The sequence below is a fragment of the Ptiloglossa arizonensis genome, chromosome 7 (assembly GCF_051014685.1).
Source record: "Ptiloglossa arizonensis isolate GNS036 chromosome 7, iyPtiAriz1_principal, whole genome shotgun sequence".
Classification (NCBI taxonomy): Eukaryota; Metazoa; Arthropoda; class Insecta; order Hymenoptera; family Colletidae; genus Ptiloglossa; species Ptiloglossa arizonensis.
In genome coordinates this window covers 15,889,001-16,033,179 of record NC_135054.1, presented here as the reverse complement: position 1 = coordinate 16,033,179, position 144,179 = coordinate 15,889,001, and the positions used below count along the sequence as shown (strand labels likewise).

General features: G+C 44.0%; 1 protein-coding gene across 1 annotated transcript; it reads left to right on the top strand.

The window, feature by feature from the left end:
* The first annotated feature begins 25,812 nt into the window (after positions 1-25,812).
* On the top strand, positions 25,813-137,878 carry Neo (ZP and PAN domain-containing protein neyo). The gene is made up of 6 exons (XM_076316389.1): positions 25,813-25,844; positions 28,842-29,239; positions 61,912-62,113; positions 120,558-120,894; positions 123,905-124,570; positions 137,315-137,878. Exons 2-6 carry the CDS (start codon positions 28,870-28,872, stop codon positions 137,876-137,878), a joined length of 2,139 nt encoding a protein of 712 aa, XP_076172504.1. The 5' UTR covers positions 25,813-25,844; positions 28,842-28,869.
* The last annotated feature ends 6,301 nt before the right edge of the window (positions 137,879-144,179 follow it).

The window sequence follows — 144,179 nt, the reverse complement described above, 5'->3', positions numbered from 1 at the left end:
ACGGGCCAGTCGTTTGCATCCGCGTACACCGATGGCGCCCTGGTAAGTTACGTAATTTCCTAACATGGTCAGAGGAGACGTACAAAGAACTCGAGTCTGGACCGAAATGGAATAGAATAGGAAAGAACGGAATAGAATAGAGGACGGAATACAATGAATATATAAAGTAAACCCACGAGCGAACGACGAGCTCGTCCTGTACTAAAAGTAGCTCCTCGATGGTAAATCGTTATCCGCGTGTACACACGGGGGCTTTTTGCCGCGCGGATCTCTTGCGTGCGGTGCCCATTAGCGTGACATATCGCATTAAAACGTCGGTTTTCTTTTTACATTCGATTCACCGTGCAAAGTGGAACGCCGCCGAGCTTTCCACGGATTCCGTAATGTGCCGGGGATTTCGTAGGCGCGAACCGAATGAACCGTCATGGAAATTTACTTCGTGTCGATAATACGCGACGCGGAATCGGAATTCTTTGAGCTCGCGGGAAACAACGAAAATCCCGTGTAACGTGGCTCCCACTTTTAACGAAAATTGAAAACCGTCCAGTGGATCGCACTTGTCATTTATACGACACACGGAACGATTCTATCGCGCGTATACTCGTCCGAGAATTGGTAACACGTTTCCGAAGCTTTTAGCGGGGTGACAATCTGGGACTTTTAACGAGGAGTGTAATTTTCGTTTCGAAATACTTGTACCCCACTGTGTAAACGATCATGGGATACTCTTATTCATGTAAGATGAGACAAGATGATTTATTTTTTTGGTATTTATTTCTCTTTACCTTTTTCCTTTTTTTTACTTTTCAATTTTACTTATTTCTCCACCTGTAATACACGTGGATTACTTTTTACGTATTTTACGAAGGAATCAATTGCCAATTGTGTCGTCTGTAACTGTTAGCTACTTTTATTTAAAGGATTTCAATTTATTGTTAGACAACCGTAACGAATCTAACGGGAAGATGGAGACGTCGTTGTTCAGAAATTTAAATTTCCACTTCCCCGGCCCTTAATAGTAAACTGAGCTGTTGTAATCTCGGAAGATTTGTAAGGCAAATTAGAAATCACATGTAATGCCTCTAAATCCTGATGCGTCGAGTCGAGCTACTCAGGAACGGAGGAAACTCGGCTCCGTTGTTAAATTCTATCAGCTAACAGGGAGCGAATGCTCAAGAGGTCAGATTTAAAGTGCAAAGTCAGAGTTTGTTCAACAGTCATTCAATTAATGGCTTCTATAGTCAGGTTTCACTAGCTCCCGTTTGATTCAGAACTCGGTTAGTCAGCATCTATCGAAGCAATCAGGTCTCACCGGTAAGTGCTCATTCAGATATCGATCAAGTAGCATCTAGAAGCAATTGTGTCTTGGTGCTTCGGTTTTAGTTGGCAGATGAGTTAATTTTTTAGTATACGAAGCAATCGAGCTGTGACGGTCAGTTTGTAATTCGGTTCCGTAGCCAATGTTGATAGCAACAGAACTTTGGACAAGTAGCGATCAAACTCGGAATTAAATACTCGAGGGATAATTGGGTCGTAAGAGGGATATTGTACGAGTGTTTTTTCAGTTTCTTTTCACTACCATCCGTTTCTCATTTGTTATCGAATACACGAATAATAAAAATTAATTTCCAATTTCAGATGTTTCTCTAGATACGAGCCTTGGAATTAAATACTCGAGATGTAAATAGATAGATCGAGTCTTGAGAAAGTTATACGACTATAATAATACGTTATCACGAGTTCGTATAGCTTCTTGCAATATCATGATAAACAATATCAAAAACCTGATAATTCGACTACATTTACAATTGTCGATGCTCAATACACGTTTTTGAGGTTAAGTCTACTTGTATCGCACGATGACACAAGAACGTATTCGTGAATAATTATTATACTCCTGACTCGCGAAAGATACTCAACTCGGCTCTCGGTATAAGGTAGAACCTCGATAAGTGTAACCGAAACGAGAACCTCGTTCGTTGCGCGGCGTCGACAAGTGGAAGGGATGGTCGCTTGGCAACGAATAAAACCGAATGGCGGTAGTAAGAGGCTAATACTCATTGGTAATCGAGTTACACCCTGTAAGTGCCTTCTTACCGGATTGGTCGTACGTGTTATTGCACGAGCCTCGATACTCCCCGTACTTTTCAACCCCGTTTTTCTGCAATTACCGTTCCGCTGTATATTGTCGTGGGATTCTTGGAAATCAGGCTGCAACAACTAATTGCTCGCATGCTCGGCTCCCGGACACACCAAGTATACGACTCCCCGAGGTATCTCGCTTTATGGTGTCGCCTGCAATAAAATAATTTCTCAAGCGCAACGGTCCACTGCCTATTTCCCGTCGCAGTAGCGTTTAAACGCGGTGTAGATTTTTCATCCAATTTCTCACTCGCCATTGCCACCCGTTTACTGCCGGCCAATTTAACCTGGCTGCTTTCCGAGGTTACCAGGTGTCCTTTCGAGCTACAATTTTATCAAGTCTACCAGATTCCGATCGATCTTCACCTCCTTTGACTTCGTTCCTAACCGAACGGGGTTCCTAACAAATGGTAATCAAGATGGAGGGGACTTATCCTTTTATCTACAGGAAGAGGATCAACGTTGACGATTCGGATGGAAACGATACGGTTTTGCTATTGGTAGAAGCGGTGTCGTTAAATCTACAAGATTTCGATCGATCGTCACCATCTTTCGCTTCACTTTTAACCGAACAGTTCCTAAGCAATGGTAACCAAGACGAAGGTGACTTATCCTTCTATCTACGGAAAGAAGATGAACGTTGACGATTCGGACGAAAACGATACCACGACTTCCTGTCGGTAGAACCGGTGTCTCGAACAACATTGTCGTTAAATCCACCAGATTCCGAACGATCTACACCTTCTTTGACTTCGTTCCTAACAAAGAAATACTTTCCAAGAAATGGTAGTCGAGATGAAGCCGACTTATCCCTCTATCTACGTGGAAAGGATCAACGTTGACGATTCGGATAGAAACGATACGGCTGGCTATCGGTAGAACCTCGGACAACATTGTTGTTACCGAGGTACGTGGATGCTGCGATGGTCACGGTCCTTTGATAACCAAGCAGTAAAAGTAACCGCGCCTCGAGTGCGAGCACGCGGAATCGCTGATCCGTCTCCGTAGTGGAGGTACTAAAACTTTCGCGGAATTGTGTACCGTCGTTCCGGCGGCAATGAGAATTATTCACGCGCGAGCGTGTGAACGTGCCAACGAGGAACACATGTATAGACGCAGGCCCGTTGTCGGTCGATGCCGGTCGACGTGAAAATATAATTTCCGCTCTCAGAAACTCGCCGGGATCTGTCTCTATTACTCGACGCTGGGTAAATAGAACGGGTATCCAGGGGTCTATCCCCGCCGGTACGTGTGCGCGTGCGAATGAATCGCGCGCGTAGCCATTTAACCCTTTAGCTGTACACGCCGCGTATATACCGTATGAAAAAGTAGTCTCTTTATTTGCGAACGACGTGCATGTACGGGTTTCGAAATGTTGACCAGCATTTGCGAACCCTCCACGCACAGGGTGTCCTTGTATTCCCTGACTAGACGTTGCTAATGCATCCGACCGAATGAAAAGAATCGATTTCTTTTTTTTTCTTTTTTTCTTTTTTTGATAGAGATCAGAACTTTTGGTCAGAGACAGGATCTTGTTATAATTTTCGAAACTATGATTTTTGACCGTTTGGAGCAGATTGGGGATCTCTCGAGATCGTGCTTCAGAGATGATTCCGTTTTGTGTTTATCGCGTTGCGGTTCGAATGGATTGAGATAAGGTGATCCGTCGAAATTGATAAGTGGGTATCGTTAGGAAGTTGCAACGGAAACAAAATTCGATAGGAAACGTTGGATTTTTGTACGCGAGCGAGTACGGTATCGATTGGTTCGAAATGGCAGCTATTTCGAGCGATGAAACCAACTCGATAACGTTTCGGGTTACACAGTGGTAAAAAAAAATGTATCACGGTCAGGGTAATTCCTTTGAATTGTTTCCGGTTCTTCTCTGTTTGCGTGAACAAATGTTTCAACGATCAATTAGCAATCACCCATTCGAATCAGCACAATATCTATAGATCGGAACGGATGAATATTGTTTAGAGGATTTGAAATAATATTCGAAGAATAATATAAGAATTGGCTGGATCTGTTAAAAAATAACAATAGGGAATACAAGATACAGAGAACGTTACAAGAATTGTCCGTATCTGGTGTTAGCTGGCAAATTGGCGTCACCGAGGCTCGGTTTTGCTCTTCATTAGGACTTGTCATCGCAACGATCGACGTGCGGCTATGGCGCCACACACGGCAATCGGTTTTCAGTTGGGGCGTGCCGCAACTAAAGGGTTAAATTACTACGTCATTGCCACATCGAAGTTTATCGTATTGGCTGGGCTATTAATTCGATAACAGCGAGTACGAGCGGGCGCGGACCGTTGAAAAATAATCCGGTTCAACAAGCGTTTCACCTATCGTCTCGAAAACGTTCCTAATGGAATTCCCGTTATTTTTACTCCCGTGCTAATTGAAGAAAAGGGGACCGATATAATTCGCCGGCTACGTAATTAAGATTCTCCGAGTACTGTTTTCCATCGCGCGAAGACCTTAACAGGGCGAGGCTCGATCCCGCTCCGATTGGATTCCTTATTGGGGCGACTTTGACGACGATTTCCGGTTTCTTTGATACCCACAAATTTCGTCGAAACCGCGTACGCGTTCAGCAGGCCAACGAACTTATCTCGCACTTTGCGGGGCCGTTATAATTTTTTCCGATATTATCGATTTAACGACGGTGAATCTGCTTGCTCCCGCTTCCTTATTACAGGCGGTATCGAAATTCCCGAGCGTGTTAAGCTGCCATATTTTAAGAAACCTACGATCGCTGTAACCAGATTTTCACAACAACCGGCAACAATACTGTTGATCGTTGAATTACGGTTCGCTGAACTTGCAACAAAATTCTGTTTCCTAATAACCGTGATACACCTATCGGATCCGATGATCGCGTAACGCTGCTATCGTAAAAATTCATACGTTCAATTATAGCACGCTGAACTTGGAATCAAGTTCTGTTTACGTATAATCGCGGTACAATTATCGAATTTGGTGATTATCTAAGCACGATATCGTAAAAATTCATACGTTCAATTACGGCACGCTGAACTTGTAATCAAATTCTGTTTACGGATAATCGTGGTACAGTTATCGAATCCGATTATTATCCAAGCATGGTATCGCGGAAAATTAGCAACCAAGGTTCGTGGATTTAATCGTTTCTTCCGTTCACTTTGGAGAAATTGTTGCAATACCGGTGTAATACGAGACAGTGCGAAGAACGTAAATTTCAGTTAGAAAATTAATCAAATTTATGGCACACGTTTAATCATTTCTTATGCATCGAAAGAAGTTCCTTCAACGTGTATCGCATTCTTTTCGGTTCGAAACTTACGTTGTATATTCATCGAATCATCTACATTTAGATTGCATCCTCGTACGTCTTACTTTGATCTAAAAATGTCAGTTAAGAAATTTTCTGCACACTCGTACAGCTTTGCCACAATTTTCAGTTCATAAAAATCGAGAATTCTAAAATATCTTTTCCTGTGTTTATCAACGCAGTAAGAATATTTTAAAACGAATGAAACGTTTCGAGGCTAAGTATCATTTACGTTGATCTGTTTTTATCTAACCCAGTAATAATGTTCCAATGTGAATGAAACGCCAAATTAAAAAATTTCGAACGAAGAGTCAGTTCGTACACTATAGTCACGTTTACACTTTCTCTCTGCGAGGAACTCGCGGAAAGCTCTATGCAAAATCTGTGACTGTCAGAGCGTTAACCTTTTTGCTACGTACGGCTACCTACAGTCGCCCTCCGCGAGACGTCATTCGTACACGACGAGCGACTATAGTTATCCTCTAGGAGACGTCGTTTGCAAACGACAAGCGACTACGGACGCTCTCTACGCTCTACTGTACGTTTACCACGAAGTTGCAGTTTTTTCTCAAAATTTAATTAAACAATCTTCGCTTCGAGGAAAATGTCCAGGTTTGCGAAAGTCATCGCGAAAGGAAGTTTTTCGACGTAAGACGGGAACCTTCGCACCGACGACTATATACGCGCGGGCGATGTGTGGGTAAACTTTTGCAGCGGCGCCTCGTTCAACGGAGGCGTTCTAGCGTAGAGGACCGTCGTAACGAAAGAGTTGAGAAAGGAAGTGTTTACTATATAAGGGATGTAGAATTATTTCAGTACGAGACTTGTTCGCTAATTGCACGAGTGCCGGACAATTTTTCGTGTCTCCCTCGGAAACCGAGACCCGAGGGGGACCAATTTTGTTTTACATTTTGGACATTACTGCGCGACGATATACCGCTACCTTCAATTTCACCCTCTGTGCAACATTTTACGCGTTCGAATCCTTGGAACTCGTTTTATAAGTGCGCGTTCGCACATTATATGTATGCACATCGGTTCCACGTACGCGGGTCGCGAGCCTCCCGTGTTCACGTTCGATTTTAACGATTACCGGCCGCCTAACTAGTTCTTCCAATATCCTGTATTATTAGGAATTTACATATTTATGTGCACGTAAAGCAGCCGCTTCCAGCGTATGATTTCATTCGAAGTCCTTTAATATAAACTTCAACGGCGGTTTCGCGTCCACGGGGCTCCCGAGTGGAAAGTAACGGGCTAAGAGGACGGCCGCCTTGTTTACGATTATCATAAATACGATCTAGTAACTTCTTCCTGTCCTCTACCACCATGCGTCGCGAATCAATTTCTCTGCCAGAGCCTTCGTAAACGTCTGGGACGAATAGCCCGTCCCTCGGCTTTTCGAGGGACGCTGGGACCATCCTGGCCAGAAAAATAAGCCAAATATCATCTACGAAGAGTAGGGGAGACAGAATGGGCAAAGTAGGAGATACAACGAGTGTATCTGTTGTATTGTAGTTGGGTATACGTTATACTTGATATATCAAGAATTTGGTATACCAATAGTTAGGTGTATCGATAGTTAGACATACGGATAATTAAATGTATCAATGATCAGGTACACCATTAGTCAGTCTAGGCTATTCGCCCAGAATGGGCGAAGTTGGAGATACGAGTGTATCTATTGTATTGTAGTTGGGTATACGTTATACTTGATATATCAATAATTAGGTATACCAATAGTTAGGTGTATCGATAGTTAGACATACCGATAGTTAAGTGTATCAATGATCTGGTACACCAATAGTTAGGTATACCTACTATTCGATATACCAATTCTGTATGCATACCCGTTACTTCTCTCGCTCCTTATATATGGGATTCGTCTTACTTTTTTGGCTTCCCTGCCTGGACGATATTCACAAGGGTTGTAAAGTATTTGCACATTTAGAATTGGGGATCGTGCACAAGTAGAAGTGGCAGTGTTGAAGTGCGTTGAAACGGGGGAGAATACATGAATCGTAAATCAAACCTAACCTCTTTAGAAGTTTTCGCACATTGTAATTCATTTAAAATATCACGAAGGAAAATGTTACATTATTTAAGAGAATACTCAACGTTTCTGTACGAGAATTGTACAAAATATATGTGTACTGGTAGAAAATCGATTTCGCGTGAAAGATAATTTCACGATACAAAGTCGATGGAACGATAACTTTGACCAGATACTTTTACGTATACCTTAAAAGTTATATCTGAACAAATATTTTACTCGGTATTATTATTATATCGATTTTATATTACGAAATTTGTTGGAAAATATTTCGTTAATTATTTAAACGATAAACCGATAAAACTGATACGTCGCGCAACGTATCGAAAGTACACTGTAAACATATGTGTACGAAAGGATGATATTATCATCTGGACAACGTTGAAAATATTTATTAGTCGATTTACATTGTACGAGTGAAAATTTTAAATAAATAATTCCATACAATGGTACGATCACACTTCCTAACCATTTCCCTCGCGTGGAATTATTTGTTTCGCGTTTAGAGGAGTTACTCGAAACACTCGTTTCCCCGAATAAATCGATATTACATTAACATCCGAAACAAAAGACCGAAATATTGCTTCGAAATACACGCATCCTCCTTGAAACATAATACTCGCACGTTCTCTCGAACGAATCGACGTTACGTTTATTCAAAAACAAAATACTCGAACCATTATCTCGCAACAAGTGTTTCCTTCTTACTTATCTTCTAAGCGGTCGAAGAGCAGTATTTCGAAATATATGTTTCCTTCTCGAGCGGATCAATGTTACGTTTCCTCCGAAACAAGAATATCGAAGTATCATCTCGAAACAGATGTTTCCTTCTTTCGTCTCGAATACAATTTCCACCGAACAACTCCGGCCACAATGCTCCTCCGCGTAATTAACATCGATGATTCCGTTCGAACATCGATTATCGTCCGTAGGAACGGTCGCGGATCATTCGTTAACTGTCGCGCGAACTTGCTTCTTCGGTTACGTACATTGACATTCTAATGACGCCAGTTTTTGCGGCTTAAACATCTCTCGCGGCGCCGATTAACCGTGGCAAATATATTGTGCGTAACGTTGTTGCCTTATGTGACCGCGTAATTAGCCAATCTTACAGCGAGACCGAGAACTAATGAAGGGCACTCGTACGTATCTACCGAGAGGGCTACCGAGTACTCAACGATGACTAATCTTTGCTTGTGCCTCGTTGACCGATCGTTATGGTCCGGGTAACGACACAGAGAAGTACTTCTTCCACCCAGTCCTTAACGAACGCGAAACAGACCGAGAAAGACAAAAGGTCATCCGTGGTAGCCACTGGAGAAAACATTTAGGGCTCGAGTTAGGTGATAGGGTCCTAGCGTACCAGATCGAACCTACAGACCTCGATCGACGTTCGATCGTTGTATTTTAATCACTGTCGACGAATCCTTACCTAGAACAAGGCGTAGACTCTCGATGTTCTCGCAAGCGCGATGCAACCCGCGCATAAGAACGTAGATGCATCTACGATGCATCGTAGATGCATCTACGCACGCGATGCAAGATCAACGACCGGCGCCGGTGCGGTTTCACTTATCTATCGCCTCGCCCTGAACCCTTCTCGAACCAGGAGGGTTGCAACGGTACGTTCCTATTCTCGTTGATGAAATTTGAATTATGATAAGAGATTACGGGGAAAGCCGACGCGGCCGTGGTAGCGAACACGATAAAAATGTCGCCGCCGCGATGCTAATGTGCGGAGTACACGTGCTTCGAATACCGTAGCGTTTGCCTTGAGTGCTTCTGGTAATCCCTTTCCCCCTCCTCCGCCACCCCGTTCGCTCCTACAGACCGATTTCTACCTCGATCCTTTCGTGTTTTATCTTGTTCGTTTAATCGCGGCGTCCCGTAAATTGGATTATCGCGAATTCTTCGATTATTCGCCGAACTCGTACGCGTCTCGTGGTAGGATTCGCGGACGATGCGTTGTTAAGGGGGATAATCACGGCACGGGATCGAACGAATCGAAAAACACGGTTATGTTTCTTCCGTTTCGTCTTTTTTCCGAGAAAATATACAAGACCGGACTGAAAATATATTCTTAACGGCGGAGTGGTTCTACTTCGGGAATCGAAACTGAAATTGAAAGGAATTATTTTACGCCGTTGGGATAAGTGGGAATCGACCGGGGGAAATTAATTAAAATTCACGCGGATGCATCGGAGAGATATTGTATAGAGATGAGATGGTAAACTGAGCGGGACAATTACCGGGGCAAGATGGACTTCGGTGGTCCAGTTTCCAATGAGGGAGCAGTGCGAGAAAATATGAAAATAAAGTATGGAAATAAAAAAAAAAATAAATGCGTTGCGGTTCTGAGATCACACGTGTCGTTGGTTAAAATATTACGTTGTAGGTTAAAGTCGTAAAGTATTTTCTAGAACGTGTTTGAACACTCGAGATCTTTCGAAATACAACGAACGTTATCCGGAATAACTTCAAATTTTCTCAAGTATACCGTTCATCGAGTAATCGTGACTTTTCCTCCTTTTCTCGTTTGTTTCCATTTTACGGTAAAAAGAGAGATTCCCCGTCAGACGTTAAAGTTGAAATTTTGTTCGAGGCGAAGTCACGCGAAGAAGACGTCATTTTCACGGAATATTCGAAAAGAAAGGATACTCGAGATAAACGTTGAACACCGTATCGAATTCGCGGAATTTTGTGTCTGCTGACTCAACCGGTTCATTAACGAATAAAAGGGTCCGCGTAAATAAAGTCGAGCTCGTTTAATTTCGAACGTGTCAAAGAGAGGATCGCTTTCGACAATTAGTAAGTTTACAAAGTAACTAAGTCGTTAGTGCAGAGATCAGTGTTAAATTACTTTGACAAACGAAGTTTCAAAGTTAATTTCCTCGGTCGGATAACCCCGACCGAAAAATTTATTACTCTAACAAGACGTCAGCTTTTCATTCCGTTACGAGCCACATCGTTGCCCTGTGTACAATTCTGGAAACTGATTTCGAACAATATCGAACGACTCGGAACATAGATTCTGAAATATTCTCTCCTGGAGCTTCGTGTATTATTAAACAAAAGACCGTAGTTCAAATTTGTTCGATACCTATAACGACAGAACTTCTGACATCCCTTTCCAAAAATTTACTCACTGTTCGTGAAGTTGGATCGACACTGTTTCGTCGATTTCACGAGCACGAAACTGTCTAGAGTGTAGAAATTATTTTCGCTAGAATTTACGGTGCGCGCCGAATTAACGAATTTTCCTCGAGCGGGTCGATACCAGTAACGAAAGACCGCAACACCGAGGTAACGAACAATTTGCGGAACCTCCTTCGAGCCTTCAATGATCGCGAACGATAATGGGAAACATTGGTAGCACACCCGTGGGAATTTCGTCGCGAACGAAGACACACGATTACGGGGAAATCTGGCCAGCTGGGTCCAAGGATCCCACTTTTAAGTATCCACGCGGAAGCATTGCGAAGCGTAACAACGCCGGGACAAATGACAGTAAACTCGAAACTCACAGACAGCAAACCGAAGTTGCACCGCGCTAAGTAATTTCATTTCCTTGGGCATTTAACGTTTCCCGGAGCTGCTCTGCGAATATTTCGGTAAAGTGCTCTCCTCGAAAACCAACGGATTTCTACGTTTAACAGTTAGCCTTCAGCTACGTCACAACGAAGTGTTTAGTATTTAATTAACCCATTCGCTGTGACGAGTGCGAAACGGAAATGCTACACGTTGGGACGGACGTTCGCGAGGATGTTTTTGTATGTTTAACACGTGGCTGGTACGAGCAACGTTACACGTGTCGTTGGGAATGATTTTTCATCGGTCGAGAGAACAAATAAAATAAATTGAATGTTTCTACTTCACAACTTTATACCACACTTTATGAAGTGTCTCGTTCTTCATCGATTCGAGCAAAATACATTTTACACGAAGTACATTGCATTCAAGGGGGTTCATTGAACGAATGCTTTTTGCAATTTTTTATATTTTGTGTTTTCAGAGACGTCAAAGTGACCTTCAGTTTTTCTAAACGACACTGTGTATTTGTTTTAGCGTCGTAGCTGAAAGGAAAAGAAATTCGATGATCAATAATATAAGGTGACTTTGAGTCGACTTTGAAAAAATATACAATGTCGTTTAAAATACTTTGGTAGACCTCGATACTTGCACAAGTTTTTAATCTTATTTTCGTGTAACTGTATGGGTCTCATTTATCTATTTGAGAACAGTCACATAGTGTAGTTGTACAACATGTAAATATACACATCCTTCGTAAGTGATTATCCACCTTGAGAGACATATATGCAACGTGTAATATTTTGGTCAACAAATGCCTCTATCTTGAAATCTATCTTGACCAAATGAAATCTACGCTTAGAAGGTTGGTGAACTTCAGGGGGGAGACACTTGAATGTGTGAAGAGAAAGGTGACCAGCTGTAGGCGTCAAGGTTGCCTCAAAGTCACTTACATTTTTCTAAACGATACAGGCTATAGTGTACAATAATACCTGGTGTACTAATAAAATATTACTCGATTATTTTTCTACGTGTACTCGTCGCACGACACTTTGTTTCATTAAAAAGGGAAAACTATTGCCGGAAAAATGAAAGATTAATCTCGATTCAAGATTAATTTCGTACCATGGATAAAAGGGCTACGGATAATGTCGCGTAAGGGTTGTTCAGTCGCAGCATAACTGCAACATCTTGCCTCGATAGTAATAAAAATTCTCTCCACGACTGATCTTTCTTTCTCCGTGCAACACATTTGCTGTAAAAGTATGGAAATAAAGGATTCAGAACTCAGACGCAAAATCCAAGCGAAAGGAGAAACAGTTTCAGTGAAAACGGAACTAGAACGTTCGCGTAAAGATAAAGAAAAGAGGTCACCGTGCTGCAGCGACCCAAGAGACTTATCTAGCGAAGAGAAAAATTACTGTTTGCGACTTATGCGAGCAAGCAACCATGATCGCATTTATTTTCGCGCGACATCGCCACGTAAAATTACCCGGCGACGTTTCTATGGCAAATAGAGGTGTCTCAATGTACTTTTTTACGAGGTAAAAATTGGTCAGGAAAAGAGTGTGGTTGCACGTTCCGTTGGCATAACGAAACCTTGCAAAGTGGAATCTAAATTCAAAAATTTGCTACCAAAATGATGAAATTTTCGAAATTAATAAAAATAATTTTTGATATCGTTAATATTAGTTTCGATCGAGATTAGATTTCAAAACCTAGAGAATATACTCGCACTTTATCGGTATACATATATTTATATATATATTGCTACACACACAGAATCAAAATATGTAGCAATACTAACGCAGGTATACACCGACTTTGGCAAAATCCTAAAAGCAATTATAAATTTATCAAGAGCGATTCCGATATTTCGTTAATACTTAACACGGAATTGAATGATTATTTTACCGCGTAATCGGAGTTTCTTTGGAGTCGTGGAATTAGCATACTGTCGTTCGAATTTGTCGTCGAGGCAATGTGTCTTCGATTGATCTCTGGGGAGAATGGTCGAAGGAAGTCGATGGTACGTAACGTGTATTATACATCAACACCGAGTTACTTTACGAATTGGCAACTTATATCGAATTCATCGGCCGAGAAACTAACAATTTCCAATTAATCGCGATCCGTGTGTCGCGCAATGGGCATAAACATGACTGCAATAAGCAAGTCGCGGTATTAAAGCCAACAATTTTCCATTAGGTCGAATGCACGAATGTTGGACAATCAAATAGATTCTATAGCGTGTACCACAATACATTAACAATGCTAATACAGGAGCTCTTCACAGTATGAATGCATTATGTAGTCATTACCAGTGCGCCAATTTGACGTACAGCTACGCAGCGCGTGTCATGTCTCATTCGTTCACCCACGATATCATCCGCCTGGAATTACGCTTCTGGTACACGTGCCGCGGGATCATTTTTGCGGACTGTAATTTGATCGATGCGCGTTATTAAAACGAAGTTCAATTATGGCTATTCATTGGTATTATAAAACAGCAGGGCGGATTACTGTCATTTATAACAGCGCCGCTTTGGCCGATTTTCCTTCATTCCGAGGAGCAATAATTTTCGCTCAAATGTGATTTATATCGTTACACTCGATGTACGGTTGCACGGGAAATTTTATCTCGGCGATAATAACTTTGAAATTTGTCATTATCGAGTAAACCAGTTGGGAAGCATTTTTACGAAACGCGCGTGAATTAACGAGCGATGGTTTTTTACGGTTAAAATAAAGTCATCGAGAAACACGGAACGTCCGAGGGAATTGAAGCGATACGAGCAGCCGGATCGAGATTAGTATACGTAGAATTTAACGGAATTTTTCAAGAAGAATAGGGTCAAAGAAGAAACCTGTTTCGTCCAGACGCCATAAACCGAGATTGGAATTTGGTCGCGTGTACGGGTAACAGGCCCACTTTAAACCATACGAGACGCTTGAATAAACAGTTCTGTTCGTAACTGCTGGAACGGATGTCGATTAACATTGAAAAATACGAGCTACATTAGAATATAATAGCGCAGTTATCGAAAATAATTCGAACAATGGATGCCACAATGTCCATATTCCCGATCCTGTCGTTTGTGCAAAGAAACGAACTCGAATGAAAATACACTCGACAGCGAGACGATACAATTTCGAACAAATACACGCCAGTATGGTGGAACAATTTATTTAATTAAGGTATCAATATGTCTCGAATAATAATCAACTTAAAAAACGTGCACGATGTCTATAACCTTCCCTTGGAGTAGGTTGAAATTCTGAAACGGATGTTCATTAACATTGCAAAATGCACGCCACATTAGAATATAATAGCGTAGTTATCGAAAATAATTCGAACAATGGATGCCACAATGTACATATTCTTAATACTGTTGTTGTGCGAAGGCATGAACGCAAATGGAAATATTCGTAACAATTGCGTCGAGCGAAACGGTACAGATTCACAGATAAATAAACTAAGAATGAGAAAAGAATACTAAAACGCAATTCTAAAATTTCTACAAATATCAATGCGTACAATACTCTAGGTAAATGTTTCGCAAAAATTTTCTTTCATACCGCCACAGTAATATCTTCGAATCGATCACCGGTGCGTTCGCACAAAACGTTAATTAACAAACTCCGGGTCGCGTATACCAGTTGTAACAGTTTTTTCGCTCAACCGGAATGAATTATTAGATGTTCCGTTAGAATGGAAACAAGGTAGAGGAGCACGCATTACCGGGTGACCTCTGTGCAGCCACGTAATGTTTAATTGAAAGTATTTCTCGCGGTGCGGCGATCAATTCACGAACAGCTCGAGGTCGTCGGGGAACGCGAGCTTGCATTCGAGTGCATAGTGTTCTCCGCGTTGCAGCTCAGGATTTCGCGTTAACCCTTTCGCCTGCGATATTGTGCGAGACTCGTGGTGCCGAAATTAGGCCGAATATAAAAACAGCGTGAGTATTGGCCACTTTCGTACCTTAGAATACATTTTCTTGGAAATATTAGAAAAAAAAAAAAAATTCGTATAATGTCCTCGAAAAGAAAATTTGTTACATTTCGATCGACGAGGAAAATTACAGAAATTTACAGTTTTCTTCTACCATTTGTAGAATTCATTTCCTTCAAAGTTTTCTAATAATGATAATTCTACTAAAGTTTTCTAATAATGATAATTCTCCTAAAGTTTTCCCATTTTATAATTCTAAAGTTTTCCCATTTTATAATTCTAAAGTTTTCCCATTTTATAATTCTCCTAAAGTTTTCCAATTTTATAATTCTCCTAAAGTTTTCTAATTTTGTAATTCTCCTAAAATTTTCCAATTTTATAATTCTCCTATAGCTATCGGTTCCTGCTTCGCGTCAATTCGACGGAAGAAATGTGAAGAAACGTCCGTAAACGTAGCGTTAATCGCGTGAGATTGTCGGTTGTTGAACGCGGGAGGACACGGTTCGCGGAAAAGTTCGGAAAGAGAGCTCCTGCGAAGGATAGTCGAGCGGCAGGGGGTTGATTCCCTCGAAAGACTCGAGCAACCGCCTGTTTAACCAAAGGACGGAGGCGGAGAGACCGAGCGGGTTTGGTAAATCAAGCGTGGGGAACGTACGTTCCGCACGATCGGGATTGCGTTAGTAGTTGTAGGTGGATTGGCGGCGGCAGTGATGGTGGTGGTGGTGGTGGTGGTGGTGGTGGTGGTGGTTGTCGTCGTCTTGCCCGATGAAATTTACGTTCGACGATCCGATGGGGCTCCCGTCGGGGTTATCGATTATACGAAAGGTGAGTTAATTGCCCAGCGTTCCTTCGTTCGGTGCGGCGCGGTTTTGTTCCACGGGTATAACCTTTAATTGCGTTCTTGCTGCGATTTCGCGAAACGGGACGGCGGAATAACCGTTTGAAACGTCGTGGGTGAACAGGAAGGGACCCCACGGCCAAAGAAACGAGTGCAATCGCATAAAAGGACTTGGGCTATATTGTTCCGTGCCGGGAGCTTTATCCGCGATCAACGTTTTCCTAGAGCAACGACTGCTTGGCGCGCGGTGAACCCACGCGGCGCCCCGCAAGAAGCTGATGAACGTGGAAAGCAACGGTAATGACAATCAGAGAGCGGCGGTCCCCCATTATACGCGGACTAACATCGCGGACACGCAACTGTCTCACGACCTTGTACGAACACCTTCCTTTAATCGTTTTTCACTCCGCTTTTCTTATCGTGCCGTGTACGCGGCCAACTCGAACAGAAACCGCGACGGTTGCGGATCGAGGAAGGAGACATTGACGACTTTGACCCTGATACGTACCTCGGGTCCTTTTCGACCCGTCGTGTAGCGGTAACCTGCAAATTTATTCCAACGGACGCTTTGTATTGTAATATCGCGAATTGTTATTCGACCGGCGCCGGAATCGATCGAATTACGCACGGAGAGGAGAATCAGAAGTAAATGAATCGTACCGGTGAACATCGATCGGGATATTATATTTTCTAATAATACGTTGTACAGTTAGAAACCCGAATTTCATAGGCTCGAATCATTTTTGTCTCAAAGACTTTGGCTGTATAGCCTAAAGGAAGAACGCTCGAAGGTCAACTCCTCGATCGCGACCATCGAATGACGAAAACTCGGGTTGCGTAAGAATTCGAGCGATTAAACTGTTGTAATTAACTGTTATAATTTCGACACGGTGGAACGTCTCGTGAGCGATCGACGGTATTGAAAAAATATTCTTACGACTGTTGTTCAGTATCGGGCAGGGTGAAAAAATAATTTATACCGAACAATGTCCTTTTTTAAGGATATCTGAATTAGAATTAAACTAAATTCGAAATGAGGGAAATTAATCTTTATATTCAGCGCAGATTTCCATTTTCTTTTCACATGGTTGAGAAACGGCAACTCGGTGGGAAGTCTTTCTGCGTTACCGCGAATAAGAACAAATCCAATACTCGGGTATCTCTAATACTCAGGTGCACACGTTACGTAAATTGTATGTTAAGGCTTCTGTGAGCCATATTTTAAAATATAAGGGCCACGAGGCTCGCCGGACGAAGGCAGTAACGTTAACCAGCGAACCGTTGCCGCAAGCCGTAAAGTAAAACATCGTGGCAACAAACCTAGCGACAGCGAAGAATATTGATTTATCGCCAACCACGCGATTATTCGATCATCCGCCACGTAAACGTTGGTTTCTCGACCTTGAGCTGTGTCGAACTTTAAATACGAGTACAATGATTCACAGAAATTAGTTGTACAAATACGCATATTTTTTTCAAGAAAAAATGAACACCTCTAATGCGACTGAAATAAACAACGGACGTGTAGAAAATCGATTGGAACAAATTTTGAGAAATGGGCAAGTGATTTTAAATTTTTAGGCAGCAAAGGAATTGATAACGTTAAAACGCCATATTACTATCCTTAACCATACTACGGAACAACAATTACACCGATGGGTTAACGAATAGTTTTACTTTTCGCGCTACAATTTGAAAAATGTCGAAAACCTCCTCAAATACGGAAAAGTCTCGTGTCAGTCAACCTGCCGATACAACTGACTCGCGCGCACCGTGTCTCCGGAGGTCAGCGGTGCGCGAAAAACCCAACGGACGTTCGTCGTGTGTTTTCTTCCATCGTAGCGTATCCGACGGATCTAAGAGGAAGCGTCGTTATTTATTTCGCGATAAAAATTGTCGTTGCCGATCATTTCTCTCGCGGGAATTAGAGGGGGGCGTCGTTACGGCGAATTCCCGTCATTTGCATGGAAGATTCGATAACGCACGGTTGGCGAGGGTAGCAATCCACGCGTTAGATACCACCAGGCTTCGCGTTTACATAGATACGTACACGCGAACGCCCGTCTATATCGATTCAACATCACCCCGTGGTACGAACCTACTGGCAGACACCTATTGGAAAGATACGGGGGAGGAGTAGCGGGGAGAGGGGAGGACTTATCCGACGCTGGCTGGGTGTATGATCCATATATCGGATCGGAATCCACCCGGAGCAGTCGTTGAAAAGGAGACAAGAAGCGTGACGCGTAAGAAGAGAGGAGACGAAGGGGGACGAAAAATAAGGAAGTTATGATCCCCGGCCAGGTGCTAACCTTTATGCAAATAAAGCGTTCGCCAAACACGAGCTTACGTATTCAGCGATGCCTCACCCTGGCCCGCGACAAGATCTTTTATCGTCGATCGAGGAACGCGTCACCTATCCTGGTACCCGGGGAGACGATAAGAGCGGTTCCTCGGTAGACGGGCAAAACCAGAAACGTCGCGCAGCGTAACAATCCGAGTAGGACAACCAGTCGAGGTCTACCGAGCAAGGTGGAATCCTAGGAAGGGAGACCCGGAGAGCCTACAACGAAGGGTCACTATCAATCTCTCCGCGACATTCTCTCGGAGGACGCGCCAAGGATCGAGGTGGGAGCCTCCCCTCCCGTGAGGAACGGGACGGGACGGGGGGACTAGGGTGTAATACGACCAAAGTTTAATTACCACATTACTTTGGTACGCTTTATCCGTCTCCCGCTTGCTCATCCCTCTTCCGCCTGAATCCATCAGCAGTCAAGATGCTTGATTGCGAAACAGAAGGGAAGGGTGGGGGATGGATATTCGCGTAGAAGCAAATAGCCTCTTCTCGAAATTCTATACACTATTTTCCTTGAACTTCATCCACCCGGGCTCGATCATCCCCACCAGGTTGACGCGTTCGTGATCGCGGACTACGTGCGCGCCAAGGTAACCGCTTCTTTTCTCTGTCCCTATCGTTTGCCACCGTTCCATCTAATGGCCAGGCCGGCTTTATTTCGTTCCAGCCAATCCCCTCCTAAGTGTTTCTCTCTAACAGTATCCGTGAACACGTAACATCTATAGATGGTAGTGGGTAGCCACTTAGAGGCGCGGAGCGTAACCACGCATAAACCAGTTTCCTGGTTATCCGACTCCTCGCATTTTCCTGGTCGACGCACCGCGCGTCGAACCCGTACGGAACGTACCATTAACGGAGGCTTCGCTCGATTCCACCGCGATCGGTGATCACCGGCAGCAGACTAGAAACCGGTGGTGGTGTGGCGATGCTCGATGCCGCTGCTTAAAGGCCCCTGCCTGGTATCGTTTTAGAGCGACGACTTCCACCGCGCGCGCGTCTACGTCATGACAACGAGCATCGAATAATTACGTAACGAGCTCGCGAGTTCTGCGGCGTTACTACCCGCACGGGTTACGATCCCGGCGTGACGATGTTCCCGGTAGCAGGAAGAAGAGGAAGAAGAAGACGTTAACCGATCGATTGGTATGCGACTCCGATAGCCGACGGAGACCCGAGCAAGGTTATCTTACGCGTTCGGGGAAGAAACTTAATCAACCCGACACACCGTGCCCCGATACCGCAAACAATATTTCCAAGCGCGAAACGACCCAACGGGGTTCAACGCGGCTGTCCAAATCAGAGACCGAGATATCCGGGGCAACGTATAAATATTGATAATAGTAGCCTTCGATCGAGTCAACGGAAACAACCGACTCGGCTGACTCCCGCTTATTGTCCCACCGAGGGGAAATTCTGCCCCCTCTCTCTTAATGCGCCGGTTGAAGGCTTGGGTGCTCAGACACTCGGAAGTATTCGACGAATGTAGCGATGGGATCGAACCTATACCTCGTTTGTCTTCGTTTTCACGAGTTGGACGAAACGAACTTTGGCTTTTCGATTCGTTGATTACGGTTTAGGAAGTCAAATTATCCGTAAGTGAGCACTCTTGGGAATGAGATTCGATACCAGGTGAAATTTGAAGTTACCAATTTTGAGTCATTGCAGTAAGTAATTTTGGATACTGTAGGTGAAACTTGATGAAAGTAAAGTTACACGTGACGATAAAATTGAGTTCTTGTGTAAACAAATTTTATGGCTATTTCTAAACTCAGATTCCACTTTGTAGAATTTCTATCTGTGTAACTATTGTCACCAAAAAATGCAAAGTTAGAGAAACGAACCTTTTTGCGTTTAGGAAGCAAAATAAGAAATTAGAAAATAAAATTATCTCTGGGGAAAACGGCGCCAATACTTTGCGAGAAAAATAAATAAAAGGAGAAGGTAAATTTAAAGATAACAAAACGTGTAAATAAATAGTGCTGGGAAGTAGAAGTCACGTTGGCGATTAAAATGTAAATTTACTGCGACCCACCGCGGTCTTTGAACCAATAAAACAAGATGATGTCTTGCCTAATCGGAACACAATAGCGTGACACTAAAATGGAGCAGATCGCGCGGCAATAAACTCCAAGTACATATTGTACAAGAATATTTACTATGTACAACTGTCCGAAAGTGTTACATCCATCACCGCAATCGCCTGATCTTAATTTCATAGAAAATCTATGGGATGAATTGGAGCATAAAATCCGTGAAACACCAGTACGTTCAAAAAAAAGATTTAGAAAATCGATTAAAAGAAGACTGGCGTTCTGTTATACCTGGATGTATAATAAAAATCGTTTCGAATACACCTACGAGTGAAAAAAATATACGGAACAATTTAATTCTTCCGATTCGACCGAATATTTTTATAAAACGAAATTGGGTTATCGTTTCATTTATAAATTATTATAAAATAAAGTATTACAATTACAAAATATCTGTTTACGTTACTATCGTCTCCAACGAATGAATTAACTTAATTCAAAACGATTGAACGAATATTTCAATAATTTGGGATGTTATACATCGAAAAATATAAAACTACTGCGGTGTCGAATATTAAAGTGAATGACTGTACTCGTCATTTGTCATGTCCGTTAATGTCAGCCACAGTTTTATAGAATGACAATGCGGCTGCAAACGTCACTCGACGACCACAAAGTCGTAAAATGTTTCGAATAATTCGCTACAAGTCTGTCTGGGACTATTGAAGTAAGATTGAGAGTGGGGACTTTCCTTCCTGGAACGTCTCTCGCCGGCAAACTCGATTCTTTCATTGCCTTGACCATAGGTTACTTATTCTAATCCTTTCTGTGGTCACTGGTCATTAGTTGTTCGCTTATCAACAGTGTAATTACACTTACCCGACAAAAGCATTCTTCTGGATAACGGTGTTCGTTCGTTTATATTCCGAACAATCGAGTACCTTCCACGTTTCGATATCAAAATTAACGAATAAAATATACAACCAACAGAAAATCGTCATTGCTAATAAACCGTGCAACGATATCGCGAAACGTGCAACGACACTCCGATTAGAAAGGGACAGTAATATAAACATCTTCAAACCTGAATTAATTTCACAAGTTCCTCGATAGTAACATTTGCACGAAATTCATCCCAATAGTAATATTTACACGAGATTCTACCGATATTATTTGCATAGATTTTTCATAACCCTGTTCGAGTTACAAATTGAACTACTCGATAATACCGAGCAAGAGCTACTCGAAGAAGTGTACAGACTCTAAGACCCCGATGATCAGCGAAAGCGGGGCAATTGGCAAGAACAATCGGCTGCAAGAAAGTAGTTAAACGAGAATATCAATTTGGGAAGAGCTCGTCGAATAAGTTACGAGTAGCTTCTCTTCTCTTCTTAATCCCGTAGACTCGAGTGGATGATAACGTCCAACGAATGAGTACCGACTCGGGCTCTCTATCTTTCTCCCGCGTGATAAATTAGTGCAAATGAAACCAGCACGAATGGTTTTCTCTATGGCGCAAATAACATTCATAAATTTCAATAGATCAAAACGGCGAGTGTAAGTCACAGCGAGGTATTCGAGCCACACTCTTATAATCTTCTGCATAACTTTGAGAATCCGTTTGACCGAGAACCAGTATCGAGAACGGCCTTACGCCGTTATGCGATAAGTCGCGTGCCCGTTAAACGTTCGCACCAGTGATTCGTACGTTTCGCTAGTAGTATACACACATACACACACGTGTGTGTACATGTGTATACATATATACATACATATTCTTTTTTTTTTCACTTGTACGGAATTACGGTTACAAACTGGTAAATTAAACTGGACGAACTGGTAAATTAAACGAACTTTTCGGATTACACCGCCACGATAGAGAAATAATTTTTCCGCGATACCGTCGCACGAAACTACTCGGTAATTACGTTACTTGGTAATTTTTGCGTTGATAAACGTGATACACGACGCTATCGATGTCCCAATAATTGTCAGGGCTCGATAACAGAGTAACATTTAACGAGTTCGATGGAGAAAACTGTTCGAAAACTTTGAGAAGGCGGTAATTAGGGCGAAGGTGAAAGAAAAATACTAAATCGAGAAAAGAAGAGGGAAGAAATTTATCACGGGTCAAGAAAGCAAGTTAACGTTTCGGGAAACTTCGTCGCTGCGAGAATTTTTTTTACGTTTCGTGGTATTTGGAACGGTGGAATATTTTCGACCGATTCGCGATCAAAATAATCTGCTTTTCGAACGTGGAAACGAATATTTGTCAAGATTCGCGTGATTATGGATACTTGGAGTTGCTCGTTAGTATTTTTCCTAAATATTTCGCTAATTCCGAAACCGAAAGACCGATTGAAAACACGTTCCAAAGTTACAATGTCACGTTCCCCCAGTTAAACCACCTAAAACACAGACCGAACCAGTTACACGGAGTGCACAATTGAATATCAATTAACCGCGATATAAAGATAAACGAATTACCATCGGTGGTTCGTCTTGCGAGATTCCTGCGTCCGATGAATTCTAAATACCATTTGAATACCGTAGGGTTCGCTCGACGATGATGAGAGAGATTTAAATAATTCAACGGTCGCGTGAACATAATTCGAAGTAAGTATCACACGACCGAATACCACGGCTGCGATACCTGTTAAATTAGATGACTGGTAATATTTTTAAGTCTACGGACAAATGAATGAAATCTCGCTTTCCTTAAAAGGCACACATTTCCGACGATTACGATTCGCCAGGTACTCGGTTCGCGGATGGTGAAGGGGGACAACGCGAGGAATGGGGGGAGAGGAGACACGAAACCGAACAGAATCCACGAACGGGGAACTGGTAATGTCTACGAGAGTATTCTATTCGCATAGAACGAAACGATCGAAAAGATGCGCGACACGCGTGGCGCAGCTTTGTTAGAAACGAGTCCGTAAGACACGCATCAGCAGACCAAACGACACGGCTAGGGGGCCATTGGGTCGATCGGTACTCAAGGGCGGACGAATAGCGGCCGCTCGTAAATCGACGAAGACTACTACGACGACAAAACGGTCGTTTCCTTGCGAAATTCCGCGGCAGAAGATTGCCGATTGCGATTGAACCCGATGAGACATCCAGGCACCGTTATTCCAGCATGGTGACGCGATGGTATGGGCACCTGGTACGAGCCTACGTCTCTCTCTTTCCCTCTTCCTTTCTGTCTTTCTTTCCCTCTCTCCCCCCTCTTCTCTCTCTTTCTTTCTCTTTCTTTCTTTCTCTTTCTTTCTTTCTCTTTCTCTTCCCTTTCTTTCTCGCTCCTCTTGCACGTTTCGCTCCTTCTACGTCGAACAGCCTCTAAGCACCGCGTGAATCGGCCGAGTGTACGTTCAGAGAAACACCAACGCCCGGTTAGGTCGCACTGTTCACACGTGCACGAAAATTTTTCTCTTTTTAGGATCTCCTGCTGTTCCTGTCCAACCTTCCTTCATCCGCGTGTAGCCGTCATCCGCTCCACTATACGCGTAACCGAGTGCTAGCTATTATTTACCCGACACGAGTCATTTAGTTAAATTTCTAAATCCACCAGCATTCAGTTAATGATAGACCGTAATCGACCTCCGTAACCCATCATTTGTCTTTATTTTTTGAGAATTATCTCGTTTAGCCGTTTTGCTTTTTCTTTTTATCATTATTTGTTTATCGCATCCGCAGGTGTATCATTTGGTACGCGTTCTGGCACAGGTTAATTATATTTCTTTTTTTTTGCAAACTATCGGGTGCATTTCGTTGCAAGTGGACATCTAGGTGCATTTTACGCGTCGTAGGTTTCAATCGCGTATGTACTTTGGAATGCAGAGTGATCCCCCCTTTGTAACAGGTGTACGACCGAAAAGGAGTAGAAAACTCCGTAATTTTATCGAGATCTCATGGTGCAGGTAAAAACGGTACAGCGGGTAATGATAGTTCATTGCTGACTCGTGTAACACGTGTTAATGACCTTTGAAAAGAATTCGGTGAGAAATGAAAACGAATGGCGGCGAGTGAACGAACCGTTCGAACACAAGCGGAAAAGATTTTTATCAGCTTCACTTTTCCGCACGATCACTTTTATTCTTCTTTCAAAAATTTCTCCCAAGAATTTCCGCGGAGAGAAATATTTACATTTATCGTAAGTTTCGTGTTTCCTTTTATCAATTTCATTTCTCGCGTACTTTGTTTTAAGAAACGATTCGATAAATAGATACGAGAACTTTTTAGAAATGTCTCATTATTACTAAATAAAAAATTGAACGGTACTGTTACTTGATCCTCCTATTTACCAAATTAGAAAACCATATTTAACAGTAATTATCCCTACTTATTCCCATTTACAATATTTACCGATCCTCTCCAAATTCCTCGCACTATTCAAAATTCCTTCGCAAGGAATTGGAAGGAATTCCTTCCAATAAAAATTGTTACTTTCTCCACCGAGTACAAAAATATCCAACGATCGATCTACTTTCCATCGAAACAAAAATTCCCCCAAAACGGAAAACAAACTATTGCACCGTTTCTCCCGTGTTTCTCTCATTGCGATACAAAGAATTGTAACTACACCTACCTTGGAAAAAAAAAACTTGACGAAAACAATTTCCAAAAAAAAGAAGAATAAAAAAAGTCAGTCTCTCGATTGAGCAAAGATCGCGAAATCGCGTCGTTAAAAATAACCACTGATAACATCCGGTTGTCCATCTCGTGCGAAAGCAAAAAAAAATTAAAAAAAAAAAACCCACGGTTCGAGTGCGAAAGATTCAGGCACGCGGACGACCGTGCAGGTACTTTGACCCTATAACTCGGGACCGTTTAGCGAGGAGTTTTCACGCCTCCGCGCGGCAGGGGCCAGTGTCCCGGTGGCGGAATAAATTTCGTGGGTGTACCACCGCGAGAGGTGGGGGAGGAGAGACGGAGGGCAAGGTTACGTCAGTGGTTGGAGGGGCCCGAGAGAACCGTTGCTCCCGGCTAAGAATAGAGAGCGTTTCACCCAATCGGCTGGTTTGGTGTACGTGAACGAAATTCAGGTCTATCGGGAGTCCTCGGCGGGAGACTCGTGATTTCGATAGGCGTAGAGGGAAGAAGCGGCCGAATCGGGGGAAGAATTCGGGGGTAGAGGCAACGTACGGGGCACACCGTAGAGTGGGAAGGAGAAAGAGGTTGTTTTCAATGGTGTCGTACCTGCGATCGAATTATGCGTACCGTTCTGTCCTCTTTAGTCGGCAGCGGTCCCACTGCCCCCTCCCCCTTCTGCCGATCGGTCGAGGAAGAAACGTGCGCGGCGACTCGGCCAGGTGTATCCAGTGCCTAAGAGCCAGCCGGTCGACGTCGTTATACTCTGTGGCGCGGTGCTCTCTCGCGAGGTGCGTATTATCACTCCACGATCGTCGCCGATTTTACCGAGTGGTCGCGCGTGTGGCGAGGTTAACGAAACGAGACACCTACCGGGGGCTGGGTGGTTGGTGCGCACACGGGGTACGTTAATTGTGCCGGTGATCGTCTACGTTGTCCGAGGCCGAGACAAACATTCTTTTTCACCTTGAAAATCTTGCGTGGAAGATACGGAAGAACCACAGGGGAGGTGTCCTTGAAATTTTGATATTAACAGGTACGTTTCATTACTGGTATTCCGTTTCGTGGAGCAGGTTCGTGTTATTAGATTTAGGTAAAATTCTTTCACTTTGAAAATCTTGCGTGGAAGATACGGAAGGACACCAGCAGAGGTGTCCTTGAAATTTTGATACTAACAGGTACGTTACATTACTGGTATTCCGTTTCGTGGAGCTGGTTCGGTGTTATTATATTTCGGTAAAATTCTATCACTTTGAAAATCTTGCGTGGAAGATACGAAAGAACACCAGAGGAAGATGTTCTCCAAATTTTTATATTGACAGATACGTTCGATTACTGGTACTTGGGTTCGAGGAACGAGTTCGGTGTAATTCGGTTTAGGTAAAATTCTGTCACTTTGAAAATCTTGCACCGAAAGATACGAAAGAACACCGGATGAAGATGTTCTCCAAATTTTTATATTGACAGATACGTTCGATTACTGGTACTTGGGTTCGAGGAACGAGTTCGGTGTAATTCGGTTTAGGTAAAATTCTGTCACTTTGAAAATCTTGCACCGAAAGATACGAAAGAACACCGGATGAAGATGTTCTCCAAATTTTTATATTGACAGATACGTTCGATTACTGGTACTTGGGTTCGAGGAACGAGTTCAGTGTAATTCGGTTTAGGTAAAATTCAGTCACTTTGAAAATCTTGCACGAAAGATACGAAAGAACACCAGAGGAAGATGTTCTCGAAATGTTGATATTAATAGTAATATTTTATCGAAATCTCGCTCTCTTTCACGGGCATTCGAAATTCGTACAACTTCGCTACTTGAGCTTTCGTTCGCTTCATCGAATCGCGCCGAACGTACATACATAGTCGGATGGTGTCGACGTTCCGCCGGTTGTTATTTAGTTCCGCGCGCGCTAGAAAACAACGTGACGAGAATAGAGGCCGTTGAAACGCGTCGATATTTGTGCACTTGCGTTTTTTCCCTTTTTTTACTCTTCGCCGAAGTAGCGCGCGGCGCTTCGACGGAAGTAGCGAATATTCGAACCGGTCGGGGTCTCGTTCGATGCGGTGAAAAATGTCGGAGGAAAATCTGCGCGTACGGGTCTCCGACATTTATGCGACGCGAAGATGAAATTTTATTGGGAAAAATTTCACGATCGTTCGCACCGATCTTTCTTATTATCTGGATACTTTTCTATCGTTATTGCGCTAATACTGGAACGCAATTCGAAAAATGAAATGTATTTACAATTCGACTGATATTCGTGTTTCGATATATTTCTGATTTCTCGAGCAAACTCGAAAACTCTTGTCCGATTTGTTTGTAAATTTTATCCTCGCGGTTGTATCGAATTCTTGTTGGAGGAATGCACTTTGGTATGCAATGCATATGTATTTGAACGAAGTGTAAATAAAGTAGCAATAGAATTGCAACTATGAAATTCGTCGGTTCGAAGATCTGTTACCTTCGAATTGTTTGTTAGTTATAGAATCTGTATAATGGTCCTTGAACTTGGCAATGTTTCCTGCAAAAATGCGACCAAGGACGAAAGATCATTTCCTGTTGTAGATTCTACGTATCGACTTTTATCGAAACTTTGATACATTTTTGAGAATTTAGGAGAAAATATTTTTTAAAATAAATATATACGGTGTAATTTCGGTACACGAAAGAAAAAGCAGGTAATTTGAAAAGAAGCACAAAATGAATAGAATACCAACACTTTCGACGATCATCAGTGATTAACATTTATCAAGGGCGATTAACAACACTCCACCTGTAATTCTAATTCCACGGATAAACGCGAGTACACGAAAATCCAAGCTTTAATTCCGAACGTTAGTAATAATTGTAATATCAAATTTATCGTATTAAATCCATCAACATATGGAATAAGCGAGATTAAACGCAAATTGTTATTAAATCTAATTTCACCCGTAAAATGACCAAAAATTTTTGCAGCAAGTTACCAGGCACGGTAATTACAGAAACTGCGAATAAATAAACAGGACGATCTTAACGACAGAATTATTCGATCAAATTATTTATCTTAATGGAAGGACGAAAGGAATAGTTCACCATCTAGAAGAGCTTTGGACGAATAAATCCCAGTCGAAACCACTCTTGTAAAATCGTGTTTGAAAATCGCGGAGTAATTTAAAACAAAGATTGCTATAAGTCCGGAAACGATGAATATTAACTAGTTGCTTTGCTAATAGCTACCACAGGAAGTCAAATGTTTTCTGTTTCGAAGAATAGTAATGGCCGGAAGTACCATGTTTTTCTCGACATTTTGAAGTGTACTCAGCCTTTGAGGAAAACGTGTTCACCAAACATTTTCAAAACGTGCAAAAATTTCCTACGCCCTTAAACAGTAGTCCCCAAAAACTAAAAAAAATTCCACGGTCCCTGAGAAACACAGCAGCCCCAATACATTCGCAATAAATAAATCCTCAAAAAGTAGAAAAACTTTCAACATACTTTACCCTTCCTTCCAGAGCATCTCCAAGGACCACTGTACTGCCAACTTGTTCACGAAAAATAAATCCTCCTAAAAGATACGAAAATCTCCCACACTCTTTATCCTATTTTTACGCTATTCAACGCCTCGTCCTGTTCCCCGGAAACAAATCTCCGAAAAGAAAAAGAAAAAAAAAAAAAAATAAAATACAAAAGAGTTCCCTATCCATCGATAATCGAAGAAGACCCGTAACGAATGATTCTCCCGGATGGAAGAGCCCTCTGAAGAATAAAATTCCTCGCGTCCAATCGTCACCAGTCGTTTTCCAATTGCGGATAAACGTCCCGAAAGACACAAAAATCTCGTACACCCTTCCCTCCCCTCTCTCTCTATTTCCACGCGTGTCCACGTGCCAGCCACCGGGCAGAAATCTCCAAAGAAATAGAAAAGTGTCCTGTTCACCGGTAATCGAAGAAGACCCGTAACGAATAATTCTCCCCGGTGTTGAGAGCCCTCTCGAAGGAATAAATTCCTGGCACATCGGATCGTCACCGTTCGTTTTCCTGTTGCAGATAAAGGTCCCGAGACAGGTGGAGCGGCATGATGACAAGGGAGCTCATCGCGACGTTGTTGGTGCTGCAGGCTATCGCGAGGCACGGTCGCGTGGCGGGTGCGGAGTCCGCGCACGCGGTCGACCAGTCGGCCTCTTCCGTGGTCCCGTCGGGACTTTCTGGGCCGGATTACACGGGGCCATCCGCCGGTTCCGACGAGTGCGACCCAGAAATGGTGGGCTTCGAGCTGGTGACCGGTTACGTGTACACAGCGCCAACGAACATGCTGGAGTCCATACCAGGAACTCTGATGCTCACCGACTGCCTGGAGATCTGTCAGGCGAACGACTCCTGCCAGGCGGTGAACTACGAGACGGGGCTGTGCGTACTGTTCAGTTCGAACGCCGACAGCAACCCAGGTAAGATTGAATCGTTATCGTATTTGCGCGTGAACGCTGGCGGAGCCGATCGACGGCGATATTCTCTCTCTTGGCTGAAACGTCAACAGGGGCCCAGAAGACTCTCCGTAGTCCACCGGGCGATCAGTCTTTCTCCCGATACGTCGACGTTGAACGGTGCCACGTATCCGGGGATCGTACATATATGTATGTTCACGGCCGAATAAGGGAATTCCGTGAAGCGTGTAAGCGTTCCGCGGAATGATTAAATGCCCAGGACGATGGATAAAATAGACGTGTGTCGTTTGTACGGGGCGGCCATCGCCGCTTTATGCAGCACGTGAGTCGCCTGGCTGAAAGCGTAACGGGTTCGATACGATATTCGGACGGTGGACGGCTATTTGCTTGTTCCATTGTGAAGAAAGTATCCGTCGAGGAATTTCGAGGTCGGAGAGAATGTAGAACGGATTGAATCGCCTACGTAGAATTGCGTATTGACGAACCCCTCTGTGCACACAACATCCTCCAAGATTGAGCCTTTATGCGTTTAGACGGGACGGCCGGCATCGATTTTCAAAATTGTGTATCAACGAACCGTGGGGTGGCTCTCTGCGACAAACCAACGAGAACATTCGATGACGAAACTGAACTCTGACGTATGTGCACGCGCGTGGGTTGAACTGGGAGGGAAATTAGAAATTCCACCGATGGAGAATAAATATTTATCGGATAGGTTTAGGTGGGACGTTGCAACGACACAGGGTTCGAGAACAAGCTCGAATATCGTCGGATATTGGGAAAATTAAAAGTTTTCCGGTGTAGGAAATCGATATTCGTTGTGTGTATGTTTAGATTGATTCGAAGAAAATTTGAGAGAAAAGTCGAACCGTGACGTTAGATACGTTAGATACGAAGTTTTGGCAATTGAAACCGAGTACACGTTGGTTGCAGTTTAAGTTGATAATTCGGAGTTTAATGATAGTTGGGAAACGTTTGAAAATGATTTTCAATTTCGATTCTAGTATTTTCGGTAATTTTAAAATCGTTCTCAACGTCGATTACACTCGAGGGCTTACGAACTCGAATTTACCGTGTCGTTCCATGAAACTACGAATAATTGATAATTCGTTCGTCAATATTATTTAACTCGCGGGGGTGAAACGAAAGAAAAAATGATCGCGTTGAAGGGTGTACACCAAAATTCGTCGTAACCGTCACCGTTACAGATTTGTCAGCAGCGTGGAGCTTTACACTTTGAAACAATTAAAAATTTCCATTTTCGTTTCTACGACTGAAGCTTAAAAAAAAAAAAAAAAAAGAAAAAAATAGAAATGGTTTTCTCGTCGAAAGAATTTTTCCCCCGAATGCTTAGCGGATCCTCGATTCAACCGTGCAACGCGTTTGATAAAATTCACTAGTTCGTATGTTGGCTGTCGAACGTATATACCTACGTATTCGATCGTTATTAATCGTCCATTTCGCGGATTATACAGCGAGGCGTAGCGTAATCCGCGTTTGTCGATTGTATCGCAATATACCGCGTATCGATTGTGTACGCTGGGAAAAAATGCGCCATTTTTCGAACACCGGCTACCATCGAAAAACTGCTGTTTTCTTCGAATACGTTTGCACGTCGAATTCAAAATTCGCTTAACGTTGAAACGAACTTTTTCGGAGTTAAGAGACGCGTGTCAATTTTTATCAAAATCGTAATCGTTCTCGAAAAAGAATCTCCCCTCGAGTTTCACCGATAGACTTTTCAACGAAACATTTGCCATCCTTCGATAAATTTACGCTTATAAGGTACTAAAGGTGTGAACTCTTAGGGGTACTTTTAAAGGGCGAGGGTGCATAAATTGCGAACTCGGTCTGTCAAGAGCCTATCTGTCAGAAACATCTGTGTACGAACATACATCCCACGGTTTGAAAATGTGTGTGTGTGTGTGTGTGTGTGTATGTGTGTGTACCGTTGCAAATTAAATTTTCTCCGTCGAATGGTGACTTTAACTTAGGATTCGAATCGATACGTACGATTTTAAATCGCTCGTCGTAAATTTATTCTAAACGATTCCACCTCGTTAAACCAACATTGCAGGCTGTTTTCTTTCCAACGACAAGATTAAATAAAGCGTGTTAATCTTATTACTTATTCATTGGAGTTAACTGTTTTCTTTTTTTTTTCTTTTAATTTGTTCGAATCACAACGATAGGTATTCCCTCACCAATGTTTCAAGGAACGATTTAGTTCGTTCGTTCTTAAATTACCTTCCATTTAAAAGCGACGAAACAGTGTGAACAGAAACCTTAAAAACACGTAGTAAAACGAACGTAATATTTCGTGTTCGAGATAGTCTATAGCGAAAACTATTCTTCCGTGTATTTGCTATGTATTTCGTAGCTAAAACATCGATCAAAATTGATTTTGTGTACAATCACCAATCACTGCACTTCTCTCTAAAACACCACGAGGAAAAAGAAGGTATACAAATCCGTCTGAAACGTATCGAACAATTTCGATATTCCGTAACAAACAATTTTTTTTCCCTACCTTTCGAGCCAGAAATTTATCCCAGCCCATTGAGAACGGACAAATTTTGGTTCGTAACTTTTTATTTGGCAAACCATCGAAAATATTGCCGTAGTCGTTGCGTGCCGTTGTGCGTTAAAAGTTTCATAATTATATTTACAAACTACGAGTTTCTATACTCCACGTTCGAACTAATAACGCGGAAAACCGAGCCTGAAATTTGTCTCGCGGATGAAAGATTCGTGCCGCGAGTTAAATTATTATCCAATTTCGATTTTGCGTTGCCTTTATCGCTCGTTTTCGTTCTCCGTAAGGGAACGTGTTCGTATATTTAAAAATTTGATACGAAAGAACGACATTAGTTATGGGATAACCCTATGTACCCGTCGTCCAATAATTCTTTCGATTTGAAGCTTTCGATTGTACCGCGCCGATTCACAATCGCTTTACGTGCTATCTGTCTTCGATTCCCCTCGATCTTATTTAAATTTTCGCAAAGTACGAAGCAGCGTTCGCATCCGCGAGCGCGGTTGATTTTTCTACAAAACGTTGGAGCAAAATATCGAGAGCCAGCCAAGGGATTTGTCAAGCGCTCCTCGACCTACTCTTTCATCGCATTTCGAGACGTCGGATTGAAGACAATTTTAAGCTATTTCGGCCACGAGCGTCGCACGGATTACGTGTTAAAGTTTTACTGTGCCAGCCCTCCCATTTTTACGCTCTCTCGTACCGTTTCAACGAAGTTTTTAACGGTGAAAAATGGTAGCGCGAATTTTTGCACCGCGTCGCGTATTCGCCACTCAATATTAAAACGCTGCTGCTGATTCGCGCGGCGATTCGAACGATTCTAAACGGAGAATGGGAAATGGAAAGAAAACACTTCGACGAAATAAAAATAAAATTTATACGACAACGATTACCGGGAATATTATCTTCGGGAAATATGCGATTATTTTCGAAAAGAATACGAGACGTGGTACAAACTAGGATGGTTCGTTTAAAAAAATACACGAGATGTGGGATGAACTGGGATAGTGTGTTCGACGCCATTATCTCGATCTCGAGTTCGAGTTCTCTTCGATGTAGAATAATGATTGCGAATAAAAAATATGGAGTGAATATTACTTTTGTAATTTTTCTCGGGAAGGTTAGTCCAAAGGATTATTAAACATGATTTTGAGAGTCAAAATGAGCGAAAGATTAATTTATATATGTAGGTTAAATACGGTTTTTCGAGCAATGGAATAAATAAACCAATTTTGCATACGTAAAGATGATTCGAAGAAATCGTTTAAAAATACATACAATAATGTGTAATAGAGCTAAGATATATCGGATACTATAATATTTGAAAAATTCTGTTGCCATTCTTCTATCTATTATTGATACCAATTTTATAACATTCTATGTAGTTAGATTTAAAAATCATTTCGTACCAAAGAGAACTCGAACTCTGTAGTCCAGCTGTAAATATAATTGGATCGTTTTGTACACGCTATTATTCCAATTTTATGTTTATTTTATGCAGCAATTATTGCAATCTTTCGTAATAAAAAATTATCGGGGAAATCTTTCAAGAGCGCTGCATACAAATGGGAGGAAATTTGAAAATTTACATCGACCGAAACAGTGCACGCCAACAGAACGGAGTAATTTATCATGAAAATCATTTCCACAAATCAATTGAAGCGATACAAAATAAAGACGGTGCCACGGATTGCTAAAAACAAATTAATTCATATTACGTTCACTGTTGCGTGTGGAATTTTGATTTATATATCGCGCGCCACCATTTTATTCTGGTCGTTTATTAGCTCGTATCGCTGAACAAAAAGTACAACGTGCATTTGTTACGGAATACGAAACGTATTATTGGTGAAAAGATAGACAACACACTCGTGGCATCTTTTCCTCTGTGGGACTAAACTTCCTCGAATTCGATTAAACCGCGGACTAACTGTAAAGCTGTAACGGCAAGCTTCATCTGGTTTGGTTGCCAACATTGATTAAAAATACAATTTGCTGAAATGTTACGGTGGTTCCCGTTAATGCAACTAGAAGTTCGTCCATGTACGAAGCAATATGAACGTCGAAACTGTGATCTTGGATAATCAAGTGCGCCACAAATAACGCGTTACAGTGACGGTTCACACGCAGCGTACACAGTTAAGAAAGAAGATAATGACTATAAAACGAGGATACATTACAATAATTCTGTTCTATCCGGTGTATTACACGAACTTATTTAAGATTAGACTCAGTAGCAGCATTTCTCAACTGCATCTTTCCTCCTTGCGTTTATTTTCCTGCATCTCGTCTCTTACCGCAAAAGAGTGTTTACTGTACGTGTACAATACCGCAAGCATTGTGCAATAAAAACGTTATATAAAAATCAACGCAGACGAACACGTCACAATGTTTTCTAATAAAGAAAATGTAGTTCGATAATGGAATGAATAAGATTTCATTCAATTCTTTCTTCGTTAGAGAAAACAGAGAACAAGTTTATACAACTATTCTATGTGGAATATAATTCTGTTATTCCATTGATTCGTTGAAGACATTTTTTTAAATATTTATGAATAACTAATACATATTATAAAAATTGAAATTTATCGTTGTTCGTGAATCAATTTTGCTCGTGAGACTATATAAAATGTAAATATAGTTTTTTGAAATTTACTCGAGCATTTAGATGAATTTTTGTTTACAGACGCATGCACGTACGTATGAACAAAAAATTCTTGTTCCTCCATAATGTGTTTTTCCATAAAAATATTTGTTTCAAATTTTGTTTCTACTACAATACTTTTCCCCTTTTTTTCTACTCGCTACGCGCATTCGTGATTTATGCACTACGTGGGTATTATTGAAACAGATAAGAGTTCTCTAAGTTGTAAATTTCAAATGTTCGCGAATGATGCGTTTCAATTCTATTCTTTTACGCTCAATTGACATCGGTATTACTTCGGGAAAGAAGTTCGATGGAATTCGATCCGGGGGAATCGAATCGGTCGACCTGTTATCGCAAAAAGAAAAATAGCGAGACTTACTGAAATATCTGTTACATAGAAAATCGATTTAGGTTTCTTGTCGTTTACACGGTTATCTTCGTTGATCTCCGGTTTGTAAATCCCCGGAGAATGGAGACGAACGGGACAAAACGTGAAACGAGTGAGAGGAAAAAACGAAACAGAATCTACATTAAAAGATAACATTACATACAGAGAGATGCAATTACGAGCTCATATTATTTCTACGGGGCTTCAGTCTGCTACTGTGTGCTCGCGTCTCTTTATGTTTCTCTTTTCGCCGCGAAAGATTAAATGATTTACAAATCGTTTCGGCAAAGGACGAACATTTAACGGGGGAAAATATACCTCTTGCTTGTATTACCAATTCAATGGAAGAAACTTGAGAAGAATGCTTCAAATAATGAAGAAAGAAGAATATTTCTGGTTTCGTTTTAACTTCAAACTGTAAAGATGTTCTTTTAATTTTTCAAACGGAGTTTTTACCTCGATAAATTTCATACTGCGAGGTATTATCTGCAACGGGTGTTGTTAAACTCAATTAAGTTCGTCGTAAATCGTAATTAGTATTATTTACGAAACTCTTAATACGAGCAACGTCAAGGTGATAATGACTGCTCGAACGAAAACGGATAAAAAATATTAAGCCAGCCGGAATGAGAATTGCAACACTAACTAAGTAATTCAAGCTTTATGGAGAATGTCCCGTAGCTAAAGTATGAGCTATTAATTAAAGAACGTACAGGTACGATGGAGCCAACACGTATCGTTAACCTGTTCAGGGATACTGGCACATATGGACAGTATACGTACGCAATTAATATTCGAGTTATTTTAAACATTGTACCATGGAAACTGGCATTAAAATTCTGAATAAATATTCGTAAATAAATTTCTCCATGATGGACCGAGAGAACACTGTTGCAAGGCTGATAGATGTCACGATCGGGTATCGGTTGAAATTTTTGTTTATTTTAAACAATTCGTCCCTGGGGTGCTCGAGCGGTTTATTTTTTCAGTTATTTTAAATATTATAATGCGGAACTAACCATCAAAAATGTGAATAAATATTCATAAATATATTTTCCAATAATGGAACAGTGCAATACCGTTTCAAGATTGATAGACGTTACAGACAGCTACGAGTTCGAAGGTTTGCATTGTTGCATTTATTTCCAACAAAATAATTCGTCCCCGTTGAATACGGGTCGTTCGATTTTCAAGTTTTCTTTTTTTTTTTTTAAATATCGCAACACGGAGATAACAATAGAAATTACGAATGAATATTCGTAAATAAATTTCCCAACGATGGAGAACGTAGCAACCTCGATACGTATACCGAATCGCTATCGATTCTTTTATATTTCGAACAATTCGTCCCCGAGGAATTTGAGTCAGTGTACCAAGAAAATGTGAAGAATATAATTTCAGTTTTAATTAAATCCCGAGCAGTGAAGAAAATCACTGAACCCGCGTTTCCTGGATGTAACAAAATTATGCGAGATCGGTGTAATGCAACGAATACACGTAACGCAATATCATTGTTACTTAAAGGAAAACTTAATTGCACTCCTACGCGAAAGATTCGAACCGCGTTCAATGTTCAATGTGTTGATGATTGCAATGATTGCTCGATATAACGAGCTCAAACTTTCCGGTAGTATTAACAATGTGGCACGAAAGGGATTTTCATTAACGAAGCAATCTTACGTCGAGTGTGCTCCAGATGCATTTTTATCAAATTCCATGTACGAAAATCTCGCTGGAACAATATGCTGTAACGATCACGTGCATTGTCAGGCAACTCCGGCGCGCTGGTTCCTCATGAATAATGGATACTGGTATAAGTAAGTGTAATGAGAAATGCACTAATTGAATCTTCCGGGGTGTAATTAATATAAACTATGCGTTCGTGGCTGGCCGACTCGTGAGCATTAATTACATGGTAAATGAGTTGCCGCATCTATAGAAAAGCGGCGCTATTCCGCGAAGGTCTCTTTCGATTACCCGTTAGTGTTCCGGCGCGTTCACCTGTTCAACGAGAAACAACAATACGGAAGAATGACGATCAATCGACACGTCGATTCTGACCACTCTCGCGTGTCTCGAGAAAATCAGATCGATTCTTCCCTGTCTGCGTTCGTTTTCAATAATTGTAGCATATTCCGTGCAGAAAGTAATTTTTTAACAAGTGATAGTCAAAGTTGAAATTCGAAGCATGGATCAAGATATAGACCTTTGTACGGATCAATAAGAGAATTTTGCCGTAAGAAGGATAGAACATTTTGAAATTATCTTAAAAATTATTTTAGTCAACGATTCGAAATTTGTCCTACACGCGAAGTTAACTCAATATTTGAACAATTCTGTTTTGGAATGCAAAGGTAAGGCGCGATCATTGTAGACAATTCGAGGGAATACCATCGTCATCTTGTAAATTTTTTAGTTTTCCAATTTGATCTAATTCAGGCGAGAGTACTCGTTAAATTATGAAACACCCGAGAAAGAAATTTAGGATTGGGAATAACAAAGCGGAGAATTTCTTTCGTTCGAAGAAATCTTTAGATTATTGTCGATCGAAACAATAATAGAAGTAGTCAGTGTAAATATAATATATTCATCAGATGAGTACGTACAAAAGAAAAAAGAAATAACTTTGTACAGTAAGAAGTAAACTGGAAAAAAATAAAGAATGATATATATAAATCAAGATCCACTCACAATAAGAAGTAAAAGAATAACACAAGATAATTACGAATAAGTCTCCAAAAAAATTGACTTCCATATTTTCTCGCTACAAATTGCCTGCTTTTGTATTCATGAATCGATTATCGTTGATAGTTGTTCGTCGAGAATTTGGTCTCCTTATTATTTTCCGGTAATCGACGTCACCTCTGTATTTATTAACAGAGTGTAGCCCGTCATCGGTGCGAGTTAACAAAGTTTTTCCGTGTCTTGAAATTCGTAATATCTCTGTCCGTTGGAAGTTGCCGCCTTCGACGCGAGTGAGTTCGGAATTGAATTTAAACAATCGCTGAAAGGGGAACGGTACACTTTTGCAACAATGAAAACCAATTTCCGGGGTTCCCGCCCAGTGAGTTCTCCACCCTGAAACGCGGCCGAGGATTCCGCATTCTATAAGGGATGGAATTATTCAAAAAGTTGCATTCACTTTCTCGAAGTACATAAATTTCTGAAGTTGGAGGAAACGCACGGGTCATGGTTACGAAAACATTGCGAAAACGGATCAACGAACGATCAGGCCGCTTGTTTTGTTCGTTCCCGTTCAGTTTTCGTGTGTTTGAAAGCAACGCGTGCACACTGGAACGAATTGGGACACGAGGCATTGTTTTGCGTCAATTTCTCGCTGTTGGTATTGTCTGGCTGTGAAAAAATAATACCCGTGGAATTTCGATTAAGCGTGGCCGGCGTTATTTTTTTAATCGAATTTCGATTCCAACATCGTTCGAATCAGGTGTTCTGTATTTTTACGACCACACCGAGTTTTCTGACGAGCTGCAAAACGAGTAGTCCCTATTAAACGACGTGAAAAAAATATACTCGTTTAATAACGGATCATTTTCATCGACGAGCTAACAGATGGTTCAACTAGGGAGAACTTAGATCCAGTAGAGGACCAATCGAAGATTATAAATTTTGTAAAGATTCAACTAGAGATCCTAAATTCAGTTCAGAGGTTCAGCTATAAATCTTAGATCCACTGTAGGTTGAACTAGAGGTTCTAAACCCAGTACATATAACCGAGGATTTATTATCCTTCTATTTCCATTCTCTAGAAAATATTCAAAGACGAAGCTAGTCACAGAGGTTAACAATTTTTCATTTAAATCTAATTGATCGAAATTCTAAAATCGGACAATTTGATCGCACATTAGAACACGCAATCGTGTTTTACGGTTCGTGTGTTTCCTTCGATCAAGGTCGAGTCGATGTCACAGATTCAATTATTTACTTGAATAATAATTCGAAATTGATGCAGAACTCGATAAAGAAATCCCTCCTTTTATGGACGATTAAATTAAATATATATATCGAACATTCTCGATACTCCCCTTATATAATAAAAGACGTCCTTGACTAATAAATATTCCGCGACGGTTGACTCTTTAGGTGGTTGTTTTCCATTTACACAGCGACCACCGATAATTACCAATGTTACTTAAACGTCGAACTCGTGATTGTCCCGCGACACGGCCGTGCTCCGTAATTAACAAAAAGTAACCCAATCACGTCGCCTCCATTACCTGTGCAAGCGGCATCGTGAAAATTGAGTCTTAAAACACGCGGCGCGGCGCGGCGCGGCGCGGTGCGGCGATGATGACCGATGACAAAAAATAAGTAAAGAAAGATCGGTGCGGTAGCGGTGGATGAGGAGGCGGTGGAAAAGCACGGAGAGAAGGGAGCCCGAGGAACAAACATGCAAAATATTCGAGGTACCTTGGCGATCATTTACCGCAAACTTCTCGAGTTATCGAGCTGACGTGCAGGTATACCTGCTCGTGACAGCTTGACGTTTACAAAGTACGTTTTTTTTTTTTTTCTTTTTTTTCTACTTCTTTCGAGCAACACCTCTCCTACCCGCGCGTCGATTTCTGTCTCGATAGGACGGCAACCGATGAGTATCAGACGCGCATGATCTTGGAGCTAATTGCGTCACATTGAGCGTGCACCGTAAAATCGGTCGTGTCAAGCGTGCTTGCCTCTGTGGTATTTTCAAGCCCACGATGGAAAGAGAGCAAAAGCAAACGAAAGAAGGGGGACAAGAAAAGAGAGAAAGAAGCGGCGAACTCGTCGGAGATCGGCCAATCGTGGTCTCAGTTCGCGGATGACACTGACGTCGCCACGCTTCGATGACTTCCTGACGCCAGCTTCCTGTGTCAATGTTTCGCGAGCGTAACGACGCCTGTTCGCCCCGATGTTGCGTTTCTATTATCGATGTCATGCGACAAATGGAGCGCCGTTAACGTTTTTCATCGACGTAACCATTTTCCAGGCCCATGACCGAGACTCTTTTGGTATAGGCTGCGTTTGGGGCGAGTTCTCGAGATTGCTTTCTTTTTCTCTCTCTCTTTATTCTTTTTTTTTTCTTTTTTTTTTTTTATGGACGACAGGTTGTACGATCGAAGTGACTGGAACAGAATTTCGTGACTGTCACAATTATAATGGCTTAAATTGAGTTTGAAAAGTTGTAACGGATTTCTCTACGTATATGGTAATCTTCTCTTTAGGCGACAGTTGTAAATTTTGAGTTACAGAATTACGGCGCAACGTCAGACGCGAGGGATATCATTTTTATACTTTTGGTAGAATCGAATGACGCTCCTGGTTGAATTTAACAGAAGGAATACGATTAACGTTTGTTAATTATGAGATATAAATTTCGTACTGTATATGGGCATTGGAGTGTTTTCGATTCCATTTTCTAAATCATTATCGGTGAGAAACACGAGAAATTGAAAATTATATTCTTTGATTTGAAGAATTTAGAATACAGAGATACTGCAATAACGAGAAAAAATATTATTAATATGAAAAGAAGTTAGACAATTCGTGGAGATAATTTTGGTTCACAGAATAATATACGAATAAAATTAATGACAGCTAAAGTCTATTGTACACAACTGATAGACATAGCTACGATTCGAAATCTAAACTTTCGATCATTGAATAATGTTGATAGGGTTAATTTACAGACTCGAGAGAAAAAAAAGAATTTTCGTAAAAGGCGAATAAATATTCGTCACACCAAGAATACAGTTACCTTCGTTGGAAATTCTGTGCGTTGAATATTTGTTTCTTGTAAAACGAGATCAGCGGCACGATCCCCTACGTACTGTGGATCATGATCGATAGTGAGACAATGACGACAGAGCGCGAGCGTCACGATCATGAAATTTCCGTACCCAGGGCCCGTTACCGAATGATAGGATCGTCTTACGAGCAACCTAACTGCCGTCTACTTACCGTTCCTTATTCGTTTACAAACCGTATCCGTTCGTTGTCTTCAAAGGCCCACTTACAATTAGTGCTTGTCAGTATTGGACGTTTCGGTAATTAGTCCACGAATAATACAGTACCCGACCGTAATCGTGGTACAAGAATGATCCTTGACGCAAAAATACACAATAAATCATTTTTCAGGAAGCCTTGTTTTTTAAAAAAATTTTAAATAGTTGCTGAATACACGTGTACTTTAACTACGAAGTATATTATACTTTTGTAATTGTACTTGTGTAATTAGTAAAGTTTGATCAAATATAAATCGAAAATATCGAAAAATTTGAACAGAATATTCCTTAGGAATTCGAAAAATGACAAGTTCAAGGTAGATTATTTAGTAAATTTTCACTTAAGAAATTAATCATTTTTCCAATGTAATTTGAATATTATTGAATTTTACCACTCATGAAATCGTATGAACGAAAACAAACGGAATCGTGCATATGTAGCCCGGTATAATAATTATTCTAAAGTGTAATTCGACAAATGTGCTAGTAGCTATTGTAGCGGGAAAAAGGTCAGACCTGGAAAGAATTGCGAGTCGTATCAGGTCACACGTTTTAGTCAGTCTTTGTCGGGTCTACAACTGTGGAAAAATTACTCGACAGTGTCCTCATTCTACTTATTCATCGCACCACATTCCCCTTAACCAAGGGGATCGATTGTTCTTTCTCTCTACAATACACGCATATTCGGCGAATATTCAAAATTGATTTTTTTTTCAAACAAAGTCTTGTACGGAACATTCTTTTTCCTCTATATTTTCTATTTATTTTCTGCGCAAAGAATTATCCCTTTTTATCGTTGTACCGCGCTTTCGACTGGATACTGTATATTCAAGGTATCACGTGACTAGCGGAGCTATATGATTTTTCCTTCTCTTTGTTAGCCTCGTTCTCTTCATCGTTGCTCGGTTACTTTTGTTTCCTGTATCGTTGCTTCGTTACATTCATTTCCGCGTCTGCCAAAGTGGATTTTAGTGCAGAGGATTTTGCATTAATCTTTGATTCCTGGGAATGGAGCACTTACTCTCTCGTAGGCACCTATGTTTGAACAATTTCCCTTTCATTTAAGAATTAATGACGACCGAACCGTCTGAATTATTAGCCGAAAAGGAGAAACGCACACAAACGATTACATATTTAAAATGCAATTATCAAAAACTAGAAGCAAACTTTTAACCGTATAAAGACATTAATGAAAATATTATTCATTCAAAAGTAATTCGCTTTCGACTAATGGAACCTTTCATATTTTTCTTACGTTTTTAATTATTCATCGCGAGGTGCGATCCACGTATCTCGGGTACTCGAAATTTAGTTACTCGGTATTTTTCACATCGAAACAATTCAGTTCTGGTAACTGTACCGAATTTAGCAAAGTAGGAAATTATACGGACGATCCGAGATTTATGTAAATTCAATCTTCTGCTTACTAACACGAAACGGATATATACAGTGCTCGGACCATTTCAGGATTCGTGACGTAGTCTTTGAAACTCTCTCTAAGTGTATATGACAGAGATAGTGTATTAATCCCTTGACGACCAAAGCCACAAGACGGAAACTTCACTGTGCAGATGGAGTCAAATAACTTGCCTTAGAAATTAACTTTTGCATAAAAGATCTCAAAGCACTCGTGTCTGTACATAGTTCCAGGTCACAGTCTTCGCGGATACGTCTTGCGTTCTTTTCTTTAGCCTTTTTCCTTCACATTGCGCATCCTCGAGGATTTCTACCGTCAAAGAAATTTTTCGTATAAAATGGAATTCGCGAGAGTCGTTGTTTGCGGATCGGCAATACATTCGAAGTTGAAGAAAAATTCTACAACGAAACTGATTTATCGATTTCCCAGTTACTTCGCGAAGTCGTGGTTAATACTGACGAAAACTTCAGACGGAAATGCTTTCGAACTATTCCACTGTTGTCTTGAATAAAACATGCCCTGATACGTATCGTTGCGTAAACTGTATACAGGCACATCTTCGAGTGAATAACCTAACCAATCTGTATTACGATATCGTTGTTCGCATAAGTACCGGGGCAGTGTAAGTAGCCACTTGCATAGATCCGTATCTCCTGCTAACGCGAACGACACACACTGGTCGATTTCATTGATCTCGACAAGCAAAATCGAAATATCGAATTTCCAGAAATCATTCTTCCAAATAAGCTTGGTACATGCTTACAGAATATTTTTGTAAATATTCTTAAATACTCAAGTACTTCAATGGTTATACACTTTGAGTATCTGAACATTCGAGTATCTGAAGTTTCTCGAGGCTGTTGTATTTTTTTTTTAATTTTACTCTCATTTAAGATATTTTTCATTAGCTGCATTGAATGCAGCTTTTTTTATGTCCATTCTTGTTTCGATTTAATTTCCATCATTCTATGCAGTCTGGATTGGACTCAATCCGAATAGTAATTTTCGAATAACGATATTCGAGAAACAATATTTGAATAATGATACTCGAGTAGCAAAATTTGAATAATAATATTCGACTAGAGTAACGTTCGAGAAATGATACTCGAATACGAATATTCGAATAACGATACTCAAATACTAATATTCCAATAACGATACTCGAATACTAATATTCCAATAACGATACTCGAATACTAATATTCCAATAACGATACTCGAATACTAATATTAACGATACCCGAATACTAATATTCGTATAACGACACTCAAATACTAATATTCCAATAACGATACTCGAATACTAATATTCGAATAACGATACCTCGTCGAACATTGATGCTCCGGTGCCCAAATATCCGAAGTTCATCGACAGGGTTCGAGTAGACGCAAACTATTCGGATGGTAAATTATTCGAGTAGTGTGAGTCCTACTCTGAAGCAGCGTTCACGATCCCACCTCGGCCGCGACTGATTCTTTTCACTAGCGCGTACAACGCCGACAAAAGAGACAAAGGGAAGGCTCCGGTACAGTCTTTCCGGGCGCAGTTGCTCAGATATGTATATCCACTCGAAGCGCTCGAGCTTGCCAGCGAGTCATTTTTCACTCTTATCGTTTGCCCTTTATTTAAGCGCGGAATCGAGTGGGCTCCGTATAAAGGGGCGCGGGCGCGTGGAGAGCCCGTGCCGAAGCATCTTCCTACCCAATAGGGAGAATCGTGACGGTATCGCCAGGAACTTTATAACGATATAGGTGGATAAGTAGCCGCTCGAGAAGACGGCGCCGGTCCCTAGGTGGAAGTTGGCCGCGTTTTGATGGAAGTCGAAGCGACGGACCGGCCCGATACGAACTTGCCGGCCCTGTGTCCGAGAGATTTAAAGTTTCTCGCGCATACTTTGGGTATTACGGGACTTCGACGCGCCCTCGTGGCCGCGTAGCCGCTGTAGACGGTGGAGGGAAGAAAAAAGATAGAGAAAAAGTAGAAGAAGAAGAGAACCCCACCTTTTCCCTCGTGCCCGGTGCAAAATTGTTTATTAAACGTTTCGAACACGGCTACCGTTTGAATAACTGATTCATCGTTGAAACGCGAGGCACCCGTCCCGGAGTCCTCTCGTACGCGAAATTAATTTTGCGATTTAATGGAATTGCATCAAGTCAGAGAAAATTCCCGCTCGCGTAATTTATGATCGTTATTCGGAAAACTGAAACAGACGATCTCAATCTCTGGCGGCGGTCCGCCGTTCATAAAATATTCCGCGATTCACCTTGGCGCGGTTTCAGCTTTTAGCGGTGCCGCTAACTTCCAACTGCTGATCAAAGAGGATTACCAGCTTAAGTCGGCTCGTACTGCAACGGATGCAACTGACAATTCCGGCGAAGGTTGTGTTCGGGAACTGGTGAAATGTATAGCAATTACAGGAGACCCGAGACGAATTTCGTCACACGAATGGCGAAACAATGCGCGGAGCAACAGCGGAGAAAGCCCTGAATCGAGCCACGCTCCGGGATCAGGGTCTCCGTGAAAGGAAAAATATCGAAAAACTCTCCGGGAGTTGAAACATTTTTTTTTTTTTTCGAGATCATTTGTCCCGAACACGAAGCTCCGAACGAAACGAAAGCATTTCATACTTTTGATCAGGTTCTACGCACTGTGTATCTAATTACCTGTTGAATGAAACAATTAATAGTTTCTTTCTTTTTTTTTTACTAAGAATTTATCATTTTACACTCTACTTTCAACTTTTATTTATAAAGTTATAATCGAATTTTTATTTATAAACTGTAAGAAATTATTCGTGTCGTTTCGTTAAAGATTACAATCGGAGAGAATAGTTTATCGAGGTACGAATTTCGAGCCGAATATTTCCCAAACAAATACACATCACGAACTCTCTATTAATTCCCGTCCCCTCGGTACAGTAACAAGCATCACCTCCGCTTCGTTCATCGAAAAATAAACAACGATTATCATATTGAATTACTAATTGATCAGAGCCCCAGACATTAATCAGAATTTAAAATGGCACCGCGTCGCGTTCCTCGGTATTCAGCTCGCGTCCACGTTGCGGAAGAATTCTTTTTATCGGCGTATTCCAGTCGTGTATTTATGGCAGTATTCGATCGCTCGACAGACGTACGCCGCGATTCCTCGACGGAATGTTAATTCAACAACGTCTCGAGATGACGAACGACTCGGTGGATTCGTTTCGTACGGTACGAGAGATCCCCTTTTAGTTTCGGTGGAAAAATGCATTCCGCGGCTGCAATTGCACAGAACGAAAGTTCAGGGCGGAATCACAGAAGCGTTAACGAAAGATCGAGGAAATGATTTCACGATCTGATTGTCCGGTTATTTACTGTCACTCGCCACGTTACGTCGGGTTATTCACCATCGAACGGATAACGGGGCCTGGCCGCATACCAGCCGGCCGCATCGCTGCAACACCATAACGTCGCACGTGCAGAACACCAAGATCCGAATGCATAACAACGATATTTCCTTATAAAACGAAAGGGCAGTTCGACCCGGCCCTTAACGCCTTAAACGACAACTTTCTCTACTTAACACTGGAACTACCGAAGGGTTCGATGTCACCTGTTTGAAACTTCTTTTTAAAATTATTTAATTATTAGCGGTGTCTTCGTCTACAATATTCGTGGACAATTATCGAAATGGACAACTAACTCGTAAATTAATTTCTCCTTTTCCTATTTAACTTTAAAGATACCTGTGCAATTTTATACAAATAGAAATACGTTCACCATCGGTAGTTCTATTGTCAAGTCCTCGATATTTGTTCGAACCGTAGCGTTAAAATTTGAAATATTCGATCATTCGTCGATGCACATGTTACTTTACAGTATTACCGAGAGTAACGATATTTAAAAGTTTACCAGTATTAGAGTTCGTGTCTGGTAAGCGCTTTAGGGAACCGTTGCAACTTCGGAGCACCGGTCCCGAAGGACCACCGTGACGTTTAACGTGTTAACGAACGATATTAAGATTTTCGCGCGTTCGTCGTACGATCGTGAGTTTACCGTGCAACGTCAACCTTTCATTATTTCGTGGAGAACGACTAAGTGTAACCTATTCGCAGCTAGCGGGGGACCATTATTACTCGCTGTTGCGAAGCCAGGCGAAGTGACATCGGTACACCGAAGAGAGGAGATTGCTTTCAGCTGTTCGCAGTCTACGAATACGTTAAGCGTGTTGCACGAAGAGTGTCTTTGGGACGAATGCGTGTACCGTTAGGCCGACGCTGTAAAAAGATCGGAACTCGCCACGGTGTGGGACGTTGTTCGTGATACGACACGCAAGAAAGTCATTCTTTGCGTAAAAGTAAGCTGAATTGGCGATGTACTGTTGGACGACCATTCTGTTATTATTTCCGTTTCTCGCCCCGAGTCCGAGAAAGATCCTCCCATTGAATAGGAATAGGGATAGCAATCCTCGGGATATTTCCAAATACGTGTTGCTGGGTCGTGCATTATTTAACGTTGATGAATCTCAACGATAAATCAATTACTCGGTTATTCAATCGTACAGTTATCGATGTCCGGGTGTTGGTCAGTGTGTAAAGGGACTGCGATTCGAATGCAATTGTAGCAATAGCGGTTAACGATTCCTTATATACCGACTATTGATAGTATTCTTGGAACGAGTACGTCGCTCGTACCTAAATTGAACCGAAGCGGTTTCTTGTTCACAATTTCAATTTCTTCTTTTATGTAATGTATGTAATATTTTACTCAACTCGTCGATTAGTCCAGAGTTCACGGTAAACTTTACTGTAACTTTACCATAATGGGTGAGTCAATAATAATTGACGTCTGAAGCGACTTCCTATTCGATTCTAAGAAACATCATTTCACGGTGAGATGTATTGCTTTTGACAGGTATTCTTAAACGAAAGTGTCGTTTAACACTTTTTCAATGTCGTTTATTTTGAGAACTATCGAGAAGATTAATTTTTTTCGTCGATCGAAGAACGAATTCAACGACCTGCGATAGAATGGCTTTGTTCCTTGGATCGTGCATTGTTTCCTTCAACTTCTGCGCTCTTGGAACAATTATAACCGTAGTAGCGAGTTTGCGCCAAATACTTTGGCCGGTCGAGGTCACTCCCTCCCTCCTACGTTATACTTCACACGAAACGATTTAAAGAAGCGTGACTCGATCAACGTCGATCTCCGCGCTAACTATAAAGCCCGTTTACCTTTGTCTGGCACTCTTACGTTCACTTTCTGACTCTTCTTCAGCGGATGTACATTTCATTAGCTTTCTCCGTTTCATTTTCATTGGCTTTAAAAGGAACAATAGAGTGGAGCAAACCACCGAGACACATAAAGTCACGCAGAGTAGCTACGAGTAGTGTATATACTGGGACCTCTCACTGACCTTGACCGGCCAATATATTCGGCGCAGACGTAACGGTCAGGCTGTTTGCGTTCATCGTCCATCGTGATTCATCGTAGTCGCCGGACAATCATTTCTCCACGAATCCTTGAATTGATCGTTCCAAAAGCTTCGACGTATCGCCAAGAAAATATACACGGTGCGGTGAAAGAAAAAGAAAAAAAAAAATTCCATTGCTTTACGGTGAGTCGCGATATTTCGAAAAATACCGCGTAAACAATGAAATCTCCGCTCGAGCGACACGAGCCTCCAGGGATACAACGAAATATCGTAAAAAAAAAAAAAAAAAAAAAAAAAAAAAAAACGATTTTCCAATACCGCTGGATTCGAGTAGCGTCGTTTTTCGATCGTTAGGCTTGGAAGTCTCGTTAACGATTCTTGTTACATTCGCGATCTCCCGTTGCAAACGCGTTTTACATCGTTGATAAATAATCCGCGAGATTCCTGCCCAGATTCCAACCGCTATTTTTCAATCCTGTCAAAAATCGAAACCGCAGCATTTTCGAAACGAACAATTTACACGGTTCACGGTGGACACACGCGCGTTGATTTGTTTCCCAACATGGGTGGATTAATTCACCCGACAAGTACAAATTCGTTCCGATGGGGGGGCAAGCGAACGCGTGACGAGCATTTCGCATACGCGTCGCGTTCATGGTCGCGGTGACCCTATTGTCGCGCGTGGATCTTCGTCAAGAGCCGCCATTTTTCCCGTGTCCGGAGCCACGGTCGCGTTTTCCTCGCGGAAACACCGACCTTTACGTTCACGAGGGCCCGCCCTTGGCTCGATCGCGCAACAACGGATGCGATCGAGGAGTCGGTTTCACGTCGAGCGACATGTACGCGGGATCGTTTACGTTGGGCGCAGCTATTGCTATAACCGCGAAGTCGCGGTCCGGCGCCGACGGCAGGCTAGTGTGACAAATTACACATAATTCACGAGCCAATTTCACACACGGTTGTCCCGCTAGGGAAGACAGCGCTGTTGAATACGTGCACACCGGGATAATTCGAAGAACGAAAGATTCGAACCGTGAAAGGAAATAAACAGGCATGGCGCGAACCGACGAAACGGATGAAAATCTTCGAGGGAGGATCGATTGTTTTACGAGATATTAAGTGGCAGTAAAAGCAAAGTATTTCACAACTCTCTCCCCCTCCCTTTGGTGTAAAATATCTCCCGTTTCGTATTTCGCGAACGATTTATCCGAACGAACAGGGCGCGTCAACGAAGAACGCGCGCGAGGGAGAGAAAAAACAAAAAGAAACGCGTCACGTGACCTTTACGGAGGCACGATTCGTTCGCACGCCAGGTGTTAATAACTTTTACGACGGTATCGAGGATTTGCTACTTTATTGTTCTCCGCGAGCTTGAAGAAAGATTGGGAATTTAATGCAAGGGAAAAACTGCGAAGCCTCCGAGCCACCATTAGAACATGGACAATGATGCATTATACAATGTGTGCTCGTTCGATGCTTCAAGGCCATTAAATCCGAAGCTCCCCTGCACGCTTGAATGAATCGGCGTTCGTAGTAACGAAAGTTTGATCCTTTCAATGATGAAATAGTGAGACGAGGACTTGATTTGTAAAGGAAAAGAGATGACTCGACGAATACGGTCTACGTGAATTATAGTCGAGGGGAACTCCGAGTTACGGAACCTCGGTTGCAGGGAAAGCCTCGGACGATGTTGATTAGGCGTTGGTATTACCGTTTCCCGGAAAAAACAGCTATTATTCGTCCCTAGTCGAACGCAGTTTGCGCAAATATTCGAGAAGCGAAAAGAAAAATGTTCGATGCGAGATCGCTCGAAATATCTAAAAGACTTTGGAATTTTTCGTTGGAGGATATCTCGAATAAATTGCTCGTGAAACATCGGTTTGTGTTTGGTGGTTGTCGCGTGTTTGGGATCGTATCAATTCGAATATGTTTGACAGTCTGCGAGAGATCGTTACGAAGTCTTCCGGCTGAAAAAGCTCTTCTATTTGAAGGATTACACGTCAGGAAGAAAGCATTAGCAGATCGTTGTTCGTATGTCAGATTTTTATCAATAATACACTGGACGTTTCGTTCACCAATTACGGGTACCGAGTAAAAGGAATAAATACTTCCGCAGGCTTCGAATATTAAAATACATATCGAAATAGCGAAACGGATCTCTACCATCTACCGCGAAAAGCCCCGCGCCTAAAAATAATCCAATAACGCAGTCGCATACAGTATCCCCGAACGAAACTACTCATATGCATACGAAAGAACCGCAGCAAGTTCTGCGCGATCGGCGAAACAATAATTCTTCGGGTGTCCAGGATGGGAGATATTCCGTGGAAACAACACGGGAAAGTCAACGGACCCCGAACGCCGTCAATAGCGGAGTTACGTGGCGATCCGTGGGCCTTTTCGCGTGTCCGGCGCAACCGGGGGACGAGCATTGCGTGTCTCGTCGTCGCGCCGGTACTGAATACCGAAAGAGTATACACAGTGGATTCCAAATAGCCGTGGGAAGAATTGCGGGCCCGATGGCTCTCGAATACTAAATACCCTGTGGCCGACTAGGCACACGTACGCGAGGTGGCAGGTGGTCTGCTCGGTCGCTCGGAACCGAGGAGCGTTAAAACGTTGGTAGCACCGCGATACGGGCGCCCGCGCCACCTGAAGCCCGCTGCGAGCGCTCGCGCAGCGTCACCGAGACCTACCGAGGTAACCGGCTACGCGCATGCGCGCCTGCGCGCACGCTGACCAACCAGACGCAGCGAAACGTGTGCGTGCGCGCGAACGCGTGTATCGCTCGCGTACGCGTTCGCGGATCGAGGTAAGTAAGGCGTACGTAAGCGAATACCTTCCGTATGCGCTCGCATCGGCGCATCGACGTTGTGGCGGTGGCGGTGGCGGTGGCGGTGGCGCGCGCTGCTCACGGGTGTCGTCAAACGACCGGGCACGAACACCGCAACGAGGAGAGGCGAGATCATTCGTGTCCCCCGGAATTTATGGGGTCCGCTCGAACAGCACCGCTACAGCTTGCTGTTGAATTTGCATAGAGTCGAGCGCTAATAGTCGGAGATAACCGAGGCGGGAATCGCCGGGGACGACGCCTTCGTGCCACGCGAACTTGCTGCCTTTTTTCCCAACATCCCCCTCCACCCCCGCGGAATGCTCAGATACGCGGAGCCGCACGAACGAAACCGGCCGCGTTTCCGATTTTCTGCCGGATCGCGAGATCGTTTTAATCGGGCTGCACCTTCGAACGAGCACGGGGGTAATTATTTACAGTGCTCGGATACCTCGGGGGATTTCAATGATCTCGTAGCACGCCGGTGAAACGGTCACGTGGAATGTACGCCCAGTAGGTGTTTTCTTCTTTTCTTGGGGGGAGGTTTTCTTTTGCTCGTTTTCACCTATGATTGGGTACTGTATTTTACGAAAGTTTATAGAACGATTCTAACCTTCCGATTTTGATGGAATTTCGAAGATTTGTCCTCTTTCGATCTCGAGGATGCAGATTCGGTCGCTTTCTGTGGATTTGGACGAAAGTTGGAAAGTTTTCAGACCGTCCAAAAAGTGAAGGTCAATCTTTGCGAAGTTTCGACCATACGATGTCTTCTTCGAAACTATTGGATGAACCGGGAAGTTTTTCGAAGAAATTTTCTTGGTATTCGTGGAAGAGTAACACGGTGCACAGGTCGGTGAGGAAAGATTAATTCGAAAGTCGGAGAATCACGTGGAAAAACTATTGTTCGCGTTACGTGTACATTTTCGTGTTACGCTTTCAATCGACGATACGTATACAACCGATATCGTATCGCTACAAGAGAAAGAAATTTGAGACGAAGCGTTGAATTCGAAATAAAAATAGTTCGTTGTATCGTCTTTTCGAAAATGTTCAGAACGGGGGTCGTAGAAATTGAAACCGATACGTGCAACGTGTAATTTTCCATCAAATGGAAATGGATTTGTTTCAAAAATTTTCTTGTATCGCCCATAGTTTTCGAGACGACATCAAAGAGTTTAACTTCGGGGGATTGGTTTCGCCATTTATTTTCAATCGATCGACGAACTTACAATTTTCATAAAAATGAGAAGGGAGGAGAAATCTCTTTCGCGATAATAGTTCAAGTCTGGACGAGAGTTCGAAACTTTCGAATTAGAACTCAATTGCCAGTGTTTGGTTGAGCAATGGACGTAGATAATGTTTCCGATGTTTTGCATCACGGTACCGGTAATAAGAAGTAGCAACGTCTACCAGTAATATAGACTTCGCTCGCTACTTCGTACCTACAAACAGCAGTCGGAAATTCGCCTACTCATCGTCCCGAGAGCAAGACTCCACGAGCTTCTGAATCGGTAAATGTTGAAGGTGCATAATCATTCTTGGTTCAGAGGTTACCGACAGTCGTGAAGAAATAATCAGTAGCCATTGGCTTCGTCACACTCGGTTACTCGACTATCTATTTCATCTTACAACCGCAGACGCGGCCAATCCTGCTCGATAAAGCGCGTTAAAGTGTTCGATGTTGGAATCGTTGCACAGACAGAAATTATACAAGAATCCTCAAAAGGATTCCGCTAACGTATCGTTCAATTCTAGGAGGCAGAGTACACGTACTTAAGTACTGAATAGTTTACAAAATTATGCGAGATGAGACTCTGACAAGATTGAGTTATCCCCCTAAGGTATGAATTCAAAGATAAATTACGCAACGGATTGGCACACACATCGATAAATACCCTTTTTCATGCACTTAAAAGGTGTGAAATCATCTTCGTGGAACGTTTCAATCGTAAAGGAGATTCACTCTAAAATACCGCGATGGAAAATTGTTTCGAATGGATAAACGTGGAACGTGGACCAGCTTCGAATTTTAATGGCGTATCGATTACGTTATTTTAAAATTGGAACCGAAAGGTATCGAAAACGTTTACGTGAAACAGTTTGGAACAAAATTCAGGGAAATTAATCGCTACTATACACGAAAAAATTCTATCTAATTTTAATAAAATCAATCTAATTTTTGCATCAACAATCGACGATTATTTCATCGCTTTAAAACTGTCATAAATATTAATTCTTAAATAATATTCAACTTCGCACTTTGAATCAGCCAATTCCACACTAACAACCTACATCATCCAGGTCTATTAATCTAATCTCCTTCGTCCTGTGCACCTAAGAATTTCATAACAACAACACTGCACCTAGACCTGCCAATTTAATATTTAACCCGATTGAACACCTCCATCGTATGCACCTGATAATTTCACAACAACTCGCACCAGCTAGACCACGTACGCATTCTCTAAACGAGGAAACAATCCAACAGAAGAGCGATATTTAAATCCATTCAACACTCTCAACCTGTACACCTGACTGACAATCTCACGGTAACAACGTACACTGTACCTAGGGCCCGTCTCTCGATGGGTTCCCCGAACGAGGAAAAAAACTCCAACAGATGGTATCGCTAGAACGCAACCATCGTCTTTTATTCGCGTTGCGTGCGTGCCGAATGTGTGAATAGTTTTCGTAGAACCATTGAAAGTAATTACGTTATTGGACTGCTCCTTTGTTCGGTCGTGCAGACCCGGTCGCATGCCCATGACTGAACCCACCGGTGGCGTGCTTGGACGCCACCGTTTGCATAGGTCCGCTTCTCCCCTAGACTCGCCTAGGCGTGGTTTCGTGTATTAAATTCTTGCTGCGCCTGATGGGGTGCACGGTGCATGCACGCAAATTAGAAACATACCATCAGAGATACACGCCACCGTGGAATGTATTCGCCTCTGACGACATTACACAGCTTGAAAAAGTGACAGGGAACCTCCGGGCACGTCCCCGCCCCCAGCTCGCTACCGTGGTTACACATTTACGACAATTATACACCGCCGAAATGCATATTTTCGCATCGTAGCAGAAAGATGGACGCCGGTTTGCCCCGCGTTATTGCGTCCCCGTTACCACCGACGAGTTCCACTACCTCGTCGTAACATCGTTACGATTATCGTGGCTCGATGACGGCTCAAAGGATGTTTATTTCATTTTACGAAAGGCAAACTCCGGGCCGTGTCGGAATAGCAAACTGGTGTACGCCTTGCGGGGTACGTTCGCGGTTGCGACGCGTACTCTCCGATCGTGGCTTGTTTCTTTCTTCCTAGTGGGATGTTCGAAGCTTCCATTTGTAAAGTTTCTATGCACTGGGAAAGAACAACTAGATTTCCCTCGTTATGAGTAACATCGAAATTTGAATCAAATCTGTGTATACGAAAATTGACGAGTGTCTTTCGAGTGAGGAAATTACAGTTCGGTACGTCGAAGTGGGATACAAGGTCGAGTGAAGAATGTAGAATTATTGTAATAAAATTTTGAGAACAGTCTACGGAATAAGGATTAGAATATATATGAATCGATTTGTTACTAGTTAGGGAAATATTTCTCGATGGTGCACCGAGCACGATATTCGGATACGATTTGAAAATTGCGCGGCAATCGCTTGCAATATCGAGTTCTAATGTAATAAAATTTACGAGGACGGTAGAGGGAGATCGGTCCGTTTAAAGTACAAATTGCATCGAAATTGTTCCGCGACGAGCTAAACGTATTCGAATAATTCAACGGGATACGTAACGCGACAGGGAGAAGTCGAGAGTCGAGACATTTTTGAAAGTAAAATTTCGAAGACACGCGGTCCCGCGTACTCGCCCCAGTTGTGTCGCGTACCGAAAAAAAGGGCAAGGAAGAAAAGAAAAAAAAAAAAGAAAAGAAAGAAGGGTGAAGGAAAAGTGGCCGTGACGAGAGGGCGACACAGGCGCGACAGTCAAGAGGGATGTTAAGAGTACGAATGCGTTCAATTTCTCGAATTGCATCACTGTCTGCCGAGCAGACGAGAAGGCAGAGAAAAAGAGAGGGGAGGACTGGGGGTGGGGGTGGGGGGTGGCTCCGTCGAGTGCAAAAGACGATTGAAAATGTTGGCGCCGGTTCAACAGTGAAACTTTTCTTATTCAAGCCTCGTATACATGCTAAACTCTCATCCCCTCGTCCTCCCTCCTTACTACCTATAATATTAGTTCTATAGATACATTCGCGCAGGGGGGAGGGGGCGCACAATATCGAGTTCGAGCACCCCCCCGTAACCGGGGAAAGAACAAAAACGACGAAACGGCGGGAGAATGAAAAATCGATTCTATTTTGCCGATTAAAAGTTTAATTACAGGCGGATGCTGGTTGAATTTCGCCGAGCCCCGAGAATACCTCTGCAACGTCGAAATAAAAATAGTCGAGCGGCCAGGTATCGACGTAAACAAAACAAAACTAAAATCACGCCACCGCTTCGTTCTGTGTCCAATAATCCCTGCATCAAGAGGGGGGCAGGAAGAAAAAGGTAAAGTCGGTGGTATCGATCGCGACCACGGAGCCAATTGTTTATCGCGCGTTCAACTGGACGGAGCGGAGGGGGAGGAACGACGCGTATAAGCAACGGAGCATCATATTTGTCGCTTCTTTGTTCCGGGGAGACCGAAAGTAGTCACGAAAGCGAGCACAATTACGCAACGTCCAGTCACGGCTACTTGAAAAACTGTGACTTTACACGCTGCGTTAACCTCGCGTAACTACCGCCTGTAATTATGCGCTGGGAAACGAATATATAAATATACGTGGAAGATCCGGCGCAGGACGGTCGAGCGACGATTTCCAGCTAAAGTGGTTTCGAAATTATGTTAAAAAATTATTAAAGAACGACGCCGAGGAATTTATCCGACAGAACGGCAGAACGTACGGTAACAATTGCTCGTGTACGATGATTTTTACGGAAAGTAACCATCGTTTGATTTCTCTTTTTTTTTCTTACTTGCGACGAACAGCTCGAAAGTCGAAGATCGAAAAGGTCAGATCGGATAACGATACGTTCAATATTGACGATCGTTGGACCGAAGGCTTCGCGTCGTATTTGCGAAGCAACTTGTTTTTTGTCGCGGTGGCAATGAACTTGTAGTACGTCTCATTTTCTATGGATTGAACACCTGCAATCATAGCTCCTCTCTTAATGATTCGAGCGACGTATAATTTAAGATCGTTCAAGGTCAAACAGAGTTACACGGTAATTTAGCGGAAGATTAGCATAACTCTGTAATTATCGGTAGACCTCAAATTGATGTCCTTGAGCAAGGTTCTCACTCTAAGTCTTCGAAGAAGCAGAAGTTGTAGGACGCGCGAGGGAGAAAAAATAAAAAAAACCCAATCATTTACTACACGGAGCAATTTCTACGCCCTAAATTACGAGAGTGTTTCTTCATTCGACCTTGAATTATCCCGAGGAGTCGATGGACTCGTCGCAAGAACTTGTCACTAATGGCTGTATTAGAGATGTTTAATAGACGGTGGTACGTGTAGTTAAATTCATTTACAAAAAGAACCCTTTTATTTATCCAATGCTCCATTACGCATATTACAATAAACGAAACAAGAAATACTTAAGCGAGTAAGAGGTGAGGTGAGGCTGCGATGCTGGTGTTAAAACATAACCCTCATTCTGAACAATCCATGGTACTCGAACCTAACCTATGCGCGTGCACCGTGCAACGATACTAACATCTTCTCGAATTCATCCAACGATCAGAAATATTCGAAACATCAATTTTTACCGAAGAAACCGATACAATATTCCACGGAATGAAAGCACAATATTTACCAAAACCTAACCTCAATTTCATCAGAGTTACGACTCTCCAGATCCACGAATCTTTGAATCGGACTTCTCCGACTCCAAATACATTAAAAATATCAATTTTTATCGGAGCATCTTGTACAACGTCCCACGAAATTGAAACACAATATTTGCCAAAAGCTAACCTCAATCTTGTTAATGTAAGATCTCTTGGTATCCATGAATCCATTCAGCTCCCAGTTTCGCTGGACCACCCTGAACAAGAGAATCCACCTTGCTAAAACCTAACCTCGAGCGTGTACCGTGTAACATTCGTTGGACATACTTTTTCTGGAACTCCTCCGGCTCCGGGAATATTTAAAATGGCAATTTTTACCGGAGCGACCTGTACAAGAACCCACGGTACAAGAGCAAGCGCGGAAAGTCCGCGCAGCGAAGGAATTTCATTGCCTTTGTTCGAGGAAGGAAGTCGGGACAGCGAAGAAGACAGAGAGAAATAAGAGCGCGGATAGGATGAAAAAGCGAAGGGAAACGGGGTACCGTGGGGGAGATCCGTAGGGTGAGTAGGGGGAGTAGGGGGAGGGGGAGGAGGAGATAAAGAAAACCGAGATTATACATCAAGTTCACCGCGACGAAGGAGTCGGTGGGACAGCGAGCGAGCGCGGTACGTTGCCGATGCCACTTGAGGCTGAATCGTATCTAAATGTGCCTCGTATATCAGAAATCGAACTGTTCCGCGGCACTGGTACACAGGCGGTTTACTTGCATCATTTTGTGCGGTCGCCGTTCCGTAATACCGCCGCTGCAGATGCGCCCAGGTCGTTCCACATTTCCCTCGACGTCGTGACAACCTACACGTGGAAGTTTCCTTTCCGTACTTCCTCGAGCTGGCTCAGGGGGAATCCCGTGTTTTAGTATGAAATGATGTAGCATGCTGGTGAAACGATGCACTGGCTGATAAATCACGCCGGATTTACGGCGATATAAAGCTATTTCGTTCTCTTAAGTACAAAGGCACGTCCAACCCCGAGAGAACCGGATGATTTTTCCGGGACGGGTACGGATCGATAAGACGTAACGATGGATGGACCGTGCGATAGAAATCGAACACGGGCGCGCCGCGTCGGGAGACGCAGAAACTGTTAACAGGGGACCCGAGTGGGAGATTTCGGTGCAACCGCGTTAAATTAAAAGATTTACGAGCACGCGGGATCGCGCCCCGCGGTATCTACATCCCCGTGGCTTAAGAAACGGGAACAGAAGTAGAGGACGGCGGTGCTTGGAGCGGTGCCAGTGTGACGTGCATTCGTCGATCGACAGTTTCGGTGCAATTCATTTACCGATTTATCTAGCGCCGGTTCAACAATCGGTGCGCACTCGTCCGTTGATAACCAATGGGATTCCAACGGTGACGGGCATCGCGGAGTTTGTTTCGGGTAGGTGTGCTCGCGATGATGAACGACGCTGGTAAACGACCAAGTAAACGGGCTCTAGAATTACTTTATTGCCGCAGAAATCCGGCATTAGGATTTCTAGGGATTTGGAGCACGTCCGTCCGGCACCGACAAGGGTGTCTAATCCGGATGACGATTCGTGGTAATCGCGGGTATGACCTTTCAACGGAGAAAGTTAACATCTGTCTTCGATGCAGGGTACAGTTAACATCGAGACGTGTACGCGCGTGAGATCGGTACTCTGTTGCCAGACGAGTCGAACATTAGGATTTCCAGGGATTTGGAGCACATCGTTATCGCGGATAAGAACGTCTAATGCACGTGATGATTTGAAGAAATCGTGGTGTAACTACCGGAAAAGAAAGTTCTCGTAGCCGCTGTTTTTGCGTCGATTGTTAATGCGGGATATGTGAAACATCACGGAGAACACGTTTCGATAAAACTGGTAGAAACGTCGTGGGATATTGTTGGGTCTTGGAAAAGCATTGGAATTGTTCGCTAAACTCCAGCAGTAAAAATGATCCAAGCGTGAACATCGTTCCAATCGCTGAAGACTGGTGTCAAGGGTTCTCTGTTACTTGGAACTTGTACTTAACGTCCAAGAGTCCCAAGAGTCCCAAGAATCATATCTCTGATGAAACTGTGTGTTAAACTCCAGTGACAAAAATAATCCAAAAGTAAAGGGTGATGACGAACACTAAAAAGTGGATGCCTCTATAGTTTGCGATGTTTGATCAATTGGATTATAAGCTTCAATGCCCATGGACATTAAGAACTCGCATTCGGAAAAAACAACGCAGGCTCGAGGATCGTTACAGAGAAATTAGCCCTGTAGAAACTTTTCACGGATGTTTCACGCCCGGAATAGATAAAATACCAAAGGTCCAATTTCCCTGCGGAGATTAGGTACACTCGGCGATCGGTATCCGGTGTGTATTCGGCTGGTCAGAAATTCCAACAGCTCGCGATGTTGTGCACCGATACTTTTCATAGGGAAATAAGCGATGCGGAAGAGGGCTCGTTAAACGAATGGTAAAAAACGGGGAACGATAACAGCGATCAATACCACGGCCTATGTACGACGCTTCCTTCCGCGGTCCGGATGCAACCGATAGGTTCTCCAGCGTGAAATCGCAGAAATCGATCGGGCCGGTAATTACTCCTCGGGATCATTTCCATTCTCGTCGACGTACGAGTAAATCATATTTCTTGCCACTCGAAATAACAATTCCATAGATTTCTGACCGGCCTCTTGTCACAGATCTCTAATAAGACTACGAAGCGAGGTATCTCGCATTCGGAACGTGTAATCGAGACGACCGTGTGTCCCGGTTTCCTTCGAAACGAACTTTTTCGTCGCGTCCCCGACTTTTTGCTGTAATTTTCCCGCACGGTGGAAGAATGAGAACGAAGATTCCTCGTTTTGTCCCTTGAATCTTACCGGGTGATGGAAGTACGCCGTCGTATTAACTCCGGAGTACCCACTCAGGGGGTCGAATGTCCCCCGTAACTTCTCACAGTTTATATCTTTTTCACACCTTTTAGACACGCGCTAGAAACACCCGGAACTTTAAATTCGGATCGCACCGAGAGCGTTGCATGCAAAAACATTGACGCACCGCGGATAATTAGCTCACGGTGTTGCATCTACCCGAAAGAAGAATTACGGATACTGTAGAGTCGATCTTATTGCTTTCCATCGATTGTGGAAGATGCACGGGTAAAAAGTATCTCGAATGTACGGAACTCGTGTGTTCAATTTTATCACGTGCGCTACTTGCGGAAACGTTGACGTCCCACGGATAATTACCCCTCCACCGATGTGTACTCTGTGTACCTAAGAGGAAACTGTGGATACTCCGGAGCTAATCGTAATACCTTCTTCCAACAGTAAAAGATGTACGGGACAAGAATGTCTCGAATGTATGGAACTCGTGCCTTTAACTTTACAATACAATGGGAACTCCCTACGGAGGCATTCAGTCGTATCTATTATACTAGCTTTAATTACGGGGACGCGGTGGTTCGAAAGAGACCCGAGGAACGCGGCAGGGTTATACGGATCTAATGGTAAAAATTCGCGATCGGGGAACGCTAAAGATGAAAGATCGCGCAATCGGTAGATAGCGGAGGGCGAGCAGCAGGAGACACACCGAGAACAATATAAGAAAGAAAGGAAGCTGCTTAGTCTTCCGATAAAATTCTATCCGTACCTGCAAAGTGCTTACGATCCGACGATGCTCCATTATCTCGTAATGCGGTAGCATTATAACGAGTAAGTGGTACCTGTCTTCTACATGTAGGCCCCCGGAAGTGGCCGCTGATTACTGTAATGCGCTTACCCCTCAGCCCGTAACGAGGAACATCTTCCTACTGTCTGGCGTTCCACGAAAGATTCCACATCACGGATCGTGTCGATACCGCAAAAGGAAGAAACGTCCATTTGTGTTGCGGTCGCGACTGTGGTCGCTGCTACAGTCATTAAAATTAGTTACAGGCATTAGTTCGCGAAACCCTTCGCGAAGGCGGGTAATTGAATATCTTTAACGCCACCTGGAACGATCGGTATTCGATCGTTTTGAGGAACCTGCTACCTCGTTACAAGTCCACCGTGTCTCACGCCGTCGAAGACTTTTCAACGAATCGCCATCGAAAACCTATCCCCTCTCTCTCTTCCCCCTCTCTCCTTTCAGCTTCAACTCTGCCGAGATTAATTACGATTTCGTAAAAGGGGTACGACACGATAACGACACCAGGCTGGAGAAATTATTCCACCACTTAGCGATCCCTCTCGATCTATGAATCGACGTGGCAAGAATAACGAGCTGCAGCGCGCGTGAGACACTTACGCTCGCTGGAAGAATAATAAGCATTGATCAACGTCAGTTTGACACTGGCTCATTGAATTAGAACATCGATCGACCGGCTATTGGTTCGCGGAATTACAAGCACGGAGGGGATCATTTTTACTTCGAATCGCGTTAGGCGATCGTTTTTGTATCACGATTGCGTGGCAGGTGAGCCGAACGAGTATTGGATCGTACGGAGTGGAAATTGTTGTATAGTATTCGAGGTTAATTCGTGCAAGACCGACAACGCGTTCTTCTTTCGCGAGGTCCGTGTTGAAAAAATGTTCAAATGGCATTCTTCTTCGATCGTCGTAGGTGGCTATCTTATTAATTTTATCTTAATAACTCCGTAACAAATATCGCTAGTTAGGGAGGTGCTTCAATCGCTTCTCGCTGTTCAATAAACTAACATTCCTTCGCACAGGAAGCAATCGCAACCTCTAGTCGCAAAGTTTGCTGAATCAGCTTCACTGATGAGTCCACCGATAACCCAGGAAGTACCAACCAAATTAAAGATTCCCCTGACTTATGAAGAAAGGACCGGTGATGAGTCCTAACATTCAACTAAAATCATCAATAGAAACAAAGCACTTACTTTTATTCACGAAGATGAATTACCCCGTGGCATTGAAATTAATTTTCAAGCGTTGTACCGCTGGTAATCCCTACCGATGAAAGGACAGCGACAAAAAAATTTACGCCCATGACATTTGCACATAAGTGACCTCCCCGAGTACCTAACACGACTCGATGTTGACCTATAGAAACAAAGCCCTTACTCATTCAACAAGATGAATCGCCATATGCCAGTGGAAGTAATTATCAACTTTTTTACAACCGATAATCTCTACAATCTAACAGACAGCGATAGAAAAATATTCGTCCGTGGATTTACACGCGTAATCTATCATTTGCATCACGGAAACCGCGCGAAGCAATGCCTTTTAAATGTTTCCAAATTGTCCTATCGAATCCACCGACTAGAGAATCATTTTGTAATTTTACACACCGTACGTATAATCTCTCTCTTCCTCTCCTTTTGAGAGATACACATCCGCATCTTTGCGTTACATTCTTTTATATTGTCACACGTGTGTATTTATATTCATACGTACGATATTATGTAACGTTGTCGAAACACGCGATCGACACGAGTACACTGTCGAACAAAGTTTACTCGTCACAGCGTTAAGAAACTCCCTCGCTAAATAACATCGACCATCCCGGCTCGGTAGGTCGAGTGTCAACGCGACATCGCGTCCATTTCCACCCAGGAAATGTTTAATTTCCTTTGGACGTATTTCTGTTCCAGGCGCACTTTCGCAATCCCAGTTCCCAGTGTTCACCATCTACGCCCAGAAGAGCTGCCTGGCCGTGAAGCCTTGCGAACGAGCCTGGTGCATCGACAGGGTCCAGGGACACCGGCTTCAGAGCCACACGCGCAGATCTATGACCGCATCCTCGCGACAACACTGCCTGGAGCTCTGTTTAGGCGAGAGGGACTTCCTGTGCCGGTGAGTAGATCGCTATTTTTCGTTGGCTGGATACGAGAATCCTATTCAAGGAACGGTCGTTTTCCGGCAACCTGGTCTACTCTTTTTCTTCGTCGAGGCGGGTGCACGATATCCGCCAAGAGGAAAAGGCGGACGCACTCGTCCCCGAGATTCGTCGCGAATCGACGTACAGGACGGTCGTCGTCTTCTCTTCGTCTCCCTCGAGTAGCTCTTCGAGAATCGAAGGCACCTCTATACGCTCCGGTGCGTTTTCCAGTTATTGGATTCTTCGGTCGAGGGAGGACGTTACATCACGCTCCTATAGACTCTCGAGTGTTTCTCGGTCATGAAGCGGCCGTCCCTGACGTTTCATGCGAGCTGGAACACCAAAGGGAACGAGCTATCCTTCTGGAAAAGTTGCAGAGAAATAGCTCTGGGGCCACCCTGATTCCTCGTGTGTTTGCCGTTTTACGAGACCGGGTATTCCGCGATTTCTGTACGGGACACGGAGCGTCGATTCTATTTAAATATTTTTCACGAATTTCTCGCCCTCGTTCGTGTCCGACGACCTTCCATCCGTTCCCCGGAGACTTCCGTCGCTTCCGAAGTCCACTCGAGAGTGTCGCGAGAATGCTCGACGAACAGGGATAATTATGTCCACGTGATCGCGCGTGTTTCTTACGTTCGAAAAAGAAGACAATAGAACGATCGGCAGGTGTATCGTGTCGTCGACACGGTCTACATTGAAAAGCTACCAAAGATGGCGCATTCGCGGCAGGAAATCGTTCGGATACCAGGATGTTAATATACGAACGTTTATCCAAATTTGTAATTAAGGTCGTTACCTAGTCGGACTTTTTCTTTCGCGGCCATGCAAATGAGCGGCTGGATATCGCTTTAAGTATACGTCTGAAGACGACCAGTCGGGCTCAAGTTCTACTCATTATATTGCCAGTGGAGTGTAACAGCGCATAATCAGACGCTTTTAAAGGGTATCGCAACGCTATCATCCAGCTTGCTTATAAATAGTACGAAAAATTCTGGTAAACGCGAGGGGAGGATCTTCGCAATAGTGATTCGAAACAGGTCGAAAGAAATTATAGTACCATTGAAGAAAAACGCGTAGCTCCAGAAGAGATTGAAGAATGTTAATTTCGGGTAAATAGTATTGCCCTGAAATTTCTGAATTTGTTTTAGGGTTTTTTTATTTTTTTTTATAGAGAGGTTGCCGCCATCCAAGTGTTCGAATAGTTTCGTCCATTTGTTCCTTTTTTTCAAAACCGATAAAAAATAGTTTCACGTTCGGATTGAAGTATCCTGTACCTACGCAATATTTCAGTTTGGTTCGAAGTTACGAGTTTTGGGAAATTTCTTGGACAAATGAAAGAACAAAACAGAGAGAGAGAGAATATAGGGAGAACTTCGTTCTCGATGGAAACGATTTTTAAATCCCAACGTGGCTTTTTCGAGTAATCGCGCGCGCAATGTGTTTGAATGTAATTAAAGAAAATGCGATAACGCGATGTTTAATTCTTCGAATTGGGAATAAAGTGAAATCCGATTTCGAAATTCCGTCGTGGATATTTTCGAGTGATCGCGCACAATGTGTTTAAAGTAATTAAAGAAAATACGGTAACGCGATTTTTAATTTTCCCAATTGGGAATAATGTAAAATCCCCTCGACGCGAGCCGAATGTTTTATCTCGAGCGAAGAACTTTTAAATAAAAATGTAACCAGTATTTTTCGATCGATTTTCTTTTTTTTTTTTTAAATAAACGGTATTACCGACGAATTGTTCGTACAGCTCGGATTTGCTTCGACGAGGTTAACAATGTTTTCGAAGGCAAATTCACGTTCCACCCGGTACGTTTCAGCACTTTATTCGATCGGTGTTAATTCATTCATCTTGATACGTACTCCCACATGGAGGACGCAAAGTGACGCGTGGCTTTTCGCAAACACTTCCGGCACAGATCGATGAAGTGGTTTTTAAGTCAATTAGAAACACTATACCGTGAAGAATGTTAGGTAAAAGGGAGCAAAGAGAAGAGACAAAGAGGATACTCGCGCGTTTCAATTATACGTTATCGGGCCATTTTACCAAATCGGATTTTTCCTGCCCGTGGAAGCCCAGGAATTTTCTCTGACGCAAAACGTTCGCATCTTTGATTCCCTTTGTCGAACGGTTCATTTCTTTCAGCTGTAAATATTTCAAGTTAAGTAAACGGGACATAGGGAATTCGTGAAGTTGTGTACTCGTTTGGGCAATTGCATCGAATTGGAGTGCTATTTCACCTTTTATCTACGAGGCGGTATAATTTGCTGCACAATTACAATGCATCACTTCGTCCGAATATAAACGAGAAATTTGAAGTAAATTGTTTTCGTTGGATATCTCTTCTTCGAGAAAATTCATTTCGGAATCTCGATAAACACGCGATAATATGCTTTCAGCGATTCGTTAATTTAAAAAAAGTCCTCGGTACGTGTGTTTCAAATAATACAGAGTATTTTGTAAATAATTGTCAAGATTCATATTTAAAAAATTGTCACAGAAGTTTAACGACATTTAGACAAGCATTCCACGTACTGCAACATTTAACATTTTTTCTCTCAGACAAAATTCTGGATGAGAAAATAATATAGAAATATTTTTATGTCGCATTTTTCAACCCTCTGTTGTTTGCACTAGTTCGTTTCTATTACGAACATTCTGAAATACTTTTCAGAAGCTCGAGTAAGATATTTTTAAAAAATGCGGATGGAGAATATTCCAAGCTTTTCAGATTCTAACGAATATAGTATTTTCTTTTATATAAATTATAATTGAGCCAAGTTGTCCCCTCAAACACACTGGATCCAATCTGAATCTTATTAGTAGATTTAGTAATTCATTAATAGACTCATTTCCATAAGACAAGATGCTTAAAAGTCATCTTCGAATCTGTGACTTATCCGACCAAACAAAAACTTTCGCGATTCCGCAAACTCCTCGAACTAAACTGTTGACGGTATAATACTTCCGAGTTTGAAAACCGGGCTAATCCATTTCCTTTGTATATAAAGGGTGATCGAGAAAATGGTCGAAGAATTCAAGGTATATAATATTCTTAAAAGCGGAGAAACTGTTCAGTGTACACAGATCTCGAAATTCATCTTAATAGAGATTTGCTTCGTCAAATTGTCGCAAATATATTTCAAACGTGTGCTGTTTCACCATAAAAGAATAATAATGGTCTTCATTCTTAGAAAAATATATACTTAAAATATATTAACATATACAAGAAATAAAAACTGTAGATCGTACTTCGTAAAACGCTTCTTCTCACACTATAATCTGAGCAAAAGAGTACCAAAGATTCTCCTCTCCAAAATGATCAACCATCGATTAATGAAACACTCGCACAAATTTTCCATACATCGAGGAAGTAAAAGCTACAGTTCGTACTTCGTAAAACGCTTCATCTTCTCGCACTATAATCTGAGCAAAAGAGTACCAAAGCTTCTTTTCCCCAAAATGATCAACCATCGATTAATGAAACACTCGCACAAATTTTCCATACATCGAGGAAGTAAAAGCTACAGTTCGTACTTGGTAAAACGCTTCATCGTCTCCCAGTAAAATCTGAGCAAAGTAATACTAAAAAAAATTCTATCCGCGAAAACGATCGAGCATCGATCACCGATACGCGAAGATCGCGAGCTGAACGTTCGATAATTGTAACACTTGCAGAAATTTCCCACGCGTCGGGTTGAGTTTGAAACGGCTGTCAATTCGTCGGAAGCTAACAACAAATTCCACTCGCGGGAAACAAGCTACGTCACAACATTCGCGCGAACCGTTAGCAACTGTCTACCGGGCAGTGCGCAGCAGGTACTCGGTCACAGGGGTTAATTAATAAACAACCGCGTCATAATCGTGACAAGCAACAATATGTCCCGTAAACGAGCCGCGACAACAGACCATTAGACGTATCGCGGTGGCCGATACGCTCGAACGCGCCGGGAAAGGCTTATTTTACATTCGTCTGGTAATTACGAGGCGATAGGGGGACACAACGGGTGTTTAAGGTATTTCGATCCATTAGCCGCGTGAAATATCGACGTTCCAGTCAGGTATGCGGAAGGGGGCGCCCGCTCGGGGCACCGTTGGCGCTTCTTCCGATTTCGATAGAGAAACCTTGCGCTGGAACGCGCGTTTATGCGATATCACGGCGACGCGTCAAGCCCCGCATTCGCGAGAGCACGCCGAACGTGCACATGCACACCTTGAAAAGAACCCAAAGCGAAAGGTCTCTGCCAGCTGGTCGCTCACGACGACCCTCGAGCACCCGCTTCGACCCGAGGCAGGGTCGAGAGGTCCTTGCCCAGGCGGAACCGTATCAAAAGTGGCGTAGCTATGCGTTCATGCCCGGGAAACCGTGGAACGGGGCAGATGGGGCAGAGGGGGGCAGACCGGGCAGACCGGGCAGAGCGGGCAGAGCGGGGCAAGGATTTGATATCTCCGCGGGAACGAATCAACTTCCAGATTGAAAACTCTTACGTGGGACTCGCGGTCTGTCCGCTATTTCCTGGAGATTTCGTTCTGTTTAACTTTCCACATAAAATTGTCGTTCGACTCTCTTTTTTCCCATTTCCTCTCATCCAGAAGGAGAAAGAGAGAAAGAGAGAGAGAGAGAGAGTTGGGGTGTGTCGGGTAATTGGTATCCTTGGAAGTAACCCTTTCGACTTTCCAAGTGAAATTATAAAAAGTTGAAAGAACGTCTACTTTTTCCGAGAGATACGAAAGTGGATAGACGTTACTCGGGAGGTATTTTTTTTTTTTTTTTTCTTTTTTGATTTACCAGTGTTTCATTTAGGGGACATTGACGGAGGTTCTTGCGCGATGAGAATGTGGAAGAATATCGCTCTGGGTCCTTTTTCTCGTAATTTGGATTACCTGTGTTTCGTGTGGAGGACATTGACGGAGGTTCGTGTGTGATGAGAATGCGGAAAAATATTGCTCCGGAAGGACCTATTTTTCATAATTTAACTTATCCGTGTTTCGTACCGAGGACATTGACGGAGGTTCTCCTGTGACGAGAAAGTGGATGAATATCGCTACGAAAGTGCCTTTATTCGTAACTCGGGTTACCAGTGTCCCGTTTAAAGGACACTCGGTGGAAATGTTTCGTTCGAAACACAATTTCCTAAAATACCACGCGAATTTTCAAATACGATATCTCGACAAAGTGGACCGTGATTCCTTTCCAACTTTCTCTACAATCGTAAAATTAAAAATATTACTTTTACCGATAATACACTCTGGTTGAAATGTATCTGTAAAAAGATACTTCTGTGAGATCATCTGTAAGAAGATGGTCTCGCGTTACAAATTCCACGGTACCATTCTCGGTACCATTTCTCGAGCGGTCGATCCTTGTCCACTCGAAGGGAAAAATATTATTTCGTTGTAAAGGGACGATTCTCGAGACGATCTCGAGAAACCGATGAAACCGAGTAGGCATCGGGGTTCCCGCCAGAAACGCGGAAGAGATCGCGAGAAGGAAGCTGACGTCTCCATTAAAACTGGAAGGGCCCTCGGAGAAGGAAGAGGTTTCGTCGTCGAAGGTTGTTGTATGGTTGCTCCTCGGGGATAATCGAGAAAAGCCACTAGAACGGCGTTATTGCGCAACAATATGTGCGTGCGCCGGCGAAATGGGTTGTCTTGGCGCTCTGCTTAGCCTTGGCTGTAAGTGGAACCCGCGGTTTCTAAGGATCGTTGCTGAAGATCGCATTAACATTCCATGGGAACGGTATTTCCTCGGCACAATCGGCTGATTAGGCGTCCGCGGTTCTGACTAGCCTCGCCGTTCCAGCTTCTGGGACTGGATTACTTCGATTTTCAAGCAGATCCGTGTGCAACTTTGCTGGAGAAATCGTGGCTAACGAAAGCTCCTTTCAACTTTTTCCTTTCGCGAGGGTTCAGCGCCCCTTCGATTCCACTTAGGCGGTTACCTGGCGAGGATGGGTCAATATACTTTAGACGCAAGAGTGTATCACGAATTAAATAGCGAATGGGCGCGAAAGTTTCCAACGGTTTTGGTATAAACGAGAAGATTAGAAATATTATTACGGTGACTGATTTCGGTTGAGAAGTATCGAACGAGAAGAAATGTTTAAACAAGGAGGACAGCGAATTGAATGTTAAACGCGTGTAAAAGTTTCCAAGAGTTTTGGTACGAGCGAAAGGATTAGAAATATTATTTCCGTAACTAAATTCTATCAAAGTTTCGAAGGGTTTTGATATCAGTGAAAAGATTAGAAATGTTATTTTAGTAAGTTATTTTGTTCAAGAAGTCGACACACGATTCATTAGTATTTAATATACCAGTAAGGGTACGCACCAAATCTTAATAGATTGTTTATCATTTCGAACAAAAAAAAAAAAAAACTCTTGCACCCAATCAATACTACCGAGTAGCACTGTATCTTTGGAAGACAATATTATCTAATCAATGTTGGTTAAAACGTATAGTTAGAACGTTTTCTTAGGCTTGGCTCCAATTGGTATTTATATCCATTAGAAGAATCTGCTTTAATAGGGGATAATACGTTCGATAGCGATTCGAAAGACACCAATGATATCGAAGAATTTAAATTCGTGTGGAATAAATCCCTCCAATTGAATTTACAGCGTGAATACCGATACTCTTTGGATGTTTCGTATACAACGTTGCTTACGATGTATAAAACCAGAGCATGCTGTTGGATTAAGGATTTAACTCAGATGTTGCGACGAAGACTTTACTACACCGTGCTAAAAGGATACGAGTAATGCTAAATGGATACGTAATAGATGTTGCGGCATAAATATCAAGCTAAGATGTCATAAAATCAAACACGAGCGTACTATAAATGTTGATGGAATTATTATAAACCGCTTATACGGGAGTTTAATGCACAATTTTCTTCGATGAATCGATATGGTTGTATAACGAGGGACGAAACGCAAGAAACTCATGGTACAACGCTGCTCTATCATGAGAAACTATCCAAACTGAAAATGTTATGATAATATGTTTCGTAGAATATACGTGCACTTCTGCGAGTAACAAAGTAGATATGTTCACGAATAACGTTTGCACAGTAATATTTATTCAACGATACTAATTTTCAAAATATTAAGCTCCTTCCTTTTTCTGATACAATCTACTTTCAATTCTAGAGTCTTGACCAAAATAAATTTCGTTATTTTACTCAAAATGCCGATATTCCAGAACTCGTTAATTACCAATCTATACGCACGAGTATATTCTAAATAGAAAAAAAATCCAGAGAATTTAAAAACAGTGTCTACTATTTAAAAAAAAACGTCGAACTTCGTTTCTATTTATTTATCTAACGTCTTTATTACAGAAAATACGAAAAGAATAAACCAAGGAGTGGTACAAGACTTCGAAAAAATCCTAATCTCGAAATGAGAAACCATTCCGCGAGATAAAGCGAGTAAAGTGTGAAACCCGCGTCCTCTCGTTTACAATTCGATCCGGGTTTAGACACTGAGGAGGGTAAGGGTAGGGAACAGAACGGATCATTTTAATCATCCGATATCGCGACAAGGTCTCTCGTAAGTTCCCGGAAGCCGAATATGCGCGAAGTGTGCAAATAACGCAACGAAGCGGGGAACTCGCGGAGGCACGTTCAACACGGTTTTCCGCTCTCGAAACGTTGACGATTTGTTATGAGCAAATGGTAAAGTTCGGATGAATTCCAGAGCGGTCTGGTGCTCTTCGTTCTGGAGTGTTTGAGCCGCAACGGAAGGCAGACAGGAGAGTCGGTGGGAGTCGGGGGGAGAAAAAGAGCACCGGTAAAAGAGAAAGCAAGGGAAAGAGAAAGGGGGAGCGTGAAAAGAGGGCAATGCTGCCGCAGCGGTGCACGTTTTACGACCGCCGAGACCGGTCGGCCCGATCGATCAAAACGCGAATCGGTCGTTGGAGGATCGTTCCGCGCGCAGAGTCTCGCCGCAGGACCCTAGGCCCTATGAGAGATAGGTTATTACCGGCGGCGCGGTGTATCGGGCGTTCCTTGTTACCGCGTAATGAGTTTATTGTTTAAGAATCACGCTGCAGTTACTACATGTGCTGCAATCAATTACAATAATGTAATATAATCGTAGCAAGGTCCCGCGGCGCGCAGCCGTATAACGAGGGTCCCTTCTTTAATGAGAGAATCGCTGCCGTAAACCCGTGTCTCTCGGTTAGAGCGCGTATTCGCAACACGCGAACCGTTTCAACGGTGTGCAAATCCCGCGCGTAAATCCTTACCGCTCTTACGTCGAGTGCCGCTCGACGTCACATTTCTTACGTCAACTCAAACGTCACGTTTTTTTTTACAGCAACTCGAACCTCCAGCCGGACTCGATAACGCGCAACTACTTTACCACTCGATACGAACGATAGATTTGTTACACACGATTTTTTATCGCGAGTTCTTTTTTTAATGTATTTTTCAATCGATGAAAGGGTTGTTGGTGGGTGAAAAAAATTGTGGAGGGTAAAGGGTTAAGATCGTTCTTCCAGTTAAAGAAGAAGAATGCGATTGAAAATAATCGTGGATAAAAAAATTATCATTACTCGCGATCGAGATAAAATAGGGCACGTGTTTAGGTACTGTTTGAACGAGTTCTATGCGTTACGATACATATTACGGAAGAAAGGGGTAAAATAGGGTAAAAATTATTCAGGGTTGTTATTTTCCGAAAAAGGAAATTACGATCAAGTCGTCGGAGAATTATTAAATAGGTCTGTCCTAATCGAGTAACAACTGAAAGAAGAGTATTGATACGAAGTTCTGACTGGCGACTGGTTGAACGCGTCGCGTAGGTAAGAAAATGGCTCAAGCTGCGCGCGCAGCTCCGCGTGCCGTTAGGTTAGGTTCGCGGGGAAAGAAATACGGTAACGTTGCTTCGTATATCAACGAAGCATCTGGTCCGCGATGAGGAAACTTGAATTCAGTTTCAGCGGCGTCGCGAGCAGATAAAAACTTACGAGTTGCCCGTCTGAAAATTCAGGACGGAGACCGGGCTTGGTAAAGCGGAGGTGTGCGAAAAACCATTAACCCCGAGCCGCGAAAGAGTTTTAAGGGCGGATTCGGTAAATTGGCCAAAATTCTACTTAACCCGGGCACACGGTTCGCTGGAACGAGTACACGGTGCAAGAAGGTTTAATCGCGCTCGTAGATTCAACGGATTCTTGTCGTTGCGTCGCTCGAGTCGACCCTACCTACCCCACCGGACACGAAGCTGAACCCCGATCGAGGTTCTCGGGCGGACAGATCGCGATTTTCAGATCCTTTGACGAGGGGAAGCACTTACGTGCCATGACTGCGTGAAAGTGGCGAGCAACGAGTGCGGAAAAAATTCGCGTTTTGAAACGAAACGACGTCGAGTGCACTACACGATGAATGGAGTGAAGTAGCGCTTTTGTGCCGGTGAGTTGCCACTGCTAGTCGCCGGGGACTTTAGAAGGAAAACGGCGCGGGTTGACCTCGCGGGAAGAGGTCCGCGTAGAAATTTTTTCGCCCCGGTTGGAAAAACAACGATGCCTTCTACCTTTTCGGACGATGATATATTCAGGAAGAACGACGCCGACGAATTATGCGCGAGACCCTCGGAACGACGCTTCCGGTGCCGAGTTCGCTCGGAACGCTTGGAAATTCACGCTACATTTCTCGGATGGAGATGCCAGCGACACACGCGGTTCCGGCGAGAACGCGCGCAAGAGGAAGCGAATGCTCGATGGAGGAAAACTTCAACCGCGCACAGAGACCGTAACAGGGGACGTCAATCGTAACGCGGGATTACGGTACAGACATTTTCACTTTTAAAATGCAATTCCGGCCGATGTCGCGCGCCAAAGGTCACTCGTGTCGCCGCTAACTTCGGGCTAAATAATTTATTACGGAAGGACGCGTTTTCCGACACCGAGTCCTCGGAGTCAACTCGAACACGGCCATTTTTTTACCACCGTGGAACAAAATTGTGGAACAATGGGAGGACGCCCTTTCTGGTGATTCATACGTAACTGCGATGAACCCCGCGTTTCTAAGTTTCGTGTCTAATGTTGCTACGCGAGGAAGAAGTAAATAATGGCGGTAAAACACCATGACAATACCACTCGACAATACCCTGTCGAGTGAAAAACCTGTTTCTATTTAGATAAAGGTGTCTAAGGGAATTTAGAGATCGGTTTAGAGATTCAGCGGTAGGCTACTTAACCTAAAGAAGACTTAATTTTCTGAACACAACTTAGAGAGCTAAAGGAGATCTAAAGAAGAATGCATTCTTTTTTAAATAAAACTTACAGAACTATAAGAAGCATAAACCAGTAGGAAGATATCCTCTACAAGCATTCTAAAGTATTGTCTACTCTTCGAGACTACACCTAATTCGAACTACAAACTGTCTTTAGCTACCGGAGTAACTAACCGTCTTTAATTACCATTCGTGGACAAGTTGCAGTCGATGTTAACAGCCTTCCTGTTGGCTACTGCAAGCCGATGTTCACCTGGTGTACAAATTCGTTATAAGAAGCGACAAAGAAATATGAGAAGAATACATTGTTTACGAAACTCTCGGACTAATCTTCTGAACAGAACTTGGGGAACTAAAAGAGGCACAAACGAGTAGAAAGATATCCTCTACAAGCATTGTAAACTATTGTCTATTGTTTGAGACCAGAGCTAATACGAACTACAAACTGTCTTTAGCTACCGGTGTATCTAACCGTCTTTAATTACCATTCGTGGACAAGTTGGAATCGATGTTAACAGCCATCCGGTTGGCTACTGTGGGCCGATGTTTGCCCGGTGTACAGGTTCGTCACATTAAGTAGTAACAGCGCGCCGTCCAGGATAGATATTGCACTTTGGTTGGTCTACAATTTCCTGTGCTTCCACGGAAAGTAGGTTACTCTTTCCGTGCGCTTCCCGTGCACTTACCATTAGGAGTGGCGCCCGTAACAGCGACACATCCAATTATAAGTGCGAAATTCATTGTTCGAGGAAATGGGCAGCGATTCAGTAGCCGATCTTGCGCGCCTGTGCTTGAACGACTGCCAACTTGGGCGCGATACCTCTTGGTAGAGTGTACCGGTGAACTACTCAGAGGCGCCAACAATCCCGCAGTCAAGGAGCTCCCTGGAGAAATCTTCCGTAGATATGTGGCGAAAAGGGGAGAAGAAAAGAGCCTGCGGAGAGAACGAAGAGGATTGAAAAGTATCAAAGGGAAGTGCACCACGAACAAAGCACAGTCCCTTGGACATAAGGTCCATCGACGAACCAGACATTAATTTATTTATCCCTGATACACGAGTCCACAGACACGTTAACCATCTCCACGGAGTTGGAGGATCTAGATTCGGGCCGGGGAAACGTCCATCGTTACCAAACGCAGAAACGGGCGTCGAAAATCCGTCTACTCGAGCATTCTGGCAAATGATCACCGAGGATCTGTTTGTCGTAGCTAGCACTCGTCTAACGTTTTCGAAACTCTGCTCGTACATTCCTCTACTCGATCAAAGACATTCGAAAAGTTTCACCGGCCTTAAGTTTCGGCCAAAGTGTCGTCAGAAAGAGATTATGCTAACGCGAATCCTGCAATCTCTGGCCACCTTAACAACTGGAACAAGGCGGAGTTAACATGCTTTGAAACGCGTTCTCGATGTACGAGTGCGTCGATTGAGTTTCAGTAATATGTAAAGTATATACTTGTTGCGAGACTGTACGATAATAACAAATTGGATAGACTTGGAACAAATTGGAAATTGAGCCGAGAGTGTCAATTATTGGTTCGGATCGAAAAGAAGACAAAACGGGGTGGGGAGGTTGTAGGTAAGATTACTACGTAATAAAAGTTCATAAAGTTTGATCAGTATCCGTAACTATACGCGCTTCAAGGGCGAAACGTGGATTAATTCGCAAACACAAAGAGACGGCAATCTCGGTAATTCGTCGATAATGTTATTCGTGTGCGAAGCTTATCGTCCAAATGTATAATTTTATTTGTTCGCATGGTCTCGCGGAGCACGCTTCGTAAACCACGATCAACGATTATCGATCGTAATTTCAGATCCTAAAGAATATAGTTGCTCACCGTTATGACTGTATCGCAACGAAATATTTACGTTCGGTGCAGTATCCCGGGATTTACCGATTCCGTCGATATTTTTAGAACAACGAACCGATTGTTAACACACAGGCCTTTCTATTATGTGTAATAAAATTTTGTCGGAGCCGTTTCAAAATATCGGTTATCGCGATAGTTAAGTTATTAGTCCGATTAGCGAGGATCGCGAAGACTATAAATCTACGAAAGATTTCCATCCGGTTCGGCTGATTTAAATATTTAAACACGTACGAGTGTTATCGCTTGTACCTGATTATTTTCTTCTCATTTCGAACAAACCGATCTTACAATTGGAGCATGTAACCTACAATTAGCGAATGTCCATTTCGCGTATTAGTTCTCCTCCTTTTTGACCACTTATACACGGAGTTTAACGTAAATTATATCGGATCTTTTAGATATCGAAACGACTAGTCTCGTTTATGGGTAAAAATTAATAAATATCATGGTCGATTAATATTTGATTATAACGGTAAAGATGAGAAGGTAATAATAATGAATTTGCCACGAACCAATATTGCAGATAACAAATTTATATTGGATGTAACTTCTTCCACGTAATATCGAGAACACGGTTAAGAGCCAAAAAGAAAGAAAAAGAAAAATAATCAAATCTGTTCGGGGAATTCAACAGCTTCTTTTCCTCGAATCTAAGTTAATTGCCTCTAAAGTAGCGCAATTCGATCTTGTAGCAACACATGACTTGTAAAGTGTCCTCTTTTATCGAATAATTTTAATCTCTTATCGTCTGTTTGTCCAATTTAAATACAGTCACGGATTTAATCAGCCGCTTCGGTGATCGTTTTGGACTAACATTTATCACTTTTACGAGTATTGGAAGCGCTACCCCCGTTTGTGTAGAACCAAATAAATGAATACGACGGGCAAACAGGTCGTTTCACAGACTCGCTTCTCGTTTAGCCACTTTTTCTTTCTTCGTCACCAGCCGAGTACTTGCGTGACCGGACACCGCAGATAACTGTCGATTGAAAACAAGGCCGTGAACTCCATCGACCGATCCGAAAGGCAATCCCTTTCTTAAAACGAGCACATCCGGTCTCGTCGTATCAAGAATTCGAATCGAACTCTTACCAAGGTTACACGAGATGAAGGGGTAAAGGTTGATCTAAGTTCGAGGAACAGAGAAACCGATCATAAAAATCCGCTGCGGCTTGTGTAGGTTCGCCTCTGTGTACGCGTGTGCGTACGTGTGTGTATGTGTGTGTGAAACTGCGAGGAAGAAAGGGGAGGGGCCGGTTAAGATAAAGAAAGAGGAAGAAACGGCATTTCTACGTGGCGTGCAATGAGCAATTATCGTAAGGCAGCTCGGTTAGATGTTTGTGGTCTACCGTTTTCTCTAGTGGCTTGCAGCTACGCGTGCATACAGTACCATCCAAAAGTCATGAATCATTTTCGAGGTTAGGTCGTACATACTCCATCTTTCTACCGAATTGTATATATACTTTTGTCTTTATAAATTGATTCTCTCCTCTCGTTGTCCACTCGATAAGTTTCTCGAGACACTGAGAACGCATTTCTTGTATTTTTCGAAGAAAAAGTCAGGATTTAGCAGACGTATACTTTCGATTCGAATTGGATCAGGTTCTGATTAGTTTTGGTGCAACAAAGTGTCATTACTATTGTATCTAAAGTAAGTATACCTTTACGGATTCGTTGTACGAAGCGCGATCGTTGTAACGTTCTTAAACGTGAAATTTCAGACTTCTTCGATGAAAGAGATGTAAACATGTAATTTATAAAAAATTGCAAAGTACAAAGGGAAAGAAGTCTGTAACGAAGGAGAGAGTATGCTCACAACGTATCGAAGAAATTTATAAAACGATCTATATAAAAAAGAAATTGTTCCTCCACAACTCCACCTGTACTTTAGTAACAGACACTTTATATAAGAAAAAAAAAATTGGAAAGTGAGAATTTCGAAAAAGTTTGAAAGCAGTTTGTAAAAAAAGAATGTAGTATAGAATACGGTATAATAACGAGCCAAAGAATTTTTATTTCCGGTCGAACATGAACCAAAAATAAAAGAAACCTATTTGAAAATTTTCGAAGCTAAATTCTCACCGTGTTTGTCAAAAAGAAAAGAAATAAACCACGGTTGCCAAGAAAGACGAAAAATGCTATACTTCCGAGCAAGCATCGATTCGGAACATTATTCATGATATTGGGAACAAGTTGCATCGGTTTCCTGTCGCGTGTAAGTTTTGCACGTAACTGTACGCGGCCGTGTATAGAAGAAGAAGAAGAAAATCGTAAGAAGAAACAGACACGGAAAAGAGCGGCATCGTCTTATTATCGCGCGATATTCGTGGGTTAAAACGTGGTAAAAGTTTGCCGGGGCGGTTGACACCGTAATTACCGAGCGGCGCGACATAATCCGCGGGAAAAGGACAGATTATCACAAAGTAGTTAATCTGTCCGGCGGTTTAACAAGTTAAGGATTACCCGGGGAAACGCGTGCACGCGTGTCAATTTGATCGGCGAAGCGGATGCTTTAATTGCAGCCTAAGGTTGCATTACCGGGAGCGGGGTTCAGAGGGGTGGTTGAATAAGAGGGGGTGTAGAGGGGAGGAAGCGAAGAATAAAAGCGCGCATTGAAAGAGGAAACTCGATGATGCGGAGACACAGTAATTATCCGAACGGATATAATAACTAACTGGAACGGCGTATGCGAAGTAGATAGACACGGAGTAGATAATGAAGAAGCGCAAAACAAGGCGTAATAGAACCTCGAAGTAATTAAAACTGCAATTTGTTAAGGCCATCGGTGCGGACCTAGTGCTCGGTTATTAGACCGTGAATTAAGGTGGAGGGCTATTAACGATAAGATTTACGAAATGAATAATAAGGTGTGAGAATCTGTTACTCACGCCGGAGAAGAATAGAGATGGAACAAAGTATGAAACAGATAAAGCGACCGCCTACTGCGTGGGTGGCGTACTTACCGCGAGGAAGTTTTAACGCCGACGAGCACGAAGTAATCAATCATCCGGTAAAGTTGTTTAATCCCTTCAGCAACTTGCACCACGCACCGTGTCCGGTTCCAGGAATGCACCGACGACTTGTGTCGAAATTGTAACGATCGAGCGAGTATCGTTTTAATGTACGGGGACGGTGGAAAAATTCGAGAAGATTCACAAGATAATGGTGGCTACTTATCTATAAATCGTAACGATCGATTCGTGTTATTTGCAGAAAGTACTCGCGAGAAAAACAATGGAAAATTACAGAAAATCGATAAGGTAAACACTCGTAGGCTACTTGTATCGAGTTAGTAATAATCGCCTTGCGAGTGATAATCACCTGGCACGAAGAGCGATGGAAAAATGAAAGAAAATTCACGAGTTAGCTTCTGAGCTATCTACGTTGAAGTCGTAACAATCGACTCTTGTTCCTCGTGGTAATTACTTAGAAAAAAGGCGATGGAGAAACGATCGAAAGTCATTTCGGAAGTTATAGTACGAACCCGGTTACGCGAGAAACGATAATTAAATTACAGAGAATTTACAAGATAAACATTTATAGGCTACTTGTATCAAAATAGAAACAATCGTCTTACGGTACGAGCGAGAATCACTCGCACGAGGGGCGATGGAGAACTTGCAAAAAAAATTGCAAAGCTGAACGCTCGAAGGCTACTTGTATCGAAATCGTAACGATCGATTCGTGTTCTTCGCGGAAATTACTTAGAAAAAAAGGCGATGGAAAAATGACAAAAAAATGTACAAGTTAAGCGCTCATAGGCCGCTTCAAAGCTGCCCCCTGCTGATAATATTCAGTTGCTTTAACGTCCCTGCCACTTCTGAAACCATCGCTTGGAAATCTTCCACCGAGAGGCTGTTGAGCTCCTCTGTCACGTCCGCTTTAATCGTGTCGGCGTCATTAAATCGTCTCCTCTTTAGCTCCGCTTTGATTGCGAGGAATAGGACCAAGTCACCAGTTCTAAGGCCCAGAGAGGACTGGGTATTATAGAAATAGAAATGTTTTCACGGTGAAAAAAATTCTGAATTGAATTGAACGTCTACCGAGATCTTCGGTCAGAATTGCTTAGCATAAACCGAAGAGGTCTTTATCTCGTCGGTAATCTTCGTTTTGAGTACGAGGAATATTACGAAGTCACCTGGCATCGAAAAATGGACAGGAATAGTCCATCATCGTAGGATTAGAAACTTTTCTTCGATAAAGGATATTAAATTGGACGTGTACCGTGCCATGATACTCGGTTAGAATCGCATAGCAACCAGAAAAGATATTTACCTCGTCGATAAATCTTCGTTTCGATTATGAGGATGGGATCGAGTCATCGAGTACGAGAGATAGAGACGATAGAACACTGGAGCGATAGAATTTCTTTTCTTAATAAGAAATACCATTCCTCCGGTGTTCTAGAGGATTTTTCTTTTCTTAGGAAGAAATCCTGAAGGACGTCGACCGAGATATTCGGTCAGAATTGCTCAGCACGAACCGAAGGAAATGTTTGCCTTGGCAGTAATCTCTTGGGTGATTAAACGGTGATCAGCAAGGATTTTTTCCGAAACTTGAGCAACTGTTTCTACATTACGGGGCCTTGAAGGTCGACCTGGGCGTGGATCAACTTTGAGGATACCTCGGCGCTCTTTAAATCTTTCAACCCATTGGTAAACCACCGTCTGGCTCGGGCAACTCAGGAATCTGCAAAGTTACTGCACTGCTTGTTTCGTTACTAACGTAAAACTCGATGCGCGCTTTTCGTTTTTTTTTTCCGCGATTCATTATACACAGAACCAACACTGCGAGCGTATCTTGGCTCGAACAGTGTCTACCGTAGATAACGATGCCGGAGATTCTGAGCAATGACTTCTAGAATCGTTACCATCTCTCATCGATAATAACTATGCGTTGAAGCCAGTTCTGAGAATGGAGTCAATTTCTTAGCAGTTTTGAGAAAGTAATCAGTGGATCCAAATGAATTCTTGGACCGTGTATCGGTCGTGAAGTACATCAGACCGTACCCGATATACGTTAATTATCATTCGCCACCATAAGTGTACGTTGAAGCTGGTCCCGAGAAAAGGAATTAAATTTTTCACATTCTTGCATCGAATTTCGTATGCGTAAAAAAAGTAACCAGTCCGCTCAACTAAATACTCAAACCGTGTATCAATCGTGAAGCGTAACGAACTGTATTTGCTCGTGTCGCAAGATTTCGATTTTTTTTTTCCACCTCCAGGTATCAAGAAACGCACACTGCCCTCGACTTAATTAACCATTATCGCGAAATTGTTTCGAATCCCTGGCAGTCGGACGCGCGCGATTCGATTTCAATTACATCCAGCTTCCCCACGAACCGAAACACGCAATACGATCGTTTTTCTATCGGGAAACTTCGTACACCAGATTTCTGGTCGACAATGGGTAATTGGAAAGCAACCCGATAGAGAAGAGGGCAAGAACTTCCTCGGTAAGGGATCATTATTATCTTTCTTCGGCCTGTGAGCTTCTATTACGTTTTCGAGAACTCGGTTATTGGAACCCGAGAGAAATTGTTTAAACGGTGTAATTCTTCATGCGTGTCGGTCGAGACGAAAATACCCTCGCCTCGTACCCGTGGAAACGAAATACAGCTTACGTATTTGCTAATGAATTCAATTACGGAAAACAAATACTCCCGCTACCTATTCAACCGATGACATTTATCGAAGTTTGGAAAATCCGAAACGATCTCGAGGGAAAATTATACATCGAAGAAACGTAGAGAATTTTTGGATATTCGACGATTGCTTCTTAATAAGTTGAAAATTTTGAATTCATAAAACAAATGTACATACACAGTCTGTAATATAATTTTCATAGAAACTATCAAAAAAAAAACTCAAATTTCAACGTGTTAAATTTTCCAACTTCGATCAAAGTAACAAGTACAATAAAATCTCTCGACCTAAAGTCGTCCGTAAAAGACAGCTCGTTAAAAAAAAAAAGTAAATGAAATATCACCACCGAGGTTAAACAACAAATAACTTACTCGACGATGAAACGAATAAATTTTTCCTTTCGGATATATTTCTCTGAATTATTTTTCAGCCGGTATACGAAATAGTACCATTATCTTTCAAATACGGTACGTTTGAAACAGTCTGGGAAAGTAATTTCAGGTTTCCATTCCCCTTTTGCTTCTTCTTCCTCGCGTCTCTAGTCATCAATGATCGCACGGTTTCCCCATTGCCTCACGATCTACTATACCCCAGGTTCCTTTCGGATCCGCTGCTGACGGACACACAATTCTCTGCTTCGTTCAACGGCTATTACCGAGAAATTGCGGCCGTATTTTTCTCACCGACGCGCTACAAAGCTGTGCCACTGTCAAAGCTGGGCGCGTACACGCGACACGAGGCTGAAAGCGTTGTTTTCTGCTTTCGTTTTCCCGAAGGAGTCTCCTTGTCACCGTGCGAGCGTTGCATCCGCCTCGAATCTTCCACAGTGGTTTTTGAAACAGATACCACCGATATTCGGGAATTTCGACTTTCAAAGACGGAAGCTCTTCGATAATTTATACATTCCTCCAGTATTTCAACGATCGCCGAGTTTTACGTAGAATTAGCGATCGATCTATTACACAAAAGCATCCAAGTGGTGTTGATTTACAATCGGTACGGTAAGTTCGATTTTATGTTTCTTCTGCGGCTTTGCTTGTTCGCGCAAGAATTATTGTAATACATAGTCTAAGTTGAAAGAAAGTAGAATTTTCTTAACAGTGCACTTTAAACAATTTTAAACATCCTTTCCGTATCACCGAATGTGACCTAAAAATTACATATCGAATTCTAAAGGAATATACTCGAAATCGAAATATTACCTCTCGATGGACCGAATGTTACTTTCCTAATTCTGACCAACATTTCGAATCGTCCGAACAGTTACCAATTCTCTGGTAACAACTCCGAGCAAGTTCGTTGGTTGTCTATAAACCGAGCATCGAAACACCTGGAACCAATGGTGATCGTAACCCCGGATCCGGTCTTCGCCGAGGAATCGTCGCCTAATACCCTGTGTCCGGAAGGCAACAATGCGTATCGTTCGACGTCTGGGAGATTCATTTTAGGGAAGGTCGATGTTATCGGTGCGCTTCCTTTGTTTCGCTTCGCGCGGTGCACTCTTGATCGACTCCCAGCGCGTAAATGAAGCTCGAACGTTGATCGAGCTGAAAGAGCAGAGCCGAACAGAGGACAAGCAAGCAGACAGCTCTCGCGAGGTTGGATAATCGTCCGGACGTTGCGATCCGGTATTACTCGGCCTCCGGGGTGAAATTGCGATCAAGGGCTTAACGGTGATTCCGAAGGCCGATGGAAGTACGTGACTGATTTCTACGATTTATTCGCGCGTACACATGGACCAGAACGAACCGCCTCCGGGTATTATCGATTCCATTCGTCGTCGAATACCCACCGCGTTTATTCCGCCATTAGAAAGGACCACGATGGCTACTCTGATTTTCATTCCGGACAATCCGGGCACACTTTCGCCCTCGAAATCTTCGTGGCGGCCGGCCGGCCCGCCCCTATCGGGTTTAGACGGCTGCGGATACGTAATTGAACCGCGGATTAACTTTACTAGCCGACGACAAAAGGCGGTTTTATAGCGCTGGCTCGATGTCGGATTTGACGAGCTCCACCTGGTAAACCGTCACGGTGTGTTCGGTTCGAGACGATATTACCTACCGGATTGGCTATCCAACCGATCGGGTCTCACGCGAGAATTTTCAAACGACGAGTTTCGTTGTTCATTTCTGGATGAGATTAAATATCGTACTTTGTACGTCGTTGCTCGATACTGATTGCGAATAGTCGGTGGTGAAAGATATCAGGAGAAAGAAATTTTTTACACGTGTCATTTCAATTAATTTGCGGGATGGTTAGTGAAATTATTAAGAAAAGACAAGTAGGTAAAGGTCGTAGAAAACAACCAACGATGAAACTTAAAGAAAAGATTGTTATCTGTCTCGGAGAGAAGGTAAGTAAACCAAAGCTTACTTCGTACTTGTACATTTCATGCAGCAGACAGTCCAGAAGTAAAGAGAAATATGAGGGGTTTTTTCTATTGAAGTTGTTAATTTGATACGATGTTACGGAATGTAAATAGCAATTGATTGAATTAACGACGAGGATTCGTCAATACGTTCCATTATTGTTCACCGCATCGATCTTTCCATTCAACTGCTCGACTCGGAACGATACCACGTTATGTATCAATTAATTAAATTACGGATAAGAATTTGTAAATACGTCCCTAATTAATTAATGGGGACAAAATGCACGCGAATATTGTATTTTATACGTTGGCTTTCGAACGGATATTAATTTTGAATGTTGACTCGGTGAAATGGAATCAGAATTCGCTCTGTCTTCCGCGAGAAGAATGAAAACTCCGAAAATCACCACCATCGGCATTGAAATCCCAGCTATCGATTCGTCGAACGAAAGAAAAAAGAGATACAATGTTGCGAATGGTACAAAAATCTATACTCGAGCATTGCGTTGGAAATATCGCAATTCCTCAACGATATTGCAACAACTAATTTCTCTCTTCGATGACACGCAACAGTTGATTTATCTCTTCGATAATACTGCAACCTAACGAGGTATATGCACTTCTCGTGACCTTAATATTCATCGACTTTCGTAACTACGAGTTTATTATATATTCTAACTCCCTTTCGATCGTTACAAGAAGCCATAATACAAAAAACAACACCGAGGCTAGCACACTGCGGAATTACGTAATAAAATAGTACATTTTCGTAAAACAGTTACGAACAGGTATACACACATCGCTTAGACCCGATCTCGTGAAAACATCCATGGGAACAACGTGGTCGATCTCGTAGCAGAACTTTCATCGACGGTGGACCCAAACTACCAATCTATATGCAACACAATTTCACATGTTAATAAACACGTTGAACTAATATGCAAACATGTATGGCGTCTAACCCAGAAAACATACAAAGCGAGTCCACTCGACAAATTCATCCCTAATTTCGACGACTCGAAAACTCGTACAAATTTAACCCGTGAACAACGAGTCGTAATAACTGGGATAAAATCGGAACGATGACAAATTGATCTTGCTTATTGTATTTCGAATAACAGCGACTCGTATCATGTGCAACGAATTACAATTCTTTACGATACTTAAAGAGTACGTTAAACCGCTGCTAATAATTCGTATAATCGTCATTGTCCTCATACGTAAATAAAGAAATAGAACACCTATATCCGTACAAATTTTGTTCGTACGAAATTCAACGTAACTTCACCTTGTTCACTCGATCCTCTTACGACACACTATTCTAAAAACAAGGACAAGCGCGAACTTGTTCCCCCGATTTGTCTTAGCTACAAGTATCGTAACGTACTAAAGTATCACACGTGTGGTCGAGTGTACGATTAAATAATTTCCAAGAGTTATCGCGACAAAAATTACTCTCGTTTCGAAAACGAGCGAAACTCTATACTCGCGAATCATCGCCAGTGCTGGAAAAAAGGTTCTCAACGTTGCAGAGAGGAACATTTCGACGCGAACGGTCCCCGCTACCTCGAAGAGTGGGGTTAAGGCCCATTAGGACCCGATCGTGAACGTCAGAGTGTCCCCCGGTGAACGCTCGGAGATAATACTCGCGGAACGAAAATTATACTCGCGACCCGTCATCATTCATCCGGATTAATAAATCACGTTGATCACAGGGGAAGATCGAGAAACAAATTCCATCGAGCCTGGATTCCAACGCGTGCCACGGGTTCGTGGAAAGGAAACAACATCCCGATGTAAATTTCTCCAAGAGGTATACCTACCTACTGGATAAGATCCCTTATAGTTCGCGTAACGAAAATCAGGAAACAATTATTTCAGTTTCACGCGAAACCGAATACGCGATTAAGGAGATACAACCACGGCAATTACGGTATGGCCATATTCTAGTCGCGGGGCGATTTCATCCTTAACGCGGCTGTGGATGGGCACTTAAGGCCGCGCACGAAATTAACGGCACCGGCCGTTCGCATAATCCAACAGGCGAGTAACGGCGCTCGCGTTGCAATTAGCTCGCAGGAAACACACGGGCAAACGAATATTCGAAGCGAGAGCGGCCTGGCTGCGAAAGAGAGACGCGAATAGCTTACACCCTTGACAACGATACCGTTACTCGACGCCATTGTAGGCCACCTACTGTACGACATGTCGTACCGAATCGTACACGCGCAATCAGGCTTCGTCGATCCTCCGTTTTGCATGGACCTCTATAAATACACGGAAAACGCGATGCAAATTGAGCCACGCGAGCGGTCGATAGTCGGTGTGTATACGCTGGAGAGGGTGTATGGGGTGGCGTGGTGGGTGGTTCGAAAACGTTGGAAACTCCACACGCGGGAAGAAACGAACTTTGGAAGCGGAAAAGGAGCGCGCAACGGGATCGTGCGAAACGTTCGATCCCCCACGATCGTTCGTATCGTTATCGATGATCGTCGCTCGTATAAAAGGCAATTTGCGCGGAACGATTATAACAGTACCATCGGCCGCGATCATTCCGTATTATTTACGAGATTGTAGCGAGATCGAAGCACGGTTCGGCGGCCAGTCCTCCTCCGGTTATCTGTCCCACATTTCGAGCGTGTTCGTCGTATATCTCGTTAGACACCCACCCACGTGGTCCGAAATAACCCATACCATGGTAGGTAGCGGCGACTGTGCCGACGATGGTAAAGCAAGTTGAGGTAGGAAGCCCTGGGAGTGAGACGGATCGAGTTGGAGGGCACGAGAGATAGAGAGAAAGAGCGAGAGAACGAGAGAGAGAGAGAGAGAGGGAATGGCTAGATAAATGGATGAATAGGTAGAGCAGAAAGAGAGACAGAGAGGAGCCATCGTGGTAAGCGATGAGCACACGCCTGTCGGATCCGACATAGCCGCTGAGAACAAGGTGGCATTGGGGGATAGGAGCCGGTCTCTCGATCGCGGTCGGCCGATAGCTGCCGCATGACAAGCCCAAGGGGTGTACGTGAACGGGTGAATCTACCTAGCCAGCCTCTCCACTCCGCGCGATGCGAGGAGACCCTTGTCCGGTGTGTCTCCCTAACCGTCCCCTTCTCCACCTCCCCCTGGCTCGACCGTAGCTCGGTCTCTTGACTGGATTTGGTCGATAGCCTACATTCCAGGTTTGCCTCTGTTACCTGCTACCATTTCGATAATTGTGTAAGCAATGTCCTGGTATGGATAGAATGACAACATTGTTGGCCGGGCTCCCGGGACCAGGGGTTTCTGAGGTTTCGAAAGACGCGCGTTTCTCTCGAAAACACACCGTGGAATCCGAATACCGGTAACCTGGACGATTGAACAGTGGCAAGGAGAAACGCTCGGAACGAGCTACATTAGCTGATTAGCGATGCACCGCGGCCCGGACCGGGTCTTGATCACGAAGAAGAAGCAGAGGAGCGTACGATCGCAAGAATGCTACGTCGTAAATAAGCCACGAATCCGTCGTGCTGTCTACGGGTCCAATATACCGTATCCCGGGAATTGTTTGTCCTTTTCGTCTTAAAGACTCTTACTTTCTCTCTCTCTCTCTCTCTTTCTTTCTCTGTTTCTCTCGTCGTCGTTTACCGACGATCGCTATTTGAAGACGCGCCGCAGAATCTGGCGGGGCAATCAGCCGACGGGGCATGAATCGAGGGAGCAGGGAAGGAAGGACGGGCTGAGAAACGGAATTAAAAATATGCACGACGAGTGGAAGGAGAGAGAAAATGGCACGCCGGTAGGAAAAAGAGAGATAACAACGCGGCGGGGGAAACGTTCGTGGAACATCCGATTCCGAGTGGCAGTCGGTGTTTATCGCATTGGGAGCATCTGCCGTTTAAACGGGGCGAATCGGTATAAATTTAAATAACATTTTTGCTTTTGGTTGGCGCGCAAGGGTCAAACGTCGAGCGGCGAAGAAATACGTCGCGCCCAGGGTTAAGGAATCATAGTCTTAGGAGAGAATTTATCGAGGCCACGAATACGCTACCCGGACCCTATCGGGGGAGGACTTTTCCAAAGAATCCGAATGCTAGCCGCTAGATCGTTATCGGTGAGCACTATTTCACGCCGGTAACTCTCGCTGCGAAGTCGAGATAGATTAGACTGGCCCGTGGCAGAGTCTTCCGGACATCTCACCGACGAAACGAACGGTCAACCGTTCAAGGTGTTCCAAACGAACATTCGGAGAACGCAAAGTATCGTCCGAAGAGGTCGATGGACACTGTACATACAACGAACCGAATCGTTCCCAAGGAGTTCAACTTTACGCGATAGTTCGGCGATAGGATAAACAAACTTTTACGAAGTACCCATCGCAACGGTTTAAGGACCTATTCAGACGACAGTTACCCGTGGCAATATAAAATGACACCTATTCGATAAATACCGATCGGTAGATCCGGACAGATTCCACGTTATAAAGTTTAGACAACGTCGTCCGTGGCTAGCAGTCGTTTAGAACCCTGTCGAGAATAAGGTGGGATAACGTTTGGCGCGTCGTGTTCCTCTCAAAACGGCAAGAATTAATAGACCCGCGTGTATACAACGTTCCAGAAGGTGACCGCGGGTATACATGACAACTAGTCTTCCCAAGGAAGCTCCGAGTCTCTCTCTCTCTTTCTCTCTCTATCTGTCCCTCTCTCCCCCCGCGAGTGGTGTTTCCAGGTTACCCGGGTTCTCGCTACGATCATTCAGCGATAGCTGCTTCCTCTGTTCGTTCTCGCGAACACAATTCCGGCCAGCGATACGTATGAGTAACAAGAATTAATATCCAGCGGACCGTAAGAGAGCGTTCACTTTTGCCTTGTCCGTTCAGCATCGTCCCACAATAAATTCTTCCCTGCTTCTTTCCCGGTCGGCTCCGCGGCTGGACGCGCGTGGTCGTGGCCGTGTGGTCGTGGCGAGCGGTTCTCTGTGTGCGAGCGAGCCTAACGACACTAAAGGAAATTTGTAATGAAACATACAAGACATAATGGCGAAGGAGGCCGGTAGATGCCACCGGAGCGATTTATCACGAACGCGATGTGATTGGGGCTCGCCTCTAGCGCTTGGACGTTAATAACGCTGACTGCGAATCACGAGTTCTATCCGCCGCCACCTCCTCCTTTCTCCGCTGTGTCTACCCCGATGCATACCTAATAAAGCGGCGCGGCTGCATCCACGGCATCGCCTTTTCCGTACAACGGGATAAAAAGGCGCAACAGCCGCAAAGACGACAACGACGAGACGTTGACGGTGGCGCGCCATCGCGATCAGAAACCGCCCTAAATCGTACGATAAACGCGCCGCGTGGCGAGGGGGGGTGCGACGAACCAGCGGTGAACGGTTCCTGGTAAAATGAATCGAAATCGAGACGAAGGAGAGTGCTCTTTCGACAACGCGTCTTTCAATATCGGTCCTTGTTTCTGCGCAGTTCGCGAGCATTCATACTGGAAGTTTCCACTGGTGTACGAAAGGATTCGAAATATTTTGAGAATGTCGGGATAATAAACAGTTCTCGGCGAAGGAGATCCGAAGGGGGAGTTGTAACGTCGATGGAATTTAAAGCAAGCTCTTTCCAAGTAGGGATCTTGCGTATTGTTCGATAGACGATATTCGCAGTATCGATTCACGGTAAAGAGAGCATTACTGTCGAATTTGTGGAAAGAAGACGAAGAAGATTTTTTTCAGAGCGTATTTATGTAGAGTTTTTCAGAGCTCGTAAGGTAATAATTAAAATTTTTTAATTTCTACGCTTCGTTTTTTATTTCGAAGCTCGTTTTGGGAATTGCACGAATCGATTTGGGTTAGGGTTATTCAAGCGATGAAGAAAATATAAGAGAGTAAGTTGTTATTTTGCAAGTAGTCGATATAAATATCTTTGGAAAAAAGGAGAAATTATATCACGATTTCACGAATCGTGAACGTATAAAAATTTAAGGTTGAATCGCGTCGTCGTTTCGTACGGTATTACTATACGTCGAAACGAATCTTTTTTTTTTTTGTCAGTCGGAGCAATAACGTACGTTTATTCGGTCCAACGTTTTGATCGTGCGAACATTTTGATAAAAAGAATTTTTGAACAGGACCGCAATCGCACGTTTTCAACCGAATAAACGTATGTTATCGCTTTGACTGGTTAAAAAAAAAAGAACATTCCTTTGACACGTGCCTGGTCAATTTGAAGAGCAAGAGAATCTAGAATTATTACTCTTTTTGCTACAGACATCGCTTTATTTTTATCTTCGCCAACGTTTGATGTAAAACGAATCTAACCTCAATTATGATCTTGTATACACGAAAGCCTGGAGTGACTCAATTCGGTATACATAAATTTAGAATAAATTAACATTTTCACAGTCCCTCATCCACTGTCGGGATTGCGAATCGAATTTCATTCGTTTCTCTAGTTTTTACATTTCGAATCGAACCTCGTTCTTTTTCCTATTATCCAGATTTCGGATCAAATTCGATTTATTTCTCTATTCTCTAGATTTCGGATCGAATTCGATTTATTTTTCTATTTTCCAGATTTCGGATCGGACCCGATTTATATTCGAATTTTCAACATTTCGAATGAAATTTCGTTCCTCGATTCTCCAGATTTCGAATCGAACCTCGTCATCGGTCTCTTCATTTTCGAGATCTCGGACCGAATCTCGTATCGTTTCTTCGTTGGAAAACACGTTGATCGGGGGGTAGCTGAAATTTGTAACGCAGTATCTATAATTCGGACGCGTAACACCAGCGTAACGGAAACGGGCGATTGTTATTAGATTTTCGCAGGAACCGTGGTGAAACATTCGGCCACGGAGCGAAACGTAGCCACTAAACACGGTCGAAACGTTCCGGTGTACGGTCAGCAGAAAATGTGGGGACGTTCTCGCGTGACGCGTCCTAATCGCACGTACTTCCGGAAAAGTGTGGGGTGATCTCGGTCGGCGTGGTCGTAGTCGGTTTTCCACGTACGACTGTTCCTTAAGATCGGTTTGAAAGGACGTAATAGAGTAGCTCGGTTCATCCCCTCTCGAAGCAGTTTCTCTCCCTCGTTGGATGAACATTTAGGGGGCAAAATCGTGTCTGGTACGGAGGCTAAAAGTTCGTGCTCGGTATTCGTAGCAACGTTCCGTGGATCGCGCAACGAGCTACGTCTACACCGATCGGGTTGGTAACGGTGGAGGTCTCCGGATGTATCCGGTAGGATGTATCCTGGCCAGCTGGACGGGTACGGTGTGGCCGTAGCTGGCTGGAAGATGACAAAAAGAGACGGTGGTGGCTTCGAGGGAGGCGATGTTGGTGAACGGAGTACCGCTCGGTATGTGTAACAATCCGTGATTGCTGTATCACTGCCGGGTTCGATGTTCACCTTCAGCGTCGTTCCTTTATACCCTCGCGCCCGTTTCCCTTTCCTACGGTCCGGTTTCGCGTTTCAATTCTTGCCAGACGTCTTCGCTCCTCATCGTCCGAGCACCGAGTCTGTTCGAGCGGGACGGAACAAGACACGGTCCGCGGTACCCAAGGAAACGAATAGAAAATCTGTATCCGACTAGGTTCTCGGATGGACATTGATGCAAAAGCGCAAAAACAAGCGGAGGAACGCGAATCGACGGAGCGGAGCAAAGAACCGAAACGTGATGGCGAATACGGGCAAGCCAGTCGGTCAGGTTAGCACCGGAGGAGAGCCAGCCACTATCGAGTTCGAGTCTCGTTCCGCGAGTTGGCAAACTGTTCCCAACGCTGCTCGTTCCTCGGACTTCCGTGGTATTACCACTTGAACGGAGAAGGAGTGGGAGCCAGGCCCACGGGATACGGAGGGGGGAAAAAAGCTCGGGTGCAACGCGTTTCCTGCCCCTCTTCTAACTTTTATGATCCGTGTAAAGCAGTGATTTTCACCGATTTTGTGCCTCGGCAGCCTCTTTCTACTTTCTTCCCTCCCAACCCCAACCCCACCCCCACTTACTCTTTCTCCAGTCGTGGCCACGGTTCTAATTAATTCGGGTTTTCCCGCCCGAACCGTCCCTCTCGTTACTCCCTTGTTCCCGACGCGCGCGAGAGACCCACCCACGAACGTAATATCGAAACACAGGAGGATACTCTCGCATAATGAAGAAACTAGGAATAAAGTCTTCGCGTTCCGACGGTTTCGAGCCGCGTTAACAGCCCACGGTTTTCTGTAGAGAGATCGTTGAGACGATGAACGGTTTCCACGGTCTTCGTCGATAACAATCGCGCGGCTGGCTTGCCTATACTTTTTCTGGGAAAACGCGCACAGAAGGAAAGTTTCTATTGCTCGGGCCCTTTCTTGCAATGTTTTTTTTTTACGGTTAGTTGATACAGCTCGGGTATTTTTCTCGGTTAAACGAATTTTGAGAAACGTCGAGTCTATAGCGAGTGTAGAACGAACACATGGTTGGCGAATGTTTAGGTCAGAGGACACAGGATAGGCCTAAAGTCTACGAAGCTGGGTGAAAAGATTGTAAATTCTATGGTTGAATGAAACTGGACTGTGACAGTCGAAGATTTGTGTGTTCTTTAAATCAATGTCTTTGGAAAACACTGAAAACAATGAATACGATATCGTCCTAAGCTAGAAATTCAACTGTTTTCGAACCGACTGTTCACAGGGAATGAAAAAAAATGGTATAGTATTTTGAAGGACGAAACGAACATTTCGTCATAGTGGAATTACAGTAGCACAATAGAAACTATCAATGTACACGTAGGTAGCTATTTGGCTAGGTATAGAAGGAATTAACCATTATGAATTGCTTCGTAATAACTACTGAGATAATTGCGAGCAAGTGGACCGTTTGAAGCGAAGTATTGGAAGAAAAATGACACGTTGCACAGATGGCGTTACCAAACAAAAAGAATTCCATTGCTAAATCGTGGATCATCCATCACAGTTTTCTGGAATTACACTGCCAGGTGTTCACCTGTCTCAAAGCCTTCAAAATTATTTGAATGGGAAGATGGAATCGAAGAATATTTTAATTCTATTAAAAAAAAAGAAATGGTACCAAAATGGACAAGTTTCTCGCATTTCGGTTTTCCAGAGCCCCTGTTTCGAAAATAATTGCGACAATATCAGAATCTCTGCGTAACAATTTCGAGATACATTCGTAACACTAATTTCCACTGAAATTAAAAGAAATTCAATAGCAGAAGTAGCCACCGTTTGGCCAATTCCTCGAGTTCTAATCCAATCTGCTCAATTTGTAAGCGATTGGTTTGCTCGGTGTAACATTGCAGCAATCCTCCGTAAAGTAGGTTACTTTGACACAACAAACGTGCTGTAGCCATTTAACTCGTGCACGAAGCGGAATTAACGATGAAAACACGATAAGTCAATTAGCCCGATACTTGCCGCGAAATATCTACAACCGTAACTACAACCGTAATTGTTGATTTTTTCGTTGGAGCTTCTCGAATTTCTTCCGCGTTCGGAGACCTCGCTTCTACACGCCGAAGAAAATTAGTTAACCGACAACGTGATCGCACGATTCGATTAATTTCGCTGAAAAATATTCTCGCGCTACGTTTGGCGTTGTTACGCGATACTTGTAATTTTCGAATTCTTCCCGAATTCGGGAACAATCTCGGTCGAACGCGAACGTTTCGCGGAAAGTTTCGCGGAATAGGCGCGCGGTAACCGTGCTCCCGTACGAATAAATTTCCGTTATCGGCCCGCAGCCGGTTTTTAATAAGGTACACCCGACGTGTCTCATAACCAATCCCACGTTGATAAGAAAGCAACACTATGCAAAACTCGGGAGATATTCCCTTCGTGTTCCCGTCTACCCGGAACAGGCGTAACACTGGAGTAGTCGTTCTTAACGGGCAGCTCAGCGACGGGAAAAATAATAGTGTCGTATTCGCGTAGCAAGTGTCATGGCGGAGCTTTACCATGTAAAGCTGACAAATGGCTCGACGTTTCGAACTTATATTCGCCGAGTGGAAAACGAATACATCCGGATATACGTCAACGCGGAACGTGCTCAGACACGCGTACCATTTAGAAGCAGCTACGACTCACCCTCTACCGTGACAAGCCGAAACCACTGGCCCCCATCTTCCAGCGAACTCACCTGCAACAAAGAAACACGATTACCCGGATGAGCAACAGAAACTATAAAACCGACGAGATTCGTGGTCCACGGTTTATTGGTTTCTCTCGAGAGCGTAATTATTTTTTTTTCTAGACGTATGCTTTGCCCCGAAATCGATGTTATCGGGAGAGAATCGATTAACCGTTCGTATTGCTCGCGATGGTAGGAGGAGCGACCCGGAGAGCTTAATTACTCGAAATACCTGATGATCTTTCAAAACCAGTTAACCTGGACCCTGAAATTAAACTTAATTCACGGGTGCCTCTAAACTGGATAGCGGATCGGGCTGTAAGGGCCAGCGGCTCTTTCACGCGCGTGTTAACTGCACGGTTTACGTATTGTTGAGAATACGTAGGGCGTCGATCGCGAACAATCGAAAGAGCGATTGATTTTTTACAGAAAGAACGAGAGAAACAATCGAATCGATGAATCGGAGACCGATACAAGTCAAGAGAACTATGTATTGAGATGTTTCGAAGAATAGCTTCTTCGTTTCATTTCTTTTGCACTGTTCTTCGTCTCAACCGACTTGTCGATTCTCCGACTCGTCGATTTAATCGGTTTCGTAAGAAAAATAGAATTTTGCTACTTTGCAGAGTATTTTGTTAATATACTCGACGTATTTGCAAGTTTCACTTCTTTATTTTCCAATAGATTCATATATTACGTCTTTGTCCACGAACAAGTATCTAGATGAAAGATTGAAACTTGGGTAAAGTTGTATCAAATTTAATTATTCTAAAAATTAACAAACAACGAAGAGTCAAAAAGACGTACAGACACAGAACCACGTACACGCGAAACGTTTCAAATATTAATACTTACATTAAAAAATACGTATCGAAATAAAATATCCCACATCGTCTGTATCGTTCTAAATTTCTCTTTTAAAATTTCATTAAAATCCTCGGGTTCTCGTTCGGTTTCTAAGAATCCAACCGAACGAATTTATTTCACCGTTTCCGGTATAATTTCTTCGTACAATACGCTCGTACAATACGCTCGTAATCAATTTTATTTACCGTTCGAACGTTCGCGACAATTTTTTCGCCAAAGTGGACGCACTTGTATGCATTCAGCTCGTTCCCGGTCGTTCGTTTATACTTCATCCTTGTCGGTTTAAGAAGACTCGGTCGTTTCCCTTTCCGTTACCCTCGCACAATTGACTTCGTTAGACGTTTGTTCGGCTTTCACGTTTTTAATTGCTCCCGAATCGACAATAATTTATTCGTTTCACGAGGGAATGGATTTCGACAAGCTGCTCGTGTTATTGTTGCCGTTCGACGGCGACATTCGCGCCGTGGAAAATGGAATCCTGATTTCAACTTTCCCGTGGTGAAAAATTGATAGTAGCGGCGACGCCGGGCTCGAACGGGGGGTGGGTGGGACTGAATGCTGAAATTCCATCGGTTTCTCTATCGTCGCTGTGTCTTCTATCCTCGACTTCGATTTTTATTGACTCGAGGCGAAAGATTCGAGCAGGTTACCTAACGGTGCCAAACATATTTTTACGGAGGCAGAAAAATCAAACGTATACGTACGTAGGTGTTTCCCGAACCATCTGCGCGAAAGGTTAAGCTGTATTTTATTCGACATTGTACGTCTATTTCGCAGACGGAATACGCGTGTTATTTCCGTGTTACAGAAACTGTAATTTTACAAGCTGTTTCGATCATCGAGTTCCTCGATAATTTTCTTACTATTTTCAAGTTTCTTACATTGCTCTTTTGTCTATACATTTCTAACCGGTAACTTTGCGTCCTTATTCTTAAATTCGTTCATTCTTATCCATCGATTTGATTGAACGAACGAAGAATTTTAATACATCGACCGATCAATTCGTTCATTAAACGAATCGTTGCTCCATATGGTTACTAAAAAAAACAGCTGGTGTAACAAATACCATTTTTCCACGTTGAAGAATAAATAATACTTCAACGATGAGAAAGTGATCGATTAGAAGACGTATCAATTTTTCAGAAAGTGCTCGCCCCAGCCAAGTGTTATTTTATTTCCAGCATAAATATTTGCGAATATCATCGAGACAATAGGTACAATTGATAAAGAGGATTTATGAAAGAAAGAAAATTTTCAGGAAAATTTTTTAGTCCTTCGAGTGCATTTGGGTATATCGTTCGATCGTGACAGATTGACTTTGCGTTTCGGAGATCATTCGTAGCGACAACAATCGAAACAGAAATCACAAACCAGTAGTCGGTCGATCGGTGGAAATGCGTAGTCAGTTGAAACACGATAGGTGTGGAAGTTGCCGGAGGTAGCGACAGTTAACAGGAATTATTCCCCCGGGGGACGTTCCAGCCAGCGACGAAGCGTATTCCTTTTACGAAGCAAAGGGAATACGAGAATTACGTATTCGCAGCGCGCTCATTACAGAAGATATCGCGAAAATTTCGCGACTTTCAGAAGTCAGAAGGCAACGTTGAAAGTTTTGTAAACTGCTCCCGCGCGGCTTGATTTCAAGGCGAAGAAGAACTATGCGTGAATATCTCTGGGACCTCACTTTCAACGCGAATAAAGACATTTCATTTTCCGTGACCGTTTCCCCGGCTTTTCTTTTTTTTTTAGTAGCACCACTTTTCACGGAGGATTTCAATATGGATTCTCGCAGTCATCATTTTCCCCACCGTAACACCGTGTAATTAAATTACAGTTTTCTTATAAATATTCATACGAAATTTCTAATTTCTTTCTTTTTTTTTGTGCTACGTTTAACCGAGAGAAGCATTTCGTGTAAATGAAATCGCGTGACAGGGTTAAAATAATTGTGGAGTGTATCTTGAAATATACGATAGAATTTCTAACATACAATTTTGTAAGAAAAGTCGTCGAAACTCTGTGTGATAAATATTTTACAAACGTATGGAATATAATATTTGAAGTTGAGGAATTTAGTTAAAATGTTCAATAACTGTCACGATCGTCTAACGGTTCGAGAAACTTTTCCATTAACAGAAGTATCAGTTGGATCAATTCGTTGAAAATAAATACAAAAATCACAGCAACCGGAAGACCAAGAACGTAGCTTCTCCGTGCAGCAGAAATCGTAATCCCGGATATTTCGAATCCCTTTTTCAAGCGGACAGTATTCGATCAGGCGAATCGCTATGCGACCTTCAAACGACACCCGATAGCTGAGCCTAGATAACAGTCTCAGCGCCATTTCTCGCTCAGACCACTCCCCTAAAGGATCTTCTTAAACTTATCGGATAACTCGTCGATGAGTATAAAAATCGCAGCAACCAGAAGACAATGGACACAATTTCTCCGTGCACCAGAAATCGTAATCCCGGATATTAGGAATCTTTCTTCAAGATGCATAATATTCGACCACTGTGACCTTTGAATAGTCTCAACAGCACTTCTCGCTCAGACAATTCCCCCAAAGGACCTTCTTCAACTTATCGGATAACTCGTCTATGAGTATAAAAATCGCAACAACCAGAGGACAAAGAACACAATTTCCTCATGCACCAGGAATCGTAATCCCGGATATTAGGAATTCTTCTTCAAGATGCATAATATTCGACCGCTGTGTTCTTCAGATAGTCTCAACAGCACTTCTCGCTCAGACAATTCCCCCGAAGGATCTTCTTCAACTTATCGGATAACTCATCAATGAGTATAAAAATTGTAACAACCAGAGGACAAAGAACACAATTCCTCCGTGCACCAGAAATCGTAATCCCGGATATTAAAAGTTCGTTTTTCGAGCGGCGAGTATTCGTCCAGACGGACCGGTATCTGAAATTCCAGCTCGCATATTTCTTTCGGAACGTCGTCGAAGCTTTTCCTCCGGGTGTCGGTCCATTTCGACTAACGACCGAGACGGTCCGATCGGATGAACCGCGAGGAATCTGAACTATCGTCCCGGAAAATCTGGAATGTCCGTTGGCCGGCGCGTCACGCCCATGCGACTGCTGGCTAGCTTTTCAAGTCGGCTTGATAGCCCAATATTTATTTCGCATTGTCTCTGCCCGCTATCGTTCCCCTCGGCTTCTTTTCTTCGGCGTCGTACCAGGCGGAAGTCGTGAGCGCGCTACATGCATTGCATGCCGCGCGATGCGATGCGATGCGCAACAATGTCAAAGGAGTCCCGCGATTTCCCTATGCAAATCGGTCCGCCTCTGCCGGGCTACCGGGCGAATCAAGGCCACCTGGTGGGGGCAAAGGGTGCAACGGACCATGGGGGTAGGGTGGTGGGCCGGTGAACCAGCTAAAATAACCGTCGGAAATAATGCCATAGATTGGGAGGACGAGTTAGCGCGCGCATTGCGAGAAATGGACAATATATCGCTGGACCGGCCATTACAAGGGACCATTAGATAGTCGACACGTCGAGATAACGAGCATTAGCCACACAACGGTCACGTTAGGTGGGTGCTCGGGCTACGTACGGAGTCCTGCTAGCCCAACGAGATCCATAGGCAGCCACACCGTAAACCGACCATCCATGTGTTCTCTGCCTCTTGCTTTCCCTCCGTCTCTCTCGAACGACCACTCGCTCCCGATCCTTCCTCTCTCTCTCTCTCTGTTTCCGAGTCCGGCCTCCCCCTGTTCTCACTCTCTGTCTCTGTATCTCCGTCTCTCTCTGTTTCGCCGTCGTGAGCCCACGTGGTCAGGCCCCACGAACTTTATCGTTGCAATCGAGGTAGTTTCGAATCATCTATTCTAGTCTGTCGGGTTTGCAACGGTTCATAATGCGCCGTTCAGTATTTACCCATACTGGTTACGCTAATGATGATTCGTAGAAAATTGATAGCTACTTCGGCGCTTGAGAAGCGTACGACGGAGTGTTGTTTAAATCGTGGTGCAATCAGGAAGTGGACGTCGTGAGAGAGCGAATCGAAAATCCGGAACATGGATCGCTAGCTACCGAAATTCTATCGCTGAGAAAACCAACGTTCAACATTCGCGCGTCCAGGATCCGATCTATCCGTTTGCGAGTTCTGCGTTCGATGCAACTGCATCGCGTTTATTTTTAAATTCCGAAAATGTCGTTCATTCGTCTCTCGAGTGCTATCGTTCGATACCGAGAGCGAAATAGTAACGTTTAAAGATTTACTTATCAGGTGTACACAGTAGAAGCGACAATAAATGATTACATCAGGTGGTTCGGTAAATGTTATTCGGGCAAGTGGCTACCAGTTATTTTCGTTCTTTAAAGACTTCGCGCTCGACTCATTGTATTTAAATGATCGAAAAGTCGATTACACTGTCTCGTAAATGCGAAACAATTTATTTAAATTCCAGCTCGAAACCACTCCGGCGAATACAAGCGCACAATAATTACTTCTCCGACCGATCTGGTATTACCATTTTCGAGAATTTCTCGCCGATCGGCAAACATTACTCCAAACGTTGAATTAGGCGTAATTTTGAACGAGCACGGAATATCGGTCAACCCCCGTTATCGCGATATCTAAGAGTGAATTTTCCCCCGGATATTACCCGACCGGGCCGTACTTGAATCCACCGAGGGAACGAATTAAACTCGTGACCTTTCGCGTTCGTTGAAATGCTCGATATACACCGGGGCACCAATAAGAGGGTACAAACTCCGGTTGTAATTTTAGTCCACGCGGTGGACGTTATAAAAGTGTTATTTAAAATCGCGCGGGAATAGCGGAGAGAAGGCATTCAAGCCAAAGTACCCACGCTAGATCTCGTGTAAAGAACAGTCCTCGCGATGCAGGACGTTTCCTTTTCCGGCGAGGTAGATGCTGAGATCGACTCGGAGCCAGCCCCCCTCCCTTGTCCGGTGCACCATCGTTCCCCCGTGCCCCGTATCCCCTTCGTAGCCGGGATCGTTCTCGTCCCATCACTAACGAAGAACAGAAACGCTCGTACGGATTTCTCTCGCGCTCCCGCATTATTGCACGCCCCCTGTCTGATGCTACAGTTGAATAAAGAGGCTGGGTAGAGTGTGCGCGCGAGCGCGCGCGTTCACCAACCGAGGGGAAGAGAGTGCATACCGAGACTCGGTGGCACGATACTGTGCGTAATTTCCTTTGTTTCCACCGCGCCGTTAGTTTCCAGGTGATTTCAGAAACGGTTCGACCACCTTCGACAATTTCGCGGGGCACCGACCGTCTATCTTCCTCTGTGCAGCTGCCAAGGTGAATGTGTAATCATTGGAACGAAGGAGCGAGCTGCACCGCGGAGAAAGAGAGAAACCTGGTGGTGGTAAGGGGAGGTGGGTCTGGTGCGCGCGCAGGTCAGGCTCGAACGAACAACGCCAAGCAATTTTGACGTTTGCTAGAGCAGATTGTCGGGAGCCCCCCTCTTCTGGCTCGATTCGCGGAAACGCCGGATTTTTCCTTCTCCTTCTAGCGCTGGCGAAGCGCCGACGTATAAGATCCGCGAAATTCGATTCACCCGTTGAACGAGAGCGAAATAAAGAGATATTTTCTCGTATCTCGATGGGGAACGACGACCAGAAACGAGGACCGACGCACCCGATTATTTCGGCCGATGCAACTCGCCGAGAGAATGTATCGCGGCCGACTGTCTCGTATACTCGGTGTCCATTAGCGTGTCAGGGCGTAATTGTTGTGTGACGTACTTTCGCTGACTCGATCGAAAACCGAGACGTTGGCCCTGATTGCGGGGTAAACGCGGAGCGCGAATGTGGGAAACGATCCACGCGACGGATACGTGATTCGTGGTGTAAAAAAGGTGGTCGGTGTCGAGGGACGAATTTTTTTTCATTTTTAGCAGGAAATTCCCATTTATTGGGAGGTAAATTGGCTTTGAAAACTTGTCGGATATCCCCGCGCGTCGTTTCAGTGGATCTCAAATTATCGCGCAGGACGTTGTGAAAAAAAAAGAAAAGAAAAATGGAACCTCTCTTTGGAATCGTTGCGCGAAAAGAAATCGAAATGTCCTTTACCGTTTCGCGATCCGAAGCTTCGTTACCGAGATACACGCGATTCGAGTTTAGAGACGTGACTCCGGGCCGCGCTATTTATAGATCGGTCAGCTGACCGCGCGGCCGTCATACGCGCGGTCACGCGTGACGTGACGTTCACGGGCGCAAAAACTTCGATCGTTTGTTTCTCGAGAAGGACGTCTCGAATTGCAAAATGGTAAAGGATTTTTTGGTTTAGATTTTCACGAGGAATTGATTCCGAGAAGGATCTAATATTTTTGTCAACATCTTGCGCATAAGTTTTCACTGACGTCAAGTGCACGTGTATCTATACTCGTGTACAAAACTGAGCTTCAATTCGAGATACGACCACTCTAAAATCGTTCAAAGTTTTTGAATACGCAATACAAAAAATCCAAACCTTTTTCGGCCAGAAAGGTTCGAATATCCAAGCCTTCTTTCGACGAAAAATGTTTGTAACAGCCGGTAACCGTTCGATCGAAACCACAGCGACGGAGAACCACTGCCACCCTCATCGTCGAGAGCGCAATTTTTTTTCGAAAATCACAGCGCGGATGAAAAATTTCCAGCTCACATTTCAACGTCATGAAAAGTCACTTTCTTTCTGATCGTATCGCGAAAATAGCCGATATAAATCATCCGTGCATCCTTTAACCGCGTCATTGGAACAGGTATCGGTGGGTAATAACTTTCGATGAAAAATCAGACATCGAGCGAACGTCTTCATACGTAATTCGAAACGAGAAATTTATCTCGACGTGGACGACACGTCGGCGTCGTTTGTGTTGAGGGCCGCCGTGCCATAATTTGCTGCTAATTAATGCTAAAAGCCGCGCGCCGCGATTTGTTTTAGTTGGCCGGCGTTTACGATAATGATATCGTCGCGGCCAAGTAACGACTGAGTAGTTTAGTCACGTCCCACGCCGGGAGTATACCCTTTCTGCGACGTAGAATCGCGGTCCCGATCGATCAGGCTTTTCTGCCAGTTGTCCCGGACGTTAGCCTGCACCGGTGATAAAGAGGCTTCTCGTTAGTTTCAAATCGGTCAACCGCACCGAGCGTGGCAAAGGAACGACGGTGCCCGCGTCCAGTCCGAATTCCGCAACAGACATCGACTTTGCGTGCCGTCATGCGGAATCTCATCTTTTCCATGTGTGAACCGGAGAGTCCTCCTCCACAAAGGAGGATTCCGGAACGACGGCCGCAAAGGGAACGCGGCCGGCGATCGTTAGGCGACGCTTCCGAATTGCACCCCGAGAAGCCACCACGACGGAGTCAAAAGAGAAGAAACCAATGGGTGAACGCCGGGTATGCGTGGAAAAAGGTAGAGGTAGAATGTTCGTCGATGATCGCGATAATCGGGACCTCTGTCCCATCGATCGTTAGAGACTCCTTGGTTCTTGCCACCTGAACCCCCGCGACCGATGGAAGATGAAAGAAATAAAAAAAAAATTAAAGAGAAAAAAAATAGTCGACCAGGTTGGACGGGAAATCGCAAAGGGAGTGAAATTGACAAAGAGTCGATAACACCGGTACCTGGCTATCAAGCGATTAACACGTTGTAACACTGTCCGAACCACACAAGCTATTAAAATGTAAATTGACCGGGGTTCGTTTGACTAAACAGTCACCGGGGACCTCGGGTTGAATGACTATTCTATCGCAGCGGTGCAGCTCGGTTGACGATTCCCTTCCCCGATACGGATGCAGCGATAGATTAAATTCGAACGTTCGAGGAATAATGTCCGACGAGAACCGTCCTCGTTCGAAACGCATTGACGAGGAAAAGACGGGACCATCCCCGCAGCAACCATCGTAGAGTCCAATACACGCTTATTCTTCGGTAACAACTGTATTCGTCACCGGTTGGAAAAAATGTAGCTACGACGATAACGCGTTCGCGCGTCTTGAGAAATGGCGGTAGCGAGGTTACCCGGAACGAGCCAGCGATTGCCTAAGAATTACGACAATTCAACCGAGAGTAATGTTTTTCCGTCAGGCTTCGACCCGATGGTTACACGACTCGGACAATCGCAGCCTCGTAGTGGGTGTTCGCGCGAGCATTCGTCTTCCACTTTGTCGCTTCCGCGTTCATTGTCAGCTCCATACGTTGAACCTGATTTCTGTTTCGTTCCAAAAGACGCGTCCGGATCGCGCGAGATGGTTATCGCGCCGTACGGTTGTACGTCAAAGGGATTAAGCCGTCGTTACATTCGCGCGTCATTTATCACACGATAAACGTCAGCGCCAGAAAATCGTTAGTTGTTAGCTTCGGGCTCAGACGCGGGCATTACGCCAACACGGGATCTCTGTTTAAGATTCATTTAAACGCGCCTTCTTAATCGTCCCCGCGAAAGACCCGGCCCTGTGGGACCTCCTGTAAATCGCTCTACATCGTCGAAGCAGCGTGCCTTCGAATTATTTCGAGAGGCTGAACGTTTTTCACTGTTGAACAACGAAAGATGGGGAGACATTTCTCATTGGTGCGGGTAATCTCGACGACGATGGATGGAACACTTGCGAACAAATTACATCCACCCTGGTAACGAAAAGCGACGATTCGCGAATAATTATCCTCTCTTGGGTATGAACTGGCACATGCTATGAAAACTTCTGTAAATCGATTTGTATCGTTGGACCACCCACTTTGAATTATTTCGATCATCTGAACGCTTTCCTCTATAAATCTAGAGGTAGGAGAGATATTTCTCGTCGATAGAGGGGTCAGCTTTATCGGCAATGGGAGGAATACTTGAGAACAAATTACGTCCACCGCGGTAATGAAAACCGATGGTTCTTGGATTTGGATAATAAGAAAAGTTTAAGGGTAACGATGACGAGAGAGAGAGAGAGAGAGAGAGAGAGAGAGAGAAGAGGAATGGGAGCACTCGAGGGACCCAGGGAATTGGTTGCTTTTTGTGATAAACGTCCTCGACGAACGTTAATTACATTCCGCGTGAACGACCGCGATCGAGAGATTCGAAAAGCAACCACTCCCTCGTTCGGGTGGGGTCGAGGATGTCCCATTGAAAACAAGCTACGTCTGCCCTCTGAAATTCCTTAAAAGGGCAAAGTTATGCGTAAAGATCGCGCAACTTCGCGAGATTACGTCTCTCCTGCAGGCCCCTAACCCCCCTCCACGATCGTCTCTCCCCCTCCGAGCGACCAGTCGGGGTACCCCGATTCCCGAGAGCGTTTCCTGTTTCTTGCGTGTATCGGTCGCGGTGATTGTTCTCACACGTAGCCGCGTACGTTAATTAGCCAAGGCAACATCTCCTACGGTTTCTTTGGGCGAGATTTTCAATTAGCATCGCGAATCGTGTAATCGTGGATGCGACGATTTATACCCGGTGCCCATTATTCCGTCCAAGGCCGATAATCGTATCAGTGAACGTTTATACCCTCGTTAATTAGTTGTCCGCCGGTGCTCTGATTTCCAATAACCAGGGACTAACGAAGCTATTTGTTATTATCTGGGAATCCGTTAGAAGTTTTCGACGGGCGCGATATCGAGTTCGCTAAGAGGGAAAGCAACGACTCGGCCGTGGAAAATGGCAATTATCGAGACGTGTCCCAAGGCGGGACACCGGTCACCCAGAGGACTTCTTCGTCGAGTCTTCGTCGAGTTGTTCGGGAAAAGTTCGCGACGGTACCGTGGACGCGCGATGAAACCGAATTCTCGTGACCGCGAACCGGAAATCAGGAAGAAAAGGAAAAAGAAACAGGATCTCTTCGACGCTTGACGGTGCTTCGTGGAACCTGAACGAAGAATCTTTTTCGTAGCGACTACTCGGAACGAGAAACACGGAAACTGACAACTCGCGAACTATCGGTTTACCGGGACAAGATGTACTTCGTATCGTCACACTCTACAGGGATACCTTGTTACCATTCAAAGATTCGCGCCATTCGCTCGTACCCGAGCCAAACTGGCCCGTAATTTCACCTCGCGCGAATAGAAGACTCTACCATTTCGTTACACTTTTATCGATCTCTGAGACGACTAACGGTACGATCGAGCAACGCGAACGTCTCTCTGGGTCAGAAAATAGCCAAGCATGGTTTAACCACGGTTAACAGGTACTCGGACGGTAAAAGTTCGCGAGTGACCGGTCCCTCGACGTTTCGACGAGGTTTCATTAGCCCGTCGCGGCAAGATATTTCGAATCTCGATATCCGAGAGCGATCCGATTATCTCTCGGCTTTCCTCAAGGACACGAGAGTACCTTCGGTCGTTCGAGAACGCAGATCGAACGGGATAAGTGTACGAACGAACGCTGATGGTTGTGCGTCCTGTACAATTTAAATCTCGCGATCTCCGTATTAATTAATCAGCCCATTAGAGTATCCGTGAAAAAGGAACGTCCTGTGCTACGACGAGGAGGCTTAAAATTACATCGTGCGGCTCGGCATAGTTCGCGACGTTTAAAACGTAAATGTAATGCGCGTAGGCCGCAATCAATTAGTCACCGTATAAGGATCAGTTTGTACGGCGATATATCTGCCGTAGAGTTGGTACGCATTGGGTACAGCCAGTGCAGTAGGTGTACTGGCTGGTCAACCAGTAGTCCCGCAATCGTCGGTACTCATCTCGACGGGTAGGAACCCCGCTGGGTCCCGTCGTACCGCCCCCATCGCCGGGGCCCTGCACCTTGTACAACGACTTGATGGCAGTGACAGGGGCCCAGGCAGCCGCTACAGCAATAGCAACCTACCAACCGCGATCATAGTGGCACGCGAAGACCAACCGGTATCCGCCAGTACAGCGTTTGTTTAAACTAAACAGTGGCGAATCGGAGTAAATCATTCGAGGCAGATGGGGGGGAATGTTAAGGGCCGCGTTGCCAGCCATGGGTTTCTAATACGTACGGTTTACCCGACTGTTTCGTCTCCATTCCCGATTGTTTATCTACCCGCGCTTACCGGTGTACCTACTGCCTCCGCGATTTTTGTCCCGCTCGCAGATTTATTTTCCTCAATCGGGACAGGCTATAGCTCTTTTCTAAGCGGAGGTAGAGAATGACGCTGGGAGAGAAATCGCGGGGATTTAGCACCGCAGAAACTCCGTACACCGTCGTTCCTTCGAGTGTGGGACACTTCCCGAACGCGAATTGCTCGGTATTGTAAGGACGGGGCTTCTATCTATTCTATGGTACGCTCGAAACGTGTTATCGTTTCTGTATTTTTCGACAAAATACACGTGGGATCATCGAAAGCGAAGATTTCAGAGCTTCGACTAGCGAGGAGCCGACGATCGAGTCTCGAGTTTGCGTTCTTCCTAGAGTTTTTCGTAGAACGTAGCCGAAATCTTGAAGAGTCATTTTAGGGCCTTATCTTACGAGGCATCGATACTCGATATCGGTAATTACTCGAGGTGTGTTATCGTGTCTATACTTTGCCGTTGAATGTACCTTGTACCTTGAATGTATCTTGAAGAGTGTGAATTTTAGGGCCCTATTGCACGACGAGGCCCCAACCATCAGTCGACGTATTTCGATCGATTTCGTACACAGCCATCGAGATTCGCCCCCGTAACGTCGCGTTGCTAACGTCGGTAAGCAACTTTGACGTTCGCGTAACAGGCCCCTTAAAGGACCCAGTTTCCGACTGTTTCTCATTTGCTCTCGGACAGAGTCATCGAGATCCACCGACCGTTCGTCGCATCACCAACGACGGTAACAATGTTGACGTAGACGCTCGTGTGGGAAGGCCATTAAGGGGCCCAGTTTCTGACTATTTCTCACTCGCTCCCGGACAGAACCATCGAGATCCTCGTCCATCGTTACATTACCGATATCGATAACAACGTCGACGGCGACGCTCGTCCGACAAGGCCCTTAAGGGGCCCAGTTTCCGACTGTTTCTCGCTCGCTCTTGAACAGAGCCATCGAGATCTTCGACCGTCGTCACATTACCAATGTCGGTAACAACGTCGATGTCGAGTGTAGCGGGAGCCCCGTGGGGCCCAGTTTCTAACTATTTCTCACTCGCTCCCGGGGCAGGCCCATCGAGATCCTCGTAGGTCGTCGTTTTGCCGATGTCGGTAAGCAACGTCAACGTCCACACTTGTGTGGCAGGGCCCTAATGGGCCCATTGTGAGGAGACCGAGGTTTGAGAGGTTTACTCATGTTTGAAAGCAAACAAACTTCTATGTCGAGCGTTCCTTTTCAAGAAGGTACACGAGCAAGATCCGTTCGCTTGGCTCGTTCCTCGTATTGCTTATAAACACACCTTCGGTACAACCGTCTAATTATTATTCCAGTCGTACGATAAATTACCGTCGCGCGATACTCTATTACAGAATCGGGCGTATCGCGTCGTATATATTCGTTCATCGTCTATCGCCCGTGCACTTAATTGAAATTCGTATACAACGGAGATAAATCGCGATACGACTGGTTCGATACTTTTCGCGCAAGTGCAAATAGTAAATTCGACGAGTGGCAATTTACGTGGAAATTAATATTCCCCGTTGGATGTTTTCAATATTGACTCCAATTAGTAGCACAATTTGATTATCGGGAATCTATATTTTTTTTTTCTTCTCTCCGAATTAAATTCAATAAACTCGATATCGCCGTTCGTTGAAATCTTTAGCGCACCGCGAAATGGTGGGGGTGGGTGGTTGAGGGGCGGGGCTTATTTTTACTCGCGAACTCAAAGCCGCGTCTTTATTTTCTTCGCAGACGTGTGGGTGAGTATTTGCCGCGCGAGTTCGATGTTTTCTACAGCCGGTGAAAAACATCAACGGCGCACATGGTTGAACACGGCTTCTTTTCATTTTAAGTGCTTCGAGTATCTTCTGCGCCGCTTGTTAGAGCCGAGTGAATACCGAAATCCCGCCATGCGCGTTACGCGGCACATTGCGGCGTTGCAAACGTACCCTTACCGAGAGGAGTTCAGATTTCGATAGGCGCCAATGCACACGCCACGGAAAGGTGAATTCGCAAAAAAGTTTAACCCGAGCCCGAGCTGCGCAATATTTTCCCTCGCATTTTTTTCCTTTCGATTTTTCGGTTAAACAAGAGCGGCACGCACCTCCCGCTCCATCGTCCGCGAAACCGGGGAAAAAGAGGGCGCGCGATACACCTCGTCCCGATTTATTTAATTCCGTAACGCGGTCGAGCGTCGAGAGAGAACCAAGTTGGGGAACAAGAAGGGTGAGGGGGGTGTGAGGGGGGGACGAGGCGGTAGGGGACACCGGTGAATGAAAAGAACCGTCACCAGAGGGACCACGTCCAGCGGAAGAAACTGAATAAATCTGCCGCTAGACGCAGGGGAACAGTGGGTGGAAAATCAACGGGCGACGAAAACATCAGTCGCTTTTACGCAAAGGTTTTATGATTTTACGGTCGCGAGCGGAGGTTGGATGGCGGCGCTACGATGTAAAAGAACGTTCGCTTTTACCGTGTATCTTTCTCGTCTAGCTCGTCTCTTCGTTATTCTGCTTGCTTTTCCTGCCCTGTTTAACCCCATTTTCCTTCGGCATTTGCACGACGTTCGTAGAGAGAGGGTTGGTTGCGTCGTTACCGTGAGAAATAGGAACGTGCATGCGCGCAGAAATCCGACCATTAAAATACATCCTGTCAGTATTCAGTGGTGTGTACGGATCCCGGCGGTGTGTGCGTACAAACAAGCGTACGGGAGCCGCTGTTCCTGCCGCTGCTGCTGCTGCTGCTGCTGCTGCTGCTGCGGACCGTACTATTCTTGCGTGTTCGTTGCTAGCGACTTGGGGAGAATTACGGCGAAGATAGCAATAAGAGAGATACGACTTTATCGCGACTCTGTTCCTATCTACGTATACCGGTGGCTGCTGTTCTGCCCGCGCTCTACACAGGACGATCGACCCTCTTTTCTGCCCGTGGACCCGTGTTCCCATTTTCCTTTTATATCCACGTACCTTATCAGATCATGGTCCGATCGTAGCCACCATTACGCACCGCGGTACCCACGACGTGTATTTAAACGTTGATCGTCCCGGGAAATGTCGTTCGTGTTCATAGGAATTCACCTTAACGGATTGGAGCACCGTCGAAGTGTAAACGGCGCGTTGATGAACACCGCAACGCGGCTACGTTGCGGTCGCGCGGAATACGAGCGCGGATATTCCTCGACGATAAGAGACCGAGTGTGCCGGTAATTCGTGGCGCAACTCGCGAAAATATTCACCGGTGAGTTCGTTGAAATTCTGAAAGCGACACGCCGAGAGACGAGTAAATTGCGAATGAACGACGAAGGGACCAACGAAGGAAATTTCTACGGGGTTAGGTCTGGATTACGTCCGGGTTGTGTCTAAGTTAGGTAAGAAAATGGTTCAATAGCGAGTTAATTGACAATACGAACGCACGACGCCCAGAGACGAGAAAGTGTGGACGATGTAAGAGACTTTCGAACGACTTTGACGTTTCCACTCACTGTAACCTTCTTGTACACTTTTGATCTACCAAGATTAATCGGTATCGATTCGAAACATGCGCATTTATTAACCGAAACGGGATATCATCTATGTAGAATTACCCCCTTTGGAATCTTCATTTTCCAAGTTCGACTGTAACAAATATTCTTTGTCGACAGAAATAATATTGCGTATTTTTTTATACGAATTTCTATTCTTCGTGGACCTTCGAAATGGTCTCCAAAGAATTCAGAGAATCGGTGCTACGAAATGTTACAATTTCGCTCGATTTTTGGTCAAGATATCGACACCTTTTCTATCGAGAGGCAAACCGCCCTCGGTATCACAGATCGACGATAATTAAACTTGGAATAAATCAGAATTTACCAGTCCTGCACGATGCACCGTATTTGCATTCACGGTATACAGTAGCCAGGTATATTCTGCCTATCACGAGACTATCGAGCGTCATTAACATGAGCTGTTACAAGAACGCCCGATAGAAACGAATTCCGCGATAAGTAGACTGGTTACACCAGCGTTGATAACAGGCTCCTACCAACCAACCCTCGACCCTTTCACTCTCCGTTTCCTTTCTCCCTCTGCCTTCGCCACATCCATATCTCTGTCTCGGTTGCACGATTTGCATATGTAAATAGGGCGATACAAGTAATTAATTCGCAATCAGACTGGTGTTACCGTTTTGTTATATACGCTAACGGATATATACCACGATTCATTAGCCACGGTGATATTTATTAATCAGAACCGCGCACGTGGGTGCATACCTACGATTACAGGCTCGATGTACGTCATTAATTAATTATCGTTCGTTTTGCTCTCTTTCCGATCGTTGGGTCGCCGGATGGGTCCTTTGAGCCATTTTCCAATCACGAGACCACGACTTTTCGGCAACTCTGAACAGAGACGGTTAACCGAACGGTGCCCTACGGATCCACTTACACCTGACACGTTGTCGTAGCGTCGTCAACGCGAGGAAAAAACTCTTCGTCGAGTCGTGTTCGAAAAGTTTTCGTCGCTCGCTGGCTATTTCTAAGCCGCAGCTGGCCTCGTATCTTAACCGCTTGTTTGCTTCTCGAGAAAAGCTCTATACCGATGCTAGGAAACTCACGAGGTAGCACCTGTTACACTCGGAACGTCGTCGATCGACCGTAGAGCCAGCTGGGCCACCCGACACCCTTACATTAACTTTATCGTAATTACATCGAGCGACCGTATATATAAACGCTAATACCAATGAACGTTCCACGAGCGCGGCCACGTTCGTACATGTGTCGTCCTCGCGTGTGCATTGTCGTTGCAACGTCTAATTCCTTACACCTCGGGGTGCTCGCCGTTCCCAACTTCCGAGAGGGTGACTCACCCCCGACGGTTCCTGCGCTCTATTTCCACCCCCTCGAGTAATCCAGGAACGTCATGATTTCACACGGAATCGTCCCAGAGAAATATCATTTGTAACCGCGCGAGAAATACTGCCTCGTGATTTCCCAGCTTACACCCTGGAGTCCCGTTTCGATGAGTCTCGTTAATTGGGGGATCGGTTAGGTGGAATTTTTGGAATTAGGAGGTAAGGGAGTTTGAGAAAAATTCACTTCGATTGCAAGGTCGTCCGATATGATGCTATCTTTTGGAAGCAATTGTCTCAAAGAGGGTAAAAGTTCGAGAGGTGTTGTCTTTCAAGATCAATCAACTTGATAGCGAGATTAATTCGTTGGTAAACATCGATAGAAGTAACTCGGATCGGAAAATTTCCTAGTGCGAGTAGGAGACACGAAAATATGATTATTGATTCGAGGATCGGTTCGAATTTTGGAACTGCAGAAAAAGGGAGTAGAAGTTTGAGAAAAATTGGCTCAAAGTAGCAGCCAAATTTGGTATGCTACCTTTTAGGATCGATCCTGGTGATCTTGAACTTGATTCGTTGATAAGCAACGATACACTCAGATACGAGTAGCAAGCCTGAAAATCTTCATTTACGATCGACTTGAAGACTATTTCATCTTCCCGACTAAGCGATCCTAGCGAATCTAGTCAACTCTGTAGACACTACAAAAAGGAGAACCGCCCCGGGTAAGTCTAAATTTAAAATGCTACTCGTAACAAGAAAGCTGTAACTACCTTTCTCGCTGACCTCCGTCGAAAAGGGAACAAATCACGATGACAACTCGAAGGACCGTTGGTAAATGTTCCGTTTCGTTGGTACGAATGCCCGGTGGAGGTTCGGTGCAAAAAGTTTCTCTCCCTCGCGTCGTTACCTTGACACCCGGGGCCAGAAAATCGAGCGACCGCGAAAGAGCGAGGAAGAAAATGAGAAACGAAGACGCCGGGGGAAGAAAATCCTGGATGTGTTACTGGACGCGAACATAGCTGGTAAACGGACGACTCGTAGCGATGCACTTTGTTCACCACCGGGCGGGGTCGAGGGGGGTAGGTTGTACAGGGTTGCGGAAGACGGGGCCGGCAGTGTGGGTTATGTATTGGCACGTGTACGTAATTGTAGCCATTTGTCGGGGAAAGCAAAAGACTAGCGAACGCGACGAGGGATGGAGGGTGGCGAGACCCGGTGCAGTCGAGAAAAGTCGATGCACAGAGGGGTCGGTGGGGGTGTGCCGGGGTAGTGAGAGAAATTCGAAGCATGGATAGGGTGTCTCGTCCCGTAGTCACGGCTGAACACGCAATGCATCACGGGATTGCGTAGACGGCGTATATCTTCGAGTAATACCACGCGAATATGGAATGGGATACCAACACCGTAGCCGTGGTTGTTCCAAGCTACTGAAATGCTCGCTAAAATTCCGTTTTCCCTATCCTCTTCCATCTTTACGTACCTCCTACTCCGATCCTTTTTTACCTATACCGGGCCATTTTACTTGCCGGTCTTTCCGTCGTTCGTTCCCTCGAATCCAATTCGAGGCGTTAGCTGCTCAAATAGTCGCGAATATTTATCGAACGAATCGAGTAAATAGGGTTTATAATGTAATTTCTTACGATATGTTACCTCGTTGTTTCTTTTCGCAACAACAAATGAAATGGCAACCATTACGTTCCCTGATTACGGAACATACTTGTTCGGCAATTGTTTCTTGATTCTTAACGTATATTGGAAAAAGAGAAAAATTTGGAAAAATTTCACCAAGTCTCGAAACTTTCTGCAAGGCTGATACGATTGAATGGATTGAAAATGTAATAAATTCTAGGTGTTTTTGAACGTCTCGAAATTGTTAAACGATTGAAACTTGAATTATTTTTGACTTAAAAACGAAACGATACAAGAAGACATTGATAAATATTGATTGCGAGATGTAAAGTGTTGTAAACAGACTATTAGCCATGTTATTGCTTTAAAACCATAATGACCCATATTATTGAAAGGATGGAATCGCTCTTCAAATATAAAGGTACACCTGAGTTACTCGAAGCCAAGATCTTGACGAAGAGGTTAAACAGAAGTACAAAATGTACACAAAGGATTGAGAAACAATATTTCACCGACAATATTGTCTTTCAACCTGGTTATAGAACACGAACAAGAGTAAATTCTTCTCATTCGTTAGAAGCTTCAACGTTTCGAGGATAGTCGTCTCTTCCAAGACTCTCGAGGCTACTGAAACATTCAAGACTGTTGAGCTTGTGTCAGTTTCGTGATAGTTACGAGTCAAAGTGACGGAAAACCTCCATACTCTTGACTCGGTTGAACATTTAAGAACGTGAGTAACCCCGTGTGTAAACAGTCCCATCAACCCCCTTCGAAAACGTCTTCTCAGTTGCTGCAGTGCGGTGCAGCAATCGTTTGCTAAGAAATTAAAATATTTTGCAAATAAGTCGAATTTAATACAGCCAAGAAATGGTTCACTGTTAACGCCTCTCTTAAGGGGCAAGATAGTTTGAAATTTTCCAAAAAGATTATCTTTTTGTCTCAAATATTCTACCGAAGTCTTAAAAATAAAATGTGAAAGATCCCGATCTTTAAAAGAATCTATTGTTAAAGATACGAAGAGTATCTCGAGATCTAGCTTCGCACATACCTTTACTACAACAATTGTTAAGAAATAACGTTACAATTCTCCTCAAATTTGAATTATTCCAGGAAATATAAACCCGTACGAATTTCTCGTCCAAATTCGACTCCTCAAATACAAATAACTGCCATTTCGACAATGTTCAATGTCCCTAGAGAATATACCATAGTTTCCAGCACTTTCTTTTCAAACACACCGATAGACAATTTAAAAAAAAAATGACCACTGTCTTTTACAGATCGTCGTATTGTAAATCCAAAGACCTAGACTCCTATCGATGAAATGTTTACTTTCGCTTGGGTGTTGATTTATAATACGCATTACTCTCTAACGCGTCGAATCTTCCTGCCCTCGTAATGCAAGCTTATGAATAACGCGAGTATCTGGTGGACGGCGCCGCGCGAACAATCCGGAGCTGATTAGTTCGTTCCACGCTGTAGGGAAAAAATGGCCGCGGATACGGAACCCGTTTCGGGTGGAGCACAAAGAGGGAACAAAACGGTGCGCGGAGCCGTTTTTACGGTACGATCGTTAATATCGCTGCTTATCCGGGGATTATTCCCCGATGTTGGGCCACGTCCGGCAAAAAGAGAGCCACGCGAGCTGTGAAAGAGTAATGCAAATTAGTATTTCTCGGTATGGCGCGGTCCACGCGTGTGCACAAAGTACGGGCCGTACGTGACGCGAAACACCCGATACCGGATTGCTCGTGACCGGTTATCCGATTCATCGTTTCGATTTTTATAATGTGTCCTCGTGTGCCCATTATCCTTCGCGACGGATCAATTTAAGTTTTACGGCTTTACCTCGTGCCCCGGTTATTTCTCCGTGGAAACCTCAACGTCCACGCCTCGACGACACGAGAACGCGACCACACACCCGCGTGTTTCATCGTCCCCGTAGGTTCGTGGTGAAGTTTTCCTCTCGATCGAGACACGCCCAGTGAGACCTCTAGCGGGTAACTGGACACACCGCGCGCATCCACACTAGGCGTAATGTACAACTGGACAAGTTGAACGAGATCCCTCGGGGGGTCGGAAACACTTGGCCCCGCCCATTCTCTGTAGTCTTGCTTCTTCGAAACAGTATCGGGTTGTAAATTACACGTGATACTTAAAATTCTCTGATTATATCGGATGGAACGTATGGTAAATCCTCGCGTGAGATTTCTTTCTTTTTCTTTTATTTCTTTTATTTCGGAGTGTTGCAGTCGTGTCTCGTTGCTTGTAAGGAATCCTTTTAGAGAGTGTGTAATTAGCATCGAGGAGGGTTGTTACTCGAGACCATTACAAGCACGTATTTAATAACTTCATAGTTTTCGATATTCAGATCTACCTCGGTGGTAGAGACGTCCAATGAGTAACGACACGATGTTTCGTAAATAGAAATTTGCGATAGAAACATTCTTACATTTCTCTCGTGCTTGTATTTATCCGATATTGTACCGTTACTTGTTTATCGTCACCGAGGAGAGTAATAGAATGGAAAACTTCCTTTCCTCGTCCCGTACAAACGATATTCGACTTATTTTACCGACTAGTTGAACGCATCCCTCGTTGCGCTTACAATTCACGTTCTTTAACGGAATTACGTTCGAGGGGCGAAGTGGGAGGCGTACGGAATAACACGTGCGACGTGTCGCACTCGTACGAAATTTCTTCGAAAAAATTGTGACGGGTAAAGCGGTTTAAATACCGGTAGAAATTCAATTACGACCGAAAAGCCGCAAGGACTGTGTTCGTCGTAAATGGTGCTCGTCGCACTTCGCTGAAATTACGTCTGGAATACCGCTCTAATGCACGAAATCGCGAGGAATAAAAAAGAAGAAGAAGAAGAAGAAAGGAGAAGAAAAAAAAGAAAGAAAGAGAGAAGAGAGAAAAAAAAAGGAAAAAAATAAGGAAAACGATTTTTCTCAGGCGCCTGAGCGCGCGTTGGATCGCATTTATTTATTCGACTTATTTAGTTTGCTCGCCTCCCCCTTCCGCACCGTTTCCCTCTCCAGGTCCCGATGGAAATTTAATGCAAGTTAGACGCGCCCCGAACACAGTCCGATTCACCGTCCGTATTGAAACAGGGTCGCGACGAATAATATGAAATTCATCGAGATGCAGCGGGCCGAGTCACTTGTAATTCTTTTCCGTCGTTGCCTCCGGCACCGCGTCCCCCAACCCCCTTTACCCCCGACCCCACGTCCACCCACTGATTCGTCTTACTTCGTCCCAGCCGCCCCTGATCCGCGCCATCTTTTTTGTCTCGCCATTTGTTCGAAATAGCGCGGCGCGGAAAAGGTTGGTAGGAGAATTACGAGCCAGGGAACGAAAGACGGAGAGAAATCGTCCGGATTCGGTGAACGAAGGGAAAAAGGGTTGGCGACACAAAGGTGGGGGTGGGTAGGGGGGACTCTGGCACGGACAACGTTCCGTCGAAGTTAACTTCGCATTTAACATCTGCCTAGGAGGTTAAAATTTCCCTCGAGGTTTACTCTAAGTTGTACGACGCCGGGATATCTTTTGTCCTCGATTCGATGAAAGAAAATCAGAGGGTGCTTTATCCGTGAGCCGTGGATACCACCCCTCTTTATCGTTGGTCGGTGGAGCGCCTCGAGGATCAACGCGAGAGACAATTTTTCGGGGGTAAATTTATATGTCGTACGTATACGGGGTGGATCGAAGTTCGCCGTGGAAACGGATAGAGGGTGATTCTTTGTACAAAAGTAAGTCGAAAAGGTGGAACGAAAGTTTTTCGTACGGGGCTTTGTTTACGAGGAAATCGAGTTCGAACATTTACGGGGCACGGGAGATGTCGAACGCTGGGTGACGTGTCTGTGCATTGATCGCTGATTCTACTTTTGCTAGAATTTGATGGGTCGTGTAATATTATTTGTGTTTCATAGGTTTTGTTGTCTTTTGGCTAGCTGGAATCGAAATAGACAATATCGTGTCTATTGTCAATGTTGACAGACACAAGTAGATTTAACAATAGACGCGTTACCGAATAGTACACGTCTTCTTTTTTATTCCAAATTTCCAATTTACCATTGTACGAAGAGTAAACTCATTTCTGATCGTGCTATAAAGTTCAGCCCACCCTGTATATAAAGTCTGTCACGCAATCGAGTCGAGTTTTATCTCCAGTTTCGTCGAACATGGAGAAGAAAGTTGAATATAATAAGATTTATCTTTGGATGACCTCATTTTTAACGTACTTTAATACTCTTATATGCAAAATAACGAATAGAATCGGATTATATAAAAATTACCAAGATTATGTAAAATAAGGAACCACCGGGTACGAAACGAAGAAAAGAAAATTAATCTACGGAGAAGTAACTATTCGTGGGATTCGAATACGAGATACTGGACACGGTTGTTAACCGAACTTTGAATTTTCTTCGAAATGTTTGTGACGTCCCGACTATGCAGAAACGGACAGTTGTAGGAATTGAGGAAAAAAGTTTTTCAATCTCGAAAGAGCAACACTCCGTGCGAATTAACTTCTCGATACGAAAATTGATTCGATCGTAATGTCGATGCGGGGTAGTAATTTGCACGGGGAATATCGTTTGACGTTTCTATTAGAGATCGATGATGATGGACCGACTCGTAGTCGCGCGTAAATCTTGTCGCGGTACAATCACGGACAGAATCAGCAAATCGGATAAAAATAATTCGCTATAAAAACGATTTCCCGAATCGTGCGTGCGGAATGAATAATAAACGCGGTTTGAGCGTACATATCGTCGGCCAATTATTCAAATCGCGAGCAATTCGCTCGAAACATGTTGATTTAACCAACGGACACAAATGATTGGACGCGTTCAGCGTTGAAATTCTTTGGCCGAGTTACTTTTTCGCGATATCCGGGGTTATCGTTACAATTTTCAAGCTTCAAGATCGCCTCCAATCGACGATACACGAGCACGCTTCGAGGTATTATTTCGAAAATTATATTCTTCGAAATTGTGATCAATTCCACTGAGAAACGTTATACGAAATTTCTCGACACTTAACGCACACATACACTGATTTGCGTACAATTGTGATTAAAAATTAGTTAAAAAATTCCTCGAGAAAGATTTCACGAAGACCGTTTCGAGATGGAGAGTCGTGTCGCGAGTTAAAATTAATTCCAAGATCTGGATTAAAAATACGGAAACTTTTATTCTCGGTCGCGAGTGCTCGCCGTTAATAGACCTAACCTACCTTGAAACGGAAAGTGGTGTCGCTGGATAAAATTAATTTCAAGATTGGGTTTAAAATAGCGAAATTGTTATTCCGTTCGGGTGTTCCCGATCGGAAGAATCCCCCTTGAGATACGTTGAACGTTCGATCTCTACGAAAAACTGTAAAAGAGTCAGCTACAAATGGACAGTCGAACTCGTTAAACTTGGTTAATGACATCGAGCTCGTGTCCCTGGACTTAGAACTTGTACCATTAACGCGACTCGTTCGAGTGTTACATCGAGGGCAGTTATCCGTTAAAATGACCAACGACGACTAAATTTTACAAAGCGGATAAACGCTGGTTTATTTGTTAAATAACCGACCACGTGAAGTTTACGAGTATTTCACCAAGGATTATCGGGAGGAGTCACTCGTTCCAAGACACCGATCACGGATTTAATAGGGACTGTGTTGCTGGGAAATGCGATAAAAAGTGGGCTCGCGATAATCGTGGAAACTGCAGGCGATTCGATTATACGTTCGACTCAATAGGGGCGTTTATCGCGGCTAGTCGCATAACGGCGCAATGATTTTTCGACTCGGCCGAAAACCCCGAGAATATTGAAATCATAACGCGCCAACCATGAATATTATTCGGGTCTAAGGCGATATAATTTAAAATCGATGGAGCGACGTGGAATAAATTTCCCACCCCGCCTCTCACCGTGAGTCCTAAGCTCTTGGTGTTCGAGGTGTGTTCGAGGGTAGCGTAACGTTCTAACGGAAGTTCGGTCAGATAATGATAGCGGTCCAGCACCTGAGACCTCGTGATAGAAGTTTTCACCTCTTTCCTTATCTCGACGTACATTATGTTTTTCGGTTATACAGAACGTGCTGGTGCTACAGTCTCGGGGAAACTCGAGAACAGGGTTGGAAGTTTCTAATCGCGCGACGGATACCAAATTCACTGCGAGCCACCTTATATCTTTGTGGTACACTTTTTGCAATACATTTCAGTGCAATTTCTCTTGTAAAGGATAGTTTTCTAAGGGGTAATTTTTACAAAAATGTACGGTTACAAGACCAAGATTGAAATTAATATCTATCATCTTGTAACTTCTTTGTGAGAAACTTGTCATTGATGTTGCGTTTTGGTATGTATTCGTCTTTTATAAAGAATATTTCGAAGCACTTCAAGAAAGTGTTACAACGTGTAAAATTTCCCGAAGGGCGTATAAAAAGGGCAACTATCGATTGAATTCGATTCCAAAATCGCATGCAACTCTTACATCGACTCGCGAAACGTGAAACGAAAAATAAAATTGTATAACCGCGTGTTGATTCAAGCTTGGGGCAGATGAAACTACACCGAATCTGGTCATATAGATGAACCAAAATGCAAACATTTGCCATGCGACGTACTCAAGGTGGGTTCGTGATAAATATTTACATAACCGCAACAATTCTCTTCTACTGCGATAGAAACATTTTACCATAGTTGCTGTTTACCAGCATGCTCGAGTATATTTACCTGATACGATACGTTCCAACAAATTGCAACGGATCCATTGAAATACAATTCAATAAACGAAGATCTATCGAAATTAAAATCGACAAACGGAGCAACTTCATTTTAATTGAACTCGTCCGGATCATTCAAAGGAGGATTTTTGTTTCTAAAATAAAAAATTTTCCGTCCAACGGAAAAAAGTATCGCGCAATTAAAATCAGTTTAAATTCAACATCGAAACTTTCTACGGAAAGAAATATTGCCTAGCGGGAAATGTTTATTGTGAAATTTATATTAAAGGAGACGTAAATTGCAATCAACCAGGTCGTAACCTCATCCGTTGCCAACGTAAGAAAAACATCGACGATTGGCAACGACATTAGGATCGAATCGATTCGTTTCATCGTTTTCTTTAACGATTACGTAATTAAAATAATAAATTATAAATAAAATTTTACGAAACACGCAGCAACAGTTCCCCTTGCAAGCGAATGGTACGAACATTAATATCAACAGAATATCAACGGAAGAGACACATCTCTACGTCTAGTGTTACGAATATTTAGTGTCTCGATTAGTTTAAATTGTCGTGAGTAAATATTCCTAATTAAATTTCATAAAGATCATTTGCAACACAATTGCCCGATACCGACACACACGAGCTACCTGTAGTGCTTTAATTAATTTAAATTGTCGCGAGTAAATATTCCTAATTAAATTTCACAATGAACAATACGTTGGCAGTATAGTCACCGATGTGGCCAAATAACGGTTCGAAATCATTTTCTTTGGAAATGATTTATCCCGGAAGGGGTTGGCAAACGAACGTTCGAAAAGGTAAAATACGTTCGCGCGAATTCGAACATCGTAGAAACACGGCGCAGACGTTCTTACGGGAAGGATTATATCTTGCACGTGGGAACAAAAACTATTACTACCCATTCCCCGTGCGATTCGCATTCATGGATTCCCGCGCAAAATATCCTATCCATATTCGTATTATCTCGTGAATCCAAGCAAACACGTGGAATATCGCGATGCTTGACGTGTTTGCGCCCGGTGGGGACAAAAAGCAAAACAGGAACAAGCAAACAACGACAAAGCGTTCCCATTTCCGGACAAGCTACCTGGTATTACCCAACCTGTATACAGACGTTAACGAAGACGATGAAAAAGGACGGTGGAGGGACGAAGAACCGTTTGGTTGACTTGCCGGTAAATGTCAGTAAATTAGTCCCAGCGCGTTTATCGTGACCGTATGGTAATTACTTCAATCAGCAGCGCCAGACTGTGCTCGAGAATAAAAAGTTTCAAGATGTTTCTGTCCAAGTAACCTTCCACAATAAAGTTAACTCGTAGTACGTTGTAACGAAAGCGTGTTTCAAAGGGAAATTCTTTCGTACCGTGTTACGAAACAAGAATGAACGAAAACTTGCTTGAATCGATGAAATTATCTACAAACGAGGGAACGAGTTGAAACGGAAATAAAATTTCAAATTTGAATAAGTTAAATCAATAATTCTATTCTTCGATGTACCCTCTTTGCAATTCTTTGCCATGGTATTTTTTATTCGTAATCGTGTCTCGAATTGTATTCTTCTCGTTCTGAAGACGAGCGGAAAATTGGAATAAAAAATATTCCGAGTTTAAACGATTAGAAATAAAAAGTACAATCGATTTTGTATTCCTCGAGGAGCAATTTTAAAACAAGACCACGAGTGTTCAAAATTAAGACCGATTTCGTTCCGAGAGTCATCGAGGAGTTTTGTAGTTTTTTTTCCCTTTTCTTTTCAATTCGTTTAAAATAAACGAGGAAAATAATTTGAATAAGTGAAAGTCGAGGACCGTGGCTAGAGTATATTTACCAGTACGGAGGATCGTGTTAATGGTCGGTTAGCCTGTATTTTGTAAAACGTTGCACTTAGATGGTGAGCGATTCTTAATGGAATAATGACGTTTCGAGTGACGAAAAAATTCTCGTAAATACTCGAGCCACGTTGCAGAGTTGTGCACGGTTCATCCCTAATGCCGAGTAATCGCACGGGGTCAAAGGTGAACGCCGCTGGAGTCCGTGATAAGTACGCGAAACGTACGGATACAATTTGTGCTACACTGATATTTGGCAAAGTAAAACATACAGCTCGATGGAAATCCATTAGCCGGCTTCCATTACAAATTCTGGCCCCGGTTTCTGCTACGAGCCATTTTATCTTCCTTTATGGACCACCACCGGAACTTAATACATTCGCGGCATTGTTTCATCGAGAATTGGCTTGGATATTAGGTCCGTGGATAGTTTTTTCGCCCGGTGATGGCTCAATAATCGTAGTCACGATACTAATCATTTTATTGGCCGCGGTGCAACCGGTCAATTTACTCGATGGTGTGGGTCCACGTAACACACCATTCGAGCATCGATTCAAAAATATCTCTTTCGCGGCCATTAAGTTATTGCGATGACCAGTTATCGACAGATTTCTCGCGTAGTATTTTCACAGCGCGGTGGAAAAATTTGTCCACGTTCACTTTTCGGGAGAAGAGGTGGAAAAAAAAATAAAAAAATAAAATTAAACCTTTTCATTCCGTCGATATATACACCGATGCTCGACGCGATCGAGAGGGCGCTCGATTTTTCAACGGATCACCATTTTAATTCGAAACGAATATTAATGGACGACCGTGCGGCGTGAAATCGTGTCATTGCATCGAGTGAAATAATCGGCACTTCCCTCCGCGGATTATTTTCCACTCCGAGCGAGGAACGAAATTCTTTCGGCCGGGAACCTTGGTTCTTGAGGAAATTGCTTTTAAACATTTGTCAAGTACACCGTCGACAAAGGCGGCTCTGTGGTACTCCGCTTCTGTGCTCGGTTGGAATGCTTACACGTTGCATTTATCGAAGTAATTTAATGCACTCTCGTACGGCACTAGTGCATTGTGTCGATCGAGGAGTTGGTGAGAGCGACGTGGGAAAATTTTGCACGTTTGGAAATTTAGGATAACTTTACGCTCCACTGGACAACTTTTCGACACGAAACCTAGGTCGAATCGATGTTGTAAACGTAACCGATACTTGTCTACAAGTCTATCGTCAGGAAAATCGTTCAACGAACGTTTCATTTTTGTTTCAGATCTGCAAATTATGCGAATGCAACGAAACAATGCGAACTTTCGGACATGGATCGACTGACAGTGGCAGGATCCAACGCCTTCCAATCGGCTAAAGGTTTCGATTACTTGGAGAACCACTGCGTGGACGAACCGGTGAAGCTCTGCGAATTCAAAAAACTCGCTGGCCGTATTTTGAAAACCGTAGACTCTGTCTATCAAGATGTCGGCACCGCCGAGGAGTGTCGCGAGCTCTGTCTGAATTCCCCATTCCGTTGTCATTCGTACGACTATGGCGACACTGGTGACATGGTGTGCCGTCTCAGCCATCACTCCAGAGCCACCCTTTCCGACATTCAGGTAAGAGTATGAATAATAATTCCTCGGTTCTCACGAGTGGTAAAACGAGACAATACGCATGTCTGAACATTTTGAAGAATATCAAGATGGGAGGAGTCTCGGGACACCTTGAATATTTTGAAAGTCTTGGATACTTTGGAAATCTTGAACGTTGGAAACAAACAAGTCGAGAATATGAAACTTTGAGTCGCTTCGAGATTGTCTTGAGAGTGAAATAAACTCGAATTCCTTGAAAATCTCGAACGTTTGAAACAAATCGAGAATACGAAACTTTTCAGTTATCTCGAAACTTTCTTAAGAAAATATAGAGTTAAATTTTTCGAAAGGCCCAACGATCTCGAAAATACATAAACTCGTGATATTAAAGACGTTTGAATCCATGGTATTCTTTGCATCATTAATTCGTTGATAATGTGTTAAAATATTCATTCGTTTTGCAAGTGGGTCAAAGTCGTTAACCTCGAGGGGGAAAAAATGAGCAAAGTTTCGAGAAAAACGATCAGACCGCACAATTTTCTTATTACTTTGTTTTCTCGTTGGTTTCACGTTGTAACGCGCAACTCGAATCGTTTCGGTGCACTTTCAACAATTTATCGCAAGGACTCGGGAGATAACGATCGTTGAATCGTTCGTTGACCAAAGGTTGAAACGGGAATTCTAATACAAATTGAATTTATAACGAAACAAGGTTACACGTTGGAAATGTATGGAGATTTAAATCGATTACGCGGAACAATCGACTGTTTGTTCGACGGAGAGCGTTTAATAAAATGTTTATCGAAAGTATTCCACGGAAACGTTGGGAAAATGAACGCGACGTTGAATTTCGTCGCGCAGACTTGCTTTAATTCATTCGACACACGAAAGTAAAACAATTTAACGTCAATCCTGACCGTAGAATTCGCTTAGAAATCGTAGACCACACATTTCACACGTTCCACTCTGCCACGTACTCTTGAAAGGGTCGGTGGGGATTTTCTGTAAACCTGATTACATCGCACACGTGCAAACCAGGTCGAACAATTCGCCGAGAGCGCATTCGTGGAAAATCGAGTTTCCATCGCAGATGCTTACCCTATCGAGCCTGTGGGTGGCTCTTCAGCTCGTGCATACGAGAGAATGGTGCCTCATACCACGAGAAAGTCAAGACAAAGACTTTTCTTCTCGCCAACCTGTTGAGGAATCAGTTCACTCTATTCCTGCTAGCGTTTTACGTCGAACTGAATCACTTGTACTTTTTACAGTTCATACTCGTCACGATTCTTATCGCGTTCCCGCGTTCATCCTCATCACCATCTTCGGGAGATCTTTCTTCGAACGGAACCATCCGAACGGAAAACCATCATTTTCTTATTTCATTTTTTCACTCGGGTACACTCGAACCCCATTAATAACATTACGAGTACGAGTGTTAAGGAATAAACGATGGAATCGATTCAACGGTGAAAAGATTAACGGGTCCTCTAGTTTAAAATACCAAGAAAAGGCTCTTTTTACGAACAATTTGTTAAAATGTTAGTTATTATAACTGTTTCGATTCTTGTGTATTTATTTGTATAGTACGTGTTCCGAGAATACATTTTGTTTCTTTCGTTCAATATTAATTCGTCGATGAAATATTTTAACCGGTGGATTTTAGTGAAAATAAACCCAGACTCCTCGCGCTTTTGATTTTGTTAACTCGGTTGATGTAAAATGAGAAAATAACATTCTTTCGTGTTTGATGTGAAACATGGAAAGAAGAATTTTGAAAATGTTTTCGACGAAGTTACGTTGGAGAAAGGTAGCAAAATTTTACAGAAAATGCTGGCAAATGTTTTTCAACGAATAGAAGGTAATTACAGATAACGTGCTAATTGAGATTAAAATGTATTTAGTACATATGCGTACGAAGTTCATTGTAGATTATTCATTGGTATGGATGTTTGTAAACACACGACTAAAAAAAAAGTAGTTTTGAGAAGAAAGAAATAAAAACTCCATATTTTCGATAATTCCATACGTGCAATCAACTATACATAATGCAATAAAATTGAATATAGAAATTCAGATCGATTGATTTAATCATACCACGTTTTTCATTGAAAAAAAAAAATAAATAAATGGAAATACCAACAAAAAAAAATAAACTGAAAAGATATCGAAGTTTTAATAGTCAGATAAAAAAATAATTCAATTTTGTTTTCAATATTTTTATTCTATATACCTTTGAAAAGAAATCGAGATTTTAAATGCTATGTTATACATTTATGTAATCTCGCAAACTTTGATCTATCATCAAACGCAACACCAACGTATTAGGCGATGATATTGGATCAGATAAAATAGATTTTTTAATCGTACCAAAGCTTGAAATCAAAATAACATTTTCCGATTCGTATTGGATGAATACCTTTAGGAAAAACATTGATACGACGCGTCAATGATTTATTTGCGCAATATATGCCAGTAATTCCTATAATCGAAAAAGAACATCGAGTTTTTATAAGCCAGAGAAAAATTTGGATCTCCGGATAATTCAATTCGCTCGATGGAATATAATTTTTAATAATTCTTTTCCAACGGTACGAATACCAAACAGAACGGATTATCGCCTTGATGTACCTGCATAGTTATATCGTTCCTGTTCATAGAAACGTAATTAATACGAATAATATTTCCACAGAGAGTAACATCAACCGTAACGGTATAAATATCCAATCCAATCCACGTACGATATTTTTCGATAAATTTTAAAATCGTTACTTTCAATCGAAACTGAAAATTTACTTACCGACATTTACACTAAAAAAATACAAGAAAAAAAAGAAAATAGAATTGTTTCAAATACCTCAAAGTTAACATTTACATTTCGATTCAAAAATTTCCAACATTCGTAAACAATTAATACAAAAAAAAAAATACCACTGGGAACTGGTTTTTCGCTCCCCCCAAAAAATATCAAACCATCGAATCGAAAACCTATTACGCGGTGCGCATAACCACAGAAAACATTTTTGGCTGTCCCCAGGAACCCTATCTTGACGTACCCGAGGGATCAACGTACGAGCTGAGCTCCTGCTACAACGTCACCATCGACTGTCGCGCGGGTGACATGGTGACGAGGATCCAAACCAGCAAACTGTTCTACGGCAAAGTTTACGTGAAGGGATCACCGAACTCGTGTGTACAAGACGTGAAGGGCGCCTTGGAATTCGAGCTCAGAATGGCCTACGACGATTTGGAGTGCAACATCAGACAACAGGGTTTGGGTCGTTACCTGAACGACGTCGTGATTCAACACCACGACACGATCGTCACCAGTTCCGATCTCGGGCTGGCTGTCGCCTGCCAATACGATCTGACAAACAAAACAGTGTCGAACGAAGTCGATCTCGGCGTACATGGTGACATAACTCCTGCCTTGTCGGAGGAAGTGATCGTCGACTCGCCCAACGTCGCCATGAAGATCACCGACCGCAGTGGAAACGATGGCATCCCGACGGCCGAAGTCGGGGATCCATTGGCGCTGAAGTTCGAGATTCTCGACCCGAACAGTCCCTACGAGATCTTCGTGCGAGAGCTGGTGGCCATGGACGGCGTGGACTCTAGCGAGATAGTCTTAATTGACTCGGACGGTTGCCCCACCGATCATGTCATCATGGGACCCCTCTACAAGTCGGCTACCACTGGCAAGGTGAGTTAATGATTATCATCCATTCTCGCTCTTATACCACGCTGAATCCATCGGTTCGCTAACTTTCGTGGGGCGTTGCTCTTCTCTAACGAGATCATAAACAGATGCGTTATTTCCTAACGCGGATACGTTGTCTCGTTAGGCCAGGGATGTTCGGTACTCGCGATGTTCTAGACTCGGATAGACAAGCTTGAAGGCTGTCGTTCGAGGGAGTACAACGACTGAAAAGTCCGAGAGTCGATACGGTCGTTGTGGCGTAGAAAATCTTATTTTATTATTTAAATTTTACCGAAGAAGTGTCGATTTCGCGAAGTAAGTAGATCTTCGTTTGAAAGTGAACGTAAGGTTAGTCGCGTGGTAATTGCGGCGAGGGATCCATAAAAGTATATTCCAGTCATTTTTGGATATTTCTCGGTAAAAGTTTCGTTTAAATATCTTCAGTCGTTCGAAAGTTATTAAATTTCTTTCGATTTTCAACGAGTGACACTTTCTCGCCCTTTTACGACACCGTTTATACTTGGGAGGAAATTTATGGCAGGGATTTACGACGACCCATATAGATCTAATTCAAATCTATGGTGAGAATAGGGTCATTTAGTCCTCTGGAACGGACGCGTTAAAAGTACCTTTGGTGGATACAAACCACTAAATAGAGTGACGAGCAACACTGAATACACTTCATGAATATTTTTCCAAGTAACGATATATTTCAAAATCGTAACAATATATCGCAAATAGGTGAAGCGTGGACGAATATAAATCTCGTATATCGTTTGCCAAGGCCACTCAATGTTTGCTTACCTTCTTAATCTCGTTTCACGTTACCGATGAGTCCGACTCACTTTTCCATTCGACATACGTATAACCGCACCGATATTCCGTCCAGAGGCCTTTTGCTTTCAATACTGCACTTATTCGCCAAGGCATACTCCCCATTAATCTTTCGCAATAATCAGGGCTGATTTTATACCATTCTTCTCGGATTCTGTTCCCAAAGGTTACAGATGAACGTTGGTGGAACATGATATTCGAATGTAATTTTTTGCAAATTAACTCCATCAATTTTCAACAGGGTTTCAGTCGTGGCTTTGCAACGGTCGATCTAAAACGTCGAATATCCGACAAACGCGACTAATTTTGCGGCACATTTGAGCTCTTTGTGTCGTTGAAAAATTAGTCGCGAAATATTGTTCGACATTCGTAACAAACGGTATTGTAAAATTTATACGCACGATGTTGCACAATGCTATTGCCATAACGAATGAAATAGACACGCGCGTGTCATTTGCGATACGATATCCTCATTCTGCGATACGTGAGCACATTTGGATAGACACAATGCGTTCAATTTTCGTTGCAATAGTCTATCTAGCTGCAAAATTGCACTCCCTGCTACTTTGAACGTCTCCGCGTTTCAAGACTCTTAAATTTTCGCTACAGACCCGACACTCCTGGCGCCCAAAAAAGATTCTCTAGGTCGACTTCATTAATACAGCGGATGAGGTTAGCCCTTGAGACGCCCAGTTCTTAAACCTAGCCCTAAAGTTCTGGCGTCCGAAAAAGATTCTCCGGGTCGACTCTGACTTGATTAACACAGCAGACGAAGTAACTTTCATATAGTCTTTCGTAATTTGCAATGCAATGTCCTGCTGCAATGTCCCACATTTAAAAACGTTCAATGATTTATCGAGCTATAAGAGTTTGGTGTCTGGTATCTTTAACATCTTCGCGCGTTGACACGCTCAAACTTCACCCCTGAATCTAAACTTCAATAGCCTAAAAAAGATCTTCCGAATGGACTCTGGCTCGATTAACGCAAAGAACAAAGTTATTTCATAATATGCAGTACAATGCTACTCTTGCTTCCACGATACGCGAGCACACCCGAAAAGGTACAATGAGTTCATTTTTGCTCGTAATTTCAAATTTCCTTCTGCTACGTAGCAATCTATCGTATTCCAAGGTTGCACCGCTAGCTACCCCCATCGTCCACGGATCTCGAGACGCTCTAGGCCCCAGGGCTCGAACTCGAGTCCAAAAAAGATCCTCCAAGTCCCCCCGGACTTGTTCTCACCCTGGGAGGAGTCCCGCCATCTTGATACCCCGCGGTTCTTACAACCACATCCGTTCCGAGCCGAGTGTAACACCGCTCCCCGTCACGAAATATTGTTGCTCGCGCGCGGCCTCGAGACGCGTGTAATTCCACCTACGCCCGGTTCACGGAGTTAATGATAGATCGGGAGGTAAAGACCGATTCTAATTTGGCGGACACGACGCAGCCATAGGCGACACGGCTAATACAGATGATTGGCACCGATAATGTCGATACGTGGTCGGCGACCGTTATGGGAAACCGCGCGAAGCTGTTTTACAACGCGTACGCGCGGGTGATGGAACAAGCGCGACAGAGACGGAGACAAGGAGAGCCCGTGATGGAAGAAGCCGCGAGTCAACCAGTTAGACTAACTTCATGCTAATCAATCACTCGGACGGATTTTACGACGGGAAGCAATTTGCTCGCGCCGTAATAGGTCGCATCGCTGATGCGCCGCGGTCTTGGCGATGACGCGTCATGATGTGCAGACGGAGGTCGAGTTTCCTCGGAGAGTTGGTCATTACTTTCTACGCGTGGCGTAATGTTCCCTGTCGGTTGAAAATTCGGGAAGTAAACGATTCCTTGTTACGGTTGACGCGGGACGGATCTGTTTACACAATTAAGTGAAGTGCCGGGCGCTGATGGTACCGAGGGGTGTTTTAATACCGCCCAAGACATTCGCGATAGAAATTGATACCGCTGTACGAATTTCGCGTAGCTTTACGAACGATTCGGGACTCGTTGAAACGGGAGACCGTTTCCATCGGATACGTATCGATTGTACCGATTCGTTTAATTCGAGATCAAGGCTCGTCGCAATCGAAACGCGCGATACCGACCCTCGACTATCGACATCGTAACGCGTTACGATGACACGATTTTAATAGTCGATTCTTATTTCGAATTGTACTCGTTACACTCGAACGGAACGAGAGGCATGGTACAGAGAGAAATTCCTATACGGGTAAAAGTTTCGAACAACGAGTAAAAAAATAAATAGCTCGCGATCCGTGTTATTTGTACGATAAAAATTACGATCTGAATTATAACGTGAAATTGTATTTCACGTTGAACGTATAGAAGCTTATCCGAATAACTGTGCGATCGAATGAACGAAGCAAATAAATCGCTATACGGTGTCTCTATCCGTCGTGTATTATTCGAATAAAATTTCGCCTCTCGCTGAATATAAATACTGCGCAAACATCGCGCAACTATACACGTGCACGCACAAGCGATGGAACGGATAGTTTTAACATTTGTACAGTCGATAAATATTTATTTATTCGGTTACGTTATTTCGAGAAACTTTTATGCAGCCACTTCCATTCGCTACGAGCAAACACTACGAATGATGATTGTCCAATTTGAAACAGTTTTATTCGATCATTCGAATATCGATCGGTAATAGCCATTTACCTGGATAGTGGTTTGTTCGAAGTTGTTCGACAAACATTACAACTACCAAGTTATTTCGATATATGTTGGATAGTACGATACATTGTTTGCAAATTGATACGTGATCGGTTTCAATGAGTATTTCACCGGACCACTGATTGCAAATGCAGCGACTGGGGTAGATAATTTCTTTTCTCCTCGATGTGTAAGAAAATAACTTTCATTGCAGCTATAATATTTTTATCTCGTTGGACGACGGTACCACGAATTAAGAGCCGGTTTAAAATAGAATTTTATCACGTCAGAAGTGAAGGTGCGAAAGCAACTTCAAGATAGTGGCAACGTAAATAAAATTCCCTCGGGTTATCCCGACTCGTGTGTTTCAGTTACGGGTTGATGCAATATCACTTACGGAGTACCCGCAGAGACGCTTCCATTTTGATCTCAGTGTCTAAAGAACACGGAGACAAGAGACGATGAGTATGAAAATCAGGGTACCGTAGAGTGTCTTAAACAGATCGTCTTTTATTTTGTCGGTTGTACACACTTCCCTTGCTTGAACGCTCTTCTATTAAATCGAATAAATCTTCGCAACGTCTCGTATACAGTTACGTGTCCACGTACCTGTAGCAGAATTCCACGAACGAAATTATAATTTTTTTTATATACGTTTCATGGAGCATTTATTTCTTTTTTTTTTAAAGAAATTAATTCGTGCGTTCGTCGTTTAATATCTCTCGGATCGATACCGAGCTGAAAGCTGAATAGAGTGTCCGGACAGGCATAGAGACTCATTATAAGATGAATGATATTCACATTGAACGTCCAATAAAGATTCAGACGTTCGTTCAAGGTCTCGAGATATCATCGGATGATCAATGAGGTACAATTAAAATCATAATCTATAAATTCATAAAGAATCAATCGTAAAGCATAAATTGTTTTCGCATAACGGGGGCCTTTGGAAAAATTCTAATTAATCGCATTAAAAACTGCTTGCACGAAATCTCTACGAATTAATTAACAATTTATCAGAAGGGATCTATTAAGTTCAAAGAATTATTCATTTCAATCGTCAAGATATATCGACGCGTAATGATAGACGACCGTATCACCGACATGAATGATCGCTGGTCCAATGGCGAACGTTTCCCCGTATATGCCGCATAAGGAAGCAAACAATTAACTTCGACATCGTGTCAGTGCTCGAAGATACAATTTCCTTGTCAGAATAGTCGAAGCGAATTAGCCGGGGATCATTAATTTTCGCACAATTTAATGGGCATCCAATGCGATAAGAAAAGACACGCATCGTGCGATACGAGGGTCAGCTATCACGGACACGAACGATTTCGAGTGTTCTGATCACGATTTTAATTAGATTCTGGTAAATGAATACAGCGCGTACAAAACCTGCCCTCTGATCGAACTACCGATGGAAAGTCCTTGTTGTCGTAACGGAATAAAAAAATCATTTCCCGTAATAAACGGAGCACCGTGCACATTCTACCTAATCTTCCCTGGAGAATTGTCTCTTCGATCAATTAAACAGGTTACTTCAGAAACAGGTGTCTGAACTTTACTCGAATCAAGAATAAAGAAAAGTTACACGACCGTGGATCTTTCTTCCAGATGCAAATAAATTTCGTTTAACCTGGATCTTCCCTGGAATGTCATTCTTTTGCTCAGTTAGACAGGATGTTCGAGAAATAGGTGTCCAAACTTATTATACTCGACGTAAGGGCAAAAAAATGACAGGACAAAGAGGTGATTTACAACTTACAACTTTTTCCTACTTACAACCACTTTTTGTTTGCAAGCAAGTTAGATAAGAACGTTTCATTAAAGAAATTGCTGGAAATGATGTCCTTCCGCAGCAATAGACGTCCCCCTTCGATCTCTCATGTACTGTCGAACACGTTCAACAATTCTACGGTAGCATCAGGAGTATCATAAACAAGGGGGATATCGTACATCAAGAGAACCCGCAAGCCACTTAATTTTACCTTCTCTGCCAATCCACCGATCGGTGTAATTATTATTGAGAAACTGTCCAGCAATGGGACTGAAATGTGCCGGGGCTCCACCATTCGTGATCTGAATGCGTTTCTTCGCTGAAACGTCTTCTAATAACGTCTCGACTTCTCATTATAAAAACGGTCTATAATTAGACAGTGGTAGGCAAGCAGAAATGTGTTTCTGCTAGAGAGAAAACGATGACACTGCGTAACTATAACCTCGAGAAGCATCCTTAACCAAATCGACAAAAAGTGTTTATGACAAAAGAACGTACCAAATGTATCGACCATCGGGGAACGAATAGTCTCAGGGTTTATATTTACATAACGATTATTTATCCTTTCTCGTATACCAAAAATCTTGACAACCGAAGGAAAATGAACTTTACAGTCTACGTTGACACGATTTCTTTCCATTCTCCGTAACGTACCAAAAATGTTGGTAATTGGAGTAAGAATTCTTTCAGACCCTATATTCTCACAATCATTCTTCGTCCTCTGTCACACACTCGCGCAGTCGCCAACTGGGAAAAAAAAACATTTAGGGCCTACATTTGTATAATTTCCTTCCGTTCGAACGTCCAATTTCTAATAAAACCCAATCCACCGCAAAGAGCTTCGAAGAATCCAGCCGAGTGACCTGCACGCTACGAAAGAAATCCATCTTTTCGTCTACGAATTACGTTTTCGAGATACCGACCCGGTCCGTTGTTAGTTCACGTGCCACGAAGTCCTGACCAACAGCGTAGTAACCGTCTCCGAACATTCTGATCGCTAAACCGGAACTCCAACCAGAGGCATTCTCTTCGGTATAACTTGGTTGAAAGTTCTAAGAACTCGTCGAGCATTTTCGAAGTTCAACGCTCGCGGATGCCGCACGGTTGATGCCGTATCCGTCGAGGAGCAAAGCAAACGGATCGTTACGATAGTGGCAAGCGGATAGGAGGATCTCTTCGAGGGTGGATCGAAGACAGGAAGGGGGGAGGATTAAGGAGATACAGACAACAAGAGGCATACCGCCTCGTTAACTCGTCGTTCCGCATCATTTGCTCGCGTGAGCGTCGAGCAATATCGCTTTATTAGAAAGTAATAACAGTCCGGGATCGAAAGAAGGAGGAAATTTATACCCGTTAATCCAGAAAAGACGCGGCGCATCGAGATATATCACCGAGTCGTGTGCACACCCTGACACCCCATCTCCATCCCCCCTTACCATCCAACGAGAAGGGATACCAGCTTCCATTCGTACCACGATCTCGTAGCACCGATTCTGCAGATCACGCGAGCTAACCTCATTTCCTCTCCAGACTTGTCCAAGTAACGAGGCCTGGATCTACGAATAGCTGGCTGTACGTGCTCCTTCGTACACAGGAAATTACAATTCGCGGAACAAGAATCTAACTAAAAGAAACGCCGCGAGCAACGAGACAACGTTGCGCAGACAGCGCGTGTTCACGTGCAGAGCGTTTACCCGTCAAGAAAGCGGGGAGTTATAAAACCGTCAGACCTGGAGAACGAACGTGGAACGATATAAAGTAGCTATACAACGTGTTATCGGTGAATACTTACGCTCCGTGACGAGCGAATACGATACGGTAATAAACGTCAGCGACATCGTTTCGATCCTCGTCAAACCGGGGCACTCGATGATTCTTTCGAGGGGTTTGCTCGCTAGCAAGAACCGGCCAGACGCTAAGCTGTTTCCCCACGAAGACCCAGTTCCTCCTGAGCACGAAACGTCAAACGTTCCTTCTAATCGTGGCGCGCGTACTTATCGTGTTAAACATTAATGAGATTCTCACGGGTCACGAACGCCTTTACCTTTTTGCTTTTCGTCACCGTGATACGTTGCTCGTTAACAATTTCCGTTTCTTTGAGAAACGAACCAACGAAGAAACGGAGCTAATTTATGAACAAGATGGGTGATTACGAAAGGACGGGGACCAGAACTGGAGGAGATCTGGCCTGAAATATGAGGATCGGTCCAAGAGTGTACACATCGAAGCGGGAGAGAGAGAGAGGGGTTGAATTGTCCGAACGAATCGGACAAGCTGACGAGAAACGTTCAACAAAATCGGGTAAAGAGATTCTCGCGGAAGTCGACGTTGAGTTTCCCGTTAAACAGAAGTCGGGAAACATTGGAGCGACTTTGTCGAATCGGGGAGAGAGAAGAAAACAATCCTCTTGTGAAAATTGTCCCCTCTTTCGTTCGTCCACACGCGCGAAGAGTGTTGTACGGAGTCACGATGATCCGGGCAATTACGAATGATCGTTATGACATTACGGACACCTCGGAGCGGAGATAAAAAAGTGGTGTCTCCGTTTCCTGGACACTGGGAGCGGGATTGTAAAAGAGAGTGTCCGCGACAAACGAACGAAAGCAGCTACTAGAAGTCGCTCGCTTAAAATGTATAAAACGAGAGGAACAATTCATCCGAAACGGTCGTTCAACGTGTGCCGGTTTTGGAGCGGTGTTGATCAACTGCTTGTCTCATTTGCCGTTGCCAGAAATTTTATTAGCTCCTGGATAGTGGATGGCAAGAAAAACGACCACCGACGAAACATTCGCTCGGGCCTGAAAGGGCTGGCAAAGGGATCCGTCTCGCCTAACCAGGAATTTGCCAAAAGTCAGGTTTTCCGGTATGTCTGTCACGTAGCCAAGCCGCGGTACGAGGCTCCTCCATTTCACAATCGGTTTGAATGAAATTGGAAACATTTCTCAGCCGCCACGCTCACGAGTATGCATAAACCCTCGGTGTACGTGTACACATACAGGATGTTTCATAACGCGGGGGACTCGTTTCGAGGGGACCACTCGAGAGGTGTAACGAACCGCTGGATGTTTATTCTCGTGAGAAACGAGAAGAACTTGGTTACAAATGTTTTCAACGACAGTAGACACGATACGTGTTCCTACGGCTGCGATTGAATACGTATTCTGAATATTTTACGGCTGTCGAGTCATTCGAAAAGATTGTCAGAAACCTGTATGAAAGGCAGAGTTTTTATTTCAACCCATTGACACGATCGAATGTAATAAATGTGTACCGTTGACGAATGAATATTTGTTACGACATTTGATACCGATATTCGGCACTCTCGAAATCTCGGTTGGTCGTAAATTGAAAATTGAACACCTTACTCGTTAAAAGTCCTCCAGAGTGTAACTTTTATCGAGGACCTACTGTACATCGAACTACGCGAAAAGATTCATTTGTCTTCTTCGCAGTAGCTGCATTTGCGACTCTCATAGATTCATAATTTAGTTTCAAAAGTCTTTAAAACAGACCCCAACCGTTCGAATTCGTCTCGTAAATTTTCATTTATCTGTACGAGATACGTGGACCCACGACGAACGAATTCTAACGTCTAACATCTTAAACGACCAGTCTGAACACCATCATCGTCGAAGAACCGCTCGATCGCAAAAATAGCTCCATCTGGAAAACAAGAACTCGGCACTGAATAGATTCCTCGAGTTCCACGTCCAAACCACCTATCCTGTCTCTGTGCAAACACGCGTGCGATCATTCGTCAAAACGTTCCGGCATCAAAGAAGCCAGAAGTCTCGCCGTATAAACTTCGAGTACGCAGCAGAGCTGGGTTCGACCCTTCTGTTTGCTCCGTCCTATAGAAGGACTAGCATCATTCTCGCGTTCGTCATCGTGGTGAACCGAACGTAGTCGTCGTCCATGTCACGTTCGTCGACGTTCCTGCGCCCTCGTCGAAAGGGAACGCAGACACAGGCCGTACCAGATGCCGCGGATACGCGGCGCGTTTCTTTCCCCGCGTTTTGCTGATCCTGCTTCTCTATGCCTTTCCGCCGGCGTCTCAGCGCGCGGCTGACGTGGAGTTAATAAAGTTCCGCTCGTTCTACGAGACGCGTCCGCCAAAGAAACAGCTAAATGAAGCTGTACGTGGAATGAAGCATATTTTAATGTCTTACCCCTCCCGCCCCCCGCCGCTCTTCCAACACACCCCTCTCCACGCCCCGATAATGTACGTGCGCGGTGTGTAAATATGATGAACTTGGTAATGCGCCGTGGAAACCAGTTTCGAGGATGTACACGCGCGTTCAGCGGTCCGGAGCTGATCGTGAATCAAGACGCGTTTCCCCGGTTCGACGAAGAAGTGGCGAAAGAACCGTCGACAAGGAACGATCTCGGGGTTGATTTTTTTCGATCGAATCGTAGCCGGAGGTGGAGTAATGGCGGGCAAAATGCAGTTACGTTGGCAAGAACTATGCGCGGTCGGGTCCGTCGGAGATTTCTTTGATTAAAGGACCTCGCTGAAGAACGGAACGTAAACACTCGATGCTTGACAGGTTACCCTGAAACGGGAGAGGGAGGATCGCTGGCGGATCTAATGGCCGGGGTAAAAAAGGGAATCAATTTGTGGCTAGAAATTGAAGAGGTACCATTCTTGGACTCGTGTTCGTCGGAACGCACTTCGATCGAAGGACCTGCGGAACGAGGGCGAGAACACTAGATACTTTACATGGATAGATTACCCTGAAACTTGGAGAGAAGAGATCACTGGGTGGAGGATATAGTGGTCAGGGAAAAGAACGAAATCAATTTTTGATTAGAAATTCTAGAGGTACCATTCTTTGAGTCGAGTTTGTCGGAAGGCTCTTCGATCGAAGGACCTGCGGAACGAGGACGAGAACACTCGATACTTTGTATGGATAGATTACCCTGAAACTGGAGAGAAGAGATCACTGGGTGGAGGATATAGTGGTCAGGGAAAAGAACGAAATCAATTTCTGATTAGAAATTCTAGAGGTACCATTCTTGGAGTCGAGTTTGTCAGAAGGCTCTTCGATCGAAGGATCCACAAAAGACCAGGACATAGACACTAGATGCCTCGACAGGTGACCTCGTACCGATGAAAAAAATGTCTAACGCGACGTAACCAGGATGAAAAAAGAATCAATTCGCGAGTAGAAATCAAAGAGGCTACCTTTCTTAGTGGCGGTCTGGGTTCGTCGCGGTGTAGATTCTCGCGCTTTAATAGCATTTGTAAAAGCCGGTGCTTAGGCTGCTGCTAATCCCGTAATCCCGTGTAATTGCTGTTGTACAGCTTTACCTAATGAAGAGCAAAAAATTGGAGCGAAGTCGCTGCGAGGAGCGAGAAACCAGTTTGGCTCGGCGATTCTCTCTTATGCGTATTGCGTGCGATGACCAACGCCCGGCGTGTTATGCGAATCCGCAGCATCTGCATTCTACGGTGCTTTCAGGGTTCGTGGTTTTCTTAGCCGAATGCGAGCAAAAGCGAACACAATTTCAGAATGTGCACGGCAATTTATGCGCGACCGACTGGCAGGGATTACTCGTCGGCCGATCTAAGGCGTAGGAATTCGAGATGAATTTCAAGTAGTACGTCTCGGAAAAATGTTTCACCCGACGAGTGTTAGCATCGAGCCACGATGGATACGCGCGAGCGGTCTCGCGTTTCGTTACGTTTCGTTCGAACGGTGGGTCGACGCGTAAAATAGACGAGCGAGAAGACCGCTGCCAGATATTCGAGAACGAGTTCGCGTTACTCCTTTTCACCGATTTCCTTTAAATCGTTCACGATCTAAGACGCGCGAACCTGACGCGTAAGCCTGGTACCGCGGTCTCGACACCGAGATGGAACGTCCCGAGTCTACCACGTCGCCGTCAGATAATCGCACGGGTTCGTTGATTATGTTTCTTGTTATTTTCCGTGCGTCTAACTCGATGAAAAGGCTGGTAAAAATACGATATCTCCGGAGCTCCATGAGATGCAAATTTCACCCTCTTAACAACGGCGCTTGATGGTACTTTAATTTACCTTCTGCGCTAGATGAAAACCATGGAAATTGTACGCGACGTTGCGTTGTATACAGTGGCGGCACCATTCATGTACATACTAATGAAAAAGAAGGAAGAAAAAAAAAAAAGGGAAGAAACAGACGACGGATTATGGCGGCACGCCGGGTCGACTCCGCCAACGGTGAATTCATCGCCAGAAATACGCAAAAAACTTTAAGCTGTTATATTCCACGGAAGGTATTCGGCGGGGTTGTTGACGCCGAAGTATTATCTTAATGATGAATAATGGTACAAAATGATTACTCGCGTGACTCGGAGATTGCACGGAAGAATGGAATTGTTGCTTACTTTGAATCTTCTCACGACACACGAAATTCTTAGTAATTACAAATATTTTCTCTCAAGCTGAGACTAACCCGAAACGCATCGCAAAAAGTATTTGTTATCCTCCGAGTCGAAGGGACGATATATTTCAGATTTCACTTCCCCGACCACATAATTCTCCATTTGACGCGTCTAGCCTAAACGCTACGCTGTCTCGAGATCCCAAAGTGGAAAGTATCGTAAAAGCATCGCGAAGTAACTTGTCGCTACTTAACCGCTCCTTTTGAGACATTCGAATAGTATTCGAGCACTTGAATATTCAAAATTGATTCCTAGTATTATAGTTGAATATCAAAATATTCGATCTTGATTCATGGTATCCTAATACTCGAGTTTTCTAAGTGACTTCCAACCGTTCGAATACTCAAATATTCGATATCCACTCGTGGTATTCCAATACTCAAGTATTCAATGTCGACTCATGGTATCCTAATACTCGAGTATTCCGAGTCGTTTTCTACTACCCTGATAATCAAATTTTAAATATCCACTCGCGGTATCCCAATACTCAAATATTCAATGTCGACTCATGGTATTCTAATACTCGAGTACTCTGAGTCGTTATCTACTACCCTAATAATCAAATTTTAAATGTCGACTCGCGGTATCCCAATACTCAAATATTCACTGTCGACTTATGGTGTCCTAATACTCGAGTATTCCAAGTCGTTTTCTACTACCCTGATAATCAAATTTTAAATATCCACTCGCGGTATCCCAATACTCAAATATTCACTGTCGACTCATAGTATCCTAATACTCGAGTATTCCAAGTCCCTTCCTCCGATTCGTACACTCGTTCGTTCAAAGTTTACTCACAGTATCCCGATACCTAACGTTCGAAGTCGATTCGAAGCGATATTCAAATACCTATAAAACATTCGAACGTTGAATCGTATCCCGAGGCGTACTCCATTCCCCAGAGGGGATTGGAGTAACACCGGATCTCGTTCACGCCCAATGAACCGAATCGTTCGGTGTGTTCGAACTCGTTCCTGCCATCCATTACAATTAGTATCGCATTTACAAGTGTCCAATCTCTCTGTTGCAGATCCTGCTGTCTCACTTCGACGCGTTCAAGTTCCCAAGCTCCGAGGTGGTGCAGTTCCGCGCACTGGTGACGCCCTGCATGCCGACTTGCGAACCGGTACAGTGCGACCAAGAGGAGGCTACCGGTGAGCTGCGCTCGGTGATCTCGTTCGGTAAACGTCGTCGTCGTCGTTCCACCGGACCGTCGTCCCAGAACCGCGAGGACCTTCTCCTGGTGCAATCGATCCAGATCACGGACAAATTCGGTTTCGAGCACGACAGCAAGGCGTCGAACGCCAGCTCGGCGACCAGGGACACCGTTTTCGTCGAGAGCGAGGACATATCGTCCACGATGGGTGTCTGCATCAACCTGGGCGAGGCAATAGTCGCCGGTACCGTTTTCCTCGTTGCTCAGATCGCCATCATCGCAGCGTGGGCCATCACCTGGCAGAGACGCCGACAGATGCTCAAGCATCAAGAGGCCCTCTCCGTCTCGGTTTCCGTTCCCGGGATGCATTCCGTTCCGGGACGCACCGACAGCCTCTGTAAGTTGTACGACGCCGGATATTCAGCGCGCCGTTTTTGAACGGACTTCGTTTCCTGTCCCCGTCCCTCAATCTCGTCTTCCTACGCTGCCAACGTTGCGAATTTCCGGCTAACTTCGCGTTCGGTGATCTCCACGAGCGAGATCGTCCGTAGATCTCCGCTCCGTCGGTGACCAATTCTCTCTTTCACGCGACGAACTCGCTCGTGATCCCAATCCCAAGCAAACCCCGACCCCGGTACAATCGGCACTCGAGTATTCAAAAATCTTCGACGGTCTCCAAGGGACACTGGGGCGATCGTTTCTTAACAAAGTTTGCCACCCGGGCCGGCCATCTTTCAAATCGGGAATCGTACAAATGTTTCGTCGTGCGACCAGACTCGGTTCGACCCGTAGGACAGATAGAGTAATTTTTACAAGACGTCGAACCGTGGACGTAACTTCGCGATGGAAATTGCCCCTTTCGTCCGTGACACTCCGCGCTTTCTTTACCTAATAGGAATTGCTGCCCGCGCGCGCACTAATCCTTATCCCCGGCCGATGATCGAGGTCGAACCGCCTGCCTTCGTTGCTTCGATTCGATAGTCTTAAAAGTCGTGCACTCGTCCCGAGAACGTACGAAGAAAAACGACTCTCGATCGAAGCCACGACTACCGATCGTCGAGCCGGGCTACCAGCGATCGCCGATTGCTTCCTCGGGTCAACCGAACCGACCGATCCTCGTTCGCCTCGCCCGGTTCGAACGACACACGCGACGTACGAACCCGGTGGCCGTAAAAGATGCGCGCACCTTCGATTTCCATCGGGTTATCGACCAGCGGGGAAATCGTTCTCGGGGAACATCCGGGCTAGAAGTCGAACATGGCGATCGGCGAACGGTTTTATTCGTCCTCGGGGAGTTATTCCCGTCGCGTCGTCTTAAAATCGAACTTTCGAAAAGTCGCCGCGAATAATTGCAGACGAAACTAATTACACCGTGGCAGTCCGAAGCAATTAGGCGATCAAAGGGTAGGGTACCGATCGATTATCTTCCAGCTCCGTCATCTTTCATTCATAATAGCGCGTAATCTTCCTCGTTTCTTGCGACGTTTCCTTCCTCTTCTTCCGTTCCCCGTTCCTTCCTTCTCGCCGTCATCCCTGAACCTCCTCTACCCAAGGTTTTCCTGTCCGTTCATACGCGAAACGAGACAAGACAAAGCGAAACAAGCCGAAGCGGGACGAGGCGTGGCGTGGCTCCAAAGGCGATAGAGGTCGACCTGTACTTGCTAGGTAGGATAGGGCACTGGGTACGGACTCTAATTAGCATTGGGAATCGAGCATGATTATGCAGATGCTCCAAGTAGGATATCAACAGGAGGAACGGTGGGACCGAGCGGGTGGTGGTTCGAGGTGGGGGGTTTTCGAGCGGGTGGGGAACCGGAGAGGGTCAGGGAGACAGAGCGGTAGGTACAGAACGACTGGAAACAGTAGGAGAGCACCGTGGGGGGGAGTGTAAGGGCAATGCGCGTAAAGGGGTTGGCAGAAGGTTAATTGCCTCTTGTGGCGTCTCGGGGTTAAACTAAGCTTCGTGGGGTTGGACGAGAATTCGGGAGCGAGAAGGGTCCGGAAACGAGACAGCGAGATGGCGTCGGATCGCATCAAGGATAGCTATCTAGAGCGTACTGGGACCACGTAACCTCGATCCCCATCCGACTTAACCTTAGCCACGTCCCGACCATCCGTGTTGGTACGGTTAATTTACATCGCGATACGTGAGCTTATCAATCTGGTCCGACGTGCTCCATAGAGGGGGCAACGAACAACGTTTCCGGTCACTCGCGACGAGTCTTGGAAATATACGAGGTGAACGACTGTCCGTCAATTCGCGCGCGACATTTGCGTCCCTTGGGACAGGTAATTGTGCCCTTCCGCGAGATCTATCGATTACTTTCTTTCTCGTTTTTTTTTGCTACGTCGTTTTTCGACGTCTTTGCGCATTGAACACGGTTTAGCGCGTGAGTTACGCTCGAAACGCGAACTTTGAGAATGTGTACGCTCGTCGGTGGAGCAAAAGCATCCTAGGTTTAATCATAGTGTGTACAGTTGCTGTTTACATTTAGCAAAAGTTACATATATTGGTTCAGTTGATTATTCGTCCGGGCAAAATGTCAGTATATTACGTTCCACCGAAGAGCTTCGGTAAACAAGACCACGTGACTACGACCGAATACGATTGGTTCATTGCATTATTGACCGGCGGTGGGAAATACGAAACCATTAGATAAACGATTGAAAAACCGACGCTAGAGTTTACCATTTCGAAGCTTTTGTAAATATTCGAGTCTTTGAAGAAATGTCTACCGTTACAGGTAAACGGTAACTTGAATCAATTTTATTGTGTCTGTTTGGAACACTTTTGCTATTCCCATCTTGTCAGTCGCATGGTTTTATCTACCCCAGTTTTTCTTCGAATTGAGAAAAGGTAGTGACTTTATCGTAACGCAACTCCAAACTTAGTACCATCGGTTCAAAGTGAAACAAGTCTCGGTTACTTCACGTTCGATCGTACAACTTTGAAAGTCGGTGTAACCAATTATATCTATTCGATTTTTTCGAGAAAGAAAAAATTCAACGATTAAAAATCCAGATCACTAGACTCAAAAGTGAATTTAACAACAACAAAAAATCACACGAAATAATCATTCTATAGATAATTGATACTTTCGCGTACGAGTGTACTCCTCTTACAATTCGCTCGAGCAACAACGCGCAAAGGCTTGGAAAACGACCCAGCGATCGCGCCGTCTCTGAAACAGTTCTTTGATAAATTCTCCCAAAAGTATTCGTACGAGGTGAACAACGTATCCGGTATCCCTGCGTATCCCCCCCCCCCCCCAGCGCGCTCTAGCTGGGATTACGAAAATACGAAAGTTCCCCGCGGAAGTTGCCATTACGGTTAGAAACGAATGTTTACGTTCGAGAAGTTATTTCGACGTTTTCCGAGGCAGGGTGGCGCACGCGCGAATCCGAGTTCAAATATACCCGGTTGCCCGGGAAGTTGTAACGGTGAGTCGATCTTAACTTTGGAACATAGATCCAACGTGCAAACGTCGTCGCACAATGCACGGAGCGCAGAGACAGTACGTTCGAACGGATTACATTCCGCGGAGGATTGCTATTTAACATAACAAGCCTTACGGTCGAACTTGCCGGGAACTGGGTGCTCGGGAAGTTCCGGGCGGCTCAAATTTTACGCCGTGAGAGGGGCCAGGGGACACGGGTGGGGGGTTGAAACTGCGACCGAGCAACCAGATCTACGACCGTGGAGAGGGGATGAGTCTACGGGATGGGTTCGAGCGATACGTTGGATAAATTTAAATCGCGTTAGACCGCGTTGCTCCGGGACCTTCATCGATTCCTAGGCCCCCTCGCCGCCCCTCTCCCGATACAAAGACTCCGAAAGGCATCGGGTTAATTGAGAAACTTGAAGATCCGAGTACGCCAGCCGAAGAACAAACACACGGAACTCCGGCGCGGCGGCGGCGAGGATCGAGCAAAAGAGGAAGGATAAGGACGAGAGCGAAGCGCGAGCGAGTGTCCCCCGCCCCTTCGCCACCGATTATCGGTGAAACGTTTGAATTTCAGTTAACCGAAGTTCGGGATCGGTTGCCCTATCCCCACTCCCATCCAGTTCGACAAACACGAGCCTCGGTTTCCCTCTGTCTCGATTCGAACCGATCTGACTGGCAGTTTCTCGTCTCGTCGCGTCGCGCATGCGCGGACGATTGTGCGTTCGTAAACTCATCGTCGCGAGGCCCGTCGTCGATTCCGCGTACCGCGTTGGGCGTAATTCTCGCTCGGGACGCCAGATGGAATGACGGGGTGAAAAACCGACCAGATTGTTTCCGCGAGAAACTTCTCCGGTGGAGCGAGGAGAGTAGAGGAGGAGAAGGGGCGAGGGAACGACAATGAGATCGACGACCACGGCCGAAAAGTCCAGCGCGGAAAAACGTCATCGCGCTCCGCAAATGTGTCATCGGCGAATCGATCGGGAACATCGACACGCGCTCGCGCTTTAATTATTGGTTCTAATTGCCGTGGAAATTGCTGGCCTTTCTACCATTCCGCGCGAACGCGAGCGCGCGACTAAACCGAATTTCGTTTTCGAATCGAACGCCGCTGATTGAAAACATAGGTGTCGCGGGTCCTCCTGCTGGCGTATCGGGGGTGGTGAAGTTTGGGAGCGGGGGGAGTGGTAAACAGGGTGGGTGGGAGGTATCCGCGCACAGTGCCCTCGTTACAGAGCCTCGATGAATCGCCACGATCCTCATCCCGCTTCGCAGCTACTGGCTCCATATATATATATATATATATATATATATATATATATATATATATATATATATATATATATATATATATACACACACAAACACACATACCCTGAACAAGCGCGCGCACGCGAGCGCCAACGATGGTGCTGCCACCACACGGAAAACCCAGGCGCGCGCGCGCGCGTCATTCGATAAGCGAGCGCTACTTAAGATTTTATTTTACATTTACGAATTTAATCGCTAAGGATTTTTCGCTAACGCTGACGTAGTATAACCAATTTGCTTGTGGTGAGAGGGTAGAGCCAATTTTTTATACACGTTCGGTACGCTTAATCGTACGAACGACGGTAAATCGCGAGCCGCGAGCCCGCGTGCGCGCACGCGCAGTTCGCCGCTCGCGATGTATTCTTCTTTTTTTTTTTTCTTCTTTAGAGATACGAATCCGAAGCGCGTGCAACGAACGCGCGCGAGATGGCGCACGAAGAATTTCATTCTCCGTTGCCCGATTTCGGCGGGAAAAAAAGAAACCACCGACGATATCGTTCGAAAATGGACGATTGTTCCACTTCTCGGGTTATACTTCCAAGTATCTCTCGAGAATGCTAGCACGGAGCGTTTCCCGCGGGGAGAGTTCGAGATTCACTCGCGCCATCTTGTACAGGAGCGTTTCAAGTAGTTCTAGACACCATACTCCGAGCACTTTTCATCGACTTGATCGGAAACCGGCGTCAGCCGATGAGCGTTCGATCCAAGTCAATGGAAACTGCGTTGTTTCTACGACGATAAGGTCACTTATGAAGTAATTCTCCACTATTAACGCGTATACGATGGAAACAAAATCGGACAAGCATATATCGTCAATTTGATTATGTAATTAAGATTAAGTTAAACCGCGAACCGCGAGCGAAGGAGGGAGCCGCTTACGAAACGACAATATTAGGCTCGAGGACGATCGCTTCTCTAGACGATACGCCGAGAAAACCACCCATATCTATCCCCTACGAGCCCACACCCACCCTCCTTTCTCCTCTGTTTCTGTATTACTTCGCGACGCTGTTCTCTCGGCGATTTCGCGCGCAAGAAGTTTGCTTTTCTCCGTTTCCTGTAACGCTTCCTTCGTCGTCCTTCTTAATGAGTCTCGCGCTCGTATCCTCGCCTTCTTTATCGCGAATGTTCACGAGTGTGCCGAGACGTCGGTGCTTGTCCTCGAGCCTGAGGTGCGCGCCTACTCCGTTGTAAGCTTGAGAAGCTCGAGTCTGTTCTGTACCCTGACAAGCGTACATATTTCTGCAGCTGTTTTCTCCTACCCATCGAGCACCCACCCCGCGTATCTTTCGTTTCTTTTCTATTTTTCTTTTCTTCCATCCCCTACTCCCCCTCTCCAGTTGCTTCCTCGAGGGTTTATCTCGCCCCCGTTGTCCTTTCGTTTTATCTCGGCCAGCCAAACGATTTTGATTCGCGATTACGCGAGTCACGTACAGAGCTTACCCGACGATCGAGCATTTTTACATAACACGCGCACCAACCATAATGGCTTATTTATTTTTTACGTTTAATGTGTACCGCTCTTCAAGAATACTCGTACCTTGTCACGTTTATCATTTTTCTCCTCCTACCCCCTCCCCTTTCTTCCCCTCCCATTTTTTTCTCTCCGTTCTTTCACCTTGCACGTCCACGTCTGGCATACTGCCGACCGTTTTAACGACGTCCCCTTAATTTGGGGGCAACGCGGCACGCGCGCGCGCCAGCGAGCGAGCGAGCGCACGCACGCACGCATAGATACGCGCGCGATGAAAACAGGATCACGCCGCGACGAGTAGACGATTAAACGAATTAATTGGACCGGCAGGGGAATTTCATGTGTGCGCATGTTTAATTAATTCCTCATTATTTCCTTCCATTTTTCTTTCTTCCGTTTTTCTTTTTTTTTTTTTTAACCAGTATCGAGACGTCACCTTTCGGCTTAAACGTCGTATATGTCAGTACCGTAATACACATGTTGTACATAGCATATATGGTACAGAGAAAAT

What these genes read in the sequence shown, in the direction of transcription:
- Neo (XM_076316389.1), top strand. Translation starts at nt 28,870, where the DNA reads ATGATGACAAGGGAGCTCATCGCGACGTTGTTGGTGCTGCAGGCTATC. An exon ending in CCACCCTTTCCGACATTCAG is followed by an intron (nt 120,895 to 123,904) that starts GTAAGAGTATGA and finishes GGCTGTCCCCAG; the next exon opens with GAACCCTATCTTGACGTACC. An exon ending in AGTCGGCTACCACTGGCAAG is followed by an intron (nt 124,571 to 137,314) that starts GTGAGTTAATGA and finishes TCTCTGTTGCAG; the next exon opens with ATCCTGCTGTCTCACTTCGA.